We start from the raw sequence: 144179 nt of genomic DNA on the forward strand, positions 1-144179 counted from the left end.
ATGTGAACTGTTCATCATGTCTACTGTTCAGGATTTCTAATGTTCAGCTTGTTTGCTGTTCAGCTTGTCTACTGTTCAGAATGTCTATTGTTCATAATTTCTACTGTTCAGTGTATGTGCTGTTCATCATCTCAGGCTGTGTCAGCATGTCTGCTGTTCAGCATGTCAGCCTGTGTCAGCATGTTTCTCGTTCAGAATTTCTGCTGTTCAGCATGTATGCTGTTCAGGGTGTGCTTTACAGCCTGCCAGCGTGTGTCAGAATTTCTACTTTTCAGCATGTCTAGTTTTAAGGATTACTACTGTTCAGATTATCTGCTGTTCAGGATGTCTACTGTTCAGCATGTCAGCGTTTGTCAGCATGTCTACTGTTCAGAATATCTGCTGTTCAGCGTGTCTACTGTTCAGCATGCCTACTGCTTAGTAAGTCTACTGTTAGGCATGTCTTCTGTTCAGGATGTCTACTGTTCAGCATGTCTATTGTTCATCATATCCACTGTTGATCATGTCTACTGTTGAGCTTGTCTACTGTTCAGCTTGTCTACTGTTCAGCGTGTCTACTGGTCAGCATGTCTGCTGTTCAGCATGACTAATGTTCAGCATGTCAGCCTTTGTCAGCATGTCTACTGTTCATTATGTGAACTGTTAAGGATGTCTACTGCTCTGGATGTCTGCTGTTAAGCATGTCTACTCTTTAGCATGTCTGCTCTTCAGGATGTCTACTGTTCAGCATGTTTACTGTTAAGGATCTCTGTTTTTCAGCCTGAGTACCATTCAGGATGTCTGTTATTCAGCATGTCTACTGTTCAGGATATCTACTGTTCAGGATGTCTGCTGTTCAGCATGTATACTCTTCAGCATGTTTACTTTCGGCATGTCTGCTGTTTAGGATGTCTGCTGCTCAGCATGTCTATTCTTGGGCATGTCTTCTGTTCTGGATGTCTGCTGTTCAGAATGTCTACTGTTCAGAATGTCTACTGTTCAGGATTTCTACTGTTCAGCATGTCTACTGTTCAGCATGTCTAATGTTAAGGAAGTCTCCTGTTCAGCATGTTGACTGTTTAGGATGTATGTTGTTCAGCTGGTCTATTGTTCAGCATATCCACTGTTCAGGATGTCTACTGTTCAGCGTGTCTACTGGTCAGCGTGTCTACTGATCAGCATGTGTGCTGTTCAGCATGTTTATTGTTCAGCATGTCTACTGTTCAGGATTTCTAATGTTCAGCTTTTTTGCTGTTCAGCTTGTCTACTGTTCAGAATGTCTACTGTTCATCATGTGAACTGTTCATCATGTCTACTGTTCAGGATTTCTAATGTTCAGCTTGTTTGCTGTTCAGCCTGTCTACTGTTCAGAATGTCTATGGTTCATAATTTCTACTGTTCAGTGTATGTGCTGTTCATCATCTCAGGCTGTGTCAGCATGTCTGCTGTTCAGCATGTCAGCCTGTGTCAGCATGTCTCTCGTTCAGAATTTCTGCTGTTCAGCATGTATGCTGTTCAGGGTGTCTGCTGTACAGCATGCCAGCGTGTGTCAGAATTTCTACTTTTCAGCATGTCTAGTTTTAAGGATTACTACTGTTCAGATTATCTGCTGTTCAGGAATTCTACTGTTCAGCATGTCAGCCTTTGTCAGCATGTCTACTGTTCAGAATATCTGCTGTTCAGCGTGTCTACTGTTCAGCATGTCTACTGTTTAGTAAGTCTACTGTTAGGCATGTCTTCTGTTCAGGATGTCTACTGTTCAGCATGTCTATTGTTCATCATATCCACTGTTGATCATGTCTACTGTTGAGTTTGTCTACTGTTCAGAATATCTGCTGTTCAGGAAGTCTACTGTTCAGCATGTCTACTGTTCAGAATGTCTACTGTTCATAATTTCTACTGTTCAGCGTATGTGCTGTTCATCATCTCAGCCTGTGTCAGCATGTCTGCTGTTCAGCATGTCAGCCCGTGTCAGCATGTCTCTCATTCAGAAGGTCTGCTGTTCAGTATGTCTGCTGTTCAGGGTGTCTGCTATTTAGCATGTCAGCGTGTGTCAGATTTTCTACTGTTCAGCATGTCTAGTTTTAAGGATTACTACTGTTCAGCATGTTTGCTGTTCAGCATGCCAGCCTGTGTCAGCATGTCTACTGTTAAGAATGTCTGCTGTTCAACATGTCTACTGTTCAGCATGTCTACTGTTCAGGATGTCAACTGTTCAGTATGACCACTGTTCAGTGTTTCTACTGGTCAGCATGACTGCTGTTCACTATATCTACTGTTCAGTTTGTCGACTGTTCAGCATGTCTACTGTTCAGCATATCTGCTGTTCAGCATGTCTACTGTTCAGAATATCTGCTGTCAGGATAACTACTGCTCAGCATGTCTACTGTTTGAATGTCTGCTGTTCAGCATGTCTACTGTTCAGCATGTCTACTGTTCAGCTTGTCTACTGTTCAGCGTGTCTACTGGTCAGCATGTCTTCTGTTCAGCATATCTTCTGTTCAGTTTCTCTACTATTCAGCATGTCTACTGTTCATCATTTGAACTGTTCATCATATCTACTGTTCAGCGTGTCTACTGTTCAGAATGTCTACTGTTTATGATTTCTACTGTTCAGCATGTCTGCTGTTCAGCGTGTCAGCCTGTGTCAGCATGTCTGCTGCTCAGCATGTCTACTGTTTGAATGTCTGCTGTTCAGCATGTCTACTGTTCAGCATGTCTACTGTTCAGCCTGTCTACTGTTCAGAATGTCTATGGTTCATAATTTCTACTGTTCAGTGTATGTGCTGTTCATCATCTCAGGCTGTGTCAGCATGTCTGCTGTTCAGCATGTCAGCCTGTGTCAGCATGTCTCTCGTTCAGAATTTCTGCTGTTCAGCATGTATGCTGTTCAGGGTGTCTGCTGTACAGCATGCCAGCGTGTGTCAGAATTTCTACTTTTCAGCATGTCTCGTTTTAAGGATTACTACTGTTCAGATTATCTGCTGTTCAGGATTTCTACTGTTCAGCATGTCTACTGTTCCGCCTGTCTACTGTTCAGAATGTCTATGGTTCATAATTTCTACTGTTCAGTGTATGTGCTGTTCATCATCTCAGGCTGTGTCAGCATGTCTGCTGTTCAGCATGTCAGCCTGTGTCAGCATGTCTACTGTTCAGAATATCTGCTGTTCAGCGTGTCTACTGTTCAGCATGTCTACTGTTTAGTAAGTCTACTGTTAGGCATGTCTTCTGTTCAGGATGTCTACTGTTCAGCATGTCTATTGTTCATCATATCCACTGTTGATCATGTCTACTGTTGAGCTTGTCTACTGTTCAGAATATCTGCTGTTCAGGAAGTGTACTGTTCAGCATGTCTACTGTTCAGAATGTCTACTGTTCATAATTTCTACTGTTCAGCGTATGTGCTGTTCATCATCTCAGCCTGTGTCAGCATGTCTGCTGTTCAGCATGTCAGCCCGTGTCAGCATGTCTCTCATTCAGAAGGTCTGCTGTTCAGTATGTCTGCTGTTCAGGGTGGCTGCTATTTAGCATGTCAGCGTGTGTCAGATTTTCTCCTGTTCAGCATGTTGACTGTTTAGGATGTATGTTGTTCAGCTGGTCTATTGTTCAGCATATCCACTGTTCAGGATGTCTACTGTTCAGCGTGTCTACTGGTCAGCGTGTCTACTGATCAGCATGTGTGCTGTTCAGCATGTTTATTGTTCAGCATGTCTACTGTTCAGGATTTCTAATGTTCAGCTTGTCTACTGTTCAGCGTGTCTACTGTTCAGAATGTCTGCTGTTCAGGATGTCTACTTTTCAGGATTTCTGCTGTTCAGCATGTCTACCCTTCATTATGTCTGCTCTTCAGGATGTCTACTGTTCAGGATGTCTACTGTTGGGCATGTCTACTGTTCAGCATGTCCGCTGTTCAGGATGTCTACTGTTCAGCATGTCTACTGTTCAGCATGTCTACTGTTCAGCATGTCTACTTGTTCAGAATGTCTGCTGTTCAGCATGTCTCTTGTTCAGAATGTCCGCTGTTCAGCATGTCTACTGTTCATGATGTCTACTGCTCAGCATGTCTGCTGTTCAGGATGTATACTGTTCAGCATATCTACTTTTGAGAATGTCTACTGTTCAGCATGTCTACTGTTCGGCAAGTCTGCTTTTCAGCATGTCAGCCTGTGTCATCATGTCTACTGATCAGCATGTCTCTTGTTCAGAATGTCTGCTGTTCAGCATGTCTACTGTTCAGCATATCCACTCTTCATGATGTCTACTGTTCAGCATGTTTACTGTTCAGCATGTCTACTGTTAGGCAAGTCTACTGATCAGCATGTCTCTTGTTCAGAATGTCTACTGTTCAGCATGTCTACTGTTCGGCATGTCTCTTGTTCTGAATGTCTGCTGTTCAGCATGTCTACTGCTCAGCATGTCTACTGTTCAGCATGTCTCTTTTTAAGAATGTCTTCTGCTCAGCATGTCTACTGTTCAGGATGTCTACTGTTCAGCATGTCTGTAGTTCCGAATGTCTGCTGTTCAGCATGTCTACTGTTCAGCATGTCTACTGTTCAGCATGTCTCTTTTTAAGAATGTCTGCTGTTCAGCATGTCTACTGTTTAGGATGTCTGCTGTTCAGCATGTCTACTGCTCAGCATGTCTGCTATTGAGGATGTCTATTGTTCAGCATGTCTACTGTTCGCACGTCTGATGTTCAGCATGTAAGCCTTTGTCAGCATGTCTACTGTTCAGCATGTCTATTGTTCAGAATATCTACTGTTCAGAATGTCTACTGTTCAGCATATCCACTCTTCAGGATGTCTACTGTTCAGCATGTCTGTTGTTCAGCATGTCAGCCTGTGTCAGCATGTCTACTGTTTAGGATGTCTGCTGTTCAGCATGTCTACTGCTCAGCATGTCTGCTATTGAGGATGTCTACTGTTCAGCATGTCTAGTGTTCAGCATGTCTCTTGTTCCGAATGTCTGCTGTTCAGCATGCCTACTGTTCAGCATGTCTACTGTTCATCATGTTTACTTTTCAGGATGTCTACTGTTCAGGAGTTCTGCTGTTCATCATGTCCACTCTACATTATGTCTACTCTTCAGGATGTCTACTGTTCAGCATGTCTGCTGTTCAGCATGTCTACTGTTAAAAATGAATGTTGTTCAACATGACTACTCTTCAGCATATCCAGTGTACAGGATGTCTACTGTTCAGCATGTCAGCCTGAGTGAGCTTGTCTAGTCTTCAGCATGTCTACTGTCCAGTATGTCTACTCTTCAGCATGTCTACTGTCCAGTATGCCTACTGTTCAGCATGTCTACTGTCCAGTATGCCTACTGTTCAGCATGTCTACTGTTCAGGATGTCAACTGTTCAGGATGAATACTGCTCAGCATATCTACTGGTCAGCATGTCTGCTGTTCAGCATTTCTACTGTTCAGCTTGTCTACTGTTCAGCATGTCTGTTGTTCAGCATGTCAGCCTGTGTCAGCATGTCTACTGTTTAGGATGTCTGCTGTTCAGCATGTCTACTGCTCAGCATGTCTGCTATTGAGGATGTCTACTGTTCAGCATATCTAGTGTTCAGCATGTCTCTTGTTCCGAATGTCTGCTGTTCAGCATGCCTACTGTTCAGCATGTCTACTGTTCATCATGTTTACTTTTCAGGATGTCTACTGTTCAGGAGTTCTGCTGTTCATCATGTCCACTCTACATTATGTCTACTCTTCAGGATGTCTACTGTTCAGCATGTCTGCTGTTCAGCATGTCTACTGTTAAAAATGAATGTTGTTCAACATGACTACTCTTCAGCATATCCAGTGTACAGGATGTCTACTGTTCAGCATGTCAGCCTGAGTGAGCTTGTCTAGTCTTCAGCATGTCTACTGTCCAGTATGCCTACTGTTCAGCATGTCTACTGTTCACTATGTCTACTCTTCAGCATGTCTACTGTCCAGTATGCCTACTGTTCAGCATGTCTACTGTTCAGGATGTCAACTGTTCAGGATGAATACTGCTCAGCATATCTACTGGTCAGCATGTCTGCTGTTCAGCATTTCTACTGTTCAGCTTGTCTACTGTCCAGCGTGTCTACTGTTCAGAATGTCAGCTGTTCAGGATGTCTACTGTTCAGGATTTCTGCTTTTCAGCATGTCTACTTCTCAGCATGTCTGCTATTGAGGATGTCTACTGTTCAGCTTGTCTACTGTTCGGCAAGTCTGCTGTTCAGCATGTCAGCCTGTGTCAGCATGTCTGCTGTTCAGGAAGTCTGTTGTTCAGCATGTCTATTGTTCAGCATGTCCACTGTTCAGCATGTCTACTCTTCATCATGTCTGCTGTTCAGCATGTCAGCCTGTGTCAGCATGTCTACTGTTCAGCTTGTCTACTCTTCAGCATGTCTCTTGTTCAGAATGTCTGCTGTTCAGCATGTCAACTTGTCAGGATGTCTACTGTACAGCATGTGTGCTATTCAGAATATCCATAGTTCTGGATGTCTACTGTTCAGGATGATCTCTGTTCAGCATGTCTAATGTTCAGCATGTCTCCTGTTCATCATGTTTACTTTTCAGGATGTCTACTGCTCAGGAGTTCTGCTGTTCATGATGTCTACAGCTCAGCATGTCTGCTGTTCTGGATGTATACTGTTCAGCATATCCACTTTCCAGGATGTCAACTGTTCAGCATGTCTACTGTTCGGCAAGTCTGCTGTTCAGCATGTCAGCCTGTGTCAGCATGTCTACTGTTCAGCATGTCTACTGTTCAATATGTCTCTTGTTCAGAATGTCTGCTGTTCAGCATGTCTATTGTTCACCATGTCTACTGTTCTGCATGTCTCTGTTTCAGCATGTCTACTGTTCGGCAAGTCTGCTGTTCAGCATGTCGGCCTGTGTCAGCATGTCTGCTGTTCAGCTTGTCTACTGTTCAGCATGTCTCTTGTTCAGAATGTCTGCTGTTCAGCATGTCAGCTTGTCAGGATGTCTACTGTACAGCATGTGTGCTATTCAGAATATCCATAGTTCTGGATGTCTACTGTTCAGGATGATCACTGCTCAGCATGTCTACTGTTCAGCATGTCTACTGTTCATCATGTTTACTTTTCAGGATCTCTACTGTTCAGGAGTTCGGCTGTTCATCATGTCCACTCTTCATTATGTCTGCTCTTCAGGATGTGTACTGTGCAGGATGTCTACTGTTGGGCATGTCTACTGTTCAGCATATCCACTGTACAGGATGTCTACTGTTCAGCATGTCAGCCTGTGTCAGCATGTCTACTCTTCAGCATGTCTACTGTCCAGTATGCCTACTGTTAAGCATGTCCACTGTTCAGGATGTCAACTGTTCAGGATGACCACTGCTCAGCATATCTATTGGTCAGCATGTCTGCTGTTCAGCATTTCTACTGTTCAGCTTGTCTACTGTTCAGCGTGTCTACTGTTCAGAATGTCTGCTGTTCAGGATGTCTACTTTTCAGGATTTCTGCTGTTCAGCATGTCTACCCTTCATTATGTCTGCTCTTCAGGATGTCTACTGTTCAGGATGTCTACTGTTGGGCATGTCTACTGTTCAGCATGTCTGCTGTTCAGGATGTCTACTGTTCAGCATGTCTACTGTTCAGCATGTCTACTTGTTCAGAATGTCTGCTGTTCAGCATGTCTATTGTTCAGAATGTCTGCTGTTCAGCATGTCTACTGTTCATGATGTCTACTGCTCAGCATGTCTGCTGTTCAGGATGTATACTGTTCAGCATATCCACTTTTCAGGATGTCTACTGTTCAGCATGTCTACTGTTCGGCAAGTCTGCTGTTTAGCATGTCAGCCTGTGTCAGCATGTCTACTGTTCAGCATGCTTACTGTTCAGTATGTCTCTTGTTCAGAATGTCTGCTGTTCAGCATGTCTACTGTTCAGCATATCCACTCTTCAGGATGTCTACTGTTCAGCATGTTTACTGTTCGGCAAGTCTGCTGTTCAGCATGTCAGCCTGTGTCAGCATGTCTGCTGTTCAGCTTGTCTACTGTTCAGGAAGTCTGTTGATCATCATGTCTGTTGTTCAGCATGTCAGCCTGTGTCAGCATGTCTACTGTTAAGAATTTCTACTGTTCAGCATGTCTACTGTTAAGAATTTCTGCTGTTCAGCATGTCAGCCTGTTTCAGGATTTCTACTGTTCAGCATGTCTCTTGTTCAGAATGTCTGCTGTTCAGCATGTCAAATTTTCAGGATGTCTACTGTTCAGCATGTCTACGTTTCATTATGTCTGCTCTTCAGGATGTCTACTGTTCAGCATGTCTACTTTTCAGCATGCCTCTTGTTCAGAATGTCTGCTGTTCAAAATGTCTACTATTCAGAATGTCTAATGTTCAGGATTTCTACTGTTCAGCATATCTGCTATTCAGCATGTCTACTTTTCAGAATGAATGTTGTTCAACATGACTACTTTTCAGCATATCCACTGTACAGGATGTCTACTGTTCAGCATGCCTTCTGTTCATTATGTCAGCCTGATTCAGTTTTTCTAATGTTCAGCATGTCTACTTGCCAGCATGTCTACTGTTCAGCATGTCTACTGTTAAGGATGTCTACTGTTCAGCATGTCTACTGTTCAGCATGTCTGCTGTACAGCGTGTCTACTGGTCAGCATGTCTGCTGTTCAGCATATCTACTGTTGAGCTTGTCTACTGTTCAGCATGTCTACAGTTAAGAATTTCTGCTATTCAGCATGTCAGCCTGTGTCAGCATTTCTACTGTTCAGCATATACACTGTTCAGGATGTCTACTGTTCAGCGTGTCTACTGCTCAGCATGTCTACTGTTCATTATGTGAACTGTTAAGGATGTCTACTGTTCTGGATGTCTGCTGTTCAGCTTGTCTACTCTTCAGCATGTCTGCTCTTCAGGATATCTACTGTTCAGCATGTTTACTGTTAAGGATCTCTGCTTTTCAGCATGTCTACTGTTCAGGATGTCTGTTATTCAGCATGTCTACTGTTCAGGATATCTACTGTTCAGGATGTCTGCTGTTCAACATGTATACACTGCAGCACATTTACTGTTCAGCATGTCTACTGTTTAGGATGTCTGCTGTTCAGAAGTTCTTTTGTTGGGCATGTCTACTGTTCAGGATGTCTGCTGTTCAACATGTATACACTGCAGCACATTTACTGTTCAGCATGTCTACTGTTTAGGATGTCTGCTGTTCAGAAGTTCTTTTGTTGGGCATGTCTACTGTTCAGAATATCTGCTGTTCAGAATGTCTACTGTTCAGAATGTCTACTGTTCAGGACTTCTACTGTTCAGCATATCTGCTGTTCAGCATGTCTACTGTTCAAGTTGTATGTTTTTCAACATGTCTACTGTTCATTATGTCTACTGTTCAAGATTTCTACTGTTCAGCGTGTCTGCTGTTCAGCATGTCAGCATGTGTCAGATTTTCTACTGTTCAGCATGTCTACTGTTCAGCATGTCTACTGTTCAGCTTGTCTACTGTTCAGCGTGTCTACTGGTCAGCATGTCTGCTGTTCAGCATGACTAATGTTCAGCATGTCAACCTTTGTCAGCATGTCTACTGTTCATTATGTGAACTGTTAAGGATGTCTACTGCTCTGGATGTCTGCTGTTCAGCATGTCTACTCTTTAGCATGTCTGCTCTTCAGGATGTCTACTGTTCAGCATGTTTGCTGTTAAGGATCTCTGTTTTTCAGCATGAGTACCATTCAGGATGTCTGTTATTCAGCATGTCTACTGTTCAGGATATCTACTGTTCAGGATGTCTGCTGTTCAGCATGTATACTCTTCAGCATGTTTACTTTTCGGCATGTCTGCTGTTTAGGATGTCTGCTGTTCAGCATGTCTATTGTTGGGCATGTCTTCTGTTCTAGATGTCTGCTGTTCAGAAAGTCTACTGTTCAGAATGTCTACTGTTCAGGATTTCTACTGTTCAGCATGTCTACTGTTCAGCATGTCTGATGTTAAGGAAGTCTCCTGTTCAGCATGTTGACTGTTTAGGATGTATGTTGTTCAGCTGGTCTATTGTTCAGCATATCCACTGTTCAGGATGTCTACTGTTCAGCGTGTCTACTGGTCAGCATGTCTACTGATCAGCATTTGTGCTGTTCAGCATGTTTATTGTTCATCATGTCTACTGTTCATCATATGGACTGTTCAGGAAGTCTACTGTTCAGCTTGTCTACTGTTCAGCATATCTGCTGTTCAGCATGTCTACTGTTCAGAATGTCTGCTGTTCAGCATGTCTAATGTTCATCATGTGAAATTTTCATCACGTCTACTGTTCAGAACGGCTGCTGTTCAGGATGTCTACTGTTCAGCATGTCTACTGTTCAGAATGTCTACTGTTCAGGATTTCTAATGTTCAGCTTTTTTGCTGTTCAGCTTTTCTACTGTTCAGAATGTCTACTGTTCATCATGTGAACTGTTCATCATGTCTACTGTTCAGGATTTCTAATGTTCAGCTTGTTTGCTGTTCAGCTTGTCTACTGTTCAGAATGTCTATTGTTCATAATTTCTACTGTTCAGTGTATGTGCTGTTCATCATCTCAGGCTGTGTCAGCATGTCTGCTGTTCAGCATGTCAGCCTGTGTCAGCATGTTTCTCGTTCAGAATTTCTGCTGTTCAGCATGTATGCTGTTCAGGGTGTCTGCTTTACAGCCTGCCAGCGTGTGTCAGAATTTCTACTTTTCAGCATGTCTAGTTTTAAGGATTACTACTGTTCAGATTATCTGCTGTTCAGGATGTCTACTGTTCAGCATGTCAGCGTTTGTCAGCATGTCTACTGTTCAGAATATCTGCTGTTCAGCGTGTCTACTGTTCAGCATGCCTACTGCTTAGTAAGTCTACTGTTAGGCATGTCTTCTGTTCAGGATGTCTACTGTTCAGCATGTCTATTGTTCATCATATCCACTGTTGATCATGTCTACTGTTGAGCTTGTCTACTGTTCAGCTTGTCTACTGTTCAGCGTGTCTACTGGTCAGCATGTCTGCTGTTCAGCATGACTAATGTTCAGCATGTCAGCCTTTGTCAGCATGTCTACTGTTCATTATGTGAACTGTTAAGGATGTCTACTGCTCTGGATGTCTGCTGTTAAGCATGTCTACTCTTTAGCATGTCTGCTCTTCAGGATGTCTACTGTTCAGCATGTTTACTGTTAAGGATCTCTGTTTTTCAGCCTGAGTACCATTCAGGATGTCTGTTATTCAGCATGTCTACTGTTCAGGATATCTACTGTTCAGGATGTCTGCTGTTCAGCATGTATACTCTTCAGCATGTTTACTTTCGGCATGTCTGCTGTTTAGGATGTCTGCTGCTCAGCATGTCTATTCTTGGGCATGTCTTCTGTTCTGGATGTCTGCTGTTCAGAATGTCTACTGTTCAGAATGTCTACTGTTCAGGATTTCTACTGTTCAGCATGTCTACTGTTCAGCATGTCTAATGTTAAGGAAGTCTCCTGTTCAGCATGTTGACTGTTTAGGATGTATGTTGTTCAGCTGGTCTATTGTTCAGCATATCCACTGTTCAGGATGTCTACTGTTCAGCGTGTCTACTGGTCAGCGTGTCTACTGATCAGCATGTGTGCTGTTCAGCATGTTTATTGTTCAGCATGTCTACTGTTCAGGATTTCTAATGTTCAGCTTTTTTGCTGTTCAGCTTGTCTACTGTTCAGAATGTCTACTGTTCATCATGTGAACTGTTCATCATGTCTACTGTTCAGGATTTCTAATGTTCAGCTTGTTTGCTGTTCAGCCTGTCTACTGTTCAGAATGTCTATGGTTCATAATTTCTACTGTTCAGTGTATGTGCTGTTCATCATCTCAGGCTGTGTCAGCATGTCTGCTGTTCAGCATGTCAGCCTGTGTCAGCATGTCTCTCGTTCAGAATTTCTGCTGTTCAGCATGTATGCTGTTCAGGGTGTCTGCTGTACAGCATGCCAGCGTGTGTCAGAATTTCTACTTTTCAGCATGTCTAGTTTTAAGGATTACTACTGTTCAGATTATCTGCTGTTCAGGAATTCTACTGTTCAGCATGTCAGCCTTTGTCAGCATGTCTACTGTTCAGAATATCTGCTGTTCAGCGTGTCTACTGTTCAGCATGTCTACTGTTTAGTAAGTCTACTGTTAGGCATGTCTTCTGTTCAGGATGTCTACTGTTCAGCATGTCTATTGTTCATCATATCCACTGTTGATCATGTCTACTGTTGAGTTTGTCTACTGTTCAGAATATCTGCTGTTCAGGAAGTCTACTGTTCAGCATGTCTACTGTTCAGAATGTCTACTGTTCATAATTTCTACTGTTCAGCGTATGTGCTGTTCATCATCTCAGCCTGTGTCAGCATGTCTGCTGTTCAGCATGTCAGCCCGTGTCAGCATGTCTCTCATTCAGAAGGTCTGCTGTTCAGTATGTCTGCTGTTCAGGGTGTCTGCTATTTAGCATGTCAGCGTGTGTCAGATTTTCTACTGTTCAGCATGTCTAGTTTTAAGGATTACTACTGTTCAGCATGTTTGCTGTTCAGCATGCCAGCCTGTGTCAGCATGTCTACTGTTAAGAATGTCTGCTGTTCAACATGTCTACTGTTCAGCATGTCTACTGTTCAGGATGTCAACTGTTCAGTATGACCACTGTTCAGTGTTTCTACTGGTCAGCATGACTGCTGTTCACTATATCTACTGTTCAGTTTGTCGACTGTTCAGCATGTCTACTGTTCAGCATATCTGCTGTTCAGCATGTCTACTGTTCAGAATATCTGCTGTCAGGATAACTACTGCTCAGCATGTCTACTGTTTGAATGTCTGCTGTTCAGCATGTCTACTGTTCAGCATGTCTACTGTTCAGCTTGTCTACTGTTCAGCGTGTCTACTGGTCAGCATGTCTTCTGTTCAGCATATCTTCTGTTCATTTTCTCTACTATTCAGCATGTCTACTGTTCATCATTTGAACTGTTCATCATATCTACTGTTCAGCGTGTCTACTGTTCAGAATGTCTACTGTTTATGATTTCTACTGTTCAGCATGTCTGCTGTTCAGCGTGTCAGCCTGTGTCAGCATGTCTGCTGCTCAGCATGTCTACTGTTTGAATGTCTGCTGTTCAGCATGTCTACTGTTCAGCATGTCTACTGTTCAGCCTGTCTACTGTTCAGAATGTCTATGGTTCATAATTTCTACTGTTCAGTGTATGTGCTGTTCATCATCTCAGGCTGTGTCAGCATGTCTGCTGTTCAGCATGTCAGCCTGTGTCAGCATGTCTCTCGTTCAGAATTTCTGCTGTTCAGCATGTATGCTGTTCAGGGTGTCTGCTGTACAGCATGCCAGCGTGTGTCAGAATTTCTACTTTTCAGCATGTCTCGTTTTAAGGATTACTACTGTTCAGATTATCTGCTGTTCAGGATTTCTACTGTTCAGCATGTCTACTGTTCCGCCTGTCTACTGTTCAGAATGTCTATGGTTCATAATTTCTACTGTTCAGTGTATGTGCTGTTCATCATCTCAGGCTGTGTCAGCATGTCTGCTGTTCAGCATGTCAGCCTGTGTCAGCATGTCTACTGTTCAGAATATCTGCTGTTCAGCGTGTCTACTGTTCAGCATGTCTACTGTTTAGTAAGTCTACTGTTAGGCATGTCTTCTGTTCAGGATGTCTACTGTTCAGCATGTCTATTGTTCATCATATCCACTGTTGATCATGTCTACTGTTGAGCTTGTCTACTGTTCAGAATATCTGCTGTTCAGGAAGTGTACTGTTCAGCATGTCTACTGTTCAGAATGTCTACTGTTCATAATTTCTACTGTTCAGCGTATGTGCTGTTCATCATCTCAGCCTGTGTCAGCATGTCTGCTGTTCAGCATGTCAGCCCGTGTCAGCATGTCTCTCATTCAGAAGGTCTGCTGTTCAGTATGTCTGCTGTTCAGGGTGGCTGCTATTTAGCATGTCAGCGTGTGTCAGATTTTCTCCTGTTCAGCATGTTGACTGTTTAGGATGTATGTTGTTCAGCTGGTCTATTGTTCAGCATATCCACTGTTCAGGATGTCTACTGTTCAGCGTGTCTACTGGTCAGCGTGTCTACTGATCAGCATGTGTGCTGTTCAGCATGTTTATTGTTCAGCATGTCTACTGTTCAGGATTTCTAATGTTCAGCTTTTTTGCTGTTCAGCTTGTCTACTGTTCAGAATGTCTACTGTTCATCATGTGAACTGTTCATCATGTCTACTGTTCAGGATTTCTAATGTTCAGCTTGTTTGCTGTTCAGCCTGTCTACTGTTCAGAATGTCTATGGTTCATAATTTCTACTGTTCAGTGTATGTGCTGTTCATCATCTCAGGCTGTGTCAGCATGTCTGCTGTTCAGCATGTCAGCCTGTGTCAGCATGTCTCTCGTTCAGAATTTCTGCTGTTCAGCATGTATGCTGTTCAGGGTGTCTGCTGTACAGCATGCCAGCGTGTGTCAGAATTTCTACTTTTCAGCATGTCTAGTTTTAAGGATTACTACTGTTCAGATTATCTGCTGTTCAGGAATTCTACTGTTCAGCATGTCAGCCTTTGTCAGCATGTCTACTGTTCAGAATATCTGCTGTTCAGCGTGTCTACTGTTCAGCATGTCTACTGTTTAGTAAGTCTACTGTTAGGCATGTCTTCTGTTCAGGATGTCTACTGTTCAGCATGTCTATTGTTCATCATATCCACTGTTGATCATGTCTACTGTTGAGTTTGTCTACTGTTCAGAATATCTGCTGTTCAGGAAGTCTACTGTTCAGCATGTCTACTGTTCAGAATGTCTACTGTTCATAATTTCTACTGTTCAGCGTATGTGCTGTTCATCATCTCAGCCTGTGTCAGCATGTCTGCTGTTCAGCATGTCAGCCCGTGTCAGCATGTCTCTCATTCAGAAGGTCTGCTGTTCAGTATGTCTGCTGTTCAGGGTGTCTGCTATTTAGCATGTCAGCGTGTGTCAGATTTTCTACTGTTCAGCATGTCTAGTTTTAAGGATTACTACTGTTCAGCATGTTTGCTGTTCAGCATGCCAGCCTGTGTCAGCATGTCTACTGTTAAGAATGTCTGCTGTTCAACATGTCTACTGTTCAGCATGTCTACTGTTCAGGATGTCAACTGTTCAGTATGACCACTGTTCAGTGTTTCTACTGGTCAGCATGACTGCTGTTCACTATATCTACTGTTCAGTTTGTCGACTGTTCAGCATGTCTACTGTTCAGCATATCTGCTGTTCAGCATGTCTACTGTTCAGAATATCTGCTGTCAGGATAACTACTGCTCAGCATGTCTACTGTTTGAATGTCTGCTGTTCAGCATGTCTACTGTTCAGCATGTCTACTGTTCAGCTTGTCTACTGTTCAGCGTGTCTACTGGTCAGCATGTCTTCTGTTCAGCATATCTTCTGTTCAGTTTCTCTACTATTCAGCATGTCTACTGTTCATCATTTGAACTGTTCATCATATCTACTGTTCAGCGTGTCTACTGTTCAGAATGTCTACTGTTTATGATTTCTACTGTTCAGCATGTCTGCTGTTCAGCGTGTCAGCCTGTGTCAGCATGTCTGCTGCTCAGCATGTCTACTGTTTGAATGTCTGCTGTTCAGCATGTCTACTGTTCAGCATGTCTACTGTTCAGCCTGTCTACTGTTCAGAATGTCTATGGTTCATAATTTCTACTGTTCAGTGTATGTGCTGTTCATCATCTCAGGCTGTGTCAGCATGTCTGCTGTTCAGCATGTCAGCCTGTGTCAGCATGTCTCTCGTTCAGAATTTCTGCTGTTCAGCATGTATGCTGTTCAGGGTGTGTGCTGTACAGCATGCCAGCGTGTGTCAGAATTTCTACTTTTCAGCATGTCTCGTTTTAAGGATTACTACTGTTCAGATTATCTGCTGTTCAGGATTTCTACTGTTCAGCATGTCTACTGTTCCGCCTGTCTACTGTTCAGAATGTCTATGGTTCATAATTTCTACTGTTCAGTGTATGTGCTGTTCATCATCTCAGGCTGTGTCAGCATGTCTGCTGTTCAGCATGTCAGCCTGTGTCAGCATGTCTACTGTTCAGAATATCTGCTGTTCAGCATGCCAGCCTGTGTCAGCATGTCTACTGTTAAGAATGTCTGCTGTTCAACATGTCTACTGTTCAGCATGTCTACTGTTCAGGATGTCAACTGTTCAGTATGACCACTGTTCAGTGTTTCTACTGGTCAGCATGACTGCTGTTCACTATATCTACTGTTCAGTTTGTCGACTGTTCAGCATGTCTACTGTTCAGCATATCTGCTGTTCAGCATGTCTACTGTTCAGAATATCTGCTGTCAGGATAACTACTGCTCAGCATGTCTACTGTTTGAATGTCTGCTGTTCAGCATGTCTACTGTTCAGCATGTCTACTGTTCAGCTTGTCTACTGTTCAGCGTGTCTACTGGTCAGCATGTCTTCTGTTCAGCATATCTTCTGTTCAGTTTCTCTACTATTCAGCATGTCTACTGTTCATCATTTGAACTGTTCATCATATCTACTGTTCAGCGTGTCTACTGTTCAGAATGTCTACTGTTTATGATTTCTACTGTTCAGCATGTCTGCTGTTCAGCGTGTCAGCCTGTGTCAGCATGTCTGCTGCTCAGCATGTCTACTGTTTGAATGTCTGCTGTTCAGCATGTCTACTGTTCAGCATGTCTACTGTTCAGCCTGTCTACTGTTCAGAATGTCTATGGTTCATAATTTCTACTGTTCAGTGTATGTGCTGTTCATCATCTCAGGCTGTGTCAGCATGTCTGCTGTTCAGCATGTCAGCCTGTGTCAGCATGTCTCTCGTTCAGAATTTCTGCTGTTCAGCATGTATGCTGTTCAGGGTGTGTGCTGTACAGCATGCCAGCGTGTGTCAGAATTTCTACTTTTCAGCATGTCTCGTTTTAAGGATTACTACTGTTCAGATTATCTGCTGTTCAGGATTTCTACTGTTCAGCATGTCTACTGTTCCGCCTGTCTACTGTTCAGAATGTCTATGGTTCATAATTTCTACTGTTCAGTGTATGTGCTGTTCATCATCTCAGGCTGTGTCAGCATGTCTGCTGTTCAGCATGTCAGCCTGTGTCAGCATGTCTACTGTTCAGAATATCTGCTGTTCAGCGTGTCTACTGTTCAGCATGTCTACTGTTTAGTAAGTCTACTGTTAGGCATGTCTTCTGTTCAGGATGTCTACTGTTCAGCATGTCTATTGTTCATCATATCCACTGTTGATCATGTCTACTGTTGAGCTTGTCTACTGTTCAGAATATCTGCTGTTCAGGAAGTGTACTGTTCAGCATGTCTACTGTTCAGAATGTCTACTGTTCATAATTTCTACTGTTCAGCGTATGTGCTGTTCATCATCTCAGCCTGTATCAGCATGTCTGCTGTTCAGCATCTCAGCCCGTGTCAGCATGTCTCTCATTCAGAAGGTCTGCTGTTCAGTATGTCTGCTGTTCAGGGTGGCTGCTATTTAGCATGTCAGCGTGTGTCAGATTTTCTACTGTTCAGCATGTCTAGTTTTAAGAATTACTACTGTTCAGCATGTTTGCTGTTCAGCATCCCAGCCTGTGTCAGCATGTCTACTGTTAAGAATGTCAGCTGTTCAGCATGTCTACTGTTCAGCATGTCTACTGTTCAGGATGTCAACTGTTCAGTATGACCACTGTTCAGTGTTTCTACTGGTCAGCATGACTGCTGTTCACTATATTTACTGTTCAGTTTGTCGACTGTTCAGCATGTCTACTGTTCAGCATATCTGCTGTTCAGCATGTCTACTGTTCAGAATATCTGCTGTCAGGATAACTACTGCTCAGCATGTCTACTGTTTGAATGTCTGCTGTTCAGCATGTCTACTGTTCAGCATGTCTACTGTTCAGCTTGTCTACTGTTCAGCGTGTCTACTGGTCAGCATGTCTTCTGTTCAGCATATCTTCTGTTCAGTTTCTCTACTATTCAGCATGTCTACTGTTCATCATTTGAACTGTTCATCATATCTACTGTTCAGCTTGTCTACTGTTCAGAATGTCTACTGTTTATGATTTCTACTGTTCAGCATGTCTGCTGTTCAGCGTGTCAGCCTGTGTCAGCATGTCTGCTGTTCAGCATGTCTACTGTTCAGGATGTCTGTTGTTCAGCATGTTTATTGTTCAGCATGTCTACTGTTCAGCGTGTCTACTGTTCATCATGTCTACTGTTCAGCTTGTCTACCGTTTAGTAAGTCTACTGTTAGGCATGTCTTCTGTTCAGGATGTCTACTGTTCAGCATGTCTATTGTTCATCATATCCACTGTTCATCATGTCTACTGTTGAGCTTGTCTACTGTTCAGAATGTCTGCTGTTCAGGATGCCTACTGTTCATCACGTCTACTGTTCAGAATGTCTACTGTTCAAGATTTCTACTGTTCAGCGAGTTAGCTGTTCAGCATGTATACTGTTCATCATGTGGACTGTTCGTCTTGTCTACTGTTCAGCTTATCTACTGTTCAGAATGTCTGTGTTCATGATTTCTACTGTTCAGTTTGTCTGCTGTTCAATGTGTCAGCCTGTGCCAGCATGTCTACTGTTCAGTATGTCTACTGTTCAGGATGTCTTTTGTTCAGCATGTCTATTGTTTAGCATGTCTACTCTTCATCATGTCTACTGTTCAGCTTGTCTACTGTTCAGAATGTCTATTTTTCATGATTTCTACTGTTCAGCGTCTGCTGTTCAGTATGTCAGCCTGTGTTAGCATGTCTACTGTTAAGCATATCTACTGTTCAGGAAGTCTACTGCTCAGCATGTCTTCTGTTCAGGATGTCTGTTGTTCAGCATGTATATTGTTCATCATATCCACTGTTCATCATGTCTACTGTTCAGCTTGTCTACTGTTCAGCATGTCTATTGTTCATCATATCCACTGTTCATCATGTCTACTGTTGAGCTTGTCTACTGTTCAGAATATCTGCTGTTCAGGAAGTCTACTGTTCAGCATGTCTACTGTTCAAGATGTCTACTGTTCAGGAAGGCTACTATTCAGAATGTCTGCTGTTCAGGATGCCTACTGTTCAGCACGTCTACTGTTCAAAATGTCTACTGTTCATGATTTCTACTGTTCAGCATATCTGCTGTTCAGCATGTCAGAGTGTGTCAGATTGTCTACTGTTCAGAATGTCTACTGTTCAGCATGTCTTCCGTTCAGGATGTCTGTTGTTCAGCGTGTATATTGTTCATCATATCCACTGATCATCATGTCTACTGTTCAGCTTGTCTACTGTTCAGAATGTCTGCTGTTCAGGAAGTCTACTGTTCAGCATGTCTACTTGTTCAGAATGTCTGCTGTTCAGCATGTCTATTGTTCAGAATGTCTGCTGTTCAGCATGTCTACTGTTCATGATGTCTACTGCTCAGCATGTCTGCTGTTCAGGATGTATACTGTTCAGCATATCCACTTTTCAGGATGTCAGCCTGTGTCAGCATGTCTAATGTTCAGCATGCTTACTGTTCAGCATGTCTCTTGTTCAGAATGTCTGCTGTTCAGCATGTCTACTGTTCAGCATATCCACTCTTCAGGATGTCTACTGTTCAGCATGTTTACTGTTCGGCAAGTCTGCTGTTCAGCATGTCAGCCTGTGTCAGCATGTCTGCTGTTCAGCTTGTCTACTGTTCAGGAAGTCTGTTGATCATCATGTCTGTTGTTCATCATGTCAGCCTGTGTCAGCATGTCTATTGTTAAGAATTTGTACTGTTCAGCATGTCTACTGTTAAGAATTTCTGCTGTTCAGCATGTCAGCCTGTTTCAGGATTTCTACTGTTCAGCATGTCTCTTGTTCAGAATGTCTGCTGTTCAGCATGTCAAATTTTCAGGATGTCTCCTGTACTGCATGTCTGCTATTCAGCACATGCATAGTTCAGGATGTCCACTGTTCAGGATAACCCCTGTTCAGCGTGTCCTCAGGTCAACATGTCTACTGTTCAGCATATCTACGTTTCATTATGTCTGCTCTTCAGGATGTCTACTGTTCAGCATGTCTACTTTTCAGCATGCCTCTTGTTCAGAATGTCTGCTGTTCAAAATGTCTACTATTCAGAATGTCTAATGTTCAGGATTTCTACTGTTCAGCATATCTACTATTCAGCATGTCTACTTTTCAGAATGAATGTTGTTCAACATGTCTATTGTTCAGCATGACTACTGTTCAGCATATCCACTGTACAGGATGTCTACTGTTCAGCATGCCTTCTGTTCATTATGTCAGCCTGATTCAGCTTTTCTAATGTTCAGCATGTCTACTTGCCAGCATGCCTACTGTTCAACAAGTCAGCCTGTGTCAGCATGTCTACTCTTCAGCATGTCTACTGTTCAGCATGTCTACTGTTGAGCTTGTCTACTGTTCAGCATGTCTACAGTTAAGAATTTCTGCTATTCAGCATGTCAGCCTGTGTCAGCATTTCTACTGTTCAGCATATCCACTGTTCAGGATGTCTACTGTTCAGCGTGTCTACTGCTCAGCATGTCTGCTGTTCAGCATATCTACTGTTGAGCTTGTCTACTGTTCAGCATGTCTACAGTTAAGAATTTCTGCTATTCAGCATGTCAGCCTGTGTCAGCATTTCTACTGTTCAGCATATCCACTGTTCAGGATGTCTACTGTTCAGCGTGTCTACTGCTCAGCATGTCTACTGTTCATTATGTGAACTGTTAAGGATGTCTACTGGTCTGGATGTCTGCTGTTCAGCTTGTCTACTCTTCAGCATGTCTGCTCTTCAGGATATCTACTGTTCAGCATGTTTACTGTCAAGGATCTCTGCTTTTCAGCATGTCTACTGTTCAGGATGTCTGTTATTCAGCATGTCTACTGTTCAGGATATCTACTGTTCAGGATGTCTGCTGTTCAACATGTATACACTGCAGCACGTTTACTGTTCAGCATGTCTACTGTTTAGGATGTCTGCTGTTCAGAAGTTCTATTGTTGGGCATGTCTACTGTTCAGAATGTCTGCTGTTCAGAATGTCTACTGTTCAGAATGTCTACTGTTCAGGACTTCTACTGTTCAGCATATCTGCTGTTCAGCATGTCTACTGTTCAAGTTGTATGTTTTTCAACATGTCTACTGTTCATTATGTCTACTGTTCAAGATTTCTACTGTTCAGCGTGTCTGCTGTTCAGCATGTCAGCATATGTCAGATTTTCTACTGTTCAGCATGTCTACTGTTCAGCTTGTCTACTGTTCAGCGTGTCTACTGGTCAGCATGTCTGCTGTTCAGCATGACTAATGTTCAGCATGTCAGCCTTTGTCAGCATGTCTACTGTTCATTATGTGAACTGTTAAGGATGTCTACTGCTCTGGATGTCTGCTGTTCAGCATGTCTACTATTTAGCATGTCTGCTCTTCAGGATGTCTACTGTTCAGCATGTTTACTGTTAAGGATCTCTGTTTTTCAGCATGAGTACCATTCAGGATGTCTGTTATTCAGCATGTCTACTGTTCAGGATATCTACTGTTCAGGATGTCTGCTGTTCAGCATGTATACTCTTCAGCATGTTTACTGTTCGGCATGTCTACTGTTTAGGATGTCTGCTGTTCAGCATGTCTATTGTTGGGCATGTCTTCTGTTCTGGATGTCTGCTGTTCAGAATGTCTACTGTTCAGAATGTCTACTGTTCAGGATTTCTACTGTTCAGCATGTCTACTGTTCAGCATGTCTGATGTTAAGGAAGTCTCCTGTTCAGCATGTTGACTGTTTAGGATGTATGTTGTTCAGCTGGTCTAATTTTCAGCATATCCACTGTTCAGGATGTCTACTGTTCAGCGTGTCTACTGGTCAGCGTGTCTACTGATCAGCATGTGTGCTGTTCAGCATGTTTATTGTTCAGCATGTCTACTGTTCAGGATTTCTAATGATCAGCTTTTTTGCTGTTCAGCTTGTCTACTGTTCAGAATGTCTACTGTTCATCATGTGAACTGTTCATCATGTCTACTGTTCAGGATTTCTAATGTTCAGCTTGTTTGCTGTTCAGCTTGTCTACTGTTCAGCATGTCTACTGTTCAGAATGTCTACTGTTCATAATTTCTACTGTTCAGCGTATGTGCTGTTCATCATCTCAGCCTGTGTCAGCATGTCTGCTGTTCAGCATGTCAGCCCGTGTCAGCATGTCTCTCATTCAGAAGGTCTGCTGTTCAGTATGTCTGCTGTTCAGGGTGTCTGCTATTTAGCATGTCAGCGTGTGTCAGATTTTCTACTGTTCAGCATGTCTAGTTTTAAGGAATACTACTGTTCAGCATGTTTGCTGTTCAGCATGCCAGCCTGTGTCAGCATGTCTACTGTTAAGAATGTCTGCTGTTCAGCATGTCTACTGTTCAGCATGTCTACTGTTCAGGATGTCAACTCTTCAGTATGACCACTGTTCAGTGTTTCTACTGGTCAGCATGACTGCTGTTCACTATATCTACTGTTCAGTTTGTCGACTGTTCAGCATGTCTACTGTTCAGCATATCTGCTGTTCAGCATGTCTACTGTTCAGAATATCTGCTGTCAGGATAACTACTGCTCAGCATGTCTACTGTTTGAATGTCTGCTGTTCAGCATGTCTACTGTTCAGCATGTCTACTGTTCAGCTTGTCTACTGTTCAGCGTGTCTACTGGTCAGCTTGTCTTCTGTTCAGCATATCTACTGTTCAGCTTCTCTACTATTCAGCATGTCTACTGTTCATCATTTGAACTGTTCATCATATCTACTGTTCAGCTTGTCTACTGTTCAGAATGTCTACTGTTTATGATTTCTACTCTTCAGCATGTCTGCTGTTCAGCGTGTCACCCTGTGTCAGCATGTCTGCTGTTCAGCATGTCTACTGTTCAGGATGTCTGTTGTTCAGCATGTTTATTGTTCAGCATGTCTACTGTTCAGCGTGTCGACTGTTCATCATGTCTACTGCTCAGCTTGTCTACCGTTTAGTAAGTCTACTGTTAGGCATGTCTTCTGTTCAGGATGTCTACTGTTCAGCATGTCTATTGTTCATCATATCCACTGTTCATCATGTCTACTGTTGAGCTTGTCTACTGTTCAGAATATATGCTGTTCAGGAAGGCTACTATTCAGAATGTCTGCTGTTCAGGATGCCTACTGTTCAGCACGTCTACTGTTCAGAATGTCTACTGTTCAGGATTTCTACTGTTCAGCGAGTTTGCTGTTCAGCATGTATACTGTTCATCATGTGGACTGTTCGTCTTGTCTACTGTTCAGCTTATCTACTGTTCAGGATGTCTTTTGTTCAGCATGTCTACTGTTCAGCATGTCTACTGTTCAGGATGTCAACTGTTCAGTATGACCACTGTTCAGTGTTTCTACTGGTCAGCATGACTGCTGTTCACTATATCTACTGTTCAGTTTGTCGACTGTTCAGCATGTCTACTGTTCAGCATATCTGCTGTTCAGCATGTCTACTGTTCAGAATATCTGCTGTCAGGATAACTACTGCTCAGCATGTCTACTGTTTGAATGTCTGCTGTTCAGCATGTCTACTGTTCAGCATGTCTACTGTTCAGCTTGTCTACTGTTCAGCGTGTCTACTGGTCAGCTTGTCTTCTGTTCAGCATATCTACTGTTCAGCTTCTCTACTATTCAGCATGTCTACTGTTCATCATTTGAACTGTTCATCATATCTACTGTTCAGCTTGTCTACTGTTCAGAATGTCTACTGTTTATGATTTCTACTCTTCAGCATGTCTGCTGTTCAGCGTGTCACCCTGTGTCAGCATGTCTGCTGTTCAGCATGTCTACTGTTCAGGATGTCTGTTGTTCAGCATGTTTATTGTTCAGCATGTCTACTGTTCAGCGTGTCGACTGTTCATCATGTCTACTGCTCAGCTTGTCTACCGTTTAGTAAGTCTACTGTTAGGCATGTCTTCTGTTCAGGATGTCTACTGTTCAGCATGTCTATTGTTCATCATATCCACTGTTCATCATGTCTACTGTTGAGCTTGTCTACTGTTCAGAATATATGCTGTTCAGGAAGGCTACTATTCAGAATGTCTGCTGTTCAGGATGCCTACTGTTCAGCACGTCTACTGTTCAGAATGTCTACTGTTCAGGATTTCTACTGTTCAGCGAGTTTGCTGTTCAGCATGTATACTGTTCATCATGTGGACTGTTCGTCTTGTCTACTGTTCAGCTTATCTACTGTTCAGGATGTCTTTTGTTCAGCATGTCTACTGTTCAGCATGTCTACTGTTCAGGATGTCAACTGTTCAGTATGACCACTGTTCAGTGTTTCTACTGGTCAGCATGACTGCTGTTCACTATATCTACTGTTCAGTTTGTCGACTGTTCAGCATGTCTACTGTTCAGCATATCTGCTGTTCAGCATGTCTACTGTTCAGAATATCTGCTGTCAGGATAACTACTGCTCAGCATGTCTACTGTTTGAATGTCTGCTGTTCAGCATGTCTACTGTTCAGCATGTCTACTGTTCAGCTTGTCTACTGTTCAGCGTGTCTACTGGTCAGCTTGTCTTCTGTTCAGCATATCTACTGTTCAGCTTCTCTACTATTCAGCATGTCTACTGTTCATCATTTGAACTGTTCATCATATCTACTGTTCAGCTTGTCTACTGTTCAGAATGTCTACTGTTTATGATTTCTACTCTTCAGCATGTCTGCTGTTCAGCGTGTCAGCCTGTGTCAGCATGTCTGCTGTTCAGCATGTCTACTGTTCAGGATGTCTGTTGTTCAGCATGTTTATTGTTCAGCATGTCTACTGTTCAGCGTGTCGACTGTTCATCATGTCTACTGCTCAGCTTGTCTACCGTTTAGTAAGTCTACTGTTAGGCATGTCTTCTGTTCAGGATGTCTACTGTTCAGCATGTCTATTGTTCATCATATCCACTGTTCATCATGTCTACTGTTGAGCTTGTCTACTGTTCAGAATATATGCTGTTCAGGAAGGCTACTATTCAGAATGTCTGCTGTTCAGGATGCCTACTGTTCAGCACGTCTACTGTTCAGAATGTCTACTGTTCAGGATTTCTACTGTTCAGCGAGTTTGCTGTTCAGCATGTATACTGTTCATCATGTGGACTGTTCGTCTTGTCTACTGTTCAGCTTATCTACTGTTCAGAATGTCTGTGTTCATGATTTCTACTGTTCAGTTTGTCTGCTGTTCAATGTGTCAGCCTGTGCCAGCATGTCTACTGTTCAGCATGTCTACTGTTCAGGATGTCTTTTGTTCAGCATGTCTATTGTTCAGCATGTCTACTGTTCATCATGTCTACTGTTCAGCTTGTCTACTGTTCAGAATGTCTATTTTTCATGATTTCTACTGTTCAGCGTCTCTGCTGTTCAGCATGTCAGCCTGTGTTAGCATGTCTACTGTTAAGCATGTCTACTGTTCAGGAAGTCTACTGTTCAGCATGTCTTCTGTTCAGGATGTCTGTTGTTCAGCATGTATATTGTTCATCATATCCACTGTTCTTCATGTCTACTGTTCAGCTTGTCTACTGTTCAGCATGTCTATTGTTCATCATATCCACTGTTCATCATGTCTACTGTTGAGCTTGTCTACTGTTCAGAATATCTGCTGTTCAGGAAGTCTACTGTTCAGCATGTCTACTGTTCAAGATGTCTACTGTTCAGGAAGGCTACTATTCAGAATGTCTGCTGTTCAGGATGCCTACTGTTCAGCACGTCTACTGTTCAGAATGTCTACTGTTCATGATTTCTACTGTTCAGCATGTCTGCTGTTCAGCATGTCAGAGTGTGTCAGATTGTCTACTGTTCAGAATGTCTACTGTTCAGCATGTCTTCCGTTCAGGATGTCTGTTGTTCAGCGTGTATATTGTTCATCATATCCACTGATCATCATGTCTACTTTTCAGCTTGTCTACTGTTCAGAATGTCTGCTGTTCAGGAAGTCTACTGTTCAGCATGTCTACTGTTCAGGATTTCTGTTGTTCAGCATGTCTTATGTTCAGCATATTCCCTCTTCAGCATGTCTAGTGTTCCTCATGTGAACTGTTCATCATGTCTACTGTTCAGCTGTTCTAATTTTCAGAATGTCTGCTGTTCATGATTTCTACTGTTCAGCATGTCTGCTGTTCAGCATGTCAGCGTGTGTCAGATTGTCTACTGTTCAGAATGTCTACTGTTCAGGATTTCAACTGTTCAGGGTGTCAACTGTTCAGTATGACCACTCTTCAGCGTTTCTAATTGTCATCATGTCTGCTGTTCAGCATGTCTACTGTTCAGAATGTCTACTGTTCATGATTTCTTCTGTTCAGCGTGTCTGCTGTTCAGCGTGTCAGCCTGTGTCAGCATGTCTACTGTTCAGCATGTCTGCTGTTCAGGAAGTCTACTGTTCAGCATGTCTACTGTTCAGGATGTCTGTTCTTCATCATGTCTATTGTTCAGCATATCCACTGTTCAGGTTGTCTACTGTTCAGCGTGTCTACTGATCAGCTTGTGTGCTGTTCAGCATGTCTACTGTTGGGCATGTCTACTGTTCAGCATGTCTCCTGTTCAGCATGTCTACTGGGATGTTTCCTCATCTGATCGGGTGGATGAAGTAAATGTCACGCCGAGCTGGACTCACTATCGTTTGGGGTTTAACTGGATGTGAGCCACTTTACACCATTAATTTCTACGGTACCGTAGCTCCAGGATCTGAAGTTTAGTTACTTACCAGTTACACTTTGGATCTACTTAACCATCCATGTGCCCCTTTCATTTGAATGTGAATCAACCAACTTTAATCTGTAAAACACATCGCAACAACAAAATTCAATGCACACACACACATGCGTGCGTGTGTGCGCGTGCGTGCATGCGTGGGTGTGTGTGTGCGTGTGTGTGTGTGTCGCCCTACAGGCATTGTTAGAATCAGTTTTGTCTGCAGTCAAGTAGAGACAACATGGCTAAGTATGTGGTTACTGGAACAGGGTTAGGCCACATCCAACACCCACACAGTCGTACATGAACAAGAGGATAATGTGGACTAGTGTAGTAGTGTGTGTGTTAACATGTAGATAACGTGTACCAGTCTAGTGTGTATGTTACCATTAATATGATGTGGACTAGTGAAGTGTGTGTGTTAGCATGAAGATAATGTGGACTTGTGTAATAAGTGTGTTACCATGAAGATGATGTGGACTAGTGTAAGCTGTGTGTTACCATGAGGATAATGTGGACCAGTGTAATGTATGTGTTACTATGAAGATCATGTGGACTTGTGTAATATGTGTGTGTTACTATGAAGATAATGTGGACTAGTGTAATGTGTGTGTTACTATGAAGATAATGTGGACTAGTGCAATGTGTGTGAGTGTGTGTGTGTGTGTGTGTGTGTGTGTTCCCATGGAGATGATGTGGACTAGTGTAATGTGTGTGTTACCATGAGGATAATGTGGACTAGTGTAATGTATGTGTTACTATGAAGATCACGTGGACTCGTGTAATATGTGTGTGTTATGATGGAGATGATGTGGACTAGTGTAGTTTGTGTGTTACCATGGAGATAATTTGGACTAGGGTCATGTGTATGTCACTATGAGGATAATGTCATGTGTGTGTTACTATGAAGATAATGTGGACTAGTGTGTTACCATGAAGATAATGTGGACTAGTGTAATGTGTGTGTTACCATGAAGATAACGTGGACTAGTGTAATGTGTGTGTTACTATGAAGATAATGTGGACTAGTGCAATGTGTGTGTGTGTGTGTTACCATGGAGATAACATGGACTAGTGTAATGTATGTGTTACTATGAAGATCATGTGGACTCGTGTAATATGTGTGTGTTAACATGGAAATAATGTGGACTAGTGTAGTTTGTGTGTTACCATGGAGATAATTTGGACTAGTGTAGTGTGTGTGTTACCATGGAGATAATGTGGACTAGTGTAGTGTGTGTATTACCATGAAGATAATATGGAGTAGTGTAATGTGTGTGTGTTACCAGGGAGATGATGTCGATTAGTGTAGTGTGTGTGCGTGTGTGTGTTACCATGGAGATAATGTGAACTAGTGTAATGTGTGTGTGTTTACCATGAACATTGGTAAGACTGAACAAACTGAGGAGCTTGATGCACTACACAATGAAAGTCAATTTATCTGACACTGTGTTCTTACAGTGAGTGTGATCTCTGTGTGTAACCATCCTGTTGTAAAGCAGCAGTGGGCAGCTGCAGCACCCGGGCACCAGCTGCAGTTCTTCTTTCCACTGCCTTGCTCAGGGGCACAGACAGTAGTATTAACCCTAACATGCATGTCTTTTTGATGGTGGGAGGAAAGGGACCTGGGACGGCCTGGGGTTCGAATCCAGGACCTTCTTGCTGTGAGGCAGGAGTGCTAACCACTGGACCACCGCGCCGCCCTCGGCATGACGTAATATGTTCCTGATTAATCATTTTAATCAGGTGTCTCAGTCTTCCCTTATAGTGGATGAGTTGTACAACGTTGTATGAACCGAAACAGCTTTATAAATTAAAATGACGTGATAATCAGTCGACTGATCATCACGTGACCTCTCTCATTACTGTACTTTACTGTACCCTGCTGCTCAGCCTCGTGCTCCGGTGAGACGCAGTACAGTGCAGGTGTCGTGTCAGTTTACCTGCTGTTTTTGTGGTAAGGCGAGCACTGTAGCGGCAACGTGCTTTACAGTCTATCTGCATTGCGTCGAATCCCCCTCCGTCCCCATCCCTCCCTCTCTCACTCATGATCTTGCCCCTCCCGCTCGCTTACTCTGCCCCCCCCCCCCAAACATGCAATCCTGCAATATGCCTCTAAATTTACATGGACATTCTCCTCACTCCCGTTCCATGTTTCCTAAAACCGTTATTCCCACGGCGGCTCGTCTGTCTTTCTTTTCTTTCTTTTTCCCCCTCAGTGGAGGGAGGGAGGGAGTGCACGCGCTGCCGGTGCAGACGCATCGCGTCTTGTTGACCGCAGCAAGCAGCAGAGCTCTTGTTGTGTTGTGCTGATGCTGTAACATGAAGAAACTCGCGTTGAGAGCGCCCCTATTAACACGTATAAACACTTATTAATACTTATTAATGCTTATTAATGCCCACCTGATTATTAAGGCTGTCCAACACCACCATCATCATTGTGTTATGGAGTTTATACGGCGGTGAGAGCGCAGCTGAGAACGACGGTTAACACAATCAAATCATTCCAACTGTCCAGCGTTTTTTGTCCTTTTTTACTATTGTTAGCCTATTTTTATTGTTATTATCATTATAATAATAATAATTATTATTATTATTATTATTATTGTTGTTGTTGTTGTTGTTGTTGTTGTTGCCAGGCTGCGCTCTCCACGTCCAACACTTCCCAGTATGATGTTACACTGCCCATCCAGGGATTTACGCGGCCGAGGTTCAAAGCTGTTTGATACGTCCCAGTTGTTCCGATCGACGTTGAAAACGCACCCAGAGGACACCGGGGACGATGGCGAGGGCGACGCAGTCCATAAGCATCTAAACACCAGCATCTAAACACCAGAATCAGCTAGTGCGCTGCGCTGCGCCCGAGCCGCGGTGCGGGGTTCTAGTGTCGGCCATCCAAACGCAAATCAGACATTTGGTGTTGCTCGTGCCTGAGCGTCAGCGTGAGTAATACTCATATTTGTCGTGTTGCCCTGCTCTCCCAGCAGTCTGTACATACTGTACATAGGCTGTGATGTGCAGAGACTCGGAGAGAGGGCGGGCTGTGGCGACTGCACATTTGAATAATGTATGCGGTAAAAATACAGCACACTGTACAGTAGCCCAGTGTACAGTGTCCAAATTGTAGCAGTTTGCGCGCGGGGGGCAGTTTGCCAACGAAATCCCGCGTTGTTCAGTGCGCGTTCTTCCTGCGACAGGATGTCGATTACAGTGTGGACAAATTGGCTGTATAGCTGAAAATTCGATCTTTTTCTTTTTTTTCCATTCCCACCCAGGTTGAAGCCTATAGTGTACAGTAAACATCATGGGGGACGGAGGGATGGTGAGCTCAGAGAGAATGGTCGGGGAGCTGCGCTGACGGAGAGCCCCGCTCCCTGCTGGAAGCGAACCGGGGACCGTCACGTTCACAACCAGATGCCTGTTCAGACGGGCTGAGCCGCCTTTTTTATTTTTTATTTTTTTTAAATCTCCTGCATCGCGCGTTCGGCTCGACGGCGGCCAGGATGACGGTGGCGGCGGGATATAACATGGATGAAACCTCCACGCTGCCCGGACACACGCAGGACACCTACCCGCCCGACCACGACGAGCACGACTGCAGCGAACGGGTGGTCATCAATATCTCCGGACTGCGCTTCGAGACGCAGCTGAAGACCCTGGCCCACTTCCCAGACACCCTCCTGGGCAACCCCAAGAAAAGGATGCGCTACTTCGATCCACTCAGAAACGAGTACTTCTTCGACCGCAATCGACCGAGTTTCGATGCGATACTGTACTACTACCAGTCCGGAGGCCGGCTGAGGAGACCGGTCAACGTTCCGCTGGATATGTTCTCAGAGGAGATTAAGTTTTACGAACTCGGCGCGGAGGCGATGGAGAAGTTCCGGGAGGACGAGGGCTTTATCCGGGAAGAGGAGCGGCCCTTGCCGGAGAAAGAGTTCCAGCGGCAAATCTGGCTCCTGTTCGAGCACCCGGAGAGCTCGGGCCCCGCCAGAGGTATCGCGATCGTGTCTGTGATGGTCATCCTTATTTCGATCGTCATATTTTGTTTGGAGACGTTGCCCGAACTGAAGGAGGATCCCGCCGACAGGCTGCAGACAGTGGGGAACAGTACCCTCTATTATAAACCACATATTATCACAGACCCCTTCTTCGTCGTGGAGACACTGTGTATAATATGGTTCTCTTTTGAGCTGATCGTTCGGTTTTTTGCCTGTCCCAGTAAGGCTGCATTCTTCAAGAACATGATGAACTCGATCGATATCGTGGCTATTATTCCCTATTTCATCACACTTGGAACAGAGCTGGCGAATGATCAAGACAACAAGGAAGGGAAGGGTGGAGGAGAGCAGGCCACATCTCTGGCGATCCTCAGGGTCATCCGTCTAGTGAGGGTGTTCAGGATCTTCAAACTGTCAAGACACTCCAAGGGACTCCAGATACTGGGGCAGACATTGAAGGCCAGCATGAGGGAGCTTGGCTTGTTAATATTCTTCCTCTTCATCGGTGTGATTTTGTTCTCCAGTGCTGTTTATTTTGCCGAGGCTGAGGAGAAGGAGTCATTTTTCACCAGTATACCAGATGCTTTCTGGTGGGCTGTAGTGTCCATGACAACTGTGGGGTATGGGGACATGTACCCCGTGACCATTGGAGGTAAGATTGTGGGCTCTCTGTGTGCCATCGCCGGCGTGCTGACCATCGCGCTCCCCGTGCCCGTGATTGTGTCCAACTTCAACTATTTCTACCACAGAGAGACTGAAGGAGAGGAGCAGGCCCAGCTTCTGAATGTCAGCAACCAGAACCTGGCCTCTGACAGCAACTCCAGCCGTCACAGCTCGTCCATTGTCAGCAAGTCAGAGTACATGGAGATAGATGAGGATATCAAGAACAGCATCGATAATTTCAGGGAGGCCAATCTTAGAACTGCTAATTGCACTGCCCTCAGTCAGAACTGTGTTAATAAGGGGAAACTGCTAACCGATGTGTAAGGTCATCAGGGAGACTTCTGGTGACATCATGGAACCAGTGTAAATATTGGTGAAATAGTCTGAAATCTTGATTCACTTCATTGAAGCACTTTTACATTGTTTTATTACACTAGGACATGTGTGAAGACTGAGAAAAATAATCATCCCGTACATGAAAAACTGATGAGGGTGGGCCAAACCATAATTACCGAATCACACATACATATATATTAAAAAAAATACTGGACATAAAAAACAAAACAAAACAAAACAAACCATTGAGACTGAAGAGCTTCAAGGACGGGCTCCTGGGAGTTGGGGCTGCATGGAGAAGAGTCAGTTCCAGCGTGTTTGACCATCCAGAGAAGCAGAGGAATTTCAGCGCTGCCTTGCACATGCGAACCGCTGCAGGTGCTAACCAGTGTTCTATCAAGGCACCCTACCAGGAATAAAATCACATGGTGCTGGGCCTTTTTATGAGATAGAGTCCAAGGAGGTTCTCTTGTGGAGAACATCTGCACTGCTGCTACAGCCCCCCTGTGTGGTGTCATGCAGTACCTTCATATGAAGTTCTGAACAAGCATGGAGAGATCCACTCTGTTTTCCTTGATAGTGGCATGCACAAGACATTACCTCATTTTTATGTTCTGTTTGTTTGTTTTTTGATTGCTTCTACTGGATCCTGATGTTGACAATCTTTTCCTTCTTTGGTCTCACCAAAAGTGCACTGGTCATTCTATTATTTAAATTATAGGTTATTTAAGAGCAGTTACATGCTGAATGTTAAAATGTAAGTGAAAAGGAAACCTGCTCCAGTGATTACGGCATGTCAGGATACTCAGCAGTATGAACTCACTAGCTGTGGTACCATGCATCTATCTTCATGCATCTTCATGTGTTCAGTGCATGACATCAGTATTACTTTACTAGGGGCTGCAGTTGACTTTGAGAACTGTGGACAATTCTCCTCATTGCTGTCCAACACAAGACAGGATATGGTGCATGATAGAACTACAACAACATGGGAGGAGACATATTTGAAGAGTCCTAAAAGAGACACGTCATAATTAATACCCTCCTTTTCATTTGTTGAGCTTTTAGTAATGGTGTGCATGGACCTTCCCCTGAATTCGGGGTGTGAACAGTGGTGAGTTGTGAATTTGTTTTACATTCAGTCTGTACATGTTTTGAAGAGAATACACGGCAGCGGGGGGGGGGGGGGTTGTATTGAACAAATTTCATAGAATCACTCCAATTAGTTTCTCGTGCCTTGAACCCTGTCTCATAGAAGTGATGAAAGTGCCTCCCTGTGCAATAGACAACCGATAGCTGAACATGTACAGTTCCTCTTCACCTGCCATAACATGCCTGCACGTTTAGAAGAGCGCGGCAGTCTAAAACATAGTCATCTTATTCTGCAGCTAGAGGAAGTGTAGAGGTGAAACCAGTCCACCTGGAGAACATGGGCAATAATTCTTGCATGAAGTGCACAGTGCTGTAGAGCAGAATGAAGACTGAGGGAAGTGAGGACATGTACAGCAGTGATAGTTGGTCAAAACTGGATCCTTGTGTTGTGAGAACTCGAGAGAGGCCCCGCTCCTTACTTTGCCATGCATGTACTTAAGTACTCTGGACATGTTGTAGTAAGGCCTCAGTACCAGCGAGCCATCGACAGCAGCTAGCAGCATGTCAGTATGAAACAGCAGCTCACGGTCTTTGGCCAGGAGCATCCACTGCTTTGCTTTGAGTTGTGCTGTGAGGCTTTCTGTTGACTTGTCTACCTCCATGTTGGCAGTGTCCTGTTTTTATTTGTCTCCAGCAGTGCATTCTCTTTGTCATCTACATCCAGTGTTTCTATTTTTTAAAAATATATGCTATTGTAAATGAAAAGGAGTTATTAATTACTGCCCATCATGGCATTTTGCCACACAATTTGGCATCATCAGGTTGCATTCTACCTTCCCAGTCAGTCACTGGTATGTGAGGGTCTGACTACATCATGTTTTTACGTATTACTGATTAACTGAGGTGGATTGTCAGAAATGTCCTCAATCTGAAACGGGTTTGCAATAGATAACACAGGAGCAATATGTTGTAGCATGTACCAACAGGGATATGTTCAATCTGACCACAGCTGAAGTAGATGATGTCCCTACCAGTACACCCCTACACACCAGTACACCCCTACACAGCAGTGTAACCCTACACCCCAGTACACCCCTAAATGACAGTACACCCATACACACCAGTACACCCCTACATGACAGTACACCCCTACATGACAGTACACCCCTACACAGCAGTGTACCCCTACACAGGGTATCTAGCAATTCAGCATTCATCTGAACACCATCACAGCCACAGGCATCAGTCTCTGTGCATGCAAACAAAATGTGCTGTTGCTGTTTTAGAGAGAGAGGACATCACAGTGTTGCCACCAGGCGAGAGGGAAATGTTTTGCTGTGCCATTTCATCTACACAGGCCTGCAAAGACCTGCACAGGCCGGAAAAGACCTGCACTGTCTGCAAAGACCTGCATTGTCTGCAAAGACCTGCACAGGCCTGCAAAGACCTGCACTGTCTGCAAAGACCTGCACAGGCCTGCATAAGCCTGCTCTGTCTGCAAAGCCCCACGCTATCTGCAATGGAGGGATGGACAGTACAGAGCAAACCATGCCTTCCTCTTTGTTCTTGTTAACAAAGATGCAGACAGGACCCTTTTTTTTTTTTAAACACAGCAGTTGCACTTTAAAGTACTGACATGGTCTGAGCGAGTTCAGTAATCAGGTCTAATCAGAAGGAGAAGCTACTGAGGTCATTACAATATAATGGCAAAGTGTTTCAAGGGAACATCATATTGCTGATGCTCACTTTAAACTACATGCATCAAAGTGAATTACACACGTAGTGATATTCATCAACCAATACACATGTATTCCGTTGTCAACACCAGCGTTACTGTTCCTTCACCCTGAGAGCGACACAAATGAATGGTTGGTAAACTTTATAAGATGCCACCACTTCTCCTGCCAAATGTTCTTACAGGTTCTGAAAGATCAACTCCGGACATATGAAATAATCACTGCTATCAATTTAAAGAGATCTTGAAGGAAGTACTTTTTACTTTTCTGTTTTTACATATATATGTTTTCAATTGGCCATGTGCAGGACGATGGTAGCCTCCTAGTGTGATGTCTTGTTTGGCTGAAGACGTCCCGCATGCAAGCAGCACTTACTCTCATAGTTTAGTTAGAAGAACCTGCCTTCCTTCAACACCACACACACCATATCATGGTTTTAGATGAATGCTGATATGCAAAAACTTTGTTTCTGCACAAAATCTACAAACTAAATATACAGTTTTATCAGTTAGAACATCAAAAGGCAAACATGCCTCTGTGTATGTTATGTATTCTATCACAATTTGTCTGAACAGTCCCTCTCCCCAAGAAGCCGAGGATCAATCTCATCACACACAGATACTCCAGTGTCCGCTTATGAGAAACTGCCATATCACAGTCTGGGGTCTGCCATGTGTGTGCAGGTAGCCTTCATGTGTTACAGATGAGACCACCGTGTCATACAAGTGAAGCCACCATGTGTCACAGGTGACACCACCATGTGATAAAGGTGAGACCACCGTGTGCTACAGGTGAGACCACCATGTGTTACAGAGGTGAGACCACCATATTATAGGTGAGCCCACCATGTGATACAAGTGAGACCATCGTGTGTCACAGGTGAGACCACCATGTGTCACAGGTGAAACCACCATGTGTTACAGAGGTGAGACCATCATGTTATAGGTGAGCCCACCATGTGATACAAGTGAGACCACCGTGTGTCACAGGGGAGACCACCATGTGTCACAGGTGAAACCACCATGTGATACAAGTGAGACCACTGTGTGATAAAGGTGAGACCACCGTGTGTTACAGGTGAGACCACCATATTATAGGTGAGCCCACCATGTGATACAAGGGAGAACAACGTGTTTCACAGGTGAGACCACCATGTGTCACAGGTGAAACCACCATGTGATACAGGTGAGACCACTGTGTGATACAAGTGAGACCACCATGTGTCACAGGTGAAACCACCATGTGTTACAGGTGAGACCACTGTGTGATACAAGTGAGACCACCATGTGTTACAGGTGAGACCACCATGTGTCACAGGTGAGACCACCATGTGTTACAGGTGAGACTACCATGTGCCGCAGGTGAGACTACCATGTGTCAGAGGTGCGACCACTGTGTGATACAGGTTAGACCACCATGTGTTAAAGGTGAGACCAGCTAGCAGATTTCAGAGCTTCATCCTCACGTATATGTCTCAGACTCAGTGTGAGGAGGCCCATCAGCCGACGAGCCTTATTTGGTTTTTGTTTACAGTGCATGTACATGAGTCTACCAGGTGTGTGTCGTGTCCCTGTCACTTTACACCATCTTTATACATTTTTGTAGAATGTGTGATGAAATATCCCTTTAATTAACGTGTCAGAGGAATCAGCATTTGATGCAAAGTAAATCCTGTGGAACATCTCATGTGTCAAGCAAACCACTGATCCTGAAGGAGAATTTGCAAACTTTTTTTAATATATATAATTAAAAAGAACAATTATATTTTTCTTGATGGTAAAATTAGTGATAATCTTGTAGTGATGAAAAACAAAATGAAGGCAGTTAAAAGCTCATGTGCTCAGATGTGTGGTGTACCATGAGCCAGGGTTTGATGGCTGCAGTCTCACGAGCAGCAGAACTCAACTGAAGGGACCAAATAAAGTTTTATATCATTATTACATATTATCTGAGTATCATTAAAGTCATGGAGGACATTTTATTCTAATGAAGCACATTGTACATACCTGTTAAGTTATATATAGTAGAGTGACAATTAAAAATATTAATCCACTTTTTAATAAAATCAATTCCTTTTACTATTCTATTTACATCTGATTGCTCAGCCCAGACATATTTATTAAACACAAGTTTACAAGAAGCAGGTCACACTGTCCGCTGAGACCAGCAGGGTGCATATCACCTATGTCAGAAAGGTGTTTCTGTATTTTTTACAATAAGCTTTCAAGAATTGTAACAGGAAAGGCAGAGTTATCTTTTGAAGTAATAACCTATTAGCTATTAAAACATTGTTTCAGAAGTGTTCACTTTGTGACTTCAAAGCCTTGATAACAGTGTTGATACATTGAGGGGTTTTAATGAAATTTAGAAACTTTGAAACATTGTAACTTAAGTTTTGAGAATAAAGAGAACAAACGTTGTAACTTAACTTTTGAGAACAAAGACAACAGACATTGTAACTTAACTTTTGAGAACAAAGAGAACTATGTGTGTATCAGTGTATCAAACATTCACCTGCAAAGGTTTCATCACTACGACAGCTTGCATCATATTGTGCTGATCTTAGTCTGCATATATATATATATATATATATATATATATATATATATATATATATATATATATACACTACCGTTCAAAAGTTTGGGATCACCCAAACAATTTTGTGTTTTCCATGAAAAGTCACACTTATTCACCACCATATGTTGTGAAATGAATAGAAAATAGAGTCAAGACATTGACAAGGTTAGAAATAATGATTTGTATTTGAAATAAGATTTTTTTTTACATCAAACTTTGCTTTCGTCAAAGAATCCTCCATTTGCAGCAATTACAGCATTGCAGACCTTTGGCATTCTAGCTGTTAATTTGTTGAGGTAATCTGGAGAAATTGCACCCCACGCTTCCAGAAGCAGCTCCCACAAGTTGGATTGGTTGGATGGGCACTTCTTGCGTACCATACGGTCAAGCTGCTCCCACAACAGCTCAATGGGGTTCAGATCTGGTGACTGCGCTGGCCACTCCATTACCGATAGAATACCAGCTGCCTGCTTCTGCTCTAAATAGTTCTTGCACAATTTGGAGGTGTGTTTAGGGTCATTGTCCTGTTGTAGGATGAAATTGGCTCCAATCAAGCGCTGTCCACTGGGTATGGCATGGCGTTGCAAAATGGAGTGATAGCCTTCCTTATTCAGAATCCCTTTTACCCTGTACAAATCTCCCACCTTACCAGCACCAAAGCAACCCCACACCATCACATTACCTCCACCATGCTTAACAGATGGCGTCAGGCATTCTTCCAGCATCTTTTCATTTGTTCTGCGTCTCACAAACATTCTTCTTTGTGATCCAAACACCTCAAACTTGGATTCATCCGTCCACAACACTTTTTTCCAGTCTTTCTCTGTCCAATGTCTGTGTTCTTTTGCCCATCTTAATCTTTTTCTTTTATTGGTCAGTCTCAGATATGGCTTTTTCTTTGACACTCTGCCCTGAAGCCCAGAATCCCGCAGCCGCCTCTTCACTGTAGATGTTGACACTGGTGTTTTGCGGGTACTATTTAATGAAGATGCCAGTTGGGGACCTGTGAGGCATCTGTTTCTCAAACTAGAGACTCTAATGTACTTATCTTCTTGCTCAGTTGTGCAACGCGGCCTCCCACTTCTTTTTCTACTCTGGTTAGAGCCTGTTTGTGCTGTCCTCTGAAGGGAGTAGTACACACCGGTGTAGGAAATCTTCAATTTCTTAGCAATTTCTCGCATGGAATAGCCTTCATTTCTAAGAACAAGAATAGACTGTCGAGTTTCAGATGAAAGTTCTCTTTTTCTGGCCATTTTGAGCGTTTAATTGACCCCACAAATGTGATGCTCCAGAAACTCAATCTGCTCAAAGGAAGGTCAGTTTTGTAGCTTCTGTAACGAGCTAAACTGTTTTCAGATGTGTGAACATGATTGCACAAGGGTTTTCTAATCATCAATTAGCCTTCTGAGCCAATGAGCAAACACATTGTACCATTAGAACACTGGAGTGATAGTTGCTTGAAATGGGCCTCTATACACCTATGTAGATATTGCACCAAAAACCAGACATTTGCAGCTAGAATAGTCATTTACCACATTAGCAATGTATAGCGTGTATTTCTTTAAAGTTAAGACTAGTTTAAAGTTATCTTCATTGAAAAGTACAGTGCTTTTCCTTCAAAAATATGGACATTTCAATGTGATCCCAAACTTTTGAACGGTAGTGTATATATATATATATATATATATATATATATATATATATATATATATATATATATATATATACACACACATATATATGGGTTTCAGTTTGCTTCTATGGAAAGTGCATGGTTGGTGGAAGACTGCATGACCTAAATCATTCAAATAAACCAATACTGGCAATATTATTTGCAGTTACTAATATTGATCAGATTATATTATTGTTGTTTTTCTTGAGCTCTTCCTGTCATTAGACAATATTACAGTCTGTGTTTTCAAGTGAATGACTGATGATTATGGGACTAATGAGTGCAAATTGATGTTTCAGATTTGCTGATATGTCTGCCTTCTTTTTATTTTAATCCTGACTTCCAATTTAAGCCAAAGCCCTGCCTCAGTCCACGAAGCTGGAAATCCTAGTGCTGGAACCAGATTTAAAACACAACTATCCCTATCTACTGGGCTGCCACTAAATTCCTCCTTGAACCAGAAGTTAACTTTGCAGTATGTGGTTTTAATCTTCGTTTAGATTCTGCAACGTGTGTACTGTGTGGCTGATCTGTAACCTATGCAAGGGTAGGTGTCCTTTACATCCATTATAATTTCATTATATAGCTACCATTTCAATAAATTTCTAAATATGTGAATGCTCTGTGTACTTTTTTATGGGAGAAAAGTGTGGGAATCGGAATTTCACTGCAGTCTGTTTGAAGTTTAAGGGTGGTTATAAGTAAAAAGCACTGAACGCAGTTCATTTGGACTGTATCCACACCGTAGCTGACCTACTTCTGCTGTGTTACGTGCTGTTATATAAGTCAGTGTGTGATGAAGAAACTGGAACATGCTCCGGACTCCACAGTTTGGAGGCTGCTTGACGACACTGCAACAGAACTGCTTTGGCTGGCAGGACCGGCCGGTGTCCTCTGCTCAGTTTCTAACATGCCTTGCTCTTGAGACTCTGGGGTTTGTGTTGCCTTTTTCTCCTTATTACACAGCACACCTTGCCAAATGCAGTGTCAAGTCACAACTGCAAATGTGTTCAGTTAGTGTCACTAGAGTTCAGTTATTCACTACTACACCATGCTGTTCCTCCTCCTTAAAATGTACTTCATCATCTAGCTTACTGAAAACAGCCACACTATTTCTGGTTTCCAGGTACAGGTACCTCGGACACAGACAACATTTGGTAATTGTATGTGATGAGTACATTGTTGTTGTTTGTTTTTGCTATTTTTTTTTTTATTACACATTTTCTTTTCTTAACATTTTAAGGGACTTCCACTTCCGGTGCGGGAAGATGGCGACGCAAATTCGCGTTTGCAGTGACCTCACTCAGTATCGTCCATGCAGTGTCTTTGTCGACATCTTTGTCTAAGTTTGTGTCTTCGTTTGATGGCTGGGAGAGCTGGCGCTGGATCGGTTGGGAGAGCCTGGTCTGCTGCAGGGCAGGGACCACAGCCCTGACCGGAGCTGCGCCCACAGAGGAAACACTGAGGGCGGTCTGACAGGATGTGGAAGCGGGGCAGGCAAAGCTAACTGCTAGCCCATGCAGACCGGCAGTTCTGACAGTCATCCTGGCTGGTGTTCATTCTCTGGACAGTGATTTTTTTTGTTTGTTTAGCTTGGATATTTGTGTTAGTTTGGATACATGTGTTCTTGTAGAGCTTGTAGTTTTTGGATATATGTTTGTGTCTTTGTGTTGCACTGCTGTGGGCTGGGGGAAACCAAGTTTTGTTTCATTTCATGTGCACAAGTGCATGAAATGAAACGACAAACAAAGTGTTCCTGATTCTGATCAGGGCAACACAGGTTCAAAGGGCCCATTCAAGCAGCCTAACAATGGTAGCTGTGTGGTATAATGGTGGTTTGACTTGGCTTGGTCTCGTTACTCCAGCCTGCTGGCACTGTGTGTGAATACAGTGCTCCGACACGGTACATACTACTAAGCCATGCCTTGCTTTATGGCATATGTAAGTGATGGGCTGATGCTGACCGGTTGGGTACCGGCCTCAGAAAGTCACATTTGCTTCCTGCCTGTTGATGAGACTCCTGCTGCCACCTGCCTCCACGTCCCAGTTGAACCAAGGATGCAGGAGCTCTGGATGTTGGGGTGAGGGCTGTTGGAGAGGATTAATGGGATAGATAAACAGAGGAAGAAGGAGAAAGTCAAATGTACACAAACGATGAGAAAGTGGAAAGAGAGGACCTGAGGGAGGTTCAGAATGAGAAATCAGAATCAAAAACACTTTGTCGTTTCATTTCATGCACTTACGCACATAAAATGAAACGAAACATGGTTTCCCCAAGCCCACAGCAATGCAACACAAAAACACAAACACATATTGAACAACTACAAGAACACACATATCCAACGCCAGTAATGAGAGACGACATCAATGAATCACACAACGCAGATGGAAACGTGCGGCGGCAGCCATTTAGTTAAAACAGGAAGAACAACCCAGGCTGCAACGCAGGCAGACCAGAAGGGAGGCTTGGTAACCATAGCAACCACAACCACTACTGGCGTCACTCCTTTTTATTCCAAAAGAAAGACGCCCCGCCCCTACACACAGTACAACAATAACACCACAGAACACCATGCAACATCACAGCTCAGGCTATATAACTAGACCTGTTAGGTAAGACAAAACATTATCACCAGTACACACAAAAAACTGGCCTAAAGTTCAAAGTCCTCTAAATGCTGCAGCAAGCGCCGACGACACTCCGAGCATCGAGGTGCAGCATCAGGTGCAAGAGCAGGCACACACTCGCCAGGGGAGCTCCCCCCAGGCTCGACCTTGACGGGAGGCCCAGTCTCATCCCCCAGCCTCATATCGTTATCACAAGGCAGGCAAGGTGCAGGTGGGGGCTCAGCAATGGCTGGCGGTATGTCAGGGCAGTGCGGGGCAGGGTTGTCCAAGTCCTCATCAGACGCGAAATCGTCCGCGAGGGGTTCAGAGGCCGTAGAGGGACCTCCCACTATGTAGCAGTCACCCAGCCTGACCCTGTAGGAGGTACGACGGAGTTGAGACCCCGTGAACTTCTGGATATTGCACCATGAACCATCCATGCTCATGACGAGGTACCTGTCACGGGCATTTGACTTATTCCGGTCACCATACCGGTACACCAGTTCACCAGGTCGAATGGCGGGAGGCACGGCCACACGACCCAAGGGCACCATTGACTTCATGCTGCATGGATGGTTGGTGACACACACTCCGAGTGTTGTTTCACGATGAGGTCCTGGTCGACCACAGGCAACTGCCTATGGGAGAAGTGGTCACGCTGAAGCAGTATTTCGTGGGCAGACAATCCACGCAGCCTAACACGACTGTTCAGGTTGGCCGTAGTGACAGAGAGTAACAGCCCTACAGTTAGGCTTGAGACGAAGAATCTCCCCCTGAATCTCTTGAACCGCCTTCTCCGCCACTGGGTTCTTATTGACATTCTTGGCGTTGCCCACCTCAACAACTAGTCTGTGCATAGCGAGAGCCCCATCTCCTGCCAATGCAGCAAAACCAGGGGCAGGGTCGGTCCTGATCACAGAAAAAGGGGCCGTCGAGAGGGTACAGACCCACACATAAGCGGGCTACAGCGTCCCTGAGAGTGTCTCTGTGCTTGTCGTCGATGAGACTCTGTCTGAGGTCAGAGCACTCTGCCTGTATGGCGAGCCAGGCCGACCTGTTGGTGAAGGGCAGAGGTAGGACAGATCCCATGTTCGCCCTGGCCTGGAACGGACCCACAGCACCGTTATATCCTTCAAAGTGGGGATCAAACACTACATCAAACTCTCTATGCAGGGCGCAGAACTAATCTCTGATGTCAGCAGGCATGATGTTATCTGGGTCCAGAGCGACAAGGTCAGAGGACAAGGCTGACATGGTCGTCGGGGCCGGTTTGGGGGGATCCGCTGGCACGGCAGCGTCACTGAGTGACGGGACATATGTGGCGTGGACACGGCATAGGTGGTGGCTTTTCTGGATCAGCCATGGCTCGCAAGTGAGATTTGGGACACAGATCTTACCGGACACACCCTGTAGCAAAGTTGGGGCAGGCCACTGCTGTGTGTCAGACTGGTCACATGAGACATCGACGTGTGGTTCAACAGCCAGCTCACTGTCCACATTGCACAGCTCAGGAGGCAGCTCGAGCTCGACGTACTCCCCTGGCCACACAGTAGATTTATCCGGAGTGCGGAGCACGTGCGCGCGCCGTACGGCATGCCTGTCCATCGGTGTCTGAAGGGTGCCGTAGTGGTATATATCCTCGCCCAAGCAGATGTGGTGTTTGGCTGGTCTGATGGAGACATTGCTCTTTTCCATAAAGGGAATTCCAGCCAGGATGTCACATTCGAGATTCTCAATGACGAGGCCCTCAAAATAGAGGTCACGGTCATCTCTCTGGAAGTGTGTCCGTGTCTCTCCCAATACTTTCAAAAGGGACGAGACATCTGCTTGGAATGCGGACTGCGTACTTCCTGTGACAGTGACGCCCAGCCTGGTCGCGCATGAGGCCCTCATCATGGTGCCTGTTGCCCCACTATCTATGATGAGACACACAGGGCAGTGTTCATGGAAGGCATCGAGGTAAGGGGACTGTTTGACATGTTTCACACTACTAGATGGGGCTGGCTCCCCACTAACGCACTCCTCTACCTCATCACCAGTCTCGACCTGCTCTCCCAAAACCTGGCGCGACTTTGCCATGTACACTTTATCTTGGGGGGGGGGGGGCAGAAAGGAACATTTGCTGAGGAAGTGATTATCAGGCCTGCCGGCACATTTACAAAGGGGACATGACCTCCTTGTCCGGACACAGATGGATTGCTTTGACTTGGGGAGTTCAGACACAGCCCCGGTGCACTGAAAGCCATAATGTAGATGAATAACTTGCCATATGCTGTCAATAGATGTGGAGTTCCTGACTATGCTGTGACGAGAGATTACAGGACAATAATTGGCTATCTGTTCCAACATTAGCTCTAACATGGCTACCTTATGTTCTTTAATGCGACGTCGGGGCGCGGGAATATCTTCACCGTCATCTGTGAATCCCCGGACAGGGGACGTTTTAGACTCGTGCAGGAAGGGGGCAAACCCGGCGTCGAGCGACAGTATATAAAGCAGGTTCTGACACCAGTTCTTAAAAGAGTTCACCGTCTCGGTCTTTGTTAAACACCACTGCTTCGGTGCTCCATGTGTCGCCATGCTGCCCACTTAGCTAGCGCAACTGTGTCTGAGCTAGCCCAGCTGCGTCTGGTGGTAGACCTAACTATCCTGTGATTCCCCTGGAAGGGCTACCGCGATTAATTCGATAAATATCCGTCCTCGGGATGTAAGTCTGGTAAGCGCTGCCACCACGCCAGTAATGAGAGGTGACATCAATGAATCACACAACGCAGATGGAAACGTGCGGCAGCAGCCATTTAGTTAAAACAGGAAGAACAACCCAGGCTGCAACGCAGGCAGACCGGAAGGGAGGCTTAGTAACCATAGCAACCACAACCACTACTGGCGCAAACTAACACACATATTTAAACTAAAGAAACAAAAAAAAATCATTGTCCAGGAGAACGAACGCCAGCCAGGATGACTGTGGGAACTGTCGGTCTGCATGGGCTAGCAGTTATCTTAGCCTGCCCCGCTTCCACGTACTGTCAGACCGCCCTCGCGTTTCCTCTTCATGTGCAGCTCTGGTCAGGGCCGTGGTCCTTGGGCCTACAGGACACAGCAGACCAAGCTCCACCAGCCGATCCAACGCCAGCTCTCCCACACTCCACATGATGACACTAAAAACACAGTCGCGGCTAGGCGAAGCCACCACCAGACCACCCTCGGCGTGATCGGAACTGCCGGTCTGCATGGGCTAGCAGTTAGCTTAGCCACCTCAGCGTCCTGTCAGACCTCCCTCGGTGTTTCCTCTTCGGGCACAGCTCCAGGCAGGGCCGTTGTCACTGGACCCACAGGACAGCAGACCAAGCTCTCCCAGCTGATCCAGCGTCAGCTCTCCCAGCCATCAAATGAAGACAAACTTAGACACAGACATAGACAAAGACACTGCATAGAGGGTAGTGGGTGAGGCCACTGCAAACGTGAATTTGTGCCTCCGTCTTCCCACACCGGGAGCGGAGAATAAGAAGGAAGAATGTGAGAGGAAAGGGAATAGGGTTTCTTTCAAAAATGTTTTCACATTGTTTCTCTCATTCATTCATTCATTCATCTTCAGCCACTTCTCCGGGGTCGGGTTGTGGTGGCAGCAAGCTAAATAGGGCATTCCAGATGGTCCTCTCCCCAGCAATGCCCTCCAGCTCCTCCTGGGGGATCCCAAGGCGTTCCCAGGCCAGATTGGACATTTAGTCCCTCCAGTGAGTTCTGGGTCTACCCCGGGGTCTTCCCCCAGTTGGACATGCCCGGAAAACCTCCAAAGGAAGGCGCCCAGGAGGCATCCTAATCAGATGCCCAAACCACATCAACTGGCTCCTTTCGACACGAAGGAGCTGCGGCTCTACTCCGAGCTCCCTCCGGATGTCCGAACTCCTCACCCTATCTCTAAGGCTGAGCCCAGACACTCTACGGAGGAATCTCATTTCAGCCGCTAGTATCCACGATCTAACCTTTTCGGTGGCCACGCAAAGATCTCTCTCTCTCTCTCTCTCTCTCTCTCTCTCTCTCTCTCTCTCTCTCTCTCTCTCTCTCTCTCTCTCTCTCTCTCTCTCTCTCTCTCTCTCTCTCTCTCTCTCTCTCTCTCTCTCTCTCTCTCTCTCTACCTACCGTCCTGAAACAGGATCCCTCCTGTCAATGCTCTTCCCAAGATTTCTCCCATTTCTTTTCTTAAAAACATTTGGAGTTTGTCTTCCTCCAGTTGGAGTGTCTATAATGACAGGGGAGTTGTCTGCTGTTGTTTACTATATCCATTACTATGTCTATTGCTTATCCATTATTATATCTATTACTATATCCATTATTATATCCATTACTATATCTATTATTATGGCCATTACTATGTCTATTACTATATCCATTGCTATATCCACTTCTATATCTATTACTATATCCACTACTATATCCATTACTATATCATTCATATATCGATTACTATATACATTACTATATCATTACTATATATATATATATATATATTACTATATCATTACTATATCTATTACTATATCCGTTCCTATATCTATTACTATGTCCATTACTACATCCATTATTATAGCCACCTAGTATTTTTCATTGTGGGCATGTAAAGCCTTGTGAAGCTGTAGCTGTGATTGAGGGCCATATAAATAAACCTGACTTAACTTGACCTTGAGGATACAAACAAAGTGTAGAGAGTGTGAGTCACAAGAGTCCTTGGTCAGCATGGGTGACCTTAATGCCACAGTCCACGCATGCGCCTGACAGTGAGAGACAGAGAGTGTGTGTTGGGGGGGGGTGAGGAGAAATAATGTGTGTATGTCTATGGATGTGTGTGTGTGTGTGTGTGTGTGTGTGTGTGTGTGTGTGTGTGTGTGTGTGTGTGTGTGTGTGTGTGTGTGTGTGTCAGTGAGTGATTGTGTCATCACCCCCACAGGGCCTCCTGTGAGGTGGGTGTGCACATGTGCAAATGGGTGAGTGTGTGTGTGTGTGTGTGGGTGTGGGTGAGCATGTGGACTGTTTTTGGATACAACCTGTTCTGTATGTAGCAGACCATACTGTGCAATTACCAAATTACCATGTGGGCTGCAGTAAACTATGTGAGTCAGAGACAGGCTATTCTTAACTGGGCAGGAATAATATTTTCAGCAGCTTTTATAAGAGCTTCAGCTGCGTAGCTGCAATCATCACTGACTTTCACTGCAGCACTGCAGTAAAGCTTTTTTTTAAATTTTTTTTACACATTTATTTCTGATTTTCCCCTTTTTTCTCTCAATTTAGTGGCCAATCGATCCCTATTTTAATTCAAACACCCACCCTCGTACTGCATGCGTTCGCCAACTGCATCTCTCCGGCCGGCAGTCTCGAAGGAGACGCCTCCCCACTTTCGTGACAAGGCGACTCCAGGCCGAACCACTGTTTTTTCCGACACGCACAGAGACGCATTCACGTGACGAACACAAGCCGACTCCGCCCCCCTCCCGAAGACAGCATTGCCAATGACTACTGCTTCATCGAGTCCGGCCATAGTCGGATCTGACGAGACCGGGGCGCCACTGCAGTAAAGCTTTAACCATGCAGCATTACAAGACCAGAAACAGGCCTATCATAACAACAAACCACCTATGTGTACACCCTCTCTGCAGTTTCATGTGTTTGATGTCTTAGCTAGCTAGCTTGTTCTGCAGTAGTGTATGTGATGTCATAGCTAGCTAGCTTGCTCTGCAATAGTGTATATGATTTCATAACTAGCTAGCCTGTTCTGCAGTAGTTTATGCCCTTTCCTTTGTCATCGGTGATTTGGGATTTCAAAAAACGAGCATGCCCAGCTGTGTGATCATGGCCACCCTAGCTGTAGCATGCATCCAGCTGCACATCCCTCGCCAGCATGGGAAAACATATGCATGTGATCAGCATCAGGCTGTGCTCTAATCCTGTGTCCGCCTGCTTGCTGTGAGAGACACAGATAGACAGGAAGTGACAGGGCTGCTCCTAAACCTAACCTTCCATACAACACTGACCCCGTGCTGAGCAGATCCTGGCACATATGCCGTGTGACTGGCACAGCCACCACCGATGCAGCTGTGCAGCTTGTGACCATGGAGTCGTTGTAGATGCTGTGTGTTTGACAAAACAGAGGCTGACTGAAGGTTAATTCAGTCACACTGCCAGTGGCCCTACACACTCGTACCCATGACCTGTCAATCACAGCAGCATATGTAACATGGTGCTAAATGGCTATGCTTTGTAATTGGGCTCTGGTTTTGCAAAATCAGAGAAAAGAAAAGAATGAGACATAGAGCAAGAGAGAGAGAGCGAGAGGGCGAGAGAGAGAGAGAGTGCAATAGTAGGAATTCTTAGGCATCGATTTCAATAAAACTATAACACAATCCATCAAAAACCAAAAAAAAAACAGACGAAAATAGATTCAAGAGATCCCTCTATGATTCCAGGCTAAAGGGGAGCTGCAGCAGAGTTGTTGTATAGGTAGAATGTATGGTGTGTGGTGTTCCACTTATTAGGGTTGGTCCAGGATCTAAACTATTCATTCTCATGCAAGCCATGCAGATTAACACTGGCACACGCACACACACATGCATGCACTCACAACAGCACGCTCAGAGAAAATTGTGCATGTCAGGGCTGTACTCTGCCTCCTATGACAGAATATTACATTAGTGACCACTTTTAATTAGCTCAAACCTTCATCCCCAGCACTACTGTCTAAAGCCACATCAGGCCATTAAAATACACTTTCCCTAGTTGCAAGTACCATGTCAGGCGTTTAGCAACTCATGTGACCCACAAAACGTTGTGACTGAATTAATCACATGTGGCGTGATGCAGCCCTTTGAAAAGACAGCGGCGACTCATCTGTTCCATACCTATTGGACTCAGTGACGTGCGGTGAGGTTCGTGGCTGGTGAGGCACTGACTTTTTCAGAGTCAGATTTACAAATATATGAACCCAATATTGTAGCTTAAATTCACCATTCACTTGGCAGCTTGCACATTGACTACTGCTTGTGTTTCATATCTCATCAGCGTTCTTTACACATGCATAATTAAGGTACATATTTGGACAAGGAGCGGCTCAGAGAAAGAGCGCATTTGCTCTGCACCGTGCGAGTTTTCCTAATTTGCCATTGTAATTCCACAATTACTATTTTTTATATTGTGTAGTTTTTATCTGTTGTTGCTTTTTGTATTTGTTTATCTTTGTACCGTGTCCTTGAGTGTCCAGAAAGGCGCTTATAAATAAAATGTATTATTATTATTATTACTACTACTACTACTACTACTACTTTCGGCTGCTCCCGTTAGGGGTCGCCACAGCGGATCATCCGATTATTATTATTACTACTATTAGTATTTAATTAATTACATACTCATTCAATACAAATAAAAGGATGTACTGCAGTGTATGCATGGGCTTACCTTTACTTGAAAATGAAGTCCATTCTCCTATCCTTCTGGACAAAAATCTCCGTGACTTTGTTGTATAAGTCCTCCTTATCTTCTTTTAGTTTTAGAAGTCTTTCCGTCCTGTAAACCCGTGGGCTCACGCATACGCCCCCTTCAGTGAGGCAGAGGTACTGGCTGCCTCATCTCATGCTTTTTCAGTGCGGTTTTATGTAAGACCAGCAAGACTAAATATGTTATACACATACATGAAATACATTAACTATTATAAGGAAAGTGAGGACATATAATAAAAGTGTCTACAAACATTACATTGGTGACAAACAGTGAGAAAGCAAAAGGCATGCGCTCAACCCAGTTTGTGAGGGATTGCACAATCCGAGGTGAGGCTCCACTCCTCGCTGCCTCAACTCGCGTATCTCCCCTCTAATTGAACAGGAAATATGCAAATTCAGCGATTTTGATAATAAAAATTATTTAAATTATTGGAATTGTACATAAATTACATTTATAGCACAGATCAGTAGACAAATATTAATATTTATTTTATTTTATCATCATTTGTTTTTTCTTGTCATGATGAAAGGTGAGGCTCTGCCTCCCCTGCCTCCCCTGACCGCACGTCCCTGATTGGACTCAAACTCCTTTATTTTTTTAACGGTGACTTTACACTGTGCTTCAACCAAGCTATTTTTGCATGTATCATGCTGATGATGCCAGAGAACACTGTGACACCGTGTGTGTGTGTAAGTGTGTGTTTGTGTGTGTGTGTGTGTGTGTGTGTGTGTATGTGTGCGTGCATCCGTGTGTGTGTTTGGAAGAGGAAGGGTGTTTGTGTGTCTGTCTACATGATGAGAGGCTGGAAGAGAGAGCAGGGAGGCTTGGAGCGAGAGCAGGGAGACTGGGAGAGAGAGCAGGGACACTGGGAGAGAGAGAGAGCAGGAAGGCTGGGAGAGAGAGCAGGGAGGCTGGGAGAGAGAGCATGGACACTGGGAGAGAGAGAGAGAGAGAGAGAGAGAGAGAGAGAGAGAGAGAGAGAGAGAGAGAGAGAGAGAGAGAGAGAGAGAGAGAGAGAGAGAGAGAGAGAGAGAGAGAGAGAGAGCAGGGAGGCCGGGAGAGAGAGCAGGGACACTGGGAGAGAGAGAACAGGGAGACTGGGAGAGAGAGCAGGGACACTGGGAGAGAGAGAGAGCAGGAAGGCTGGGGAGAGAGAGAGCAGGGACACTGGGAGAGAGATAGAGCGCAGGATGGCTAGGTGAGAGAGAGCAGGGACACTGGGAGAGAGAGCAGGGACACTGGGAGAGAGAGAGAGGAGGAAGGCTGGGAGAGAGCAGGGAGGCTGGGAGAGACAGCAGGGAAACTGGGGGAGAGAGCAGGGCACAGTACAGGTTAGTGTGGGTGGATGGAGAGAAAGATGGAGGATGAATAGGGATGAATAAGAATGCATAAGGAAGTGAAAGAAGATCCTGAGGGGAAGAAAAACCATCGATGAGGAAAGAGAGGAGGAAAGAGGGAAGGGTTGAAGAAAGTATATTACCAAATAGTTAGCTAATAGCTGTCTGAAGAAAGAGGACTGTAGAAGAATGCATGGGATGGATAAGAGAGTGGCTAGGATGGGCACCAATCCATGAATACAGGGATGGTATCCGGCCGGTCACATCCATAGGGTCAGGGTCTGTGTCAGGAAGGGAATCCATAGGGTCAGGATCTGTGTCAGGAAGGGCATCCATAGGGTCAGGGTCTGAGTTAGGAAGGGCATCAATAGGGTCAGGGTCTGTGTTATGAAGGTCATCCATAGGGTCAGGGTCTGTGTCGGGAAGGGCATCCATAGGGTCAGGGTCTGTGTCAGGAAGGGCATCTGATGTAAAATTTTGCCAAATCGGTATGCAGATTGACAAGACCATACCAGATCAGTCGAGGCCCCATACGGGATTGGCTGAGGCCCTGGTTAACAACGGCTGCCACTGGTACTGTGCCCTCACAGGGACCCCAACAGGGAACAAGCTGAAAAAAGATGAAGACATTACAAGATTAAGACAATTCCTAAAAAGAAAATGTAATTTAAACCGTTTGTTAATGGACATGTGGTAAAATCATGGACGTTCCTTTGTCAGTGGTTAAGTTTTTATCAGCTAACTGACCTCAGGATTTCCCTTTACACTGTCATGCTGAACCAGAGGCTCATACATCAAATCCCCCTTAAAATATGCATGACACATGGTTTTATCATTTCAGCTGGTAGAACTGTAAAGTCAGAACAGTGCATTGTGTTCATGTACAACCACTGTATGCATAACAAGGCATTCTTGGGCAACCATCAGCCAAAAAGTACTTTTTCTTGTTCAAGGCTTAATGCAACGCCACTGATTTGCCTACATTTATTTGGAGTCTGTGTGTGCTAATTGGCATCTTATACATCTTTATTTCAACATTACACACACCAGAGTAAATGATTAAAATTCCTATCAACAACAAAACTGATTTTAGAGCACACGTCTCCAGATCAGCTGTTTCTGTATGCTGGAGGAAAGGGTCGCATCGGTATGGAGCACACACAGCCTCTCTTCTACATGCCCTCATACTCAGATACAGATGTTGGGGGAGAACAGGGGTGGGTGGAGTGTAAGCATTTCATAAAATTATCACGTGGGCATCCTTCACCATGTGTTTCAACAAATGAGGGCCCTGAAGTCCTCCAGAGGGGTACTGGCAAAACTCTAGACAACATCCTCTAGACCCCTCTCTTTGACTTGCCCACTATAAAAACTCAGTTGTGCTCTCCCTGAGTGAAGGTAGTGACGTTACTGTATTAACCTCACGTAACAGCAACATAACAATGAGGGCGATGCGATATTTAATGTGCTGCAGTGAACACTTTCATCAGAGAACCACCGAGGAAGAATACAACAAACGGTACAGTATGAAAATAACATCGTCGCTCTCTGGCGGAAATCAGGGGAAATTGCCCAGAAGAAAACCATATACGTATACAAAACCAAATACATCACATCTCCTCCCCACTTACTTAGATTGCAGTCCCCGCCACAGAGACCAGTCTCACTAACTAAACTGGTGGGGCGAGTGCCCCTTACCAAAGGGGCATTAAAAGGTAAGGCGGTGGGGGTGGGGGTTCCGCCTCTGCATCCGCCTCCACTGATACTTCTGTTGGTCCTGGGTTGGCTGCTTCTTGATGGGTGATATTTCTTTTTTTTCTTTTTTTTTTCTTTTTTGGATTTTTCTCCCCAATTGTACTTGGTCAATTACCCTGTTTTCCGAGCCTTTCCGGTCGCTGCTCCACCCCCTCTACCGATCCGGGGAGGGCTGCAGACTACCACATGCCTCTTCCGATACATTTGGAGCCACCAGCTGCTTCTTTTCACCTGACAGTGAGGGGGGACGTAGTGCGTGGGAGGATCACGCTATTCTCCCCAGTTCCCCCTCCCACCTGAACAGGTGCCCTGACCGACCAGAGGACGCTCCAGTGCAGAGACCAGGACACACCCACATCTGGCTTCCCACCCACAGACACAGCCAATTCTGTCTGTAGGGATGCCCGACCAAGCCGGAGGCAACACGGGGATTTGAACTGGCGATCCACGTGTTGGTAGGCAACCGAATAGACCGCTATGCCACCCGCATGGCCTTGGGTGACATTTCTGGGGGGGGGGGTCCTGCCCACCCGCTGGGGGAATAGTCACTGAATTTTTCATGGGGACAGTAGCCATCTGACCCAATAAGGCAAGCTAAGGTGGCGCTTTGGGCACGAACAGGCCGGTTGTAAAAGAACATTCCCTTGTGTGTTGTGATGGTGACTGGCACCTGAAGGTAAGCATGTGAGAGATCAAGTTGCTAAAACGCTGGCCCCCCGCTAGAGAGGCAAACAAGTCTTCTATCTTCAGCACAGAGGTCGGGGATGATGGTTACTTTAAAATCCCCGCAGACGTGTACACCCATTTTCCTTTGTAACTGATACAATGGGGGTGGCCCATTCACTTAACTGAACTGGGGAAATCAACCCTAGTTGTTGTAGGAACTCCAGCTCTAGCTCCACCTTGGGTCTGAGTGCAAAGGAAACAAACAAGCATGACAGAACTTAGGCTGACGTCAGTGCTCCCTCAAAGCCCTTCGAACTTCCCAGCGCATCTTTGAATCAGCATTGTTTCCAAAGCCTCTCCCTGCATGTGATGTACAGAGCTGATAGTTCTTATTACTCTACAGTTCAGTCTCACTTTTCTCACTTCCGACCAAATGGGGGTGGGGTGGGGTGCATTACCTTTCATCACATATAGAAACACTATATGTATGGTGGTCCAGTGGTTAGCATCGTTGCTTCACAGCAAGGAGATCCTGGGCTCAAACCCCAGGCCATCCCAGGTCCTTTCTCAGTGGAGTTTGCATGTTCTCCTCGTGTCTGCGTGTGTTTCCTCCGGATGCTCCGGTTTCCTCCCATCATCAAAAAGTCATGCATGTTAGGGTTAATACTCCTGCCTGTGCCCCTGACCAAGGCAATGGCAATAAGAACTGGAGTTGGTCCTCGGGCGCTGCAGCTGCCCACTGCTCCCTTACAATATGATGGTTACATGCAGACGACAAATTCAATGTAAGAATACAATATCGAATAAAGTGATTTTCATTTTTTCATTTCTTTCGCAGATAGGGGAGTAGTGCTCATTGATTGTTTATCTGGACCCTAACCTTCATGACCCCTACTGGGGAGATCACGTCACCTGACTTTGTTTTCAGCAGGATGTGGGTGTGGCGCAGATGAATGTGGCTGAATTTTGCCTTGTACAGCTTCTCTGAAATAAGGGAGACTGCTGCCCCAGTGTCTCGTTCAATCTCTGTTGTTTGCCCCTCTACTTTCAGCCTGACCCAGATTACTTAAGAGGCTAGATTGTCCTGTTGTATGATTTTTTCCCCTCCATGTTTCATTGTAGAGGGTGGGGAAATAGCCTGTAGAAGTTAAATAAAAACTGACACCCCCTTATTTTTTTGTAAATCTAAAACATGTAAATCGCCAGCTCCTTTATAAATTGTCTTCTTTCTATACAATTCATTTAAATGTTGCTAGATTCTCGTGACAGCAGGTGTCACTATCATACCGGGTACAGTAGGGAAACACCCAACTCAAGCTGTGTTGGTTACGTCAGGAGCAGAATAAATATGGCGCTTGAGTTGATAACGCACAAAACTCGTGTCTGTTCTTATTGCTCCACAGGTACGTAAAATATGGTGTAAAACAACTAAGAATGGGTTGACATAAAACCCACGTGTCAGATAAGCATTCGGCTAGCTTTGTGGGCGATATAAGTCTTCCAAGACTGACTTTGAATTTGTTTTGATGTCGAGTGTAGTTGCTAGCGAATATTAGCATCTAGCCTATTGTTTCACCGTGTAGCTCATCTCGAAATTACTATGTGAAAATACATGAGATATGAAAGAATGCTTTGTTGAACACCGATGAACACTGTCTGTCTTGAATGCCCTTATGCTGACGTCACTGTGCAGCGGGGGGCGGGTGATTACGCAATAAATAAACGGCCGGTTGCCCTTGCTCGGAATTCCGGTGAGACAAGAGATCCGAGGACTACCGTGTATCAGTTTGTCCCCGTTAATAGTGCTTTCTGCTAGCTATATGTTACCTACACAGTCCTGATGGCAGCTGCAACAGGTTATGGGCCCAGGAGGGACGTGGGTACGCGTTGGAGCAGATTGTTTTTTGACGGGAGAGCGAACGTTACCTGTTTTTCCTGCGGGGAGAGGAGTCACATTGCCCGGGCCTGTCAGCAAAACGACCAGGGGGGCCAGCGGCCCAGGCAGTGGTGCACTCTCTGCAGGAGCACAACACACAGCGACGCCGCATGCAGACGGAGGAGGAGGGATGACGTGAAGCGCGCCACCATACTTACCGCCGACGAAGAGGAGCACGAGTTCGCATCCCAGGTCAGCGACGGACAGCGGGAGGGCTCCGAAGGTGGCCTGATGGTGGACACAGGAGCGACATCCCACATCATCACCGACCAACGCAAGTTTAAGAGCTTCGACTCAACGTTCCAGCCAGCGAAACACACCCTGGAGCTGGCTGACGGGACCAGGACAACGGGTGTTGCCACGAGAAGAGGAGACGCGGAGGTGATTCTGGAGGACACCAACGGCCGACGGGTGAAAGCGACGTTGAGGGGAGCGCTGCACATTCCCTCCTACCCACAGGACATCTTCTCTGTGAAGACAGCGACTGCAAACGGTGCCTCAGTGACCTTTCAACAAGGCAGAGACCATTCAACAAGGCAGAGACCAGCTCGTCCATAAGGACGGTACCAGGTTCGACATCAGCGAACACCTATGAAAATGATGAATGTCATGCATGCTATGATGTACAGACTTGGCACGAAATCCTTGGTCACTGCAATTATGATGATGTGTTAAAATTGGAAAGTGTCACTAAGGGAATGAGTGTTAAAGGCAAAACTAAGTGTAACTTGGTGCCATGTGAAATATGCATTCAAGGTAAATTTGCCCAAAGCAGAAATAGAGAGGCAGATGTAAAAGCTAAAGTCGCACTTGAACTGGTGCACACAGATTTAGCTGGCCCTATAGAGCCAACAGCCAAAGATGGATTCAAGTACATTTTGGGATTCACTGATGATTATTCAGGAGCAATGTTTACTTATTTTTTGAAATCCAAGAGCGACACAGTGAAGGGCACAGAAAAGTTCTTTGCTGACGTTGCACCTTATGGCAACGTCAGATGTATCAGATCGGATAATGGTACAGAATTTATGTCGAGAGATTTTCAGTCACTGCTTAGCAAAAATGTCATTAGACACGAGACCTCGGCCCCTTACTCGCCTCATCAAAATGGGACATCCGAGAGAAGCTGGAGAACATTGCTTGAAATGTCTAGATGTATGTTGCTTGAGAGTGGCCTACCGAAAGAACTGTGGACATATGCAGTTCAGACTGCTGCGGTTATCCATAACAGATGTTATAATGGGCGTGTAGGGCAGACTCCATACTACATGTTGACCGGGAAGAAGCCTAATCTTTCCAAAATGTATATTTTTGGCTCTGCGTGCTATGCATACAAACAAAATAAGAAAAAGCTTGATCCCCGATGTGAAAAGGGTATTTTTGCTGGTTATGACAAGAACAGTCCTGCATACTTGGTATACTATCCAGACACAGGGAAAGTGTTTAAGAACAGGTTGGTGAAGTTCATTACAAAGAGCGCTACTGAATGTCAGACTCAGACAGACCAGGAAACCAGTGAATGTGTTCTGCCTAGAGAGGGCGCTAAGACCCAACCACAAATCGAGATGACGAGTCAGAGTACACAAGATGTAGAGCAATGCGAGTCAGACACCAACATGAGTGGGGAAGGTAGTCGTCCAAGGAGAGACCGGAGATCTCCCCCGTATCTAGATGATTATGAGTGTGATGACCAGGTTTTAATCAGCATTGACTACTGTTACAGGGTTATTTGTGATGTATCCCAAACCCTGAAACAAGCCCTAGGCTCACCAGAGTCCTCACTATGGGCTAAAGCTATTCCCTGAGGGAAAATTACACTTTTACCTTAACAACATTGCCAGAAGGTAAACATGCAGTGGGGGGCAGATGGGTTTACAGCGTTAAGGAAAACCCAGTTGAAACCACATATAAAGCAAGATAGTCAAGACTATAGGCTATAGTCAAATTGAAGGGATAGACTATAGTGAGACCTTTTCCCCAACCGCTGATATGACCTCTGTACGCAGTTTAATGCAGGTTGCTGCACAATATGGTTTGGAGCTGCACCAAATGGATGTAAAAACTGCATATTTACATGCTCCCATTGACTGTGAGCTATACATGGAACAGCCAGAAGGTTTTGAGGTTAAGTCTCAAACTGGTGAGAGACTAGTCTGTAGGCTCAACAAGTCACTCTATGGCCTGAAACAGTCAGGACGAAACTGGAATAAAATGCTGCATGATTTCCTTTGCCAAAATGGTTTTGTTCAGAACCCAGCTGACCACTGTGTTTACAGCAAACAAACTGGGAGTGAGAGAATCATTTTGATTATCTGGGTCGATGATCTTCTTATTGCAGCGAGTGACAGTCAAACCCTCAGGAATGTGAAAGAGCTATTGGGAGACCAATTCAAGATGAAAGATCTTGGTAAACTAAAACATTTCCTTGGTATTGACTTTACACAGGAAGATGGTGAAATAAAGATGAACCAAAAGAGGTACTACATCACAAAAATCCTGGAGAGGTTTGACATGACTCACTGCAGACCAAGATCGACCCCATGTGAGAACAAACAAATTTGAGGATGAAGGTAACCCTGTTGATTCGAGGAGGTACCGAGAAATGGTTGGCAGTTTGATCTATGTAATGACAAGTACTACACCAGACCTTAGCTTCATTGTAAGTAAACCGTCACAACACCTGTCTGACCCAAGAGAGCAGCATTGGGTAGCTGCAAAGCATGTGCTCAGATATTTGAAGGGAACTGTTAACCATGAATTGTGTTACAAGAGAACTGATGTGAACCTTAACCTTATTGCATTCAGTGATGCTGACTGGGCCACAGACCAGAATGACAGAAGAAGTATTACTGGTTATTGTTTTTGCCTCTCTGAAACGGGTCCTGTTATCTCTTGGAAGTCTAAGAAACAACCCACTGTTGCTTTATCCACATGTGAAGCCGAGTACATGGCTTTGGCAGCTACTACACAGGAGAGTATGTATCTTGTTCAGCTGTTGAATGGGATGGATATGGGGTGTGATTATACACCAGTGACTATCCATGAGGATAACCAGGGTGCCATTGCTCTGTCCAAGAATCCTGTATGTCGTCAAAGGTGTAAACATGTTGACATCAAATATCATTTTGTTCGGTCTGCACTTAGTGATGGAAGGATAACTATTGAGTATTGCCCCACATCAGACATGGTTGCAGATATTTTGACTAAACCTGTAACTAAAGCTCTGCTTGATAAGTTTGTTTCTTTTGTTTTTTGTATGTAAGATGTTTTTATTTTCTTCGCTAGATGTACCTGACAACTGCATACTGTAATCAGCCTAAGAGCAAGTGGGGGTGTTGAACACAGATGAACACTGTCTGTCTTGAATGCCCTTATGCTGACGTCACTGTGCAGAGGGGGGCGGGTGATTACTCAATAAATAAACGGCCGGTTGCCCTTGCTTGGCATTCCGGTGAGACCAGATATCCGATGACAACCGTGTATCAGTTTGTCCCCGTTAATAGTGCTTTCTGCTAGCTATATGTTACCTACACAGTCTTGATGGCAGCTGCAACATGCTTGTTTGTGTTTTATCCATATTCTGAAGGTAACAAAATACAGAGGAGTATTGATCAGTTCCTCGAGTGTGGGTAAAGTATCTCGTTTTGTGCTCAGGATTTATAAATGGAATTAGGATTTATAAATGGAATTAATTTGACCCCACTAAAAATAAGTCAGGGAAGATGGCGGCAGAGAAAATACTCCAGGATTTCGCCCCTAGATTTGGGTACCCTGAAAAATTGCACCACGATCAGGGGCGGGAATTTGAGAATGCGCTGTTTCAGAGACTCCAATAGTTGGCCGGCATAACTCATTCTCGGACCACTCCCTACCATCCGCAGGGGAACCCTGTTGAGAGACTGAACAGAACACTGCTCCAGATGCTTCGAACCCTGCAGGAGGAGAAAAAGTCTGATTGGAAAGAGCATCTGCCTCATATTGTGCACGCGTACAACTGCACTACCCACGAAGCTACGGGATACTCGCCATTCTTTCTCTTATATGGAAGAGCCCCACACTTGCCAATCGACTTACTCTTTGACCTGAAACCTGAGCAACAGACCCCAGACAGACAAATGTTTGCACAAAAATGGGCAAGCAGGATGCGGGAGGCATATAGAATTTCCTCAGAAAATAGTAAAAAAATACTCAGCAAAGGGAAAAAGGCAATATGACAAGGGTGTGAAAGGTGCCACCCTCCAACCAGGTGACAGAGTGCTTGTGTGGAACCTAGCAAACTCTCTGCATACTGGGAGGAGAGGGTCCACCGTGTGATCGAGAGAGTCAATGAAGGGCCTATGTACAAAGTACAAGCTGAGAGAGGAGACAAAGTCGTCCGGGTGCTCCATCGAAATCTCTTGCTGCCAGTGAATGCCTTACCTTTAGAAAAGACTGGAACTGGATCTGTAAAAAGGGAACAAATGAAACGGAGAACTAACAACAATGGTATGTCAGAGCAGGACTCTTATGAGATGGACAAAGAAGAGGATTCATATAGCCCCCGTCTCATACCGGTGTATAGAATGACTCCTATCCGAACTCGTGCTACTCACTCAGAGCCAAAGTGGCCGCTGGATCCCTCCGCTCATGAGTTCCAACCAGTGATAAATGTATCAGCTGACAAAGAACCAGTAACAGGACCAAAACCAGCTCACAGGCCAGAGCAGCAACAAGTACCAACAATCTCACCAAGTGCAGATGATGGAGAAACATACGAGGAAGTAAATGATGTCCAAGAGGAACACGGTGAAGTAGAGGAAGAGCCTGAACCAGAGTCACCAGGTGAACAAACTGTAAGGAGATCCTCACATGCACCACGACCCAGGGGAATGTTCACTTATAACAGTTTAGGCCAACCTTCATATCAACTTTTGATGCCTGGAGTCAACTCTGTGTTCCAAGGTGTACCCTACCTCATGTCAAGTACTGAAATGCCAAGCCTAGTCTTCCTGGACACTAACTATGTGCCAAGGCCAGTGGTCTGTTCTTACTAGACTGAAGACTAGAACTTGATCCATGATTGACAAGACACTTAACAGCTTCTTTAGGCAGCAATGACTTCTTCTGAGGTGAACTCTTGACTGTGTGACGACTTATTATTGTAGCTGTAGATGTCCGGAGACATCTTTAAAAGTAGGGGAGAGTGTAGAGGGTGGGAAATAGCCTCTATTAGAAGTAAAATAAAAATGGAAACCCCCCTTATTTAAAAAAAATCTAAAACATGTAAATCGCCCGCTCCTTTATAAAATGTCTTCTTTCTATACGTCACTTCATTTAAATGTTGTTAGTTTCTGGTGACAGCAGGTGTCATTGTAATACCGGGTACAGTAGGGAAACACCCAACTCAAGCCATGTTGGTTACGTCAGGGGCAGAATAAATATGGCGCTTGAGTTGATAACATACTAAACCCGTGTCTGTCCTTACTGCTCTACAGGTACGTAAAATATGGTGTAAAACAACTAAGAATGGGTTGACATAAAACCTAAGTGTCAGATAAGCATTCGGCTAGCTTTATGGACGATATAAGTCTTCCAAGACTGACTTTGAATGTTGTTTTGATGTCGAGTGTAGTTGCTAGCGAATATTAGCATCTAGCCTATTGTTTCACCATGTAGCTCATCTCGAAATTACTATGTGAAAAGACATGAGATATGAAAGAATGCTTTGTTGTTGTTTTATCCATATTCTGAAGGTAACAACATACAGAGGAGAATTGATCAGTTCCTCGAGTGAGGGAAAAGTATCTCGTTTTGTGCTCAGGATTTATAAATGGAATTAGTGAATGTATGGTAGTTGGAGACGCAGTGGTTTTCACAATGGCGGCCACCAGAGGGTGCTGGTTCAGATAAACCGACGGAGGCGGTTCTCTGAAGAATGGAGATATATGTAGAAACGTTTGTATTGTTATTGAATTGTTTTGATTTTTTTCATGCATTTGACATGCAATTTCAGGTTATTTGATCAATTTTATTGCCTTTGACATTGCAGTTATGCTGTAGTACTTCACATACATGAAAGTATTATCATTGTTAAGGTTCTGGTAGTTGAAACAACTTATTTCAGTAAGGAGAACACTAAGCCAACCATATCGACTTGTGAAGGTCAGGTTGAATGTTAAGTGGGATGTATGTGATTGAAATATGATTGTAATCCAAAGCAACTACTGAAGATAGTAGCATTCAAAGGGCATGCATGTTTATTTTGGTTTGTTTTGTTTATTCTATTGTTTTGGGCTAATGACCATGATATTTTGAATTGAATTGAAGGAATTAGAAGAATACCATTGAAATGGAATATGACTGTGACAAGGCAGAGTAAATATGGCGCTTGAGTTGATAACATACTAAACCCGTGTCTGTTCCTTACTGCTCCACAGCCATTTCAGGACTGTGCAGCAACTTCAGCTACTGGCTCAGGCACCCCTAGACCTGAGGCCGGTAACACCATCATTAGCTAAATCTACCATGTGCAGGGTTAATTCAGCATCTCCATTCGTTATCCAAACCGCTTATCCTTACTCAGGGTCGCGGGGGGGGGGGATGCTGGAACCTATCCCAGCAGTCATTGGGTGGCAGGCGGGGAGACACCCTGGACAGGCCACCAGTCCATTAAAGTGCCAACACGCACACACACACACACACACACACACATTCACACCTAGGGACAGTTTAGTATGGCCGAGTCACCTGACCTATATGTCTTTGGACAGTGGGAGGAAACCCACGCAGACATGGGGAGAACATTCAAACTCCACACAGAGAATGACCCGGTACAACCCCCAAGGTTGGACTACCCCAGGGCTTGAACCCAGGACCTTCTTGCTGTGAGGCGACCGCGGTAACCACTTTATTAACCTGTCTCCTTAAATTTTCCTTCTATTCCCCATCCCACCCCGTCTCCATAGAGATAGCAATTTCCACCGCTTTCTGAAAGGTGAGGGCAGCCTGTTAGTAGTCTCTTCTGGATGGACTCGCTGTTGAGGCCACAGACCAACCTGTCCCTCAGTGCATCCTGTAGATAAGACCCAAACTCACAGTGATCTGACAGCTTTTTTTTTTCAGATCTGCAATATACTGCACTATTATCTCCCCCTCACTTGATTTCTTTTGTGAAAGCGATATCGTTCAGCAATTTTACAATGGGCTTTGGAGAGAAATGGGCTTGTAGTACTTCCACAGTCTGCTCATAAGCTTTATCTCCCAGCTTATCTGGGGTGATTAAGCTACGTAAACAGACCATACATTTCTGGCCCGATCCCACTAAGAAAAACTGAGCTTCTTCGCACCCCCAATTCCATTTGCCAGCACAAAATGCTCAAACCTCTCCACATATGTTGACCACTGACTCATCGAAGGTATAAACATGACAGATGACCTCTTGTCATTTAATTTTCTTATTTTTTTCTTCTCAAACACCTGAAACATTACAGCACCAAACATTATTTTCATATGGTAGTCTACAGGTAAAGTACTCAAACACAAACAGAAAACAAAAATAGAAAATGAAAGCAAACACAACAGCACAGCATGATAGAGCCCCCCCCTCCCAACACTCCACCTGACATACATTAAGGCTTATATTACATATTACCATCTAATGATCCCCACCATTAATAAATCTGAGGAAGTTACCCTACATTTAAGTGCATTTAGACACAGAATCCTTCAGTTTGGCTAACATCAAGTCCTAAGAGGCTGTAAGCATCATGAGTTCGATCCAGTCCTGCTTGTATTTTACAGTTCCTTTGTATAATCCTGGCTGCATTAAGAAAGCCTGCAAGGGCTACCCAAACTGTGCCTCTGCAAGTCCAGCTGGTAGAAAAGATTTTTCTTCAAGAAGGCAAAACCATGGCAAGCTTGGAAAGGGCTGATCCAACCACTCCTCAATTGCCCCAACCACTCAGGTCCAGAATAGAGAAACCAGAGGACAGTCCCACATGAGGTGTAGAAAGTACCCATAGAAGTGTTGCATTTCCAGCACTCATTGCTTTGAATTACACCAAGCTTTTTAAGTCTGACCGGAGTCCAATAATATCTATGAATTATTTTATAATGTACACATTTGCTCTTAGTAGCCCTTATACTGGCCAACCCATGTTATGGACAATATTCTCCCAGACCTCTTGTTCAAGTTCAACGTCCAGGTCCCTTTGCCATATTATCCTCAGACTCACACCTTTACCATACAAAGAATTTGCTGCCATTTTGTAAATTACAGAGGACGATTGTACAATATTTGGAAGCTTTAAGAACCTTTGCAATATACTTGCATCCTGTCCTGTATTGTAACTCAGACTGTACACAACTCCGAGGTATTTCCAAAAGTTCCCTTTATCAATTAAATATAGATCCTTTAGCCCCTGATAGGAGTAGAACACCCATCCATTATCCGAACTGCTTATCCTGCTCTCAGGGTCGCGGGGATGCTAGAGTCTATCCCAGCAGTCACTGGGCGGCCGTCGAGGAGACACGCTGGGCAGACCACCAGGCCATCACACAGGGCTGACACACACACACACACACACACACACACACACACACACACACACACACACACACACACACACACACACACACTTGCTTGCTTGCTGGTTGTCCATCGTATCCAACGATGACCATCTTCTCCTATTTGTGAGTCCTTTGGTGGCTGAATAATCCGATCCTGGATGCACAGTTGTGGTTGCAGGACCGGGCATGTAAAGGTGGTGCTGGGGGGGGGGGGGCAGGGGTAGCTTTGTGAGCATGCCTCTTCACACGCTTTGCTACACGGTGTTGTGTGTGCTGGTATCCCATATACTTCACTCCCTGTGAGACGCGAGAGCGCCAGATGGTGGTACGGCAGGAGGCAAGTTCCTTTCAACAACTCTCAACAATGTCCACGACACTTAGAATAGAATAAGCTGGGTTTGATAGTAGCAAGAAAATGTCATCCACGTACAAAAACAGTTTATTTTCCATCCCTCCTGCCAGCACCCCCTTAATTCTCAAATCATCTCTGATTGACACTGGTACTGGTTCCACAGACAGGGTAAAGAGCAGCGGGGGAAGAGGATGCCCCTGCCTGATCCTGCGTCCCGGATTAAAGAAGGGGGGGGGGCATAATGCCATTCATACCAACTGATGCCCGCGGTGCTGAATATAGTACCTTAACCCATTTAATAAATCCTGCCCCAAAGCCAAAAACCTGCAAAGTATATGTCAGATATCCCCATTCCCACTATCAAATGCTTTCATTGCGTCAAGCGAGAAGGCAGCATCTAGAACATATAGTCCATGGGCCAGAGCCCAAAATTTCCTATTTCGGTACACTCAAGGTGGCAAAACTTACTTATAATTTTTGAAAGGATCCATGTCTGTAGATGATATTTTGGTATGATAACCATTCCTGAGTGGCAGCTGTATCACAGTTATCAGCTCATGAAGTTAACCACCCGCTAAACTAAATTGCATTTTAGACGCTGGTGCATATCCTGGTTTAGCCTCATGGTCAGGACATTTTTCAATGTTCTATAATATTGTCTTTGGTATCATTTTAAAGGGGACCTTCTTAGCTTTCATTCAAGCCCTGTTGTGGATATTTCTCACAAATATAGAGGTCACTTGAGCTCTTCAACCCGTCAATAACACACATCTTTCTGCAATTTTCGCCTAAACTATATACTTTCTTTTAGCCCTGTGGCATCTAGGAATATCAGGGACACAAAACACAAAAACTGGAATACTCACAGGACTGTAAAGATTCAGGAAATGTATAATATACCCATACTATTTCATTGTGTGAGGTGATTGTGAACCTTAAATTAGAAGGGCATTATTACTAAGAAACTAACTAGACCAAAGCCAGTTAGTCCATGGGTCAGACCAGATATCGATATCACCCAAGGTGACACAACTTCACTGGTGCCATTTTATTTGGTACACTAACAGAAGTAAAAAATATACATGATAACCTTTCCAAATGAGCAGCTATTTCATTTTTCTTTCAGGAAACCTGTTTCTGTGCCTCTCACGATTGTGTATTTGCCCAGATTTTTACAAATATAGCATTTCAACACCCCTGGTACTGATTAGCCTAGCTTAAACTCTGGGACAGTTCTTAGTTGGCCAACAACCAAGGATAACCAGTACTGTGTACTTCCATTCATTGTGCTAAGCTAGGCTAACGTGCAGCCAGATAGCTTTCTACTAAACACATATAGAGGAAACTGGTATCTATCTTCTTGTCTCACTCTGGAGAAGATTGTAAGCTAATTTCCCATAATGTTAGCATGTTCTTTTAATGTATATGTTAATATGATTAGTTAAAGTGGCTACGAGGAACTTTCATCTTGTGTTGATTTTAGCGGCCTCACGTGGACAAAATACAGCTGTTGCATAGCAACTAGGTAATGTATCTATTTGTGGCTATGTAAGATAAATAATGGTAATATGACGCTGGTGAAGCAAAGTAAACTTTGTTTTAGTAGTGTTCATACACCTAAGTTACATGTATTTGTTTATATGTGGCAGGTGAAAACTGACTGAATATGGCCACTGGTGAACAAGCAAGTTTTTACCCAATACCAAAGCGCCCACGGGTGGAGTGCATTATCCACTGTTCTGATGATACAGATAAACTGGTTTCACTACAAAGTGTCGACTCATGGAGAACTCTGCTCAGGGCAGCTCAGATACGAAATCATGCACCAGTTTTGAAACTGGCAAAAGACATTCCTGAGGGACAGATTCCAGCAATCTACTACCACAGAAAGTGTCGCAGTATCTTCACTATGAAGCAAATTCTTGATGGCCTCCTTGCAAAAGAAAAGAAAAGTTGTGTCTCTGCTGAAGAGAAACAATCTAAGAGAGTAGCTCGACATGCTCCAAGTACATCTAGGACTTATGATGCAGAGTGCATATTTTGTCAGAAAAACAGCAAATATTCCAAGAGACAGAATACGAGAGAAGTACTGGTGCAGTGTCGAGAACTGCGAGCTGATGCAAAGATCAGGAGTGCAGCCACAAAGAAAAGGGACAGCAGAATCCTTGCCATTGTGAGTAGAGACCTTGTAGCAGCTGAAGGGCACTACCACAGGTCATGCTATAGACTTTACACCAAAGAAGAGGTTTCCAAAGGAGAGGTTGCCAGCAATGAAGATGATGATGCTGCAGCCCAGCATGAAGCTGCTGTGAATAAGGCATACAATGAGCTGTTCCTCTTCATCAGGATGGAGCTTTTTGGCAATCCTCAAGTGATGACAATGACTGATCTCTCTTCTAGACTGGTAGCTTCAATGAACTCGCAAGGCATTGCCCAAGTCAAGGAATCAACCAAGAAGCACATAAGGCGAAACCTGGAGAGTGAGTTTGCTGGAGCCTTGCAGATATTCCCTGATGAGAAAGGAAAATTCCTCCTCTATCCCGATAACTTGTCCATGAGGGAACTTGCCAAAGAAAATCAGTCTCTCAAAAGGGAGCTGCAGACCCTGAAAAGTGTCAGTGCACAAGATGGTATAGCCAAAGCAGCCATCAAATTGAGAGCAGACATTAAAAGTCAAGATGTTCCTCAAACCTGGCCGCCTGAAGTCAAACCAGAAGCAGAATGTCCTACCATTCCAGAGTCGCTCATTATCTTCCTGTACTCTCTACTCACAGGCTCAAATGATCCTGATCATGCATCCCAGAGAGTGCAGTGCCTTCTGCAGTCATTTGGCCATGACATAGTATATGCAGTGACATGTGGAAATACCAAGCCTTCCAAGCACATTGTTCTGCCATTCAGTGTCAAATCATTGACAGGAAATGTAGAGTTGATAAACATCCTCAACCGACTTGGTCACAGTGTGTCCTATTCACAGATGGAAGAGATCAACACTGCCCTGTGTCTCCAGAAACTCTCATCATCAGGGAGTGGCATTGCCCTTCCAGCTAACATCCATCCTGGCATATTCACAACTTTAGCCTGGGACAATATCGACCGTCTTGAAGAAACTGTCAGTGGTGAGGGAACATCTCACAGAGTCAATGGGATTGCTGTGCAAGCAAAGCCAGTCAACCCACTTCCTGTCCAACCCATGCCCACTGTTCCCAAAACAAAGAACAGAAGCATTGATGGACCCCCACCAATGTTACCAACTTACAATGCTGGACAACGGGTAGGGCCACCACAAAGCAAAAGTCAGATGCCGATACTGCAGCCAATACTAAGCTTGCCAGAGAGAAAAACCTTCTTTGGGTCCTAGCATGCATGTCACAACAAGAAGAACAGTCAGTCAGCAGCTGGACAGGCTTCAACATCCTGACTCGGGGAGAGATGACGGTCATCCCCGACAATATAGGCTATCTGCCTACCATCGATGCTCCAGCGACACAAATGTCTACTGTCAACGAGGTGCTTAACCAGTCACTGAGCATCATGCAGTGCTTAGGCCTGAGGAAGATTGTCTGTGTCTTTGACCAAGCCCTGTATGCGAAGGCTGTCGAGATCACATGGAAACACCATGACAAGTTCCATGATATCATCGTTAGGCTTGGGGTATTCCACACCATCTGCACACTGCTGGCAATAATAGGAAAGCGTTTCCAAGATGCTGGACTCAAAGACCTCTGCATTGAGTCTGGCGTGATTGCAGAAGGCTCAATTGCTGGTGTTATGGATGGCCGCAAGTACAACAGGGCAGTGCGACTACACAAGCTCCTGTATGAGGCTCTCATGCGACTGACCTTGAATGGTTTCCTGTCCTGGTTGGAAGAAACTCACAGGAATGACATGGTTCACCTGAATGAGACACTGAAGACCATTGACAGCCTTGGGAAAGAAGTCTCACAACATGCTTTGAAGGAGGTCCTCGAGAACAGCTCTTGTACACGCATCATGGATCTATTTGAAGTCTACCGTGAGTTCCTTAGAGGTGGAAACGGCAGCCTCTCGAACTTCTGGATGTCCTATTTGGACATGGTTGAAATCTTGTTGGGGCTCATCCGAGCATCCAGAGAGGGAGATTGGATGCTACACTTGGCTAGCATTCGAGCAATGATCCCATGGTGCTTTGCTTACGACAGGATGAATTATGCATGCTACCTCCCCTACTACTATGCCCAGATGTCTGAGCTGCCCATCACACACCCAGATGTGTACACAGAATTCATGGAAGGAGGCTTCTCAGTCCAACTGGGCTCCACCAATCCCTTTGGCCGAATCCCTGTTGACCAAGCTATAGAAGAAACGGTGAAAAAAGACACCCAAACAGCTGGAGGGACAAAGGGATTCAGCTTGAAGCCAGGAGCTGTGACCAAATATTATCTCACAGCTGAGTATAGAAGCATGTACCTCAGACAGCTGAGAGACCTGACAGGTCAAGGCAGGTGCAAATGGTCTCATCCAGATCTACAGAGTCCAAGGATCAAGAGAGATGAAGCAGATGTCCAGTCTCTCATGGACCTTATGGAGAATAACTGGCTCAATCCTATGTCCCCTGATGAGATTGATTTGGTTAGCCTCTCCACTGGCAACATGGCTCCACCTGATGTGACCATAGATCTCTTGAGAGCTCTTGAGAAAGGAGAAGAGGCCTACCAAGCATTCCAGCAAACAAGGTTAGATGCAGACCCACCACCTGTGAAATTCCACGACAAGATGACCAAGCAAAGTCTGAAAACATTCTCCAATGTCAGCACAAAACAAGCTCATGGAAAGAAAGCACAGGATGTGGTTCTGAAGGCAGATAGAAACCTTTTCAGTCACATGATCCTGGTGGCTGAAAGCAGGAAGGTGAATCTGAAGGATGTCCTTGCCTACCCATTGGGCCCACTACCATGGGCACTGGCAAATGCTGATGGGTCCTTACGAAAAACAAACAAGGCTGCACTTGCCAGAGAGCTTGAAAAGAATGTATCTCCTGCAGAAGACATCCCAATCCCATCTACTTCCATCATTGATGGGATGAGCCTGGTCCAAAAAATGAATGGCAACAACAAAACCTTTGCACAGGTGGCGGAGTCAGCCTTGACCCAGGTCCTCCATGAGGGAGCACAGAGTGGGAGGATTGATGTTGTTTTTGATGTCTATCACCAGACTTCGATCAAAGATGCTGAACGACTGAACCGGGGTGGAGACATCACTCTCCAGTACAAGAATCTTGCAGGGGGACACCACGTCCAGCAGTGGAGACAATTTCTGTGCAGTTCCTCCAACAAGACCAGTCTCATCAAGTTTCTGGTGGAAGAGTGGAAACTCCCACGATACAGAGCTATGCTGCATGGCAAGGTGTTGTACATGACCTGTGAGGAAACCTGCTAAAAGTTGACAGAAGATGGGTGTGAGGAAGCAGCAGAACTGCACTCCACACATGAAGAAGCTGACACCCATCTGCTCCTGCATGCATTGCATGCAGCAAATGCGGGCTCAAAGTCAGTTATCATCACAGCTGAGGACACTGATGTCATGGTGCTTTGTCTTGGCTTCCAGAAGGACATCACCTGTCCCATCTACCAGAAGTGTGGGACTCAGAACCGCACACGGTTTGTCGACATCACCAAACTGGCAAGTTCACTTGGAGACAGCATCTGTGACAGCCTAATTGGCTTACATGCCTTCACAGGCTGCGACACTGTCAGTGCATTCGCTGGTCGAGGGAAGCTGAATGCCCTGAAGATAGTGAGAAAGCACACTTCCTGCCAAGAGACTTTTAGTCAACTGGGACAGACATGGAATGTGAGTGATGAGCTGTTCCAGAAAATTGAGCAGTTCACCTGTCGGATGTATGTTGCTAATAGCAGCACTGCTGAGGTGAACAAACTGCGTTACCAGCTCTTCTGCACCAAAAGGGGAGAGGTTGAGTCCAGCCAGCTGCCACCATGTAGAGACTGTCTCTTTATGCATGTTCAACGAGCCAACTATCAGGCAGCAATATGGAAGTGCTGTCTGCAGGCTAACCCTGTGGTGCCAAGCCCTACTGAGTATGGATGGACAGACGATGAAGGCAAGCTGGCCATTTACTGGATGCGCTCCCCACCTGCACCAGATGTGGTCTTGGAAATGCTAACATGCAAGTGTGTGCATTCATGCAAAATGCCAAGCTGCATGTGCCTGTCAAATGGACTTCCATGCACATACATGTGCAGGTTACAGACCTGCAGTAACCAAAAACAGCAGGATGGTCCAGAACTGGACTTTGAACTTGGGGAGTCAGATGATGAGAGAAACGAGCAGTTTGATGAATGACAGTGTGATGATTCTGATGGTATTACTGTGGTAGTAGTCTATTGATGCACAGGATGTTGATTCTGGACTTGGTTACCCAGAGCTTGATAACAATAATGTAACCATATTCACATATACCCATTACCCTACCCATTACCATTACATATACCCACTAATGATATGGGATTACATGTATCATTGACTAAGTATATGTAAATGTCAATGTTGTTTAAAATATTAAAATAGTTCATTACCTCACTATGGTATTCCTTTTTATCATGTATTTTGATTGTGTATTTAAACAAATGTATAGAGACCAGTTTGTGACCTAACTGGCTTTGGTCTAGTTCTCATTTAAGGCTCATAATCACATCACACAATGAAATAGTATGGGTATATTATACATTTCCTGAATCGTTGCAGTCCTGTGAGTATTCCAGTTTTTGTGTTTTGTGTCCCTGATATTCCTAGATGCCACAGGGCTAAAAGAAAGTATATAGTTTAGGCGAAAATTGCAGAAAGATGTGTGTTATTGACGGGTTGAAGAGCTCAAGTGACCTCTATATTTGTGAGAAATATCCACAACAGGGCTTGAATGAAAGCTAAGAAGGTCCCCTTTAAAATGATACCAAAGACAATATTATAGAACATTGAAAAATGTCCTGACCATGAGGCTAAACCAGGATATGCACCAGCGTCTAAAATGCAATTTAGTTTAGCGGGTGGTTAACTTCATGAGCTGATAACTGTGATACAGCTGCCACTCAGGAATGGTTATCATACCAAAATATCATCTACAGACATGAATCCTTTCAAAAATTATAAGTAAGTTTTGCCACCTTGAGTGTACCGAAATATCGTCTGGCCCATGGACTAATATTCATGATTTAACAACATAAAATGGATTAGACGTCTAAGGTTGTCAGCTGTTGATTTACCTTTAATAAAACCGACCTGGTCATCATTAATAACTTGCGGTAGAACTTTCTCCACTCTCATTGTTCATACCTTAGTCAAAATACTGCAATTTACATTTTCCAGACTAATTGGCTGGAAGCTGCTTGGCTCATAGGGGTTCTTATCTTATTTCAGCAAAACAGTGATTGCTGCTTCATTAAATGTTGGTGGCAGCTGTCCCTCTGCCAGCACTTCTGTATAAAGTTTGTGCTACTATGTCAATGTTATTCCTATATAATATTCGGTTGGAAAGCCATTTACGCATGGTGATTTACTAGATTTCTTTGATAATATAGCCCGCCTAACTTCAGACTCGTCTACAGGCGCATCCAACATCTCCACTTGGGCTGGGGACACCATACATGATCGATTTAAAAAAAAAACAAAAAAACAAAAAAACAACAAAAACTGATATTTGCCTTCATCTACAGATGCCTCTGACTCGTACAAATTCTCATAAATTCTCAAAAAAGCTTTTGAAGACTTTGTTGATTTTCACATTATCTCTTAAAACTCCCCCTTATCATTAATCGCTGAAATTAAAAAAGCTGTCATCTTGTCGTTTCCGCTGTCTTGCCAACACCTTGCCATATTTCTCTTCACTTTCGCAGAAGCTTGTTTTTAATGTAAAGAGGGCATGTTCTGCCCTCTTACTGCATACTCATTTAGCTGATATTTCAAGTCACAGGTTTTTTTTTAACTGGTTGTCACTGTAAAGTTGTGAGAGCTCATTTCCAATGTTTTTAATCTGAGATTCAAGCTCTTTTCTCGTGTTGGTCAGTTTCTTCAGAGAAATAGTGTGTGAAATTATCCTGCCCCTTGTGTATGCCTTTGAAACGTCCCACACTGTCCACATATTATTGTAAGAGTTAAAAATGGGATATGCAAAACACAAGTGCAGAAATGGTAGAGACAAGTTTATTATGCTGTTTATACAGATATGTTCAATATGTTCAATATTCTGTTTACAAGACTTTCGCCTAGGGGGCGCTGTTCCTTGAGCTGGTTGGAGGGTAGAGAGGGAAGAAGAAAAAAAAGGAGAGGGGAGAGATAGAGACGTGATTGAGTGTTGTGTAGGTGCTCACTAAACGTTTTGAGAAAGACCCAGAACGTGTTTTGACTGATTTTATTCCTTTACACACCCACGTCGCTTACACTGGTGGCAGCGGTGGGATGTTTCTGCTGTGGAAAAATCGTCTTGTGGGATTCTCTGCTCAACTTTGTAAGTCTCCTACGACAGAAGCTAACGTTAGCCGCATTAGCCGCTAGCTCAGAATAGCCTTCAGTAAAGTGAAGGAAGAAAGGAAGAAAAGTCAGGAAGAAAAGGAACTCTCAGCTGGAGAGCAGCCAACCCGGAGCTTCAGCGTCAGCATCGCCACAGTCCATTTGCGCACAGGGAGCACCGCGGGGCATTGCTTTACCGCCACCTTTCCTCCACGATGGCCGTGAGTCTTTTCAACTATGGGCTCGCCGCTATGAGGTAATTCAAGAGGCACGCTACAAGGACAGTGGTGTGGATTTGCCCCCAGTGTTAGCAGCTGAGTTACCGACTAGACTGCCACCTGAACCGTTTATTGCGTGGGACAATCTGCCCCGTGAAACTCAGTGCTCATATACTGAAACGAAGAAGCATCTGCAGGCCGCTTTTGGGTAAAAGGATGTCATTGCATCATTTCAAACATCCCCAAACGCCCGCCATAGACTGCCCAATGAAGCCATGGAAGTTAATGCTGCAGATTAATGCCGACTTGTTAAAGAAGCCTTCCCGGACTTTGAACATAATGCCACAGAATATGTGAAAATGTCTCGGTTCATTGCTGGTTTGGACCAGGAGCTGCAAGTAAAGTGTCATGAAAGAGGAGTGAAGACTTTTGCTGAGGCTTTTGATGTTGCCTCCCAAGCTGAGTGGGCACACCATGCAGCCAGGTGAGTGACTCCTGCATCCCCAGTTAATGTGGCTAGAGACACCGGCCCCATGCAGACAGTAAATTCTGTATGTGAAAATGACGCTGAACTTAGAAAAGCAGTCCATGCCCTTACGGCTACTGTTAAAGACTTAAGTAATGATCTTGATGCCCTTAGACTGAGATTGATGAGTGAAGCAGCATGCAGCACCGTGACAGACGAGTGCATGCACATTCTCCCAGATCTCTTTCACCTTATGGAAGGAGCCCAGATAGACACAGAAATGCAAGGTTCGACTATGGACATTCACAACCCAGATATTCATATTCTCATCAGGTTACCCACCATCATCGAGACTACGCCCGTAGAGAACCTTACAGGGATAACCCCTACTCAGACCATACCTTTAATCTTTATGAGGAAAAGAGAGAGAGACCAATAAAGAAGAAGTTCATAATGTCTGAGGCTGTGACCGGCGAAAGATTGGACACCTTAGGCATGATAGACATTACCTTTAAACTCGGATCTCAAACATTACAACATGAAGTACAAGTCATCAGGAATGTCAGCCAAGGCTTCATATTCGGCTGTGACTTTCTCACTCCTCATGGTGTGATTTTGGACATGGGAAAAAGACTGTTCTATATTGGGGAGGACGTTCTGCCCCTGCTCAGAAAAAGTGAGCTGGCTCCTTCCAGCTGCACAGCCCAAATAACAGAGAGCATCACCGTTCCTCCATGCTGTGAGTTGATCTGCAGAATTGCCCTAATTCCCCCTGTTGTTAATGCAAGCATCCAAGGCAGCTACAGCGACTATCTTGAATCCAGACAACTGGAGATGGAGGGTATTGCAGTTGCACACACACTTTCCACGGCTGAAAATTGATGTACGGTTGCTCACATCATCAACCCTACAAATGGACCTGTTGTGCTTCATTCAGGTATGCAGTTGGGACATTTTACCACAGTGTCTGACAATTAAATAATTCACGATTCAGCCCGTTTGTAATGTGTCCACCCCCCCATCCAGTTTGCCCCCTGATAACACACAGCCAGCTAAACTACCATTTGATGTTAAGTGTGGAGATTTAACAGCTTCAGAGGTCTGACCTACAGGCTTTGCTTGCATGTTATCAGGATGTGTTTAGTAAAAACAGCATAGATTTTGGCAATACAGACATTGTTAAACACAAGATCAACACAAACAATGCATCTCCTGTCAGAAAATGAGCATACCGTACTTCCCCAAAAATGCAAACACTGATTCAGTCACATGACGGTGAGATGTTGGAAAAAGGACTCATTGAAGTCAGTCATAGCCCCTGGGCTATGACTGGCCACTTCAGTGCACAAAAGACATTGCAGAGTGCTCAGGTCAGATGCTATTGGCCTCGCATGGCACGTGACATAAACCAGTGGTGTCCGGAGTGCTCTGCCTGGGAAGCTAGGAGGGCACAGGTACCACACCAGCAGGCCCCTATGCAAAATGTAGTCACCTCTAAGCCTTTTGAGAAAATTGCAGCTGACCTGACTGAACTGCCTCTCACGCACAATGGTAATCGGTACATACTTGTTGTAATGGACTATTTCACAAAGTACCTTAACCTGTATGCACTCGCTGACCAACATGCAGCTACTGTGGCTAAATGTTTGTTTGAGGACTACATCAGCCACCACGGTGTGCCTCAAAGTTTGCACACTGGCCAAGGTCGTCAGTTCAAGTCGGAGCTTGTCAAAGAACTGTGTTCCCGGCTGGGAATACACAAACAAGGACATCGCCCTATCATGCAATGCCAGATGGCATTGTTGAAAGAGCAAACAGGACCATAAAGGACCAGTTGGCAAAATATCTCTACACCAGAGGAGGTGAATGGGATAACCACGTGCGACAGGTTGAATCTGCATACAACACAAGTGTTCACTCCTCCACCAAACACACACCTTTCTTCCTCACCCATGGCAGGGAGGTCCGTTTACCTGCTGATCTCCTCCTTTGAGACACCCCTGGAGTCTCTAATGCCACCCCAGGTACTCCAAGTGAATATGCCACTTCTTTATTAGAGACTTTGCACTGCTTTTCACTCTGTTGCTCATCACAGTGAAGTAGCAGGTGTGCAACAAAAGCACTACTATGATCATCACATGAAACACACAGCCTATGAGCCAGGTGACTTAATATGGGTTGACCTGCCAGCCCTCGATAGACAAAAGCTGTCACCTAAGTGGACTTGCCCTTTTAAGGTGCTACGATGCCTCGACTCAGGCACAAGTGACATTGGAGTTGACTATGAACTTTTAGACCAGCAAGATCCCAGAGCTAAGCCTAAGGTTGTTCACTACAACTGGCCATGCTCACAACCACTAACATCGCAAGTAACTCAGTCGTATCTAGACTGTCGCTCTCCGTGTGCTCACACATACCTCAACAGTGACATTAGTGTTCCAGTCCAGTTCAAAATTCAAATATCCATTCCAGCTTTGACCTCTTTATCATGTTCGCGTGTCCCTTCCGTGGGCCCAACGCAGTAGAAGAAAAATTTTCATCAACTGCTAACGTTTTCCTTGTCTTCCATTAGCTTTGACTAGGACCAGCCTCCGTTAACTCACACTTCAGTTCAGATTGCCTTACGAGGATCCACAAAGCTCCCCTTTCCCCCTTTTCCATGTAAAGCGCCGGCTATACCAACGTGAAGCGAACATCCAAATCGTGCAACTTCTTTTAGGCGGAGCGCTTCTGCTGGCATTTTGGTCAAAGATCGGTGTACCATCTACAGAGCCACATGTTTCACGCACTCATGAAGCTTGACCATATTTTCAGATTTTTCTTTCAGTCCAAAGAGCTGTACATTGAGGCGCCTCTCTCTGTTAGCTAAATCCATCACAGTGTCTCGAAGCTCAGAACACTTTAGCGTTTAACTTAGCCAACTGCTTCAAGCGTCCGTACTCATCTTCCAATTCAGAGATCCGAGCCTCAGCCTCGTCGAGTCGTTGAAAAATGGCTGCCACATCAGTTTTCATTTTACCCTGAGAGGTCCTGAGACTGGTTACATCCGATTGCAGGCTTTATAAGGTGCCACTAAACCGAGCCATTTCAGCAAACCCAGGTGGTCCCATAGTTAGTGTTGGTCGCGGCTCCTTTTCAGTAGGCCTGGATGAAGTTCCATTCGCCATGCTAGTGTAAACTACTAATAAGACACGTTAGTCCCTAGCTAACGGGTCTGACCCTTTAGCCGAGCGGTTAGTGATGTCGCCTTGTGGTGCAATACACCCCGTTTCGAATCCCGCACCGGGCAATAAAATAACCGGTTACATTGGTGGCAGCGGTGGGATCCGGAAGTGTGCAGATCCTCAGAAGTCTTTTCGGAGCGCGGGAATAACAAAGCGCGAGGGCGCGCTTCCGGGGAGGGTGACGACTGTAAACTACTAATAAGAAACGTTAGTCCCTAGCTAACGGGTCTGACCCTTTAGTCGAGCGGTTAGTGATGTCGCGTTTGGTGCAGTACACTCATATCGAATCCCGCACCGGGCAATAAAATAACCGGTTACACTAGTGTAGCCGGGTGGTAAATCTGTTAAATATGTTAAAAGATTTACTCCCCTGCAAATATAGTCAACGTCCTCGGTGACTACGAAACATGAACTGACTCAAATACTCCCTGCAAGGCCTTTTCAAAGAGAGCAGCACCCAGGCTTGTCAAAACCTTAGAGACCATGTCTGTGCTGACTGAGACTGCATTACAGGCTGACTTTGGCAGATGAAATGGGTTTGAATGAGATCCAGCCATTTCCCGCTTGCTTTTCCTGATGGCAGGTTTAGGTGCATAGGTTCTACGTCCTGCTCCACCAGCATCCTCTGTTAGTGCGGGCCTGTCCCTGTTTTCAATAATGGGCAAGTCACTGTCGCTAACGTTTGGATGCACATCATTAACACATTCTGTTTCTGTGCCACAATTTCTCATATCTGAATAACCTTCCTCAGGTCCTTCACCGTCACTCTCATCTGTGGGTGCTGTCACAGGTAAACTAACACTTTCTGCTGCAAGAGGCAGGTTAGGTACTTGCACAAGCCGGCGAGGGATGACTTCCTCAACAATAACAAAATCAGCCTCAGGTGACTCAGGCTCATCCTCAGCTACAGGCTGTGTAGTGGTCTGTAACCTAGTTCTAGTTCTTGGTTTGGGAACTGGTTTCGCACAAGGTCGCAACTCTGACCTATGAACTCTTTTAATGGGACCTCCCTCAAAAGGTTCAACAGTGTGTGTGGTACCCTGGATGTCAACTACCTTGTAGACTGTTGAGGTCCATGTGTCCTGAATCTTATGTCTACCTGGGGGTCTGTGACGTAGGAAAACCAACTGACCAATGTCCACAGGAGGACAATACACCTTCTCATTTTGCAGTGAGATCCTCTCAGCTGCCTTCTGCTCTGAGTACTCTCTGGCTCTCTCATGTGCCTGTCGGAGTCTCTCCTGGTGAACAGACAACCAATCCTGTTTCCTGTCTGACACACACTCACGCCCTAATAAAGCATCTACTGGGAGATGTGGCTGTACCCCGAAAAGCAAATAATAAGGCGAGTACCCTGTGGTGGAATGAGGAGTGACATTATAGGCATATACTACTTCAGACAGATGCTCTGGCCAACGCTTTTTTTTCTCTGGTGGGAGTGTCCTTAACAAGTCATGGAGTGTGCGATTGTATCTTTCACACTGACCGTTTCCCTGTGGCCTGTAGGGAGTTGTCCGTGTCTTTTTAACCCCATAGAGTTTGCACAGCTCTGCTATACTTTCACTCTCGAAATTTCGACCTTGGTCTGAGTGCAGTCTCTCTGGGACCCCATATTTCATGAACCACTCCCTGAGCAAAACTTTAGCTGTAGTGTCAGCCTTCTGGTCTTTGGTAGCATACGCTTGTGTGAACTTTGTAAACACATCGGTCACAACAAGGACATTTTCACGGCCATCTGAAGCTGCCTCCAACACTGTAAAATCAACAGCCACCACTTCTAGAGGTCGGGAGGCCAGGAATGCCTGAACTGGAGCATGGATTTTTGGCTGAGGCATCTTGGTCAAAATGCACCGCTCGCAGTTTTTAACCCAGCTTTCCACATCCTCGCATAGCCCTACCCAAAAACACCTCCCTCTTAGCAAGTTTACAGTGCGCTCTATGCCCTGATGTCCCATGTTGTTATGTACATTTTCTAGAACTTGGTCCCTCAAACAACTAGGCACGAGTAACTGCCACACTTCTCCATGACGTGGGTCTGTGATAACCCTGTACAACAACCCTTCTCGTTGTTGTATGCATCTCCATTGTTTCAACAATCTTTTCACTTGACTAGACAGGGCTGCTCTCTCTCTGGGACATGGCCTCCTCCCCCGATCCCAAAATGCCCTAAACTCTTTTAGGGTGGGGTCACCGGCCTGAAAACCTACCAGCTCCTCTCTGGTATAACCTGGCAGTGTGGGGGTGTTGCCCTGTTTAGTACCTGTCTCACCAGACCTCGACTCCCCAGCACGGATCTGTCTCACTTTGTAACACTCCAGACCTCTAGAGACAAGACCAGGATCCAGAACTGTTCCTCGCTCAATCAGGTTACACACAGTGATACAGTCGTCAAAATCCGAGTCAGGGTCTGTTTCAGGCTCCCCTGCAAACTCCTGCCTAGAGAGAGCATCTGCGGCGGCATTACTGCAACCAGGACGGTACTTAACCTCGAAATCAAAAACAGACAGTTGCGCTACCCACCTCTGCTCTATAGCACCTAACTTGGCTGTCTTGAGGTGGCAGAGGGGATTGTTATCAGTCAGGACAACAAACTTTGAACCAAGCAAGTAACCCCTGAATTTTTCAGCAACTGCCCATTTTAAGGCAAGCAACTCCAACTTCATGCTACTATAATTTCGGTCATTCTTCTCAGCCTGGCGTAGTCTGCGGCTAGCATATGCTAGGACACGTCTGGTGTCACCTTGCTGCTGACACAATACAGCACCTAATCCATGCTGACTAGCATCTGTCTCAACTACAAATGGTTGTGTGAAATCGGCAAAACCCAAAATGGGAGCAGAGGTAATTTTTTCCTTTAACTGCTCAAAGGAAGAGTCACACTCTGGTGTCCACATATTACAAACTGGTGACCTACTTTCCCTGTTTTTTTCACACCTGAACATTTGTTGACTAGGTCATGCAGTGGCCCGGCAATCTGTGAGAAGCCTCGAATGAATCTCCTGTAGTAACTACAGAAACCCAAGAACGACTGCAGCTCTTTGGCAGTGGTTGGGACCTTCCAGTTCTTAACAGCAGAGACCTTGGAGGGGTCAGTTCCTATACCTTCTGCTGACACCTGATGACCCAAAAACTTTACTGACTGTTGTAGAAAAGCACACTTCTGCAACTTCACCTTAAGGCCCGTCTCTGTCAGTCTCTTAAACACAGTCTCAAGTCTCTCCAAATGCTGCTCAAATGTCTCTGAAAAAACCAAGATGTCATCTAGGTAGACCAGGAGTATCTGAAAAATGAGATCATTCATAGTAACTTGCATAAGTCTCTGAAATGTAGCTGGACCGTTACAAACACCAAAAGGCATTCTCACGTACTCATACAGACCAAACGGTGTAGTAAATGCAGTCTTAGTCCGATCTCTCTCATGCATAGCTACCTGGTGGTATCCGCTCGCCAGATCTATGGTCGAAAAGAACTTTGCCCCTCTCAGCGCATCAAAACTCTCATCAATTCTCGGGAGCGGGAATGCATCACGTCTTGTCTTTGAGTTGAGTTTCCTGTAATCGACACATAGCCTCAGACTACCATCTGCCTTTCTCACTAGTACTATGGGCGAAGCATAAGCACTAGAGCTTTCTTGAATGACCCCTTTTTTAAGCAGCTTGCCAATATGTTCCCTGACTTCACTGTACTGTGTGGGTGGGATTCGTCTGTATGGCTGTGTTACAGGTATGTCATCTGTCAGATGGATCTCATGTTGTACTTTGTCAGTGTGGCCTAGATCTTCATCTTCTGTTGCAAACACAAAAGAGTACTTCTCCAGTAACAAAGTCAGCTGTGCTTGCTGTTCTGGGCTACCATAAAAATTGAGCTTGCCGAGAATTTCCTGCACATCTGTCGGTGTTTCGGGGTGTTCACTGATACTCGCTTGTTCAGTTTCTGCTGAGATTCTCTGAAACTGTACCTCACAAAGCTCATCACTTTTCACACAGTCTGAGTCAAAACCCCTAGCCTAGTCCGTGGCCCTAGCCAGATATCTTCATCAGACATGTTCATGACTCGGACTGGAAAAATGTGATTGCCCGATGAAACCAAAGTAGGCACAACAACCAAACCTCCAGGAACGGGGACACCCACAGACTCCAGCAACAAAAAAGAACCATCCTCACTCACGGTCCTGAGTCCCCTAGCCATAACTGTAGCAGCAGATGAAGCAGGTATATGGACTACATCCTTACCAGCTACCCTAGCGAAAGAGAGTCTGTCTGTTGCATGTACTGCATGTAGCCCGTGGAATTAGATACCACACAGGACACAATTACTTCCGGGGTTCTTGTAGCTTTAATTTTATTGTTTGAACCTTCGAATGCAGATCGTTATACTGAGTGCATACATTCCTGTGTCTTTCAAGCAAACAGCTCATAAATGTTCACAGATGTGGCAAGTCTAACAGAAAAGATTTTAAAAAGGGAAATAATAAATACAAAATACGGTGCAAAATACGGCAGTGGACTATGTACGTTAAACAGGGTTTAACAAAGACATGTGGAACTTCCTGAAGATCGCGCAACTTCTCACTCTGTCAGTTACCTTTAAACAGAATTAAAATGCATATAAAACCTTTACATCCCAAATACAATGGCATGGTGTGGCTTTATTCACGCCAACATTACCTTGTCATGCCTGCAATGGCGAACAGCGGTCGACGGCTCGCGCCCAAAATCACCGAACATCAACTCCAGTAGCGTCTAAATCAAACCATCTTGTCAAATTACCGACATACAATATTGTTTGGAATAATGTTACAGGTATATTTCACAAGATATTTACCCTTACTTACTACGGAGTCAGAGCACTGTCACACCGCAATCTTCAGGCGCTCCACACAAGAAAAAAAAGAAAGAATACCCAAGATGCACTTGGATAACTTGCACGGAGTTACAATAAAAGTCCGCCACTTCCACTTACTGGTCAAAACATGCAATGACAACCAAAACTATAAAAATACACTTGTGGTGGACACGTATTGGGGACAGAATTCAACCCAGGAACTAAGGGTTAAGTCATGGTTGCCCTGGCAGGTTAACGCAGGGTTAAGTTATGGTTGTCCAGCCAGTTTTCTGATTATTCTTGCCACCTCCGCTCAGTCGAGCTGTGGTTTGGTTGCTCTCTGATTTACCGTGGATTAAAGAAAGTTGCCTACACGGCTAAAGTGTGAACCTACGGTCTTCTCCGTTCCTTCGGCTCTACACTGGTGACCCCGACGTCGGTTTTCGGATAAGTTTTCTGAAACCACACACATTATGGCTACGAACGCCGTTGCAATTAAACTGCCGGAGTTTTGGGAGTCTTCCGCGGCTACATGGTTCGCGCAGGCTGAGGCACAGTTCGCGCTCAGAGACATAACAGCAGACGAGACCAGGTACTACTACGTATTGGCAGCGCTGGGGTGCGCTACGGCTTCCAGGATAAGCGGTTTCATAACCAACCCACCGGCCGATGGTAAATACGCCGCACTTAAACATCTCCTCCTTGAAACTTTTGAACTGTCAACAACGGAGAGAGCACGTCGCCTCTTCGCAATTCAGGGCTTGGGAGATGGCAAACCATCGGAGCTAATGAGCAGGATGTTAAACCTACTGGGTCAAGAAAAGCCATGTTTCCTGTTTATGGAGCTGTTTCTGCGCAACATGCCGCCCCACGTCCAGACTGCGCTCGCTAACTCCACCATCACTGATCCCCGTGAGCTGGCAAAGGAGGCTGACCGATTCTTCGTCGCTACACAACGTTCCTCCCATGCCGGGGTGCTGGCTCCTACCTTCACTGGCCCCCCGCCGACATCGCGGGCGTGGCCCGACGGTGGCGCCACAGCATCAGACCGCTACAAGCCCTCTGGACTCTGTATGTACCACGCTCGATTTGGTGCGAAAGCTAAACGGTGCCGTTCCCCCTGCAACTACAGGCCGACGGGAAACGAGAGGGCCAACACTCAGTAGTGGCCATGAGTGTTGGCGATACGAGCAGGCTACTCTTCATCCTCGACACCATCTCCGGTCGGCGATTTCTTTGTGACACGGGCGCACAGAGAAGCGTGCTCCCTGCTACTGACGTCGACATCATGGGCGGGGAGCGGGGCCCCCAGTTGGCGACGGCTGACGGCAGCCCTATCCACACCTACGGCGTGCGGTCTGTAGAACTGTGTTTTGGTGGACAACGTTTCACGTGGGAGTTCGTCATGGCCAATGTAACGCTTCCCCTCCTCGGAGCTGATTTTTTGTGCGCTTACGGTTTGCTAGTGGACATTCAGAACAGCCGTCTGGTCGATGCCTTAACCTTCTCCTCCTTCGCATGTACGCGGAGGGAAGCGGCCTATGCAGGTCTAGCCAACTCTCTCTCAGAGGCAGACAAGTTCACCCGCCTCCTCGCTGAGTTCCCTGACCTCACCCAGCCTACCTTCTCTGCACCCACCGCTAAGCATGGGGTGGAGCATCACATTGCTACGAAGGGGCCCCCGGTCTACGCCAGAGCCAGGCGTCTCGACCCCGCCAAACTCGCCATTGCCAAGTCTGAGTTCGAGCACCTGGAACGCATGGGGATCATCCGCCGCTCTGACAGCCCGTGGGCGTCCCCACTCCACATCGTCGCTAAGCCTGATGGAGGTTGGCGCCCATGCGGGGACTACCGCCGACTAAATGACGCCACCACGCCCGACCGCTATCCTGTCCCGCATATCCAGGACTTTTCTGCAAACCTGTCTGGCAAATGCGTCTTCTCAAAAGTCGACCTGGTCCGTGGTTATCATCAAGTTCCCGTGCACCCCTCAGACATCCCCAAGACAGCGGTGACTACCCCATTCGGCCTATTTGAATTCCTACGAATGCCATTTGGACTCAAAAACGCGGCCCAGTCCTTTCAGCGGCTGATGGATTCAGTGCTCCGTGGCCTTCCTTTCCTCTTCGTCTATTTGGACGACATACTCATCGCCAGCGCCTCCAAGGAAGAACACCTGTCCCATCTTCATGCCCTCTTCACACGCCTCAGCCAGCATGGGCTGATCGTCAACCCGGCGAAGTGCCGGTTCGGGCTGACAGCCATTGATTTCCTCGGGCATCGCATCACTGGGGACGGGGCAGTCCCCCTGCCCTCAAAGGTGGAAGCGGTGGCGGCCTTTCCGCGCCCCCAAACAGCTCGTGCGCTCAGGGAGTTCATTGGGATGGTGACATTCTACCACCGCTTCATTCCCCGAGCCGCCTTTATCATCCGGCCACTGTACGAGGCGCTGAAAGGCATGTCCCCCAACCAGGCGGTCGACTGGACAGCAGAGCGGGACCGTGCGTTCACCGAGACTAAAGCTGCGCTCTCCCAGGCTACCCTGCTAGCGCATCCTTCACCTACAGCGCCTATTTCCATAACCACGGATGCATCGGACTATGCTGTTGGTGCGGTTCACGAACAGTGGGTGGGGGGGGCTTGGCAGCCTTTGGCCTTTTTCAGTCGCCAGCTTACACCCCGAGAGCGCAAGTATAGTACTTTTGACAGGGAACTCCTCGGTCTCTGGCTCGCTGTCCGGCATTTCCGTTTCCTGCTAGAGGGCCGCGAGTTTACTGCGTACGTGGACCACAAGCCCCTCACGTTTGCCATGTCCAAGACGGCCGAGCCATGGTCCGCTCGCCAGCAGCGACAACTCTCCTACATTTCGGAATTCACTACCGACATCCAGCACGTCGCTGGTAAGTCTAACCAGGTAGCTGACTGCCTCTCTAGGGCAGTGATTGGAGCGGTCCACCTAGGCCTTGACTATGCACAGATGGCCGTTGACCAGGCCACGGACCCGAGCATCCTCCGTCTCCGGGCCTCCGACACGGGGCTCCGCCTGCAGGACGTTCCTTTCAGCGACACAGGTGCCACCCTCCTGTGTGACGTCTCCACAGGACAGCCCAGGCCCATCGTCCCGCACAGCTGGAGACGCCCCGTATTTGAAGCTGTGCACGGCCTCTCTCATCCAGGCGGTAAGCCATCCGTGCGCCTGACCTCTGCTAAGTTTGTGTGGGAGGGACTTAAGAGAGACGTGAAAGCGTGGGCCGACTCGTGTGTTGCCTGTCAGCGGGCTAAGATACACCGCCACATTAAGGCGCCCCTGGAACGCTTCGCAGTGCCGGAGAGACGATTTGACCATGTCCACGTCGACCTGGTTGGTCCCCTACCCCCCTCCCATGGGTTCACCTACCTCTTCACTGTGGTGGACAGGACTACGCGCTGGCCTGAAGCTGTTCCCCTGGCATCCACGACGTCTGCTGATGTGGCCCGGGCTTTTATTGGGTCGTGGGTCTCACGTTTCGGTACGCCTTCCGACCTTTCATCTGACCGCGGGCCACAGTTTACCTCAGAGCTATGGAGTGCTGTGGGTGAGGCTCTGGGCGTCAAGCTTCATCGCACTACCGCCTACCACCCTCAGGCGAACGGCCTATGTGAGCGCTTCCACCGGTCCATGAAGGCTGCGCTTCGGGCTACTCTCAAGGACTGCAACTGGGTCGACAAGCTCCCATGGGTCATGCTGGGCCTGCGGACCGCCCCGAAGGAAGACCTACAAGCCTCCTCTGCGGAGCTGGTGTACGGCACGCCGCTGCGAGTCCCAGGCGATTTCATGCCCAATGCAACGCGTCCCTGGTCAGCTGTGGACCAACGAGCCTCCTTGCTGGACGGGGTCAGAGCTTTCACACCCGTCCCTACCGCCCAACACGGCGCGCCGGTGTCCCAGGTGCCCCCAGGTCTGCAGTCAGCGGACTACGTGTTCATCCGTCACGACGCACACCGCCCCCCTCTGCAGCCCCCTTATGACGGCCCCTTCCGCGTCCTGGAACGGGGAACTAAGCACCTGGTGGTGGATTTTGGGGGCACGGCCGAGCATGTTTCAGTGGACCGAGTTAAACCCGCACACCTGGACTTGACGCAGCCGTTGGAGTTAGCCCAACCTCCTCGTCGCGGTCGTCCCCCGGCTCCGCCTCCTCCCCCCGTGGAGGCCCGAGCTGCCTCTTCTGCTCCTCAGGCCGACCTCCACAGGCCCGCGTCAATGCCTCCCAGAGACACTCCGGCCCCTGTTATCCGGAGCCGCCGCGGACGGCCTGTTGTCCCCCCGCGCCTGCCTGACTTCGATTACTAGGGCGAATTCTGGGGGGGCTCATGTGGTGGACACGTATTGGGGACAGAATTCAACCCAGGAACTAAGGGTTAAGTCATGGTTGCCCTGGCAGGTTAACGCAGGGTTAAGTTATGGTTGTCCAGCCAGTTTTCTGATTATTCTTGCCACCTCCGCTCAGTCGAGCTGTGGTTTGGTTGCTCTCTGATTTACCGTGGATTAAAGAAAGTTGCCTACACGGCTAAAGTGTGAACCTACGGTCTTCTCCGTTCCTTCGGCTCTACACACTCACAATCTGCCTCACAATTTAGATACATCAAAAGACATTTTACATGGCTTGACAGTGTAACAATTACATATATTAACAGTTAAACTATACTAAATTTAAGTGGAAAATCTTTTAACATATTTAACAGATTTACCACCCGGCTACAGTAGCATAGCTAGCGCTTTGTTTAGCTGCTCTTATTTTTGAGTTAGTACTCGCGGTTGTCATGCCGAAAATCAGCTAAACTAATACACATTAACTTGTGGTAGTATTCACGCATATATTAATGACACGTTCTTAATATTGTAGCGAATTCGGGGGGCAGCCCGGGAACCATCGCCACAGCCGGGACGCGAACCCGTGTTTTCCACTCCGCAAGCAACAAGGTTAACCAGTAAAGGGTCCGACCCGTTAGTCAAGGACCAACGTGTCTACTTATACATGCACGTTTACACTACCCCCCTCCTTCGGGAAGCGCGTCCCCGCGCTTCAGCATATCAGCTCCCTCAAACCTCTGGGCGCACGCGCTTCCGATGACCTCACGGTCTCACCATCCCACTTCTGACACCAATGTAGCGAAATCGGGGGGCAGCCTGGGAGACCGTCGCCACACGAACCCGTGTCTCCCTATCCGCAAGCGAGAACGTTAACCAGTCGACTAAAGGGTCAGACCCGTTAGTCAAGGACCAACGTGTCTACTTATCCATGCACGTTACAATATTGTGGAGTCGATTGACGCATAACCATGAATAAATTCTGGGGTTCATACGTTAGACGCCCACCTTGTTCAGCGGTCCCACGTGACTCCGATCCCCACCATCTCTGTATATCCGTCGACAGGCCGGCTCCGCCGCGAGCAATGCTAATTAATGGTAGCCGCCGCAATCTAGCGCAGATTCTTCGCTACCCAGCGTTGTTGAGAATCGCCGAGTGTACCGTGCTCAATTTCTTATATTCACTAAGCGAAGGCATTGACGCTACTGTATTAACTTCAAGTAACATTAATATAATAATGAGGGCTAGGCGATATTTTATAGACGAGTTTCCCGTTTATAAACATGACTGGGGCGTGCGCAGCCAGGGGGCAAAACTGCTTTGGTAGCTCTCAAAAGATTATAATCAACAGTTGTAATCAACGTAGATTTCGCATTGATTGTAAGTTCTTATTCAATCAATAATAAAATATCAGAGATGGCTCTGTCTGTCTTTCATTTGTATATAATTTGCAAAATGTTAGCTAACAATAGTTTGGCTATCTAGTGCTAGTTATCGGTCTTTGAATGAAATTAACCCACTAAGATAATCAAAAAATTTTTTTTTTGCTAAAAAGAGCCAGCCGAATCACAGAAACCTTTGTGGGTTACTGACATCTATGAATTTTGTATCTTAATATTGTATATTAATTTCCTTCGATTCCTTGCAAAGGCATGTGACCCCTTTGGAATGTTGAACATTTTTCACCCATCCTTTTGGCGGTTTGTGCAGTTTATTGCACAACAACTGCACGTCATCTCTGCTGTATCTGAGCTCTATCTTGGTTAAAGTCGCTGCGCTGTAGCTGTTTTCTGCTGCCCCCTAGTTGCGCACGCATCTCTGTGATGACGTTGCACGGCCACCCTCCTATAGGTTGCAGTGAATATTTTAATCACAGAACAAGCGAGGAAGAATACAATCGAACAGTATGAAAATAACATTGTCGCCCTCTGGTGGCAGCTGGGGGAATTTGCCCAGACAAGCACCGAGCCAAATACATCACACGTCTCACTAGCGCAGTTATAATGGCTGGCCATGGCTAGAAATGGTTTACTTCACTTTGGAAAATCAACTCTTACAGGTCAGCAGGACAGCTGACATGTACAGTGAAGCTGTTGGTCATGAAAGTAGAGAACTGCTGTAACAGAAAAAGACAAAAAAAAAAAGAAAAACGAAGATTAATTTGGCAGGACAACATATGTTACAACATGGGAGGTATTGTAGCTGAAGCAGCAGTACACCTAAACAGCCCTGTTCCAATGAAAGGTATGAAATATATAGCCCAAAAACACACGAATATGGACCAATGGCAGTATTGAGCAAACAGAAAACACAGCCAATAACTTAGGTAGGTTGAAAAAAGTTACAAAGTAGGCTTTTTTTTGTGTGCGTTTTTATGGTTGTTGTTGGTTTTCTTTGTTTTTGTGTACACGCAGCCAAACAAAAAACACTATATGCTCTTAAAAAATTGAGTGAAGATGGATTTGTACATTTCATTTTGCATGTGAGGATGCAAAAGACCTGTCAGAGAGAAAAAATATGTAATTTATTTTATACCTCTCTCAATTCCTCCCTCCTCCCACACAAACCCCACGCCCCACACACCAACCCATGTGCTCTTGAAGAGGTGGCGAGTGCCCCCCGGCCCACTTCTCCTCTACCCTCCTGGCTTGCTGGCCCACACGCTGGTTGCATAATGTCCACTGGACCAGAGACGAGAGCTGAGCTGCTCTGGCTGCTGCTGCTCCGGGGCTGAGGCCTGCTCAATTATTGAGAGCTCAACCATCTCTTTATTGTTTGAGTGGAAATCTGCCAGCAAGCTGATCTTTGTGGAACTCGAACCCTTGTACGTAGGCCTTTAGCCCTGAACTGCTGGCTATATTTAGGGAAAGGATTTTTTTGTTCAGAAGGCAACCAAGGCGAAAGACTACAGGAGCCCTGTTAAAAGTGTATTAGTGAAGCTCCCCAAGAATAGGGCATGTTCAGTCAGGAATGACACGGCATGAGGGGGACAAGAGGCAGGAAAGGTCATGCTGCAAGGACCATTACAAGAAAAGCATTTAGATGAACGGCAACCTGGAAAATGGAGCCTGGTATACAGCCTCTCTGACTGGATAGGTTATTTATATTTGTTCCAGAGACTGAAGATATGGAATGTTGACATTTTAACTGGAAATGGATATGAATCAGTCTCCTAACATAGCTGCCACCGCTTGTAAATTGATTCAAAGTTTTAATTGAGAGACCAGTTTAAGGAACACAGGGGATAATAAACCATTTCCTGAAATCAGTGGTAGACTTGGATGACTGAAGACAGACAGACTACTTGAACATTATCAAAAAGCTTTAATGCCACCACTATCTTCTGAGTGCTTCATTCTGCCCAAACAAACAACAAAAAAGGACGACTTAATGTCATTTCAAATAGGGATGTTGACAGCGTGAAAAAAATGGCCACCTTTCACAAAATAACTGACAGCAAAAATGAGGTGCCTCACTTTAACAGATAGAAATTGCTTACTAGTTTGATGGTTTCCCAAAATAATGGTACCTAAATAAACGACATCCTGTCTTCATGGAGGTATGTGATGAACCTTCAGCTTCTGATCTTTTCCACTCAAAACTAATATCTGTTATTAAAGAAATTAAATGCTCGATTGTAACTGGGCTCCCAAAATAGCTGCAAAAACCTGCTCTTCTCAGCTGATGTCCACATCAGCAACACCATCACTGCAACCTGCTATCAACAAACATTAAATCCTGAACCTTAAATGCCTTGGAGCATTGACTGAAAATACAGAAAAGGACGTTGCTTTAAGGAAAGCACTTGCCTGGGGTGGTGCCATAAGTGGAGAAGTATATGGACCTCCATGCTGTCAAGGAAGATAAAAGTTAGATTTTTTGTGGCAACTGTTGAAACAGTTTTACTCTATGGCGTCGAGACCTGGACAGTGAAGGTGTCTCTACAGGAACAGCTAGATGGATGCTCAGAATGGCTGTCTCACGGAAGAGACATCTGACAGATGTACAGCTACACGAAGAGCTCCCTATGGTGTCCACAACAGAGAAGGATGCGTCTCACAGGCCACTGCGTGCGTCACAGTGATGCAGCTGCCAACAAATTGGTGCTCTGGCAACCATCTGGTGGAAAAAAATGTGGTAGAAGAAGTATCACCTGTGTGGACAACCTGTTAAGGGACACAGGGGTGGAGAATGTACAGGAACTAAAAACCATCATGAAAGAGTGGGATAGTTGGAAATGCCGTGTGGAAGCAGTTATGGGGTGTCCAGACGGACGACCTGGGTGAGGTGAGGTGGTGCATCCTGAAATGTAAGCCCTATAGAACATGCTTAACGGATCACTCCACCTCCAACTCCACACTGCTTTTACTGGACCCATTAACTTCACTGATGTCTTGCTCAGCCTAGGTGTACGGCAGTATAGAAGTAAACTAAGCGAGAGGAAACTTAAAGCAGCTTACAGTAAATCCTGTGCCGTTATGTTTGCCAGCTTGCCAGCTAGATAGATCTGTGCTTTATCATAAAGCCCAAACCATTGGAAATGCCTGATTGTGTACATAAACAGTTTGACAGTGTACAATGTGGGGGTGTGTTGTTGGCACGAACTGCAGACACCCACACAGAGAAACCGATAACCATTCTGTCTTTCTCTTGCTACCCCCCCCTCCCCCTTATGGACTCACAGACAAGGCTGACCTAATAACCTTGCTGTCTCCTCGAGTTTCATTTTCCGCTGGTGAGTTCCAGCTCTGATAACGTGGACCCGCATCAATCTATTCCATCAGAGAGCGTTGCAGCCGAGGGCAGGCCTTCCTTCCTGCACAACATGCCAGACGACTCGACACAGCTCAAAATAAACACTCGTGTGCTCCCTGGGTTTGCTTTTCCTGCTCCCACTGCCTCTTGCTGCTGACGAAGTGATCTGAGCGCCAGGTCCAGCATCCGTACGGCTTCACATGAGACGTGATGGTCTGCTTGAACGGACGCAGGCAGACTGTAATTGAAAAAAACAACAATAAAATATGGGTAGTTAAGATAATACATTATAAATAATAAAAGCAATAATAATGAAATACTACATAAAATAAAGACATTATAGTAAAAGAGTAAAATAAAATATATTAAAATAAATCATAATGATCAATAATAAAATGTTGATGAAGCAACATAAAATAAATAATAATGATAAAAATAAAATATGAACAATAAAGCCAAAAAATTGTAAAACAGTACTTAAAAGCCAAACTAAATAGATGGGTTTTTGGTTTAAGTTTAAAAATATCAATATTTTCAGCTCCTTTCAGATCCTCTGGAAGGCTGTTTCAATGGGTTGGAGTATAATGGCTGAAAGCAGCACCACCAAATGTGTTTGTCCTGCTTTGTGGAACAGCTAAAAGAGAAGAGTCAGAGGATCTGAGGGGCCTTCTTGGTTCATAAACCAAAATCATTTCTGAGAGGTAGTCTGTTGCAAGTCCATGTAATGCCTGATTTGAAGATACATCCTAGGATGCGCTGGGACACATCATCAGTGATGTTTGCGGTCCTCGGGTTTTTCAGGTCTTTCAACATCATACACCCTCAGTTAGGCGACCTAGCCATGGTTGATCAGGCCCTGGCTTATATCCAAGCAGCACTGGCCCAACGATCACTCCTCCTGATCCAAAGCCATCTGGAGGCTCTCTCTGCAGCCTCAATGGTAGACTTGATGGCTTTCCTTTCGCAGCCCCAGTGATGCCAAGTAGAGTGTAGACCTTGCACAATGAGCGGCCAGCAAAGCCTCTACACCCCACTTCAATGGGCTCACAATCCTCCTTCCAGCCTCTCTTCCAGCACTGATTCACCAGCTCCTGGTACTTGGGCTGCTTCCACTCATTTGTCTCTTCCATCTGGTCCTCCCAGGGAACTGTAAGCTCTATAAGGAGCATCTGCTCTGAAGAGGCTGATGATAGCACCACGCAGGGGTGATAAGACTGGCTGTCGATCTGGGCTGTGACTGAGGCTGCTCACCAGCCCTGACAATGGCAATTTTCCTCTGTCCTCAGGCTTGCTTGCTGTTGGCCACGGCTGTGGAGATGGCCTCCGTGACTGTCCTCAGCATCTAGTCATGTCGCCAGTGGCATCGGCCCTCCCCAGGGCTGTTGGGCAGCTGCTAAGAATGTGCTCGACTGAATCTTTTCAAGGGCACAGAAGGACATGACCCTTAGCCCGTCGGAGGCTAAGGGCAATGCTCATGGGCACAATGGTACCAGCTCTTGAGGGAGAGGAGAAACATTCCTCTGGTCATTCACTTCGCCATTCTTGATATTATCAACTAGTCAGGTTATTCTGATCCTTGCCTCGTCCCTGGGACTATTTGACTTCCAACCTCACTATCCACAGGCTGGAGGAGTGATGGAACACAATAATGGGCGTAACGTATTCAGGATACAAAAAAAAAAGTACCTCTGTTGCCATCTTACAATGCTATGATATCAACCACTCCCAAATCCTCTGTGAACAGTACACGTGACCACTGAAAAATCATGACAATCTGCATATGAAACTGGTAGTTGGTTTGGGTCGTTATGCCACTGTATTGTTTATAAGGATGGGACACCTGCAGTCACTGTATTGTTTATAAGGGTGGGGATACCTGCAGTCACTGTATTGTTTATAAGGGTGGAGACACCTGCAGTCACTGCATTGTTTATAAGGGTGGGGACACCTGCAGTCACTGTATTGTTTATAAAGATGGGGATACCTGTAGTCACTCTTGTTTATAAGGGTGGGACACCTGCAGTCACTCTTGTTTATAAGGGTGGGGATACCTGCAGTCACTGTATTGTTTACATGGGTGGGGACACCAGGTGTCCCCACCCATATCTATTTATCCATGCACGTTACACTACCCCCTTTCTTCGGGAAGGGCGTCCCCGGCTGTGACGATACGGCCGGGTTGCCCCCCGAATTCGCTACATTGGTGTCAGAAGTGGGATGCGCGCGGACGCGCTTCTTGAAGGAGGGGGGGTAGTGTAATGTGCATGGATAAGTACACACGTTAGCCCTTGGCTAACAGGTCGGACCCTTTAGTCGACCAATTAGCGATGTCTCCCTCGGTGCGGGAGATACGGGTTCGCGTCCCGGCTGCGGCAGTTCCTGTGGTTGCCCCCCGAATTCGCTACAGTATGCTAACACAAGGGAAATACCAAACAAAATACGAGTTAATCGATGACTTAAAAGTACTCTTCCGACAACATTGGTCGGACGACCCTGGGGCACTGTTTGGGGAAGATGAAGTCAAAACACTCTGCCAGCAGTTTAGAATCGATGGCGCGCGGAATGTTATTCGGGCATATAGAGAATATAGAGGCAATGGTGGGAAATTTGTCCCAGATGGACTGAAAAGACCTCTTGGCAGCAGTCAACACTGTCCCCATCTCAAGGGCAGCGTGTGAGAGGGGCTTTTTCCAGATGAACCTACTCTGCACCGCCAACAGATCATCTCTTCGCACATCCACCATCTCCACGCTACCCTTCCTTTGCCTTGCTGGACCACCGCTCACCCTGTTCAACCCCATCACATACGTGAGGTCATGGATTACTAAAGGACATAGAACTGCACAGGACACTAGGAGTAAAGTAAGAATCAGGGAGATGGAGGCTGAAGGCTCTATTGGTGTTTTGTGGGCGGTTTTGGACAAATAAATAAAATGTACTTTTTAAAAATTATTTTCCGCAGGGTTGTTAACTTAGCCTTATAGTTTTGTGATGGTGATCAGTGTATCGGGTCAAATTGTGTAATTCAAGCGCCATAGCCTATATGCATTGTATGCTGGCAAGTTGTTTAATGTTTTTTGTCTAAACATGTGAACGTTTCTTTAGCTCGGCATTAACTTGGCGAACTTTGCTACTGTGCATGTGTCTACTGCCTCGTAGTCACGTCAGATTAGGCTAGGCCCGTCTATTTAATAAAAGCAACAATAAAATTATGGTCGAAAAGCACATGACTATTGCGTAGCTGTTTCAGCATCATGAAAAGCACTGTTTTGTGCATTTTTAAAATGCGTTCCGTGACTTTTTTTCTCACCCCTAACCTGCCGGAGGAGCACCCTCTCAGTGCTCCGGGACCTCCTCATTTACAAATTAAGCACTGCTCCACCCCCTCTGCCGATCCGGGGAGGGCTGCAGACTACCACGTCTCCTCCCATACATGTGGAGTCGCCAGCCGCTTATTTTCAGCTGAAAGTGAGGAGTTGCACCAGGGGGACGTAGTGCGTGGGAGTATCACGCTATTCCCCCCAGTTCCCCCTCCTCCCCGAACAGGCGCCTCAACCGACCAGAGGAGGCGCTCGTGCAGCAACCAGGACACATACCCACACATCCGGCTTCCCACCCGCAAACACGGCCAATTGTGTCTGTAGGGACGCCCGACCGAGCCGGAGGTAACACGGGGATTCAAATTGGCGATCAGAAATGTGTGGACTTCATGGAGACGGTGCAATCCAGACCTTGTTATGTCTTTGTTTTTTGTTTTGTTTTATTTGTTTTGTTTTCCCCTTTGGTGTGGTTATTTAATGGAAACACAATAAAAAATAAAGTATTAAAAAAAGATTTGTTTTGTTGTTCACATCCTCATGTTAAAAGCAGCCATGTTGGTTTCTGTCTGTTTTGTAGCTGAAAACGAGAAGCTGTTAATGGGAAGTTATGGATGTTCGGTCCTTTCATAGCTCTGTTGGCAGTGTTTAGTCGACTTGAGATGAAATTCAATTACAGAATTTCCAGGAGGATCACAAAAAGAAAGGAAAAAAAGATGACGACTGCGTGTAGCAGTCTCTACCCTAGCGAGTTGCATAGTGCACCCCTGAAGGAGCGGCATGTCACCACACCTCTAAATCAATGACTAGCCCTATGTCATATGGGTTACGTCATATGTACGTGTTACGGTTCCACCCTCACAACCTACCTCTTCCGTTCCCTCTGGGCCTCCACGGCGCTCGGCTTCGCCATAGTATCCATTCATCGCCACCAGAGCTGGGGCGCTTTCACGTTCGCCTTTACCGGACTCAGACCCCGAGGTCCCCAGCGCCTCCCAACGGGCACGGGCACGGCACAAGAACTTGGTCTTCTCTCTACTCATTGCCAGATCTTCCCATACCATTCCTCTGACCCTGTTGCGCAGAGCCGGCTCGCCTGCCAACCAGCCTTCTCGGACTACTACTTTGGCTTTGAACTCGGACTACTCCTCGACTTCCCTTTGCCTTCGGACTGGTATTTTTGCTGATACATGCACACTTACACAACACCCAACGCCCCATTCACATATCACACACATTTAGGATAATTTACACTAACACACAATGGACACATTACCGCCTGTCACTACACAGCGTATTCACACCCAGTGACGGACTGGGACAAAATTAGGCTCTGGCATTTGGTCCCGACCGGCCCATTTTCCAAAGAGGGGGTTGCGTATTTTGTAATGCAAATACCACGCACACATGATCGGCACCAGCAGCATGCGGCGCACTTACAGGCTTGTGATGTCTGGAGTTGATGCAGCTGAAGGACAGTAGGGGAAGCTAGAGGACAAGATAGGATGTAAGAGACCGTAAGAGGGGAGAAGGGGTGTGACGTGGGTTGTTGAAGTAAAGAAGCGTATGCTAACAGACGTGTGTCTTCGAGTGGTCCTTTAGCAACACAATATATTGGGGACGATGGCTGTGAATGTGAACCCAGTGCCACATTTCCTCATGTCTCCGGGTGAGCCTTCGTTAAGCTTTTCAAGCTACGTGCTTTTGAAAATTATCTGCTAGCTTCGGCGGAGAAAATGTCGGAAGCTTGAATGCGCGACGCTTCTCATCCATAGCCTCGGTGCTGAGGGGCAGATATTATTTTACACACTGACTTGCGAAGATGAATCTTATGATGCAACGGTAGCTGCACTGAGGAAGTTTTTCGTTCCTGTTGTTAACGTGGTGGCTGAAAGATACAAGTTTAGACAACGGAGTCAGTATCACGGAGAAACAGTGGCACAGTACGTGTCCGCGCTGAGAGAACTCGCTGCTACGTGCGACTTTAAAACGTTTGAGGATGACGTGCTACGGGACCAGTTGGTGGAAAAGACTAACTCCAATCGGATATGAGAGCGTTTGCTGCTGGAGGTGCCCCTAACTCTGGAAAAGGCTGTGACTATTGCTGGACTAATTGAATCCGTCACATCTAATGCTAAAATCATGGACCGGGGAACTGCGGTTGCAGCGCCGCCCGCGGCAGCTGTGGGTGTGCAGCCGGTGGGCACAACCAGGGGACCGCCAGCGTCCACGAGAGACAACGCCAAGAGACAAGGGCTAACATGCTTCAGATGTGGAGCACGCGACCATAAAGCTTCCTACCCATCTTGCCCCGCCAGGACGGCCCGCTGTAATAACTGCAGGAAACAGGGGCATTTTGCGAAGGTGTGTAGGGGGCCAAAGAGAGTAAGTGAAATTACAGATGATGTGGAACAAGTCGAGAGCCCTGTGCCTGAAGTGACTATATTAAATGTAGACACTGTAGCTCGCACTGGGAATAAAATAATGTGCACAGTACAGATGGCTGTTGAGGGGCAGACAACACAAAATGTGGAACTTACGCTGGACACGGGCTCTGCCGTTTCAATCCTTCCCAATGCAATGTTAATGCAACTTTTCCCAAACGCCCACTGAGTACACCGACACTGAAACTTGTAAGTTACGGAGGCAATCCTATTCCTGTAAGTGGAACTCTACATGCCACTGTGAATACGCCAGTAAAGGTATGAGGAGTGAGATATATGTTACACACTTGGACACGGCCATTCTAGCAGAGACTTGTTTGCTGGACTTGATATGCAGTTACTGAATGGTCAGGTTGCAAGTCCGACCTGCTCCCCAGTCACACGTCACCCAGATGCCATTTCATCCATTTCAGAACAGGGCAATGGGGAGACACTGAGCTATGCAAAAGGATTTTTTTCACAAAATCAAAGTGCACACAGATGTGACCCCAATTCAGCAAAGACTGCGCCGCCTACCTTTTGCAGTGAGATGTGCATTTACGCAGGAGCTTGAGAAGCTTCAAAGACAGGACATTATAGAGCCTATCGAGCCATCAGAGTGGGTTTCCCCTATTGTAGTGACCGCAAAGAAAGAGGGAGCTATGAGGTTATGTGTGGACTTAAGGGAGCCTAATAAGGCTATAGTGGTTGACAACTATCCTCTCCCACACATGGAGGAAATGCTTTCAGAGCTCAGAGGGGGAGCCGTTTTCTCCACACTGGACCTGCAGAGTGCATATCATCAGGTACTGCTCCATGAGGACAGCAGAAATCTCACAGCTTTCATCACACACAAGGGTCTCTTTAGGTTTAAACGTGTCCCATATGGACTGGCTTCAGGGCCTAGTTGCTTCCAGCGGATGATGACGACCATACTGAAAGACTTACCCGGGTGCCAATGCTACTTGGATGATGTGATCAGCCATGGGAAAACCAGGGAACAACATGATGCCCTTCTCCGAGCAGTACCCCAGGCCATCAATGCATCAGGACTGAAACTGAACATGGCAAAGTGCAAATTCAGGCAGGAAGAGCTTGGCTTCCTGGGCCACAGAGTGTCAGCCCAGGGGATACAGCCAGACCCCTGTCATGTGGAGTCAGTGTTGCAGGCACCTGCCCCCAAGGATGCCTCTGGCCTCTGCTCCTTTCTGGGGCTCACTTCATAGTATGCAAAAGTTCATTTCCAACTCCTCTGGTGGAGCCTATGCGCAGCCTGTTGCGAGGAGATGCTGCATATGTCTGGACCGCAAGTGCACAGCAGAACTTTGAAACAGTGAAACAGTTGATTGTACACAGTCCCGCGCTGACCTTCTTTGACCCTGACCTGCCCACCATCATAACCACTGACACTTCAGATTATGGGGTTGGGGCTGTGCTGACTCAAATACACCCAGACAACTCTGGGAGAACAGTAGCGTTCGTGTCAGCACGCTTTCATCAGCAGAGCGGAAGTACTCCACGGTGGAGAAAGAAGCTTTGGGGTGTGTCTGGGCTACAAAGACCTACCTGTGGGGCAGACACTTCACGTTACATACAGACCACAGCCCCCTCACTACACTGCTCTCCTCTAAGGGGCTGGACAGAGCTGGTATGCATATAGCTAGGTGGTTGGCTAGGTTGCTGTCGTTTAATTATGCAGTACAGACCTGGCACAGAAAATGTCACAGCTGACCGTCTGCCCAGGCTCCCATTGCTAACTGCTGATCAGGGACAGGAGGACGAGCTGGAGGTGGTGGCACTCATCGGCAGCTTCTCAGCTGTGTCTGCAGATGAATTCAAGGAGGCCTGTCAAGTATGCCCTGTTCAGTCACAGCTGCGCAAGTTCATCGCCACAAGATGGCCACACTCAGGTATGGATCCAATACTGACACTGTACTACAGACTGAGAGCAGAACTGTCCGTAGTGGATGGGTGTGTCCTGCAGGGAGACTACCGTCTACTGGTGCCACAGCAACTGCAGCCACACCTGATACGACTGGCTCACGAGACACATCAGGGCATTGTCAGAACGAAACAACGTCTCAGGGACCTCTACTGGTGGCCTGGGATGGATGCACAAATCGAAGCCACAATCAAATCTTGCCTCACATGTCAGCAGCATGACAAGACAGCGGTTACACATACTATGCCTATGCAACGTGTTCCATTCCCAGATGCTGCATGGGAAAATGTAGCAATAGACATTGTAGTGTTGTGGTTACACTGCCCCGAGCTGCCTCCCCGGCAGGTTCATGCCACTCCCCCAGCTCGGACGTGCCGGAAACATCAGAGCATTCGGCTCGCGCTCTGAGGAGATGAGCGTTGCGCTGCACCAGGTGTTTACGATCATCCATCAGGCACACCTGCGGCAATCAGGCAGCTCTCTACAAGAAGCCTGCCAGGACGTCTCTCCGTGCTTCAACGTACGGAACCCTGCGACTCTCCCTCCACGACTTCCACGGCTCCCTGCGTCTCCCTCGTCCCCAGCGACCTTCACGTTTTTCCCCGGACCTCACCAGCGATCTCCCTCCGTGTCTCTCTACCTGGACCCCTCCTTTCGGACTTGACTTCCTGGATCTCGGACCCGGACTTCCTCGGACAACCCCTCGCTCTAGAATTCGGACTTTGGTAGCCAGGCGCACGCACATCGCCTCAACAACCCCCACCTGAGGTTCCCCCGTTATTTTCCCTGTGGCAGTGTTGTTTAGTTTTCCTGCCTTAAAATAGCCCTTTGGTTGGTGCAGGTTTGTAGCTTGCACATTTTTGTGCACTTCAGTTTGTGGTCAAGGCAGGAGCAGTCAGGAAGCTTGCAGGTCCGTACACACTTGCAGGCCATACGTTCCAGGACAGCCAGTGGTGCTGGGGGTCCTCACATCCATTCTAACATCAGCATACCTGTAAGAATAAGTGGAACATATTTCTAATCCATTTCAGCGAGGAAGTTTAATGTTGAGAAATTACCTATACATACTATTTTAACATTATAGCATGATGAATATGTATGTAGTGAATTATTATAAGTATATCTTAGTCATCAGTTGTCCATCCATGTCCTTTTGGCTCTGGTATGTCTGGTTGTCCTTCCAGGCAGCGCCTCCCCACTGCTGCCTGGTAATTGGCAAGCTGGATATGCATATGTAAACAGTCCTTGTAAGGAGAACGTACGCTGGACTCCACTTCACCCCTTTTGCTGCAGAACAGCAAGTATCGCAGATCATTGACATCACATATGCTAGATGATGGTGCATACAAATGATTCCATATTGCTGTACAATTCGTTTGATACATCCCAGGATGTTCCCAGGGTTTTGAAGGACTTTTGCAATGTCCTGTTTCCTTTGATCAGTTTGAAAGCACAAAGTTCACCACGTCCTGCAAATGCACTTACACTATCACAACCTGTGAAGGCATGTACACCTACACGAGCATCACATAGGTCATCCCCAAGGAGCTGAGCAAGGTTGCTGATGTTGATGTACCTTGTCCGATTCTGAGTGCCACACTTCAGATACAGGGGGCAGTTTATCTTCTTATAGTATCCAAGACAAATGATCATGACATTTGTATCCTCGCTCACAATAATTGTGGTTTGATAGCCATTCTTACTGGCATGATTTGCATATAAGAGCATGCAGTTATCCGCCTCCTCATGGGAAGATTTCAGGTCTTCAACAACATTCCCGTCTGTTCTGCCGAGACAATAGCATGTCTCTCCACAGGTTGCAAATAGCTGCTTGTCCTCCTTAAGCCTTTGAAGGTTCTCTGGTTGCTTCCACTGTTCCACGATGAACGTTATCAGTGCTGTTTTGCTGTCTGGATTACTTAAGAGTTTTCTCCACTGCACAACCTTGTGTCCCGGGGCAATGTTTTTCCATTGAGTGCTACTTGCTGAACCACGATTGCATCTCTCAGCATTCTTGATCGATGTTTTCCTGTATACATCAAACACCACATCTATCCGCTTCTGTGTCCTCCTTCATGCAGCACTAGGTCCAGCAATCTCTCCAAAGGTTTTGCCATCACCTTTCATTTTCTGAACAAGGCTCATTCCATCAATGATGCATGCAGAATGTTCTCCGATTTCTTCTACTGCTGATCCTGATTTCTCCAACTCTCTTCCAAGAGCAGCCTTGTTAGTTTTCCGCAGTGAGCCATCTGGATTTGAAAGTGCCCAAGGTAGTGGACCAAGAGGATGAGCCAGGACATCTTTAATATGAATATCTCTACTTTTTGAAACAATGATCATATGTCCAAAGAGCTTTCTATCTGCTTTCAAGACCACCTCCTTGTTTTTTGCCGGCTTTCCTCTACTTTTAGTAATGCTTGCAAATGTCTTCAGGTTCTGTTTTTTCATTGTGTCATGGAACTTGGCTGTTGGTGAACCTTTTTCCAAACGCTCACTTCTGAACTTTTGATATGCTTCCTCTCCAGTCTGGTGAGCTTGCAGCAGATCACAGGCTATGTAGGATGACACAGTGATTCTTGTGGAAAGACTGATTATATCAGATTGATCTGCTTCTAGAGGGTTTACCCAGCTTTTCTCCATAAGTTGTACAAAGGCGTTAACATCTGCCCGGTCTTTCTCTATCCTTGTCTTCTGTAGATCGTGATGATTTACACTTTCTGTAGGATCATTGCCTGTCGTGTCCCTGAGTTGCCTTAGATGGTGACTTCTGTTTTCTGAAGTGAGATAGTATCTGGTCACTGCTCCAGCTTTTAAGCTGAAACCTTTGGTCCCTCCTGCAGTCTGAGTATCCTTGTTTACAGTCTCTTCAATTGTCTGGTCTACTGGAATTTTTTCCAAAGAGATTGTTCCTTCCCAGCTGGACAGAAAATCCACCCTCTACAAAGTGTGCATGAACACCGGGATAATCCACCTCCAGGCAAGACATTTGAGCATAGTAGAATGGTAGATATCTGGCATAGTTCAGTTTATCATAGGCAAAGCACCATGGAATGATGGCCCTGATTGCTGCAAGATGCATCATCCACTTTCCCTCTCTTGATGCTCGAATAAGACTCAGCATAATCTCAACCATGTCCACATAAGACATCCAGAAGGCTGAGAGGGAGCCATGGTCTCCTCGAAGGTAGTTGAGGAACTCATTGAAACGTGTCAAAATAAGCTGACATGAATCTTGCTCAAGGGTGTTCTCAAATCTGGGCTGTGATACTTCATCACACATGCTCACGATTGCTTGTAGAGTTTCTGCCAAGGGAATGAGATCTTCAGCATGATTCTCTTCTAACCAGGGATGAAAACCTTTCCATGCTGGTCTCAACAGAGCCTCATAGAACAGTTTGTGGAGCCGTACAGCTCGGTCATACCTGTGACCATCAATAACCCCTGTGATTGAACCATCGGCTATCACTCCTGCCTCTATGCAAAGGTCTCTTAGACCAGCATCTGCAAAACGTTTTCCAATCGTTGCCACGACAATGCAGGTGGTATGAAAGACCCCCATTCTAAGGATGATGGTCTTGAACTGTTCCGGGTGTTTCCAGGTGATTTCAGCAGCTTTGGCATACAATGTCTGGTTAAAAACAACAACAATGTTGTTGAGCTGCAGAGACTTCATGATGCCTATCAACTGTTGAAGAACCTCATTAACTGTTGATAGCTATGTGGCAGGAGCTTTGATTGTGGGCACATAGCCGATGCTATCTTCTTATACACTTGTATTGCTGTGGGTGAGGATGTTGAACCCAGTCCAGCTACAAACATCTTTGTTGTCTTGACGAGCCATCAGCTACATGTGATTTCTGTCCGCTGCATCCTGTAGGATAGCGGCATGATCAGCATCAACTGTATGTACAGCTGGAGGATTGGCACGCTTTCCAGCATTGTAAATGGGAAGCCTCATCTCTACTGCTCCACTGCTTCTCTTCTTGGTTTTTGGGATGCAAGGCAAAGGTCTGGCTTCAACAGGATGATCAGCAATAGAATTTGCTTGCACAGCAATTCCATTCGCTCGGTGTGAGGTCCCTTCACCGCTGAGAGTTTCCTCCAGTCTGTCAATATTGTCCCACGCCAATGTTGTGAACAGACCAGGCGTGATGTTTTGTGGTAGTGGAACAGTATCTCCACTTGCTGCTTGCTTCTGAAGACAAAGAGCTGTGTCAATGTCCTCTACCTGGAAATATGAAACACCATGGCCAAGTCTGTTCAGTATATGTATTAGTTCCACATTTCCAGTGAGTGACTTGACAGCAAAGGGCAACACAATGTGTTTAGTAGGCTTGACTTTGCCACAGGTGACTGCATAAACCAGGTCTTGGCTGAATGAAGCCGTGAGCCTTTGCACCTTCCTAGATGGGTTGTTTCCTACAATATACACTCACTGACCACTTTATTAGGTACACCTTGCTAGTACCGGGTTGGACCCCTTTTGCCTTCAGAACTGCCTTAATCCTTCGTGGCATAGATTCAACAAGGTACTGGAAACATTCCTCAGAGAGTTTGGTCCATATTGACATGATAGCATCACGCAGTTGCTGCAGATTTGTTGGCTGCACATCCATGATGCGAATCTCCCGGTCCACCACATCCCAAAGGTGCTCTATTGGATTGAGATCTGGTGACTGTGGAGGCCATTTGAGTACAGTGAACTCATTGTCATGTTCAAGAAACCAGTCTAAGATGATTCGAGCTTTATGACATGGCGCGTTATCCTGTTGGAAGTAGCCATCAGAAGATGGGAACACTGTGGTCATAAAGGGATGGACATGGTCAGCAACAATACTCAGGTAGGCTGTGGCGTTGACACGATGCTCAATTGGTACTAAGGGGCCCAAAGTGTGCCAAGAAAATATCCCCCACACCATTACACCACCAGCCTGAACCGTTGATACAAGGCAGGATGGATCCATGCTTTCATGTTGTTGACGCCAAATTCTGACCCTACCATCCGAATGTCGCAGCAGAAATCGAGACTCATCAGACCAGGTAACGTTTTTCCAATCTTCTATTGTCCAATTTTGGTGAGCCTGTGCGAATTGTAGCCTCAGTTTCCTGTTCTTAGCTGACAGGAGTGGCACCCGGTGTGGTCTTCTGCTGCTGTAGCCCATCTGCCTCAAGGTTCGACGTGTTGTGCGTTCAGAGATGCTCTTCTGCATACCTCGGTTGTAATGAGTGGTTATTTGAGTTACTGTTGCCTATCAGCTCGAACCAGTCTGGCCATTCTCCTCTGACCTCTGGCATCAAGGCATTTTCGCCCACAGAACTGCCGCTCACTGGATATTGTCTCTTTTTCGGACCATTCTCTGTAAACCCTAGAGATGATTGTTCGTGAAAATCCCAGTAGATCAGCAGTTTCTGAAATACTCAGACCAGCCCGTCTGGCACCAACAACCATGCCACGTTCAAAGTCACTTAAATCACCTTTAGTCCCCATTCTGATGCTCGGTTTGAACTGCAGTAGATTGTCTTGACCATATCTACATGCCTAAATGCATTGAGTTGCTGCCATGTGATTGGCTGATTAGAAATTTGCGTTAACGAGCGGTTGGACAGGTGTGCCTAATAAAGTGGCCGGTGAGTGTATGTACCTGTTAGGAGTGTCTGGAGAAACATTACAAGAGATGTTGGAGCACTGTTCATCTTCTCCAGATCTGACACGTGTGGTGGCCATGTTTGAGTGATGTTTTGGTTACGAATATCACGTCTGATCTTCAATGCTGCGTCAGATACGATGTCTTTGTCATCGCGCAATTTGTATAACTTCAGTTCATCTTTGTGGTCTTGGTAAACCTTTACAAGTTCATTCATTGTCAATGTGTTTAGGGTATAACAGGTTTTTGGGGCCATGGGCTATGATATGTACAGATTCCCCAACTTCTGCTTCAACCTTGCGACGTAGGTATCGCTTTGTATCGAGTATGACTCGTGTTACACCACATTCATTTGTATCCGTCACCATAGTGGTAATTTCTGTCACTAGCATAGTGATCAGGTCTTTAAATGGTATCTCTCTGGGATGTTCCATCAGGTATTCCCGGATGTATGTGAAAACCTTTTGGAGTGCCATTCTTTCCACTATTTGAGAAGCTGATTCTTGGTCCACAGTGTCTTCTACAGGTCTTTTGTGTACAGCCTGTAGCAGGATTTGTGAAAATGACCTTCAGCGGCAACTAGTTCACCACTCGCTATGGCTAGCATCACCTTTCCTATCAGCCGCTCTCCTGAGTGTGCCATCAGCTCTTAACTCTCTGCATTTAGTCAGAACATATTTTGTCTTTTGCCCTTTCAAATACTTATTGCACTTATCACAAAATATACATTTGGCTCCATATACTCGTGTGTGGACTTTGTCGAGAGGATTTTCGTATGTCTTCTGGAATACATTTTTCCGCAGACCTTTTACTGATTCTTTCAACGGTTTTTTCATGGTAAATATGCTGCAGCATTTCCTATGGTTCAATTCAATTGTCATTAAAAACAATGTGCAGGCACATGTTAAAAATGAAATGAGGGCTGTGGCTTCACCAAACAGTGCAAGACAGACAGCAAACACAGTATAAGATATACACATATGAAGACCAAGAGCTAAAAATTAGTTTTAAAAAAAAGAGCTGGAGTACAAAATATTTAAAAATATCTACAGACATTCGGTGGGTAGTCAGGTTCAGGTGAGCAACAGCTTGTGGAAAGAAGCTATTTTTGAGCTTGGTAGTGCGGGCTCTGAGGCTCCTGTAGCGCCTCCCAGAGCGCAGGGGGGAGAACAGTCCATGGTTGGGGTAGGTGGGATCTCTGCTGATGCTCAGACCCCTTCGAAGGCAGCGTTTGTGATAAATGTCTTTTATGGCTGGGAGCTGGGTACCGGTGATATGCTGGGCCGCCTTGACGATTCGCTGCAGCGCTTTCTGGTCTACTGTGGTGCAGTTGCCGTACCACACTGAGATGCAGATGGTCAGGATGCTCTCTATGGTGCAGTGGTAGGAGTTGGTGAGAATTTTGGGGGGTAGACTTGCGCTCCTCAGCCTCCTCAGGAAATGCAGGGGTTGTTGGGCCTTTTTCACAAGGGCCTGGGTGTTTAATGTCCACGAAAGGTCCTCGCTGATGTGAACTCCAAGGAATTTAAAGTTGGAAACACGCTCCACTTCCACCCCATTGATGTGTATGGGGGAGTGGCTGCAGCTTCTTGACCTCCTGAAGTCCACAATCGGCCCCTTTGTCTTCTGCACATTAAGGACAAGATTGTTGGTAGTACACCATGATGTGAGGTGCTCAATCTCGTCATTGTTGGTGATACGGCCAATGACTGTGGTCTCATCTGCAAACTTAACTATAAAATTTGAGGGGTGAGTTGGCAGGCAGTTGTGGGTGAAGAGGGAGAAAAGGAGGGGGCTCAGAACACAGCCTTGAGGGGCACCTCTGCTGAGGGTCAGGGTGGAGGAGGAGTGGTCACCTAACCTAACAGACTGTGGTCTGTTGGTCAGGAAGTCCAGGATCCAGTTACAGAGGGAGGGGTTGAGGCCAAGGGAGAGGAGTTTGGTGGTTAGATTGGCGGGGATGATAGTGTTGAACGCAGAGCTGTAATCTATAAACAGCATCCGGATGTATGTGTTGTTAAGTTCAAGGTGGGTCAGAGCAATGTGTAGGGCAGTGGCAACCTCAGTAGACCTTTTGGGACGGTAGGCGAACTGATGTGGGTCGAATGTGGGGGGGATAATGTTTTTGATGTGAGCCAGAACCAGTCTTTCAAAGCAATTGCTGGCAATGGGGGTGAGTGCTATGGATGGTGGTATATATCCTTCAGTAGCAACGTCAAGGACAGGCCTGTAGCCTCTTATTTTAGCTGCTCTCAGCAGAGTGGTCCATGACTAAATTGTTAGGTGCCACAAGTGTTGAATCATCATCAGAACAGTGTATACAACAGTCCATCCTGAGACGCTTTGGCTGTGTTCCACTTGTACTTGGTTCTGCCATCGTACATCTTCTGAAAATGTGATGGGTCCTTAGGGTAATGCACTCACCAGACAACACAAAATTCTATTTTGGGGTTTTATTCTGAATGCTGCCTCGCTTCAATAGGAGGACAGCGGTCGATAGGAGAATAGAAAGAAATAGATCACGACTGCATGAAAATAAAATACAAAAAAATGTACTCAAATGAAATATATACAAATGAAATACAGTAGTGGGCTTCTGTAAATAAAACCACAATACAAAAGAAAACATTCAATGTTAATTACATTAAACAACAGTAACATTAAGGCCTTTATGTGAAATAAAGTGCATACCGCCACTCACTTGCAGCCACGTTTCAAGATGGCCTCCTCAGCGTGGCTGGCCAAGAACAGCTACAGCAAAACTGTCTACCTAATCAAACATTCACAGTAGTTGATTCAACAACCTCACAGTAACAAAAGGAGAATACCGAAATAAAATACCGAATCGCTACAAAATAATATGTACAAAATATCGAAGTACGCACCGCGGGTAACGCGCAGTTTTATAAGTACCAGTAAATGCAAATAATAAAATCCGAACACGCGGTTATGCATACTACGCAATTCAGAACCATCCATGCAAAATAATACTCAATCTCACTCCAATAACTCGTAAATATAGACTTTGAGATCTTAGGTACTGGATATGAACATTATTTCCATAAGTTGAATGTAAATTTTAAAATATTTACCCCGATGCAGACTGCTATGTATCTCTGTCCACCATGCTTCACCCTGTCCTTGCTCTGACTGACACTAGGCGTCGCGCGTGTGACGTTATAACCCTGCGTCGAGTTTAATCTCAAAGGGGCAGTACAGAATTTCATTTCACTGCAGGAAGAAAGATCGGTTCTTTACCACCCGGCTACAAAAATAAAATACATAAATTGTCATCTAGTTTCAAAGCTCAAATTAGTCAAATTATCTAGTTTACAATGGTCATCTAGTGTCATGATACGATGCTCTTCACTTTACCTTACATTTAAAGCACCTGACAGACAGTAGGCTTAGTCACTAATTTAAGATCACTGGACAAAGACCATACTGAACGAACTGAACTGTCATACAAACATACTCTCTGCATGCCACTTTACCAATTGTCTCAAGTACTCCAAACAATTACTCTAATTTACCAGTAGGTTTCATATTAGACTCCATATAGCTCTTCCAACATCAAATAATAAGAAAAAGACATTTTGTTACCGTACCAGTGGCTCCTTTGATGCACCTGCATGTTCTCCTCTCTGCAGGGAATTGTGTAAAAATATGTTCCGGGAGTGAAGCCCTATTACCAGGTGATTCTAATGAGGTAATCAGCTAATCATCTTGCTGCCCTGGCAGTTTGGTGGAGCATCATGGGATTTGTAGTTTTAGCTTTCCTTCCAGTTTGTCTAAACACCTCCCACTAACTTAAGGCTCACTATCACCTCTCACAAAGAAAAGTATGGGTATATTATACATTTTCTGAATCCTTAGAGCCCCTTGAGTATTCCAGTTGTTGAGTTTGTGCCGCTGATGTCCCTTGATGTCACAGGGTTAAAATAAATTATATCGTTTAGGCGAAATTTGTGGAAAATGTGTATCATTTATGGTTTAAAGAGGTCACGTGACCTCTGTATTTGTCAGACAAATACGGCATTGGTCTTAAGTGAACGCCTAAAAGGTTCCCTTTAAAATTATACCAAACAGTATATTATTAAACATTGGCAAATGTCCTTACATGAGCTTTGACCAGATATACACTAATGTCGAAAAACTGAATTTATGATTAGGGGTTATTAACTTCATGAGCTGATAACTGTGACTCGGCTACCACTTAGGAAGGGCTATCATACCAAAATATCATCTACAGACATTTACCTTTTCAAAAATCACAATAAAGTTTTGCCACCTTGAGATGCACCAAAAAATGGTCTGGCCCATGCCGGTGTGATATTGTAGCCGCCTGCGTTGAATTTATTTAGGTACACAAAAAAACTTTTTTTTTTCTCTTCTCAGAATATAGCGGCCCAAAAGTGCAGCGACCCTTCTGGCATATGCCAGAACTGCCAGATTGCCTGTCCGGGTATGCACACACTCCACAAACAAAACTACCTGAGCACCACACACATCCCACATTTCTCTCTCCCTTATTATGTTTTCCCCTTTACTTTTCATTAAACGTTACTAAGAGTCCTCTGCCTCTGGTCGTCTGGGTACTCCTGCACAACCCGTAACAGAAGATCTGGCCAAGATGGGCCCAGACCACACGGAGACTCAACCCGGAGGAGAACAAGAGGACCTGGTGCGCCGTGCCTCTTCATGCAAGCCCAGTCTCTCACAGCTCAGGCTTGGCAGCTCCGGGAGATGGTCACGTCCCATCAAGCCTTGCAAGACCAGGTACAGGAGCTCCGGTCTCTTCCGGACGAGATCCGCTCTTCGGTAACCCTGCAACTACAGACTATCGCCAACCAGGCAGAAAGACAGGCTCAGTTGGAGCAGGCTATCCAGGAGCTCTCCGCCGCTATGCTCTCTCTCACCTCAGCCGCTGCCTCCGCTCCACCCGTCGTCGCAGCCACTGCCACAGCCGCTCCCCTGCCGGCCTCGTTCCATCGGGAGCCGTTCGTTCCCGCACCGGAGCGTTATGACGGCGACTTAGGGGGGCTGTCGAGCCTTTCTGACCCAGTGCACCCTGGTCTTTAACCAACAACCCCTTTCGCATAGCCTATCTTGTGGGCTCTGATGGGTTCTGCTCTCACCTGGCGTAGCTCTGAACTGGAGGGGAACGGCTGCTTTTACCATGGAGATGAAGAAAGTCTTCGATCACCCCGTCTGCGGCAAAGAGGTCGCCAAACGTCTCCTCACGTTCCGACAGAGCGCACGCAGTGTGGCGGAGTTCGCCGTGGAATTTAGGACCCTCGCTACGCAAAGTGGGTTGAACAACGAGGAGCTCCAGGCAGTTCCACAATGCGCTAAGCGAGGTTCTTAAGGATGAGCTGGTAAGTCGTGATGCACCCCGTGACCTCGACCATCTCATCTCTCCATTTTCTCTCCATCGCTATAGACGATCGTCTCCGCGAACGTCACCGGGCAACGTATTCTCATGACTGTACGAAAAGTTATTCAATAAAATTCGTATGTAACACACGCAATCGTGGGCCAGGGTGTGATCACGTGACCTAGGCGCTGGCTGTCGTGGAAAAAAATGGCGGACGTTTCTTTTATTCTCAGTGGAAAATGCAACATTTTAAGATAGTTTGGACATTAAAGTGCGGTTTTATAACATTTCTAGCGACGGTAAGTACACCATTCATCTTTCAAAACAAAACTAACCAAGCCGGAGTTAACACGGGGATTCGAACCGCGATCTCCGTATTGGTAGGCAACGCAATAGACCACGACGCTACCCGGATGCTCTTTTCTACCATCCTTTGGCCATGTGCAGACACTGAAAAAATTTTGCATTGCAGAGGATTGCGCAGGCGCTCAAAATCGCTCGTGTCGTGGGACATTCGTAGGATTATTCAAGAAAAAATTATGCCTAACTTTTCGTACAATATCACACGAACCGTTTCATGAGAAAACGTTGCGCACGGAGAGGGCCACAAGATCTTCACCGTCCGGGACCACTTCCACTGTGCTTCGGAACTCCCCCCCCCCCAGTCTCCCGCTGCTCCTGTTGGGTCGGAGGAGGAACCCATACAGGTCACCCCCTGCTCCTGATGAGTCGGAGGAGAAACCCATGTAGGTCAGCCGGACCCGGCTCTCTGCAGCAGAACAGAAAAACTGGAGAGCTAGGGGTTTATGTATGTACTGTGGACTTAAGGGACATCTGCTGGAGACCTGTCCTACCAGCCAAAGGACCCCAAAAAGACTAGGCTCATCAGTCATCAGGGGATCCCTGCTGAGCCGAATCTCTCATCCCCAGCCTCCTACCCGCTCCGCCAGGTTTAACTCCACTCTCTCCTGGCAGGGACGTACTCTCTCGGTCGGAGCTTTCATCGACTCGGGGGCCGACGAGAGTTTTATCGACAAGGACTTTGCCCACAAAGCGGCTCTTCCCCTTGTCCCGCTGGACAACCCAATCACTGCCTCCGCCCTGGACGGTCATCCCATGGTTCCATCACTCATCGCACTCTGACCATCTCTGGGAACCATGCGGAGGAGATTCGCTTCCTCATTATTCTTACCCCCGACGCACCTATCACTCTGGGACGACCCTAGCTGGAACTCCATGACCCCCATATCCCCTGGGCCTCCAGACGCATCCTTGGCTGGAGCACCTCATGCCACGCCTGCTGCCTCCGGGCAGCCCGGACTCCCTCGCGTGTCATCTCCTCGGTGCCCCCCCCATGTACCACGACCTTGGTGAGGTGTTCAACAACGAGCGTGCCTGCACCCTTCCTCCTCACCATCCCTACGACTGTACGATCGAGCTCATTCCTGGGTCACCTCTCCCTGCCAGTCGTCTCTACAACCTCTTCCTTCCTGAGAAGGCAGCCATGGAGGCCTACATCGGTGAGTGTCTGGCCGAGGGGCTCATCCGGCCCTCTTCTTCCCCGGTGGCAATGTTTTTTTTTCTTTGTCAAGAAGAAGAGTGGAGAGCTGCATTGATTACAGACAACTCAACAACATCACTGTAAAGAACAAATACCCACTCCCTCTCATGAGCTCCAACTTCGAACCCCTCATGGGGGCCACCAACTTGACCAAGTTGGACCTCCGGAGCGCCTATCTCTTTGTCCGTATTTGGGAGGGTCACGAGTAGAAGACGGCGTTCAAGACACCCCGAGGCCATTACGAGTACCTGGTTATGTCCCCCGGCCTCACCAATGCCCCAGGGGTCTTCCAGGCACTCATGAACGATGTGTTTGTGGTCCTCTACTTGGACGATATTCTAGTCTACTCCTGGACCCCGGAGGAGCACCCCCAACACATCCGGATGGTTCTCCAATGCCTCCTGGAGAACCGGCCCTTCATTAAGGCAGAGAAGTGCACGTTCCATGCCTCTTCGGTGGAGTTTCTCGGCCTGAGGGTGGAGCCACTAGACCTGACTGCCGCAAGATCCAGGCCGTTGTGGACTGGCCCCTACCGACAACATGGAAGCAGCTCCAGCAGTTCGTCAGGAAGTACAGCTAGGTCACTGCTCTCCTCCGCCACCGACCATGCCTTCGCTGACCTCAAGCAACGGTTCACCACGGCCCCGATCCTCCTTCACCCGACCCTACCAGGCAGTTCATTGTGGAGGTGGACGCCTCTGACACAAAGATCGGGGCTGTCCTGTCCCAGCGGTCTGCGGAGGATCAGAAGCTCCGCCCCTGTGCATTCCTCTCTTGCCGCTACCTCTCTGCTGAGGCCAACTATGACATCGGCAACAGGGAGCTGCTGGCTGTCGTGGCTGCTTTGGCCGAGCACCCCTTCATCATTTGGTCTGACCACAAGAACCTGACGTACATCAGGTCGGCTAAACGCCTCAACGACCGCCAAGCATGCTGGGCCCAGTTCCTGAGTCATTTCGACTACACCCTCACCTACCGCCCGGGTTCCCTTAATGCCAAGGCAGACACCCTCTCCTGCTTGTTCCCAGTTAAAGGGACCACTGAGGTTCCGGATACCATCATCCCTGTGGCTTGGGTGGTGGGGGCGGTCACCATGGGCATTGAGACTGTGGTGAAGCAGGCCCAACACACTCAGCCTGATCCAGGGAACAGACCCCCACATCGTCTCTTCATTCTGGACAGGGTTCGGTCCCCAGTCCTCCAATGGGGCCATTCCAGTCAGTACACCTGCCACCCCAGCCTTCATCCAGCGACGGTTCTGGTTGCCCATCATGAGGTCTGACATCCGGGAGTTTGTCGGGGCCTGTTCGGTGTGCGCCTTCAGCTAAGCCTCACACCAAGTCCCGGCGGGCCTGCTGTGCCCTTTTCCCGTGCCCAGCCGTCCTTGGACCCACATAGCCTTGGACTTTGACTGGCCTGCCCCCCTCTCGGGGTAATACCACCATCCTCACTGTGGTAGATTACTTCTCTAAGGCTGTGCACCTGGTGGCCCTCCCCAAGCTTCCGTCTTCTGCTGAGACTGCCAGGCTGCTTACAGAGCACATGTACCTGCTTCATGGCCTGCCCTGTGACATTGTGTCAGACCGTAGACCTCAATTCACTCCCCAGGTTTGGTGAGCCTGCTGTTGGGAAATCGATGCCATGTCTCTCCTCCGGATACCACCCTCAAACTAACGGGCAGGCCGAGCAAGCCGACCAGAACATGGAGAAGGCTCTCCGCTGTGTTGCGGCCAAGCACCCCTTTTGGAGTGACGACCTTCACTGGGTTGAATACGCCCTGAACACCATGCCCGGCACCGCTACCAGCCCCTCCAGTGTTCGCCAGTCAGGAGGTCGAATTGGCGGTTCCCTTCGTACAAGCCCATCTCCGCCGGTGCCAAAGGGTCTGGAAGACCACACGGGCTGCCCTGCTCATGTCCAACGACCGCACCTGTCGGGGAGGGGGGTAAACCGACGCCGCACTCCGGCTCCTGCCTACCAACCTGTGCAGGAGGTAAAGCTGTCCACAGAAGGCTTTCCTCTCCAGCTCTAGGACACCTCCAAGAAGTTGTCACCCCGCTTCATTGGTCCCCATGTTGTCGACAGCCTCATCAACCCCACGGCTGTTTGTCTCATCCTTCCTGCCTCTCTTAAAGTTCACCCGATTTTTCATGTTTCCAAGCTCAAGCCAGTCTCCTCTAGCCCTCTTATGCTCTCTGTTCCTGCTCCACCTCCTCAACTGGTCGGCAGCCACCCACAATGGACGGTGCGGCTGCTGCTGGACGTGCGTGGCCATGGCTTCCAATATGTGCTGGATTGGGAGGGCTACGGTCCGGAGGAGCGCAGTTTGGGTGTCTCCTGACTCATCATTAACCCCAGTCTCCTTCGGGCTCACTCTGACGAACCTGGTCGGTCGACAGGGGGCTCCCGTCGGGGGAGGGATCTTGTTACGGTTTCACCCGCAACCTACCTCTTCTGTTCCCTCTGGGCCTCCACGGCGCTCGGGCTCGCCCGAGTTTCCACTCCTCACCACCAGAGCTGGGGCGGGTTCACCTTCACCTTCACCGGACTCAGACCCTGAGGTCCCCAGCATCTCCCAACGGGCACGGCGCGCCCTTCGGCGCCTCTGATGCCATCTGTTGGCAGACTGGCAGCACGGCTCTGCACTTCCCCGGTCACTCATTCCCTCAGCTGTGCCCCATCTACAATCATCTCAGCTGTTCCCCATCTGCAACCCCTACAAGAATCTGGTCTTCTCTCTACTCATTGCCAGATCTTCCCATACCATTCCTCTGACCTGTTGCGCAGAGCCTGCTCGCCTGCCAACCAACTTTCTCGGACTACCACTTTGGCTTTGAATTTGGACTACTCCTCGACGCCCCTTTGCCTTTGGACTGGTATTTTTGCTGATACACGCACACTTAAACAACACCCAACGCCCCATTCATATATTACACATACTTAAGATAATTTACACTAACACATAGCTAGACACATTACCACCTGTCACTACACATAGCATATTCACACACCCCACAAACAAAACTACCCGAACACCATAGACATCCCACATTTCTCTCTCTCCCTTATTATTTTCTCCCTTTACTTTGTTACTTTTCATTAAACGTTACTAAAGAGTCCTCCGCTTGGTCGTCTGGGTCCTCCTGCACAACCCTTAACAGTGTGGCCTGCAAATACAGGACTGGTAAAATCAGTGTGTAGGAGGTTTAAGCCAGAGTGAACACCCTCAGAGTTGGCTGAACTGACTCACATCAGCTGGTGTGAAACTGAAAACCCTGAGTTATTCAGCTCAGATTTCAGATTAGCTTGTTAAACTTGCTTTCTGAAACAGGCCGTGGTGTCCCCCACATCTGGAGCGTGGTGTCCTCCACAGCTGGAGCATGGTGTGAAGTAAAAAGAGCTTTCCGCGTTTTATATTGTGCAGTTATCTGGCTAACTTGGTCTTCCTCTGTGATACGGGTCCCTGGTCGTCCACTGCCAACTCAGATATCTGCTTGACAAAACCCACATGATGATGACTAAGGAGTCCAAGCTGCTGTCACATCTGGAAGTAGACATTGTGTTTTTTTTTTGTTGTGTGAACAGTCCAGCCTTCTGAATATTAAAACTTGTGATTGTCTGAAGGTCATTACTTTAGTCACTGGGTTTAACATACTCTGTGTGTGCAGGAGAGAAATTATGAATGCAAACACATCCATATTTCTATTACTGGAATAGTCTGACGTTCAAATGTAAGTAGGGACCACAGAAGGACCACATTAAAGACCAGTTTCCCACACACACATTAAATCTATTTACATTTACTTTTGAATGGACATTTTTATACAAAATCAGATGAGTCCAGCACGAGACTTTAGCTGTGTCAAGGAAACCAGCCCCAAATCTATATGGTGCTTAAATTTGTCTGTCCCGGTCTTGACCAACACGTTCTGGGAAACAGTGATGGTAGCAGCTGCTGGTTTTACATGTTCATCGGAAGTTTGGCTTACTCTTTTGTACAGGCACTTATCTTTCATAAAATGTTGTGGAAAACCATGACTGTCCTGCACTAGGGTACATTAGAAATGACTAAATATTAGACGCATCCGGCTAGCGTGGCGGTCTATTCCATTGCCTACGAACACGGGGCTCATCAGATCGAATCCCCGCGTTACCTTCGGCTTGATCGGGCGTCCCCACAGACACAATTGGCCGTGTCTGCGGGTGGGAAGCCGGATGTGGGTGTGTGTCCTGGTCGCTGCGTTAGTGCCGCCTCTGGCTGGTCGGGGCGCCTGTTCGGGGCTGGGGGGAATAGCGTGATCCTCCCATGTGCTACGTTCCCCAGGTGAAACTCCTTACTGTCAGGTGAAAAGAAGCGGTTGGTGACTCCACGTGTATCGGAGGAGGCATGTGGTAGTCTGCAGCCCTCCCCGGATCAGCAGAGGAGGTGGAGCAGCGATGGGGACGGCTCGGAAGAGTGGGGTAATTGGCTAAGTACAATTGGGGAGAAAAGGGGTCACAAAAAAGAAATGACTAAATATTACGATAACTCAGGAAAAGAAATGACAAGGAATTTGAACGGGCAGTGAATTCAGTCCATCGCTGATCCCAGATGTATTTGTTCAGCCACCCAACTGGAGCTGCCGTTAAAGGTCAGGGTTAAAGGTCAGCTAATATCAAATGGATAAGAGTCAGTAATTCTGCTCTGAGCGCAATATTCTATCAGAACCAGGCACTGGCAAACAATGATTATATCCATGATTGCATTTTCTTATGTTCAAATCCATCCTGCCATCCATTATCCATTATCCAAGCCGCTTATCCTAATCAGGGTCGCAGGATGCAGGAGCCTGTCTCAGCAGTCATTGGGCGGCAGGCGAGGAGACACACTGGACAGGTCGCCAGGCCATCACAGGGACGAAACATTCACACCTAGGGACAATTTAGTACGGCCCATTCACCTGACCTACATGTCTTTGGACTGTGAGAGGAAACCCACCCAGACTCCGGGAGAACATGCAAACTCCACACAGGGGACGACCCCCAAGTTGGACAACCCCAGGGTTCGAACCCAGGACGACCTTGCTTTATCATCACACAACGTAAGCACCTTGCCATGTGCGCGAAAAAGTCTTTCCGGTTTAGTCAGTACACACATCATGCTCATATAGCGGTAGCCTCTCAGCAGCAATGCTTTCGGGTGCAGCAAAACGCTAAAAAAAAAAAAAAAAGAAAGAAAGAAAGAAAAGAAACGAGAAAAACGAAGAAGAAAGAAAGAAAACGACAGAGTGGCTTTGCAAAAGTTCCTCTCGGGGCCTGGCCAAGGATCAAAATCCACAGAAAATTCGGTTTTCTTACAAAAGTCAATTCTATGGGCATCCGAGAAGTGCGTGCAGCGACAGAACATCTCAAAGAGATATACCCACATGATTTTGAAAATGACTTTACGGAAGAGTTTTGTCAGTTCAGCTCAATGGCAAAGGGTGAACAATCAGTCATGGGCATGTATAAGAAGCTCAGAGAGCTTGGCCTGGAGAATGCCTTCCTTAACGTGGACATTTGCCTTCGCATGTATCTGACATTACCCATTGCAAACTGCTCTGGAGAAAGGTGGTTTTCTTTGCTGAAACACGTTAAAACGTATACCTGAGATCAACAATGAAGGACAAGGAACTGAACGCTTTTGCAGTGTTGGCGACTGAGAACGAATTTGCCACCTCCCTGGATGATGAGGATGATGACACGCTTCCGATGGCCTTACGGTCGCTCCATCCCACTTCTGACACCAATGTAGCGAATTCGGGGGGACAACGCAACCACAGGAACTGCCGCGGCCGGGAAGCGAACCCGTGTCGCCCGCACCGCAGGAGCCATCGCTAACCGCTCGACTAAAGGGTCAGACCCGTGAGCCAGCGGCCAGCGTGTCTTCTTATTCGTGCACGTTACAATATGTAAAGACACATAATGAAATCAAATGTAAAATGCAAATAAATATAAATGAGATATATAAATGTAGGCTTATACTTTCCCCTTTAATTTCGTGACTATCACATTGCGAGTAACAAACTATAAATAGATAATAAAAAAATATATACCATATAACCATAATAACCATGTGGCAGTTAAAAGTAATGTTTGTTTGCAAAGTATCAAAATGTGCTTGTTTGGGGGTGGGGGTGGGGAGGGCCCTGGTCATCACTGTGTCACATCATTGTTGGGAGACTGAGAAAGCACAAAACCCAGCACACGGAACGCCAGGAGTGCTGCTGATGCTGCCTGGAGGCAGGACCAAGAACAAGTCTGATCCCAGTGCAGAACCACGATACGCCCTTCATGGAAATAAAGCTGCAGGCTTTTCTTGGTAAGTCAGTCCATCTACACATGTGCTTACAACTATTGCCAGGCTGCCATTTCTTCCTTTTATAATTCACGATATACTCTTAATAGCTGGTTTTTTTTAAATCTTTGCCCTTTCATGTACCAAGTTTTCTTTTCACAACACTATAAAACAATTCCAATGTAAGAATGTAATTTAAAGTTACAAGAATATAACGCCTCTAAATGTATTACAAATGTAAAAACAAAAATAAACGTTTGGAGTAGTCGTGGTTACTCAACTGCTTATGCATAGTAATTACAGTGTTTAATTTTAAATGACTTCTAATTATTTTCTAGCTATTGTAATGTATTGAGATTTGCTGATGGACAATGGTTGTTTTCAGGCACTGGCCACATATATCATTTATAATAAAAAAAAACTATTCATAAAACCAACTGTCATTTGCTTCAAACATTGCATCGTTTGCTCGCTCCTGCAAAATTCTCCTCTATAACATCAGGAGGATTCACCCATTCCTCACTGACGAGACAGCACAGGTGCTCATCCAGGCTCTGGTCATCTCCCAGCTTGACTACGGCAGCTCTCTCCTTGCTGACGCCCCGGCGTCGGCCATCAGAACTCTGGAGCTTGTTCAGAAAGCTGCAGCTCGTCTGGTGTTCAACCGCCCTAAGTTCTCCCACACACCTCCCCTTCTCATGTCCCTACACTGGCTCCCAGTAGCTGCTCGCATCCAGATTAAGGCTCTGGTGCTAGCCTACAGGGCAGTGAAAGGAACAGCTCCTTCCTATCTCCAGGCCATGGTCAAGCCCTACACCCCCCCCCCCCCCGACCACTTCGCTCTGCTGCCTCAGGACGCCTGGTTGCCCCATCGCTCAGAGGCCCTTGCTGCCGATCGACCCGGTCACGGCTCTGTTCTGTCCTGGCCTCTCAGTGGTGGAATGAACTCCCCACTGATGTCAGGACAGCAGAGTCGCTGCCCATCTTTCAGCGCAGGTTGAAAACTCACCTCTTCAAGAACTACTACCCTGTTACTTGTTCTTAGCACTTATTGTATTCACTCATTTAAAAAAAATCTCTTTCTTGCGCTTTTACTTTAGCATTGGTTTCGCTCTTAGATGCTTGTTTAGAGAGAAGACGCACGTATGACCTCTGATGACTAGTAGTTCTCCTGATTTCCTTTGTTAAATGATGCACTTATTGTAAGTCGCTTTGGATAAAAGCGTCGGCTAGATGACTGTAATGTAATGTAATGTGATGTGATGTGATGTGCTGTGCTGTAATAAAACAACATGAAATCATATTTTGTTGTGCTAACATTGTACTGGATAGTCTTCTGGTTATTTGTATGAATAATATGTTCATTTTTTGTCCAGGTGCAGTGAGATCTCCTCCCAGTGACTCCCCTCCAGGACCAGTGTGATAGGGATGGTGCAAAACCGGACCTTTCCGGACTCCAGAGGGTGGCTATCAAGGGCTGTCACATTAATGGCCTTCTGCAAGTGTCGGGTAGGGATGCCCCGCTCCTGGGCAATGTCTAGCAGGTTACCGGCGGCACCGGAGTCGACAAAGGCTCTGAGCTGATGTGCCTGAGAGTCCCAACAAACAGTGGCAGACCACAACATATGGGGCTGGGGAGAAGTACGCATGGAGACTCGACCTGTCAGACTGTCCCCAGCTACTGACGGGTCTTGTCTTTTTGCTGGGGCCTTGGGACAGTGGGGGACGAACTGGCCAGCCTCCCTGCAGTACAAAAAGCAGCCCTCCCTCATCCGGCGGACGCGCTCCACCCTTGACAGACTGGCCCCATTGATCTGCACGGGCTCCTCTGCTTCCAGCGGCAGGGAGGCTGCTGCAGGCGCTGGAAAGTGGACAGTGGGCTGAGTGGCGTAGGCACCAAGCTGAGAGCCATGGGCACCCCGAGTCCTCTTTTCCCTCCGCCGCTCATGGATGCGATTGTCCACTCGGATGGCAAGCTTAATGAGCTCCTCCAGGTCATCCTGCTGCTCCCTGGTGGCCAGCTCATCTTTAATTTCCTCCGACAGTCCATGCTGATAAACGGTGAGGAGGGAGGCAGTGTTCCATCTGCTCCCTACTGCCAGCGTGTGGAACTTGACGGCGTAGTCAGCTATTGTCTCTCCTCCCTGTCGCAGGGCGTATAGTCACTTGGCTGCCTCCTGTCCCGTCACAGGGTGGTCGAACACTCGGCGCAGCCCCTCAACGAAGGTTTGGTAGGACTAGCAGGTGGGCGCACTGCTCCCACAAAGCAGCGGCCCATGCCAGGGGAGGCCCACACAGAAGCTGTGTAATAAACGAGACCTTAGCCATCTCGTTTGCAAACTTGGAGGGCTGAGCCCCAATGGGTAGCTCAAATTGGACCAGGAACTGGTGGCAGGTCTCAGGTTTTCCCGGAATACTTCTCTGGGGGGGCAGGTTCGGTTCTGGGAGTCAGGATGGAGTAGAAGACTGGTCAGTAGAGGCAGTTGGGTTGGGCGTTGCTGACACAGATGGTGCTGTCTGGGCGGGCTTTAGCTGCTGGAGAGCGGCGGTGAGGCTGATGATGGTGGCCATCATCTGCTGCTGTTGAAGCTGGACCTGCTGCAGCTGGGAGCGATCCGCTGTCAGCTGCTGAAGCATGGCGTTGATCTCTCCAACAGACCTGGAGATGGAGTGGACACTCACCTCCAGCAACTGCAACTTTGTGTGCTGTTTGCCCATAACAGTAGCATTTGGACCCAGTTGCAGAGAAGAGGCAGAGGCAGTTGATGAAGTACCACGTCTCTCTACTGGACTTCAGCATAACACAAAATAACAAAAGACCTGTGCAAACAGGGCGGGCAATAATGCAAACTTGAATAAACATAAAATACTAAACTAAGCAAAACACTCACACAGAGGAGGCAGATGAGGGTTCAGGATCCAAGAGCTGCATTTAAAGACAGGCAGTGTAAAGGCCAGCCTAACATGCCGAGGCAACTCGTTCCTGATTTTGGGGGCTACAGCTGAAAAGGAACGATTTCCCCTTTTCTTCAACCTTGATCTTGATCTTGACCTGGTTTTTGACACTTCCTACAAATAACAGGTACCCCATGACAGTCTAACCATGGGGATTCTGAAGGCAGGCAAGACACTGAGCAAGCTGGTTAAGTTGTTCCTGCTGGGGTTTTTTTTGTTTTGTTTTTTGTTTTGTTTTTTAGCATATCTTTTACCTCAGCTAACTCATGAGACGTGTTACCTGGCATTGCAAGAGAAGTTCCCTGGACCATTGCATGCCACACACAGATGACGCAGACTGACTTCACTCCCGTGCACCCCCTGGCATCCCCGTCTTCCCCCACTTGATGGCTTCACCATAGATATCCAACAGGGTTGTGGTTGGGCAGAGATGCACCAGCTGTTTCAACTCCCTGCGAAGGGCACAGTCATTAACACACTCCACAAACTGGTCTCTCAGCAAAACATCCGATTTGAGCATACCACCCGGTGCGGTTGTTATATCTTCCTCCATTAAACACATCAAGGCATGTGAGAATTCCTGCAGTTTCCCCTTCTTGCTTTTCTCTAGAAAAGAAATTCTCCTGAAACACAAGAAATTATAAATAACAACAACAGCAACAATAATACTACTAATAATAATAACTAAATAAATAAATGATTGGGGACACCAGTATAAATGCTGAAGGACAGCTATGATCTTTGTAAGGCAAGGCAATGCAAATGTAATTGTGTAGCACATTTCAGCACAACGTAAAAGGCATGAAAAGCAACATAAGGCAATAAAAATGCATTTAGAAACGAATAAAAAGAGTAAAAGTTGCAGTACAGTGTAAGATTGTAATCAAACGGTTTTTTCCCCCGGAATTTTTCCCCTTTTCTCCCCAATTGCATCCGGCCAACTACCCCACTCTTCAGAGCCGTCCCGGTCGCTGCTCCACCCCCTCTGCGGATCCGGGGAGAGCTGCAGACTACCACAGGTCTCCTCCGATACATGTGGAGTCACCAGCCGCTTCTTTTCACCTGACAGTGAGGAACTGGCATTCAGAAATGTGTGGACTTCATGGAGACGGTGCAATCCAGACCTTGTTATGTCTTTGATTTTTTTTGTTTTGTTTTTTATTATTAATTATTATTATTATTTTGTTTTCTTTGGTGTGTTTATTTAATGGAATAACAATAGAAATAAAGTATTAAAAATATTTGTTTTGTTGTTCACGTCCTCATGTTAAAAGCAGCCATGTTGGTTTCTGTCTGTTTTGCAGCTGAACGCGAGAAGCTGTTAATGGGAAGTTATTTATATTTGGTCCCTTCATAGCTCTGTTGGCAGTGCTGAGTCGAGTTGAGATGACGTGTTTTATCACATCAACAGGGGTGGGTGGGGTAAGTAGTTCTGGTGAAGTACACTGAACTATGTTGTGGGCGAGCACGGAGAGCCCCAGTGGTTGTGGTGCAGTCCATCACATGTACCGAACGCAGGGCGGCCCCGGAAAAGGTCAGAGTTGCCTATGAAAGTGATGCTTCACAGAAAGGAAGTACCATGATGCACAGAATGAAAACTGATCATAGACATAAAAAATACTGACAGAAATTCTTCTCACAGTCAAAGAAAACTAACTGCATATCAAGTTTGTGTCAGGTGACACCAGCCTTATTAGATGAAGGCACTGTTTGGAAAAATGCAACCTGATAAAGGGAGAGACTGAGTGAGTTCAGCCTGGAGAGAACAAAGATCAGCAAACAGGGTCATAATGCACCTGAAAGTACACAACTAATGGAGTAATTTCCAGACAATGCTAATAAAGCTGTAATTATACTTTGTTAATACAGGAAGTTTTTACCTTAATACAACAATAACGTGATTTCTTCACACAGTAAGGGAATGGAGTACATATACTTGCTCACTCTACACCAAAGTCGCTACTTGGAACATGTGGTGAGTGAAACGTGCTAATTTAAGTTGTGGCAAAACCATGTTCCTCCTCTCGGTGTCAATGGTTAGCTATCCAGACGGGGCCGGGGATAGCTTATCATCACCTGTCACAGCATGTGACCCTCCAGCAGTCTGGTCCGCATGCCCTGCTAAAATTTTCCATGGCTCCACTTTTTATGAGCCTCTCTTTCCATGCACCTGTCCATTGTTGGCCATATAGGGAGCTCCAGACCAATCACATTCTCCTGCCCGCCCCACGCCCCTCCCCCTGTCTCAGCATTGCCTCCCCTCGTCTCGCTCAGATTCACACCATCACCTCGTGTTGTGCATGAGGTGATGGTGCAGACCTCTGCTTGTTGTTGGCAGGTGCAGACCTCTGCTTGTTGACATGCATGGTGATATGTTTCTATGAGGGACTCCGTGCTGCGGGGACATTTAAGAGCACTGTGTTCTTGCTGGATTGGGTAGTGTGCAGCTATGCGACCTCTCCTCTATCTGTCAGTGCTATCTCATTTATATAGCTGCAGACTGGTGTTGACAAAACAACCTCTATCTTGATAGTGGATCCTCCTGACTAACAGTAGTATCTCTGAGCCAAGGGTAAACAGCATCCTCCTTCCCAGATAGCAAAGACTCTTTGGCCCAAATATGGCTCACATCTGCAGTTATCATACGGCCCACATTTGGCCTCGAATGATGACACTGACTCAGGGTGAGTGCGGCGGCCCCAACACAGCCACAGATCATGACATTTGGGCCATGTCTGGCCCACACAACACTTGCCATAACCCAAGCCAGGCCCGGCTTATGACATTTGGGCCTCTTCTAGCCCACACAGCATGTGCCTTAACTAAAGTCAAGCCTGGCTCATTAAATTTGCGCCACATCTGGCCCACATAATATGTGCTGTAACCCAAGTCAAACCCGGTTCATTACATTTGGGCCACGTCTGGCCCACATAACAGGTGCCAGTGTCATAATTGAGCTGTAAGTACCAAAAGTGCCCCAGATTAGGCCCAAATGTGTCTGCTATCTGGGTTGTGGAGCCAATGTTCTGATTTGTAGACAGCTGCAACATTATTAGAAAATGTGTTTTCACGCGCAGTATGCAGTCACATAAGGGAGTGAGCTACTTGAGCCTAAATGTTAAGGGTCTACATTCGCCGGTTAAGAGGAAAAAAGTTTTGTCTTATCTGAAATCTAAACACTGTGATGTAGGGTTTCTCCAGGAAACACATTTATTAGATCAGGAGGCAAGAAAACTACGTACTGGGTGGGTGGGATATGTGTCTGTAGCGTGTGGATCTAGCCACAGTAAGGGGGTGGCTATACTGATTAATAAGCATCTCCAATATAAATGCATTAAGGAGACCACAGATGATTCAGGGAGGCTCTTAGTAGTTCTAGCTGAAATACAGGGCCACTCAGTTATTCTAGCTAATGCCTACGCACCCAACATTGAAGACCCATCCTTTATTGGTAGGTTGGAGTGTAAATTGAGGGAGATGGGAGACTACCCAGTCATCATGGGGGGAGATTTTAATCAGGTGTGGGATCCTGTTCTGGATCGTCAGCCTTCAAGGCCCCAACCCCGTAGGTCAGTGAGTGTATTGAAGGATATGTGCAAGGATCTGAGCCTGGTAGATGTATGGCGCCTACATAATCCAACTTCCAGAGAATATACATACTACTCCCCACCTCATGGCACACTCTCTAGGATTGATTACCTCTTTATCTCAGACTCCATTGTATCCTCTGCAATATCCTCTAGTATTGGTAGTATTCACATTTCAGACCACGCTCACGTAATGGTCAGCATTCTCCCCTTTAACAAGTTGAATAGGACTCCAAGATGGAGGATGAATTCAAGCCTCCTTCTGGATGCTGGCTTCAGAGAATCCTTAAAAGCCCAAATAAACCTCTATAAGGAAACTAATCTACTAACATCCCCATCAATGGGAACAGCATGGGAAGCCATGAAAGCCTTCCTAAGAGGACATGTCATTCAACATGCATCTTTTAAGAAAAAACAGAATATGGCTAAACAAACTGAATTAGAAAAACAAATTGAGACAGCTGAGATCGCCTATATACAAAACATGACGCCTACTAATTTAACCTCACTTACACATCTTAAATATCAATTTAACTCCATTCTCACTGAGAAAGCAGAGTTTGCCCTATTCAGAGCCAGGCAAAAACAATTTGAAGAGGGAGACAAAGCAGGGAGAATGCTGGCCAGATACATAAAGCAGAAGGAGACAATGAGCGCCATACCAGCGATTAGAGATCAGGGAGGACCCTATTATCAGACTCCTCAGATATCAATGCAGAGTTTAGACAATCCCTGTATACTTCTGAATTGCAGGCGAACAGTGAGGAAATCCAAACCTTCCTTGGTAGTCTGAACCTCCCCACTCTGTCTGATGAGCAGCATGAGTTATTAGATGAGCCCATCACTGTTGAGGAGATAGTAGAGGTCATTAGAAGCCTACCATCAGGTAAAGCCCCTGGCCTTGACGGCTTCATAGCTGAATTCTACAAGTGCTATGCACTGGAGTTAGCCCCCATGCTATTAGATATGTACACAGAGGCGTTTCAAAATGGCTCCCTTCCCCCCTCCCTGATGGAAGCAGTTATTACTGTAATTTCAAAAAATGGTAAAGATCCAGTAGATTGTAAAAGCTACAGGCCCATCTCATTGCTTGGCTATGATGAAAAGGTGCTATCAAAACTGCTAGCCAACAGACTCAACAAAGTCATCGCTACCCTGATCCACCCTGATCAGGTGGACTTTATCCCCAAACGTAACTATGCTGACAACATCAGACGCCTGATAGACATTATGTGGGCCACTCATGATGCAAACTCCCGTTCAGCGGCCATATCTCTGGATGCAGAAAAGACGTTCAACAGGGTTGAGTGGCTTTACCTATTCCTCACCCTGGAGTCATTTGGTTTTAGCAATACATTCATCACCTGGATACAACTCCTGTTCACACATCCCAAAGCTGCTGTGCAAACTAATGGCCTGATCTCACCCTGGTTTGAGCTAGGTAGGGGGACCAGGCAGGGCAACGGCATCTCTCCGGGCCTATTTGCACTTGCTGTGGAACCACTGGTGGCGGCCATTCGATTAGAACCAGCATTTCCAGGGATACAAATTGGTCAATCAATATACAAGCTGATGCTTTACGCGGATGACATCCTAGTTCTAGTCTCAGACCCTGAGCGCTCCCTTCCTGCACTGCTTACAATTATAGACAGATTCTCTCATTTATCAGGTTACAAAGTTAATTGGCAAAAATCAGAAGCCCTCCCATTAACCTCGTACTGCCCCAAGAGCTTGTTCCAGGGAGGTAAATTCTCCTGGCCCAGCAATGGCATTAAATACCTGGGTGTGACTTTCCCCCCTAAATTAGATGATCTAGCGAAGGTCAACATCAAACCTCTACTGAGTCAATTTAGTGCAGGCATTGAAAGGTAGACTCCTCTTTACTTGTCACTATGGGGGAAAGCTAATGTTTTGAAAATGACCTGTACACCGAAGTTCAATTACATTCTCCAAGCACTCCCAGTGAGAATCCCGCTTAAATATTTCAAACAATTTGACAAGTTATGTAGCAGATTCCTCTGGGATGGTAAACGCCCCCGACTTAATTCTAAAAAACTACAAAGGCCAGTGGACCAGGGTGGGCTGGGTATCCCAAACTTACTGTTATCTACCAAGCATTTGGTCTCAGGCATCTTGCACACTGGACTTTACCTCCCGAGCGCACCCCCCCCCCCCGGTTTGGCATCGAAAGTACACTTTGTGACGCTCTCCCTCCCCTCCATCTTATAACCGCTGCACTGCCTACAGAAGCTATGACCCATCCGATGGTTGTCAACACTCAATGGATTTGGAAACAAATCTCAATTAGACTCAAATTCAATCCCCACCTGAATTTAGCAGCTAGTATCTTGTTGAGTCCCAAGTTGGAGATTGACAAAAAAAAAACATTTATTTGGACACAATGGGTGGGCAAAGGAATATTGGTTATAGGAGATCTATATGATGAAGGTGGTACGATGAAATCATTCACGGTGCTTGTGCAACAGTATGGCCTCCCCCAACAGCAGTTCTGGAGATATCTTCAACTAAGACACCTCTTGTCTCAAACTTTTGGGTCTATCTCCACAACCTCGCCTAGTTCAGATGTACTGTCGGATATAGTTAAGGTGTTTGGCACAGGCCATGAAGCTTCACAATATTACTTGTTGTTGACTAAACACTCTGATGGTTTGGGATCCAATTTAAAGTTAATCTGGGAGATCGATCTTAATCTTACCTTTACCAGTAGGGAGTGGGAAAACATTTTAAGGAATTATAAGAAAACATCACGGGAACTCAGGATAAGATAAGGACAGTTCAAAATAATTAACAGGGTATACTGGACCCCCTCAAAGTTATACAGGGCGAAACTAAGAGACAGCCCTGACTGCTGGAGGTGTGGGGAGGGCCCGGGTACACTTATCCACATGCTGTGGTCTTGCCGTGTTGCACAACAATTCTGGACAGCTATATATGAGAATATCAAACTTATACTAACAACAGACATCCCATTTTCTCCAAGCCTCTTTGTTCTGGGAGACCCTACTCCTTTAAAAGCCCTTCCACGAGCATGGGCAGAGTGGGTCCAGACAGCGCTGATGTTGGGTAGAAAGCTCATGGTAACAGAGTGGAGGTCGGCCACCCTACCTCACACCAATGTATGGTTCTCCCATCTGGGAATTGTGGCAGCACATGAGCGACTTTCCTTTAGACTCATCAACCAGGTGGAAAAATACGAGGCCAAGTGGACGCACTATATTTCCTTCATTAGAGGCCCCATGTAATCTGTGACAACTAATCTATACCTTAAGATCTATTTATAGACTACTCTCTATCTGCCAACTATGTTTTTATTTGTTTTTTTTTGTTTTTGTTTTTTAATTTTCTCTGCTGTTCCTATTGTCTTGTATATTGGTAAGACTCATCTTATGATCACCCTTAATCCAAATGTATCTGTCTCTTGATATTGTCTAGTAGGCCCTGTTAAATTGTTCCTTCCATCTCTGTAATCCATGTGTGATGTCATGGCCTGTATTTGTGTTAAAGGAAAATAAAAAATACTGATCATAATTTTTTTTAAAAAAAAATGTGTTGTATGCTGCAGTTAATATCCACAACTTACGAAATCAATTAACATGTCACAGTATACCTTTATGTCAGTCCTGACTGCAGGAAACATGTGGCACATTAGAAACCAGCCCTGGCCCAGTCCCCACTGCTGGTTTAACTAAATACACTTTCTTCACATTCCTCTCAAGATATTCATCCCAGCTCTAAGCACAGGCTGTTGAGCAGAAACCTCAGAAACCTCAGAAAGCTCAGAAAGCTCGGTTCTTGGTTCAGCAGCTGGGCATCTCGCTGCCTGCGTCTCACTCCCCCTCCCTCGCTCATGTTAGATTAGTGCCGCTGAGAGGGGATTTGGCATGCTAAGTTTCATTAAGGCGGCCCATTGACAGTCCATCCTGCTTATCGTCCGTGTTAATGTAAAAATGTTTCACTTGCATTGCTATTTACGGCAGCACAAACATTTATCAAGAAGCAAGGCAAAAACTCAACCATGCCCTCATTTCAGGGCATGGTTATTTGTTGGTATGGAGGATCACAAAATAGAGCTTCAGATATAATTGCAACAGTAAGCATTTGTTTGCTTCCACCTGCTTAAATATATATTGGCCAACATGTAAGTGATCAATATGTTGTTTTGTCAATACTACGTCACATCCGACAGAGAACTAGTGTTGTTGGTCTTTCACATATTATAAAAGTCTCACTTTTCCCTGCATGGCCTTGACATTTGTGCTACATTACCACTTACAGGCCCATTAGGGAGACGACGGCATCATTAGATAAGACATGGCCTTTTAGCCAAGCGTCCCAAACTGTTAGAACAAGCTGCTTTTTAGGCCCTGTCGACATTCTGTCATTCCATATTGCCTTATATTGATCACAACATAGCCTGTGGTCTGGTTCTCTGTTGTCTAGTTATCTGTGGTCTGGTTTTCTGAGGTCTGGTGTGGTCTGGTTCTCTGTGGTCTGGTTATGTGTGTTTTGGTTATGTGTGGTCTGGTTCTCTGTTGTCTGGTTATCTGTGGTATGATTATGTGTGGTCTGGTGTGGTCTGGTTCTCTGTGGTCTGGTTATCTGTGGTCTGGTTATCTGTGGTCTGGTGTAGTCTGGTTCTCTGTGGTCTGGTTCTCTGTTGTCTGGTTCTCTGTGGTCTGGTTATCTGTTGTATTGTCTTATATCTGGTTCTCCGTGGTCTGGTTATCTGTGGTCTGGTGTGGTCTGGTTATCTGTTGTCTGGTTCTACGTGGTCTGGTTATCTGTGGTCTGATGTGGTCTGGTTATGTGTGGTTTGGTTATGTGTGATCTGTTTCTCTGTGGTTTGGTTATCTGTGGTTTGGTGTGGTCTGGTTCTCTGTGGTCGGATGTGATCTGGTTCTCTGTGGTCTGGTTATCTGTGGTCTGGTGTGGTCTGGTCCTCTGTGGTCTGGTTATGTGTGTTCTGGTTATGTGTGGTCTGGTTCTCTGTTGTCTGGTTATCCGTGGTATGATTATCTGTGGTATGGTGTGGTCTAGTTATCCGTGGTTTGGTTATCAGTGGTCTGGTGTGGTGTGGTTATGTGTGGTCTGGTTTCTGTTTTCTCGTTGTCTGTAGTCTGGTGTGGTCTGGTTACCTGTGGTCTGGTTATGTGTGGTATGGTTGTGTGTTGTCTGGTTTTCTGTGATTTGGTTATCTGTGGTCTGGTGTGGTCTGGTTATCCGTGGTCTGGTTATCTGTGGTCTGGTTCTCTGTTGTCTTGTTATCTGTGGTCTGTTCTCTGTTGTCTGGTGATCTGCAGTCTGGTTCTCTGTGGCCTGATGTGGTCTGGTTATGTGTGGGCTGGTGTGACCTGGCTCTCTGTGGTCTGGTTATCTGTGGTCTGGTGTGGTCTGCTTCTTTGTTGTCTTGTTTTCCGTGATGTGGTTATCTGTAGTCTGGTGTGGTCTGGTTCTTTGTGGTCTGGTTCTCTGTTGTCTCGTTCTCTGTGGTCTGGGTTATATGTGGTCTGGTTATGTGTGGTCTGCTTATGTGTGGTCTGGTTAGGTGTGGTCTGATGTGGTCTGGTTATCGTGGTCTGGTTCTCTGTGATCTGGTTTGGTGTGGTTATGTGTGATCTGGCTTTCTGTGGTCTTGTTTTTTGTGGTCTGGTGTGGTCTGGTAATGGTGGTCTGGTTCTCTGTGGTCTGATGTGATCTGGTTATGTGTGGTCTGGTTACGTGTGATCTGGTTATATGTGGTATGGTTCTCCGTGGTTTAGTTATCTGCGGTTCGATGTGGTCTGGTTCTCTGTGGTCTGGTGTGGTCTGGTTATGTATGGACCTATTCTCTGTGGTCTGTTTATTGTTAGGGCTCGGTCTGTTGACCAACCTGGCAACCAGCAATGAGAGCGGGGGAAGGGCGCGTCTGAAACACCTGCAGCCTACCTACTCGTTAACCACTCTAGTATAAGTTTGTTTGCTTTCCAGAACTCGTCGCGAGTTCGTCCTGAACAGTCCCGTGAGTAAATTCTTCGTCTCGAGTTTTGTGACATTTCTGTGTCTCCCGGTGGAGTACAGATTGTAGTATTCTCCGTGTTTTTGCTTGTTTGATTATTCCCTTGTGTCAGTTCTCCTTGAGAGCTTGTTCGGAGAAGAACTCTCTTTGTGTTTTCCCCATTGGATTTTCCCATCGTGATTTTCTAGTTGAGATCAAGTTTTTGATATTCTAATTTCTCCTCTCTCACTGTGGATCTTATTACTCGGTTGGACTTCTACCTTAAAGGAGCAGTTTGTGTTTTTTCCCCTTTCGGACTTTAAAGGAGCAGTTTGGGTTTTTTTTTCCCTTTCGGACTTTAAAGGAGCAGTTTACGTTTTTTCCCTTTCGGACTTTAAGGGAGCAGTTTACGTTTTTTCCTTTTCGGATTAAGGGGGCAGTTTACGTTTTCCCATTTTTAAGAAGCTATTCTCAAGTTCCGCCTGAAGCGCCCCCCCCCTTCTGTCCAGGCCCGGCCGGCTCTCCTCTACGAGTCCTGCCAGGTTGGTGCTTTACTTTGTCTTGTGTTGTCGCTATTGGGTTCGTTCTACAAACCTTTACAGTACGAACTCGCCCTCACTATGAACCCAGACAACCTAGACGCCAATCCTGTCCAGGCTGCTCTCTATAAGCAGATTCAGCTTACAGCCTCCCACGGCCAGCAACTACAAGAGGCCGCTGTTGCCATGCAGGGCCTCCGGGCTCAGGTGCAACCCCTCCAGGCTTCGGTGGATTCTCTTTCGGCCCAGCAAGCGGCGCTCGCGAGCCAACAAGAGGAGGTTCTTAAGCAGTTGCAAACTCTCACAGCGGCTATCACCATCCAGCCAGCTGTCCCACCAGTTCCGGCCGCCCCTCCTCCAGCAGTGCCCGCAGCCGTTGCCTTAGACAATCCTACCGTTTATGTTTCGGATTTCCGGGAGCCCAGTATCTCCAATCCCAAGCCTTTTGATGGCAACTTTGAGACCTGTGCCACGTTCATCATGCAGTGTGAGCTTGTCTTCGCCCACCATTCCAGGGGGTTCACCACAGATGCTGCAAGAGTTGCTTACGTGACTAACCTGCTGACTGGCCGCGCTGCTCAGTGGGCCACTGCTTCCTGGTCCATGGGGGCCAGTTTCTGCTCTTCCTACGATGACTTTGTGGCTGAGCTTCGGAAGGTATTCCATCATCCAGTGTACGGTCAGGATCCGGGTGTCCGATTGAGCAGGATCCAGCAGGGCAGTGGCAGTTTCACTGACTACTCAGTCGAGTTCAGGCTGGCTGCGGCTGAGAGTGGCTGGAACGACCAGTCACTTCGGGTAACCTTCCGTAGGGGCCTCAGCGATGCCGTCAAGGATCAGCTAGCCACCCGGGAGGATCCTACCTCTCTCGACGACCTTATCAGCCTTGCCATCCGCATCGATGGACGTCTCCGCGAGAGAAGGCGCGAGCGAGGTCTACGGGGAACCGTTTCTACCTCTCAGCCATCCAGAGCTTCAGAAGGGGGCTCTTCTTCGTCGCACTCCACTTCCCCTGTGGCAAGCCTCTCCTCCTCCCAGACAGTGACAGAGGAGGAACCTAGGCAGCTTGGGCGTACACGACTGACTCCCGCTGAACGTGAGGCCCGGTTCAAGGCAGGTCTCTGTCTTTACTGCGGTCTTAAGGGACACCGGATCAGCGAGTGTCCTACGCGGCCAAAAGATTAGGCTCACTGGGACCCCGGGAGATCCTAGTGAGCCGTCTTTCCTGTTCCCGCCATCCTGCTCCGGCTAACCATCTTGTGAGCGTTACCCTGGCTTGGGCAGACCAGCGGCTCACTGTAGGCGCACTCATCGATTCGGGAGCTGATGGGTGTTTCTTGGACTCTACGTTTGCTGCTCAAGCTAACATTCCATGTGAGGAATTGGAGAGGCCAATAGAGGCCTTTGCTCTGGATGAGCGCCGCCTGGCCAGTGTTACCCGACAGTCCTGTCCCGTGTCTCTCACTATTGCTGGAAACCATGTGGAGAGCCTTCAGTTCTTCGTCATCCAGTCTCCCTTAGTTCCTGTGATCTTGGGGCGTCCCTGGTTGGCTCAGCATGAGCCACACATTGCTTGGTCGTCTGGTAACATTTTGGAGTGGAGCTCCTCCTGTCACGCCCGGTGTCTTCAGGCCGCACCTGGTCCAGCAGTCCAGACTGTTCCGATTGCCCCTCCTCCCGATCTTTCCTCTGTTCCTCCCGAGTATCATGATCTCGGGGAGGTCTTCAGCAAGACGCGGGCTCAGTCTCTCCCTCCGCATCGGCCATATGATTGTGCTATCAACCTCCGTCCTGGGGCCTCTCTCCCTAGCAGTCGTCTTTACAGCCTTTCCATTCCCGAGAAGGCTGCTATGGACGATTACATTTCAGAATCGTTGGCGGCAGGGCTCATCCGACCCTCATCCTCCCAGGTGGCAGCTGGTTTCTTTTTCGTTAAGAAGAAGGATGGTGGTCTCCGACCCTGCATTGATTATCGCCAACTCAACGACATCACCATCAAGAATAAATACCCCCTGCCTCTGATGAGCTCCACCCTCGAACCCCTGACCCAGGCGACTGTCTTCACTAAGCTGGATCTCCGGAACGCCTACCATCTCGTTCGGATCCGGAAAGGGGACGAGTGGAAGACAGCCTTTAAGACTCCCCGTGGTCATTATGAGTACCTGGTAATGCCGTTCGGCCTCACCAACGCCCCGGCGGTGTTCCAGGCACTCATGAATGACATCCTTCGCGACATGCTCGACCAATTCGTTGTCGTCTACCTTGATGACATCCTCATCTTCTCCAGGTCCCTCGAGGAGCATGTCCAGCACGTGCGGCAGGTTCTCGAACGCCTCCTTCGTAACCGGCTGTTCGTCAAGGCTGAGAAATGCCTGTTCCATTCTGAGTCAGTGGACTACTTAGGTTTTATCGTGGAGGGAGGCAAGACTCGAGCTGATCCTCGCAAGATCAAAGCGGTGGTGGAATGGCCGGATCCTAAGTCACGTAAGGAACTGCAGAGCTTCCTCGGGTTCGCGAACTTTTACAGGAGGTTCGTCCGAAACTACAGCTCTGTAGCAGAACCCCTCACCCGTCTAACCTCCCCCTCTCAGCCGTTCGTCTGGTCCCCAGCTGCTCGCTCTGCATTTCTGTCGCTCAAGGAGAGGTTCACCAGTGCCCCCGTCCTACTCCATCCCGATCCCAAGAGGCAGTTCATAGTTGAGGTGGACGCTTCGGACACCGGATTGGGGGCTGTGCTCTCCCAACGATCAGAGACCGACCAGAAGGTTCATCCTTGTGCGTTCTTCTCCCGCCGGTTCCTTCCCGCCGAGGAGAACTACGATGTTGGTAATCGGGAGCTTCTCGCTGTAGTGGCTGCACTTGAGGAATGGCGCCATTGGCTGGAGGGGGCAGAGCATCCATTTACCATCTGGACTGATCATAAGAACCTGACGTTCATCCGGGCAACCAAACGTCTCAATGGTCGGCAGGCACGGTGGGCCAGTTTCCTCAGTCGGTTCGACTTCACACTGACTTATCGTCCTGGCTCCCGCAACACCAAGGCAGATGCTCTGTCTCGTCAACACCTTAAGGAACCTGTAACGGTGGAGCCAAGTCCCGTCCTCCCTGAGACCAAGGTCGTTGGCGTGGTGACCTGGGGCCTTGAAACGGTGGTCAAGTGCGCCTTGCGCTCCAGTCCAGCCCCGAGCAACGTGCCGCCTCGCCGACTGTTTGTTCCGGAATCAGTGAGGTCTCGGGTCCTCAAATGGGGCCACACCAGTCAGCTCGCTTGCCACCCTGGAGTCCACCGCACTTTCACTTTCATAGCTCGACGGTTCTGGTGGCCCACTATGAGGAGGGACGTCAAGGAGTTCGTCATGGCCTGCACCATCTGTGCCCGCAGCAAGGCCTCTCACCAGGCACCGGCTGGTCTGCTGCAGCCCCTTCCTATTCCCAGTCGGCCCTGGTCCCATGTGGCGTTGGATTTTGTCTCTGGACTTCCTCCGTCTCAGGGCAACACAGTGATCCTGACGGTGGTGTATCGCTTCAGCAACGGTGTTCACCTGGTGGCTTTGCCTAAGCTTCCTTCTGCTTCAGAAACCGCTGACCTCCTGATGAGCCACGTCTTCTGTTTGCATGGACTTCCCAAGGACATTGTGTCAGACAGAGGGCCCCAGTTTGTTTCCCGTGTGTGGCGTGCTTTCTGCAAGGGGTTGGGCGCCTCGGTCAGCCTTTCGTCGGGATATCATCCGCAGACTAACGGACAGACTGAGAGGATGAACCAGAGTGTGGAATCTGCTCTCCGTTGCGTCGCTGCCAAGAAGCCAACCTCCTGGAGTCAGTTTCTCCCCTGGGTCGAGTATGCGGTCAACTCCCTGGTCAGCTCCGCCACCGGCCTCTCGCCCTTTGAGGCATCCCTGGGTTACCAGCCGCCCGTCTTCTCTGCACAGGAGTCCGAAGTGGAGGTTCCCTCCGTGCAGACTCATCTGGACCGCTGTCGTCGTGTCTGGGAGATCACCAGGGCTGCGCTGCTCCGTGCTACGGAACGTGCCAGACGAGGAGCTAACCGTCGCCGGTCCACAGCACCAGCTTACCAACCCGGACAGAGAGTCTGGCTGTCCACCAAGGATCTCCCCCTTCAGTCCTCTGCCAAGAAGCTGAATCCCCAGTTCGTTGGACCCTTCGAGATCCAGGAAGTACCCAGTCCTGCAGTTGTGCGTCTTAAGCTCCCGGCCTCCATGAAGATCCATCCGGTTTTTCATGTGTCCCGAGTAAAGCCTGTCTCCGAGAGCCCCCTTATGCCTCCGGCCCCAGCTCCGCCTCCCCCTGAGATTGTGGATGGGCATCCACAGTGGAAGGTCCGTCGGCTGATGGACGTCCGACGCAGGGGACGGGGGTTCCAGTATTTGGTTGACTGGGAGGGCTATGGGGTGGAGGAACGAAGCTGGGTATCCCGCCAGCTCATCATGGACCCTGGTCTGCTCGCTGAGTTCTATCGCCGTCACCCTGACAAGCCTGGCAGGTCGCCTGGTGGCTCCCGTAGAGGGGGGGGGGGGGTACTGTTAGGGCTCGGTCTGTTGACCAACCTGGCAACCAGCAATGAGAGCGGGGGAAGGGCGCGTCTGAAACACCTGCAGCCTACCTACTCGTTAACCACTCTAGTATAAGTTTGTTTGCTTTCCAGAACTCGTCGCGAGTTCGTCCTGAACAGTCCCGTGAGTAAATTCTTCGTCTCGAGTTTTGTGACATTTCTGTGTCTCCCGGTGGAGTACAGATTGTAGTATTCTCCGTGTTTTTGCTTGTTTGATTATTCCCTTGTGTCAGTTCTCCTTGAGAGCTTGTTCGGAGAAGAACTCTCTTTGTGTTTTCCCCATTGGATTTTCCCATCGTGATTTTCTAGTTGAGATCAAGTTTTTGATATTCTAATTTCTCCTCTCTCACTGTGGATCTTATTACTCGGTTGGACTTCTACCTTAAAGGAGCAGTTTGTGTTTTTTCCCCTTTCGGACTTTAAAGGAGCAGTTTGTGTTTTTTTCCCTTTCGGACTTTAAAGGAGCAGTTTACGTTTTTTCCCTTTCGGACTTTAAGGGAGCAGTTTACGTTTTTTCCTTTTCGGATTAAGGGGGCAGTTTACGTTTTCCCATTTTTAAGAAGCTATTCTCAAGTTCCGCCTGAAGCGCCTCCCCCTTCTGTCCAGGCCCGGCCGGCTCTCCTCTACGAGTCCTGCCAGGTTGGTGCTTTACTTTGTCTTGTGTTGTCGCTATTGGGTTCGTTCTACAAACCTTAACATTTATGTTTGGTCTGGTTATCTGTGGCCTGGCTATCTGTGGTCTATTGTGGTCTGGTTATCTGTTGTCTGGTTATCTGTGGTCTGGTTCTCAGTTGTCTGGTTATCTGTGGTCTGTTGTGGTCTGGTTATGTATGGACCTGTTCTCGTGTGGTCTGGTTCTCTGTTGTCTGGTTATCCATGGTCCAGTTATCTGTAGTGTGTTGTGGTCTGGTTTTCTGTGGTCTGGTTCTCTGTTGGCTGGTTATGTGTGTCTGGTTCTCTATTGTCTGGTTATCCATGGTCCGGTTATCTGTAGTCTGGTGTCGTCTGGATATCTGTGGTCTGGTTCTCTGTTGTCTGGTTCTCTGTGGTCTGGTTTATGTGTTGTTTGGTGTGGTCTCGTGTGGTCTGGTCATCGTGGTCTGGTTCTCTGTGGTCTGGTGTGGTGTGGTTATCTGTGGTGTGGTTATCTGTCATCTGGTTAACTGTGGTCTGTTTTTCTTTGGTCTGGTGTGGTCTGGTTATCAGTGGTCTAGTTTGTCAATGCAGGATGACATTGTAACTGTATCACATCACACTGACGGGTGATGTGGGTGCCATACTTCTTTTCTGTATCAGGTGATTCTCCAGTGAAGGTGTGTACAAGCCCTTTTTATCATTGACTCTCTTTCCCTGTTTCACACATGTACTGCCTCAGACTATTGGTAAATATGTCAGGGTGGACATCTGGGTCTAATTCCAACACATTGGTTGAAATAACTTTTGTGATGGTGATTGTTAAAAATATCAAATTATTCTCGTAATCTTTTGTTGAAACATTTGTAAGGTCTTTACATGTTTGTTCAGAGTCTACACATCTCAACTAAGAATCATCCCATAACGTTTTAATAGTAGTAATAATACTAGTAATATTAGTAATAATATTAGTAGTAATGGTAATAATAGTAGAAATAATAATAGTAATAATAGTGGTAATATCAGTAATAATAGTAGTAATAGTAGTAATACTACTACTACTTTCGGCTGCTCCCGTTAGGGGTCGCCATAGCAGATCATCCGTTTCCATCTCTTCCTGTCCTCTGCATCTTCCTCTGTCACACCAGCCACCTGCATGTCCTCCCTCACCACATCCATAAACCTCCTCTTTGGCCTTCCTCTTTTCCTCTTCCCTGGCAGCTCCATATTCAGCATCCTTCTCCCAGTATGCCCAGCATCTCCCCTCCACACGTCCAAACCATCTCAATCTTGCCTCTCTTGCTTTTTCTCCAAACCGTCCAGCTTGAGCTGTCTCTCTAATATAATAATTTCTAATAATCCTGCCCTTCTTCGTCACTCCCAGTGAAAATCTTAGCATCTTCAACTCTGCCACCTCCAGGTCCACCTCCTGTCTTTTCATCAGTGCCACTGTCTCTAAACCATACAACATTGCTGTTCTCACAAACACCTTGTAAACCTTCCCTTTAACTCTTGCCGGTACCCTTCTGTCGCAAATCACTCCTGACACTCTTCTCCACCCACCCCACTCTGCCTGCACTCTCTTCTTCACCTCTCTTCTGCACTCCTCGTTACTTTGGACAGTTGATCCCAAGTATTTAAACTCATATGCCTTCATCACCTCCACTCCTTGCATCCTCACCATTACTCTGTCCTCCCTCTCATTCACGCATAGGTATTCCGTCTTGCACCTGCTGACTTTCATTCCTCTTCTCTCCAGTGCATACCTCCACCTCTCCAGGCTCTCCTCCACCTGGACCCTACTCTTGCTGCTACAGATCACAATGTCATCTGCGAACATCATAGTCCATGGAGAATCCTGCCTGATTTCATCTGTCAACCTGTCCATCACCATTGCAAACAAGAAAGGGCTCAGAGCCGATCCTTGATGTAATCCCACCTCCACCTCAAACCCATTTGTCATTCCAACCATACACCTCACCACTGTCACACTTCCCTCATACATATCCTGCACCACTCCTACATACTTCTCTGCAACTCCCGACTTCCCCGTGCAATACCACACCTCCTCTCTCGGCACCCTGTCATATGCGTTCTCTTAATCTGCAAAGACACAATGCAACTCTTTCTGGCCTTCTCTATACTTCATCAACATTCTCAAAGCAAACATCACATCTGTGGTGCTCTTTCATGGCATGAAACCATACTGCTGCTCGCTAATCATCACCTCTCCTCTTAATCTAGCTTCTATTACTCTTTCCCATAGTTTCATGTTGTGGCTGATCAACTTTATACCTCTGTAGTTGCTACAGTTCTGCACATCAACCTTATTCTTGAAAATCGGTACCAGTATGCTTCTTCTCCACTCCTCAGGCATCCTCTCACTTTCCAAGACTGTGTTAAACAATCTAGTTAAAAACCCCACTGCCTTCTCTCTTAAATATCTCCATGCTTCCACAGGTATGTCATCAGGACAAACTGCCTTTCCACTCTTCATCCTCTTCATAGCTGCCCTCACTTCCTCCTCCACTACACTTCCTGATTCACTATCCCCACATCATCCAGCCTTCTCTCTCTCATTTCCTTCATTCATTAGTCATCATCAAAGTATTCCTTCCAGCTTCTCAGCAGAACTCTTCACTACCACCCAGTGCCTGTCTTAACTCTTGCCTGAACTCCACACAGCAGTCTTCCTACTTCAACTTCCACCATTTGATCCTTGGCTCTGCCTTCACTCGCTTCCTCTTGGTCTCCAAAGTCATCCTACAGACCACCATCCAATGCTGCCTAGCTACCTTCTCCCCTGTCACCATCTTGCAGTCTCCAATCCCTTTTAGATTGCGCCTTCTACTTATGATATAGTCCACCTTTGTGCACTTTCCTCCATTCTTGTACATCACCCTGTGTTCCTCCCTCTTCTTGAAATATGTATTCATCACAGCCATTTCCATCCTTTTTGCAAAATCCACCACCACCTGTCCTTCCACACATCTCTCCTTGACACCATACCTACCCATCACCTCCTCATCACCTCTGTTCCCTTCACCAACATGTCCATTGTAGTCCGCTCCACTCAAACAGTCTCTCCCCATTGGGTAATATTCTGTCCCTCATATTATATTTTCATATTCATTAGTTCATTTATTGATAGAGTTAAAATAGATTTAGCAAACTGTTGCTTTAATGCTCTACCGGTGTCAGGAAGCTGAGGTTATTCCCAGTTCTGTGGTCACTACTCCCACCTTGTTCTGGACTCTGTTAGTTATTGTTTAAGTTGAGACCTTTATTCGGTCTGCGGATTTTATTTTGAAGTACTTCCTCCGCGACCGGCAAATTGTAATCAGGAAGTGTTATACCGTCTTACCAGTGCATTGTGCGTGCCGCAAAAGGTTATCCACCATCCTTGATTCTTAGGTGTTGATACACGCAATGTTTGTAAGTATTTCAGTTTATATGGCCTGTATTTACTACAACATTACAAAGTCTATCCCATTCATTTTTCGTTTTATCTGTAGTATGTTATGCTGTGTTGGTTTGTCCAAGCTTGATTTGTGTTAGCATGTTCCCTTTTGCTAGTCGTATGCTACGTTATACCTAGCTGTATATTGGGTAGTCTACAGCTCTTATTTCGTGCACTGAGGTCCGCATAGAAGCCACCCTAGAGGCTCTTCAAGTATAAAAGGAAACGGACACTGCACGGATTGAAGCAGAAATACTGGAGTCAGGTTTGATGGACCAATACCATCAGTCACGTAGCAGCAGTAGAGCCTCTAATCATCTCTCACCCCAGATACGACTTCAGTGTATAGAACACTATGTACTGGACCAAGCCAGCCTGAAGTCCAACCCATTCAGCTCACATGCCTCACCTTATCATGAGCTCCAAGTCACAAGTCACACCCAGCAGCCTGCTACATCCATCTCACTCTACAGACCCCTTCCCATGAAAATGTAGCCGCTCTGGCAGAACAACAGAGGAGCGGACAAGAGAGATCAACAATGACCCCTCAATGATCCTAATAATAACCAGAACAGAGCGGTCAGCCCAGGCACCCCTGACACCTCCACCACCAATGACCTCATCAGGTTTCTTGCACGGAGGCAGTTGGTGACCTCAGGGTTGACCAATTTCGATGACAAGCCAAGAGAATTACTGGGCATGGAAGTCCACCTTCAACGGAGCCATCACAGGCTTGTGCCTGTCAGCAGGAGAAGAACTTGATCTTCTTATCAAATGGCTTGGCAAGGAGTCTTCGTAACAGGCATGGAGACTCAAAGGAGTCAACATCAGGCACCCTCAGGTCGGATTGATGATGGCTTGGCAGAGACTAGAAGAATACTATGGCTCACCTGAGACGATCAAAAGGGCTCTCTTCAATAAACTTGAAGACTTTTCAAAGGTGATGCGCAAAGACCTGGGTGACCTGTTCCTAGAAGTGGAAGCCACAAAGAGGGATGGCTACTCACCCGGCCTGTCTTACCTGGACACCTCCAGAGGAGTGGCTTCCATCAGCAACAAACTTCCATACAATCTTCAGGATAAATGGGCATCATTTGGATCCACGTACCATCAACAAAACTATGTGGCCTTCCCTCCATTCACTATGTTTGCTGACTTTATCTGCAGGGAAGCCAGAGTAAAAACAGATCCCAGCTTCAACCTCCCACCATACCACGCGGCACCTGAAAGGAATGAGAGGTCAGACAGACAAGGGAAGACAGCTATATCAGTACACAAGACTAAAATGTCTCCTACAGAGAAAATTGAAGATCAAAAGAAACATATTGACCCTGGAAAACACTGCCCCATCCACGATAAACCCCACCCACTGCGGAAATGTAGAGGCTTCAGGGAGAAGACTCTAGAAGAGCGAAAACAGTTCCTCAAAGACCATCACATATGCTTCAGGTGCTGCTCCTCCATAACCCACCTTGCTAGAGACTGCAACATAGAAGTGGACTGCAATGAATGTGGCAGCGACCGTCATACCTCAGTACTCCACCCGGGTCTGGCTCCCTGAAAGTTCAAGTCATCTCCTCCCGCTTCGGAGAACGGCGGGGAGGGAGAACAGGCGGACAACCAGGAAGTCACCTCCAACTGCACTGCAGTATGTGGAGAAGGAATGAGTCTTAGTTCGAATATCTGCCTAGTCAACGTTTATCCTGAAGAATGTCGGGGGGAGTCCAGAAGGATGTATGCCATCCTGGACGAGCAGATTAACCATTCCTTGGCAAAATCAGAGTTCTTCAGCATCTTCAAGGTAACAAGTAGTCCATCGCCATACACACTCAAGACATGTGCAGGACTCAAGGAGACAGCCAGCAGAAAGGCCTGAGTCTACATTGTGCAGTCAGCAGACAAGAAGGTCAGTTTCCTTCTCCCCACACTACTTGAATGCGATCAGGTCCCAAAAAACCGGTCGGAGATCCCAGCTCCCAATGCCGCTCGCCACCACAGGCACCTGAAACGGATTGCAGGCGAGATACCACCCCTGGACCCGGACGCAGGGATACTTCTGTTGCTTGACGGAGATATTCTGAGAGCACACAAAGTCAGGAGCCAGATAAACGGTCCTCATGATGCCCCATTAGCCCAAAGACTGGATCTTGGATGGGTCGTCATTGGCGATGTGTGCCTTGGAGGAGCACACAAGCTACCTCACGTCAGAACTTTCAAGACCTCCATTCTGGAAAGTGGACGCTCTAGCTTTCTCAGCCCATGCAGCAGCCAGGTCCGGGTGAAAGAGACATTTGCCCACAGCTACCCAGTGTCAGCTGCCATAGACAGCACACGGAAGACGCTTGATGGAGAGAACCTGGGCCAGTCGGTCTTCCTTCGCACAGCCAGTGACAACAAGCTTGCTCCTTTGATAGATGACCTGAGATTCCTGCAGATCATGGACATTGAGTATTGCCAAGATGAGTCTAAAAGCTGGGTCGCACCCTTACCCTTCCAGTCACCACGGAAACGACTGTCCAACAACAGGCAGTACGCCCGAAGCTGTCTCAACCCTCTCTGCCTCACTCTAGACAAGCAGCCACAGATGAAAGCCCACTACGTAGAGTTCATCGAGAAGATGCTTACCAACAAACATGCAGAGATCGCTCCACCCCTAGAGGAGGGCCAGGAGTGTTGGTATCTCCCGTCATTTGGAGTCTACCACCCAAAGAAGCCAGACCAAATTCGTGTGGTTTTCGACTTCAGCGCACCTTACGAGGGAGTCTCTCTCAATGACGTGCTCGTCAGGGGCCCCGATCTCAACAATAGCCTTTTGGGGGTGCTCATGAGATTTCGGAAGGAACCTGTCGCCGTCACTGCTGACTTTCAGCACATGTTCCACGGTTTCATAGTACATGAAGACCACAGGGACTTCCTTTGCTTCCTGTGGATCCGCAATAACAACCCCAACAGCAACATTGTGGGCTACAGGATGCGTGTTCATGTCTTTGGCAACAGCCCATCTCCTGCAGTCGCCATATACAGCCTTAGGAGAGCGGCCAAGGAGGAAGAAGAGAACTTCTGTAGTGACGTGAGAAGGCTGATCGAATGAGAGTTCTATGTAGACGATGCACTGAAGTCTTTCCCTACCGAAACAGAAGCCATCAGTGTCCTCGGACGTGCCCAAAGGATGCTAGCAGAGTCGAATCTCAGGCTGCATAAAATAGCCTCCAACAGACCTGCTGTGATAGAAACATTCCCTCTGGAAGATCGTCCTAAGGATATCAAGGACCTCAACCTTGTTACTGATGACCTTCCCCTTCAACGCAGCCTCGAAGTGTCCTGCAACATTGCATCAGACACGTTCACATTCCAGGCCATGGATGAGAAGAAGCCCTTCACCCGTACAGGGGTGCTGTGTACGGTGAACAGCCTATACGACCCCATCGGTCTCTTAGCCACTGTCACAATACAAGACAGGCTGCTCCCGAGGGACCTCTCCAAGCAAGCCGAGGACGGGAACTCACCCGTCCCCAGAAGCATGGAAGCAGAGTGGACAAAGTGGAGAGACTCACTAAAAGACCTACAGGAGCTCCAGATACCCCGCACATATACATCTTTATCACCTTCTGGCACTGTACTCAAGGAGCTTTGTGTCTTCACGGATGCCTCTACGAAGGCCATTGCAGCAGTAGCTTACCTGAAAGCCACCACTGAAGAGGGACTGACCGAGGTTGGCTTCATCTTTGGAAAAGCCAAGCTGGCACCCCAACCAGACATCTCAATTCCTAGACTGGAATTGTGCGCAGCAGTACTTGCAGTCGAGATTGCAGAGTTGATCGTCGAAGAGATGGACCTGGAGATCCACCGTATCACATACTACTCAGACAGCAAGGTAGTCTTGGGATACATTCATAATCAAGAAAGGCGGTTCTATGTCTACGTAAACAACAGAGTTCAGAGGATTCGGCAGTCCACATCTCCAAACCAATGGAGGCATGTTCCGACTAACGACAACCCAGCTGACTATGGGTCTATCCCAGCAACTCTCCTGAGCAGCGCGACATGGCTCTCTGGACCAGCCTTTCTTCGGAATCCATCTCCTCACTCTTTCGAACCCCAAGAGATGTTCAACCTCGTCAACACTGCCTCTGACTCCGATGTGTGCCCTTTGGTTGCTGTGAACCTCACCTTAGTCTGTCAAGACCTGTTGAACCCCAACCGCTTTCAGCGTTTCTCAAAGTGGACCACTCTCATCCCCACAGTCGCACGCTTGATCCATATTGCTCACTCCTTCGCCCTGCCTGCCCAAGAGGGCAGCTGCTGTGGATGGCATATCTGTCAAAGAGGCCCCTCAGAGGAGGAGCTGGATAGAGCCAAGGTCCTTATGACAAAGAGCGTCCAACATGAGCTCTATGCTGAAGAACATAGCCTCCAGACAAAGTCTTTCCTCTCGGAGAAGTCTGCTGAAGCTAAACCCTATCATAGACAACCATGGGCTCCTCAGAGTTGGAGGTCGTGCTGCTCAGTCCAAGCTAGCAACTGAAGAAACGAGCCCCATTATCATCCCAGGTCGTCATTACCTCGCGACCCTGCTCGTGCGACATTACCACGAGGCCGTAAAACACCAAGGGAGGCACTTTACAGAGGGTGCCGTCAGAGCAGCTGGGCTGTGGTTGGTCAGAGCTAAAAGATGCATCAGCAGCCTTCTCTTCAAGTGTGCCACCTGCAAGAAGCTTCGCGGGAAGACAGAACACCAACAAATGGCAAATCTGCCTGCCGAGCGTCTCCAATTAGCCCCTCCGTTCACCTATGTCGGTGTGGATGTCTTCGGACCATGGGACGTTACCTCACATCGTACCAGAGGAGGACATGGCAACAGCAAAAGATGGGCTGTCATGTTCTCATGCATGTGCACAAGAGCCGTGCACATCGAAGTAATAGAGACTATGAGTGCCAGCAGTTTCATTAATGCCCTGAGAACGTTCTTTTCCATCAGAGGCCCAGCGAAACAAATACGCTCAGACTAAGGCACTAACTTCATCGACGCCTGCAGAGAACTCAAGATGGATAAACCAAGCTCCAGCTCAGAGACTGTGGAAAAGTGTCTCCAGGAGCACAACTGTACCTTGGCATTCAACGCACCCCACTCTTCTCACATGGGGAGCGCATGGGAGCGCATGATTGGAATCGCCCGTCGCATCATCGACTGTGTGCTTCTTCAAGGTGGATCATCGCATCTCACACATGAAGTCCCGACTACCCTCATGGCTGAGTTTACTGCAGTCATGAATGCTAGACCCCTCGTCCCAGTGCCCTCAGACCCAGAGTCTCCTCTCATACTTACTCCAGCTATGCTCTTGACCCAGAAGACATGCGTTTCCCCTCCCCCTCCAGGTGACTTCGGGGCAGGTGATCATTTCAAGGAAGAATGGAAACAGGTTCAGAGTCTAGCAGACATCTTTTGGAGCAGGTGGCAAAAGGAGGATCTCCACACACTTGAAAGCTGTCGCAAGTGGCAGGACAAGAGGCCCATCCTCCAAGTAGGAGACATCGTCCTAATGAAGGACAGTCAGGCCAAAAGAAACCAGTGGCCTATGGCCATGGTTGTGAAGACGCTTCCAAGTCAGGATGGATGGTGAGGAAAGTAGACATCAGAGTCGTCAAAGAAGACACCCAGAAAGTATTCTCCTGCCCAGTCTCCGAAGTGGTCCTTTTGCTTTCTAGATTGATAAGCAGTTTTGGGTATATTTGGGCTCTTTAAAAGACCCCAGGCGGGGAGTGTTCTGGACTCTGTTATTCATTGTTTAAGTTGAGACCTTTATTCTGTCGACATACTTTTATTTTGAAGTACTTCCTTCGCGACTGGCAAATTGTAATCAGAACGTGTCATACCGTCTTACCAGCTCATTGTGTGTGCCGCAAAAGCCATCCTTGATTCTTACGTCTGATACACGCAATGTTTGTAAGTACAAACCCCAATTCCAGTGAAGTTGGGAAGTTGTGTAAAACGTAAATAAAAACAGAATACAATGATTTGGAAATCCTTTTCGACCTATATTCAATTGAATACACTACAAAGACATGATATTTAATGTTCAAACTGATACACTTTATTGTTTTTTTGCAAATATTCACTCATTTTGAATTTGATGCCTGCAACAC

At 46.5% G+C, this 144179-nt stretch overlaps 1 protein-coding gene across 1 annotated transcript; it reads left to right on the forward strand.

The window, feature by feature from the left end:
• Nucleotides 1–30106: 30106 nt before the first annotated feature.
• Nucleotides 30107–31591, forward strand: kcna1b (potassium voltage-gated channel, shaker-related subfamily, member 1b). Its single transcript, XM_056276574.1, has one exon. It carries the CDS (start codon nt 30107–30109, stop codon nt 31589–31591), a length of 1485 nt encoding a protein of 494 aa, XP_056132549.1.
• Nucleotides 31592–144179: the final 112588 nt, after the last annotated feature.

Source organism: Lampris incognitus, chromosome 3 (assembly GCF_029633865.1).
Source record: "Lampris incognitus isolate fLamInc1 chromosome 3, fLamInc1.hap2, whole genome shotgun sequence".
Taxonomy (NCBI): Eukaryota; Metazoa; Chordata; class Actinopteri; order Lampriformes; family Lampridae; genus Lampris; species Lampris incognitus.

Bases quoted from the DNA above. Each gene is read 5' to 3' on its own strand.
- kcna1b (XM_056276574.1), top strand. From the start codon at position 30,107: ATGACGGTGGCGGCGGGATATAACATGGATGAAACCTCCACGCTGCCC.